Raw genomic sequence first — 138,740 nt, forward strand, 5'->3', positions numbered from 1 at the left:
ACCCCTCCCCCCAAAACCGGGCAAGAGCCTCGTTCGATGGCCACGGAGGCAGCCGCTCTCGGGGCGTCTGCAGCTCACGGGGAGGCTCTGGCCGCACATGCACACGTGTGAACGTCAGCAGCGCCTCCTTCAGGAGCCGAGGCGTCCTGGCGGGTGACGGGCGGAGGACCCACACATCTGTTCAAAGGGGTGAATGGGGGGGAACTGGCCAGAGAGCAGTGACTGCAGGAGGCTGTGCGGTGCTTGCGGAAGTGGGTGATGGGGTCCCTGCGGCTGGGGCAGCATCCCAGCCGGGGGAGGGGCTGCTGCTAAACACACACCAGCCACGCGGCTGGGGCAGCGAAGGTCGGAGCCTGATGGGGGAGGGGGGGTGCCGGCTCAGGGCTCCTGGGGGAGCTGCCCCGTGCTTCCCCCGCACAGAGGGTGCCCCGGGCCTGCGTGGGGCCTGATCCCCAGGACCGAGTCCCCCTGAGCAGAGGAGGGCAGGACACCGGCTCCTCTCTGAGGATCTCTGTGTGTTTTCTCTTCCCCTCGATTTGCGAGCTGCAGTGCGAAACAGTTGCTAATGCAGATTCTTGCTGTGGATAAACAAACAGAGAAAATTAGCAGATGTGCCTTGCAGATGCGCTTCCCAAAAATAACGCCCCTCGAGGAGGGAGGCCGCGGGGCTGAGCTGGGAGGCTCTGTGGCCCCTGGGCGCCCAGCCCGCTTTCACCGGGGTGGGGTGGGGGGTCTGAGACGCAGAGAGGGTGGGCTTACAGGCACCCGGCCTCACAGACCAGGAGGGGACCGGTGAGGGGCTGAGGCCGGGGGGCAGGGGGCAGAGCAGGGCGAGGAGCTGGGCCAGGTGGCGGGGAGCTCCCCTGGGCTCCTGCGTGGAGGGGAGGGGAGGCAGGGGGACGGGGACAGATGGGGAGGCAGGTACATCAGGGGGCAGAGACCGGGGGACACGTGACCCCTGGAGCAGCCGCCCCTCTGCAGCAGGACGCGGCCCCTCCCCTGCACAGGTGCCCTCGGCCCCTCGGCCCCAGTCCTGTGCGTCCACACCTCTGTGCAGCTGTCCCCCGGGCGGGGCAGGCGGGCGGGGGCCCAGGAGCGGGGCCAGGGCAGAGACGAGGCGGGTGAGCCCTGGCCTGTTGGCTAAGCCCCCTCGCCCGTCCCTGGGCAGGGCTGGCGCCTTTCTGGTCCTCGACACCCGCAGCTCCGCCTGAACCAGCGTGGGGACGACGCCAGCAGCAGGCCCGGCCCTGTCTCTCCTCGGGCAGCCTGGACGCGGGAGGAGGAGGCCGTGGGAGGGGGGGGCCCAGCCGCGGGTCCCAGGGGCTCTCACCCAGGCCACGGAGCGACCTGTGCCCCGCGAGCCCGGCGGCTGTAAGGTGGGGCCCCCTTCAGGTGCTGGGGTTCACACGTGATGTGGTCACGGCACTGACTTTCCACCTGTCTGTTAACACGTGTGCCGTCCTTTCCTGCTGTGACACACCGGCCTCTGGGGTGTGGGTCCCCCTCCTGCTGAAAAGGAGGCACGGTTTCCGCAGACATCAGGTCCCCACCTTCCCCACATGCCCAGCCCCCGCATGCATCACACGTTCACACACACCTACACGCTTACACACAGATGCACAGCACACCACAGCATGCGTGTGCACACACACTGGCACACACGGTGCACACCACCCACACATACACAAACTCACACGGTCACACGCACACACACAACTGTGCATCCACACACTCCCACGCACATGGTCACACGAGTGTGAGCACAGGTACACACACACACACACACACACACACGTGTTCACCCGGTCACACAGCGGTCCCCGGGGCTGAGGACACGCCGGGAAGGGGGGCCCCTCCCCCTGGTCTCGGGGAGGGGTGCTCGGACCAGATCTCGTCCTCGGGAACCGAGCCGCGGCCTCACAGGAACCATCTGCTCTCCCTTCAGAAGTGACTGCTCCTCGCTGGGAGCTGTGTTCTCGTAATTTTACCCAAAACTACAGGAAAAGGCTCACAGAGCCTCAGAGCCAGGGAGCCGGCAGTGCAGCCTTCTCCTCCGGCACCAGGCGAGGCCTGCCTCCGACGGCAGGGGGAGCAGGCGGCCGCTGACCCAGGGGAGACGGGGGAGATGGGGGAGACGGGGGGGGGGGCGGGGGGGGGTGCTGGACAGACACACGCCCAGCATCTTCTGGGAGCGACTCGTCTCCAACAGACAGAACCGGACTCTGCGCTGGGGGTAAACCAGCGCATTGAGGCGCCGGCTGCTCTCCCTCCCGGGGACCCAGGGGGCGCGTCCAGTGTGAAAGCTCTGAGCACCTCCGGTCGCACCCTCCTTCTGCCTTAATCACCGTGAAAGGCCCGTCTCCAGGGCGAGTGAGGCAGAACCAAGGGGCCGCAAACATGGTCAGGTCAACACCAAAACGCAATATATGGTTTAAACACAACAAAAGCATTTAATGTGAAAAAACCACGGGTGGGTAAGATATCACGTTAAAATAAAAAGAACGAAAATAAATAAAGACCCGCCTGCACACACAGGCAGGCGGTGGGTCCCGGGGCGAGGACCCAGTCAGCCCCCCGCAGGGGTGGGCAGTGCAGGGAGCGCCCGCCGCGCCCTCCTCCCCCCGCCCCCCACCCCCCTCCCCCCGTGCCACGGGGCGGTGACCTTGTGCCGGGGCCGGTGACCTGTGCCGGGGGCGGTGACCTTGTGCCGGGGGCGGTGACCTGTGCCGGGGGCGGTGACCTGTGCCGGGGGCGGTGACCTTGTGCCGGGGCCGGTGACCTGTGCCGGGGGCGGTGACCTTGTGCCGGGGGCGGTGACCTTGTGCCGCAGACAAGGAGGAACAGTGACCGCCGGGCGGGAGGGACGCGGAGAGGCGGGCCTGGTTCAGGGCCACGGTCAGAGGCCGGACGCTCAGATGGGCTCTGGGGCTGTGCCCAGCCAGGCGGCCACCAGCGCCTCCCCCGCTTCTTCTTCACCCCAAAAGGAGTGTCGGGCCTTCCCATGACCGCTGCGCCCGACTCCACGCAGCCGCTGTCCCATGACCTCACTGTGTCCAGGCCCCAGCACTGGCCTCCCGGCGCCCCCAGGAGGAGGGGCCTCGCCTCTGGGCAGGGGCTGGTCGCTCCGTGCCGTGTGTGTGACGTGGCTGAGGGTGTGCGCCTTGGCCCTCGTCCTGGGGCGAACGCTGGTGGCCGGACCCCCACGCGGAAGGTCCACAGAAGGACACACACTGTGGGGCAGACCGCACACCGCCCGTGTCCGTGTCCGGGTGCCGCCCCCGCCTGTCCTGGGAGTGGCCTCCGTTCCGTGGCTGCACCCATGGCCCCGGAACCGCCGCCCGCCAGGCCCCCAGAGGGCAGCGCAAGTGGCCTGGGCCCTCACGTCCCGCCAGACAGGGCTGTGTCCTTAACCAGGACGGACACCACCCAGGCCGTCCTGGCACACAGGGTCCGGATCTCCACTGGCCCAGCATGTTGGCCGGGCTCCGACCGAGAAAAGGGAACGAGGGGGATACGTGCTGAGGCTGAGGGAGGGGACTGGCCATGGAGTCCAGGAGCTGAGCCGGACAGCGGGGCAGGGTGGACAGTGGGGCAGGGCGGGCAGCAGGGCAGGGCGGGCAGAGCTGCAGTCCTGTCGGGACAGCGGGCACAGGGGGCCCACAGCTGCCCAGGGCCCACCAGACAGGGGGCTGGTGGGGGTGGAGGGGGCGGGGCGCTGTGGTGGGGGCTCTATGCCACACTCCAGGGTGCAGCGCCAGCAGCCAGGGTGTGGCAGCAAGAGGGGCAGGGTGTGGGGGAGAAGGGGGCTCCTGTTGGTGCACACGGAGCCTGAGAGGATGTCAGGGCAGCCGCTGGAGCAGGGGGACCTGGGGGTGGGCAAGGCTGAGGTCATTGCATTACGCGGTGTAAACAGAGGGAAGCCAAGGGGGTGGGCGAGGAGGACGGAGGAGCCTGTGCCCCACCCGTCAGGGCACGGCCCCCTCACAGAGCCTGCCCAGCGCCTGCCCCAGGGCACAGCCAGACGCGGTGCTGGCCCAGGCGGAACATGGACAGAACGGGGCTCCGGACCCTGAGGAGTCATCAGCTTCACCCACGTGGAGCCCAGGGACCAGCTACAGTCACATCCAGCGTCCAGCGAGGCTGCCCTTCCCCGCCGCCCGCCACCGCCTGGCGCTGAGGACCCGCCGGGAGCGCTGGGCCCCACACCGCGCCGGCCTGTCTGGGCTGGGGATGTGGAAATGAGGGGGTCGCTCCCCAGCTGGGGGGGGGGCTGGATGGCCACTCTTCCCTGAGGGACGGCGGCCGGACCCCCTCCTCCCTGCCCCCGCGGCCCCGGTCGGTGCGCTCAGCAGGCGAGATGGATGCCGTCACCCGTCACTTATTTCTGTTGCCTCCGTCTCCGTCTATTTCGGGACGTGGGTCGCAGCTCAGCAATTAGAAATGTCACTCGCACTTTGGGGAAGGGGAGATGGCGATTCTGTAACGAAGAGCAGCAATCAGATTCGTTGGCAACGTCAATGCTGCGATAATGGGCATCAGTCGTGCATCCAGAGGGGGCAGGGTATTCAGCTATTTCTGAACTTTTTGCTGATCAGCACCAAGCTCTGGGATCCGACTTCCTTTTCATCCGCATCTTTCCTCCCATTGAAAGTTTCGTGGGGAAGGAAGACGCGACTTAGGGATCCACGTCAGCCGGCCGGGCGGCTCAGTGGTTGAGCCTCAAACTAGGAACCAGGAGGTCACGGATGGATTCCCGGTCGGTCGGGGCACAGGCCCAGGTTGCAGGCTCCATCCCCAGTGGGGGGCGTGCAGGAGGCAGCTGGTCGATGATGTTCTCTCAGCACTGACGTTTCTCTCTCTCCCCTCCCTTCCTCTCTGAAACCAATAAAAAGGTATTAAATAAAGAAAAGAAAACCAACGTCAGAGTCACCTCTGCCTTTGGCGTGTGATCGGGGGCGTGAACGGGGCACTGCCACCGGGACTGAGAGAGGGGGAGGGCCTGAGACCCGAGACAAGGCCTGGGCGGCACCAGGACTCACGGGGCCAGGGCCATGTGGGGAGCCCGCTCCCCGCCCCGGACGCCCTGTCCCTGCGGGCATGTGTGTCTCGCTGCCGTGAGAGCCACCTTTGCTCCCACCCCCAGGGCTGCTGTGCCTTTCGTGGGGGAAATGGGTAAGATCTGCGTTCCATCAGTATTTGGTGCTACTGGCCCAGTGTGGGAAGGGGCCTGGCGGGGAGCCCTCACCTGTAGCTCCCGGAAGCGCCCCTCCCCCCAGACCCTGGACCCTGAGTCTCTCCGGCAGAAGGTGGGGGAGGACAGGGCAGCCCAACAGACGGCCATTCATCCGCCAGCCTCGTCCCTAATCAACTCGGACAGACCTGCTCTCCGCCCCCCGCACCCCGCACGCGGCCTAAACCACTGATCAGATGTAAGACAAGCCTCCCCCCTCCCGCCGGGGGGTCAGACGTAGGTGCCGCTCATTGCATTACGCGGTGTAAACACGATTTTAATAATTACCGCGGCCAGATCCCGGGCCTGCTCCTGAATAATGAGCCTGAATCCTATTACGGTTCAGGATTAAGTATCTTCCCGCTCAGCCTCTCCCGCCAGCGGCTGGGGAGGAAGTGCCGGGCGCAGACACCCGCATCCCCGCCCCAGGAGGAGTCTGCGGAGGCCCTCACCCCGCACCATGCAACCAGCACCGCGCACCCGCACCCCGCACCGCGCACCCTGTGCCGCGCACCAGGCACCCCGCACCGCGCACCGCGCACCAGGCACCGCGCACCATGTGCCGCGCACCCTGCACCCCGCACCCCGCACCGCGTACCCCGCACCCCGCACCGCTCACCGCGCTGCGGACGCGGATTACCCTCTGAGTTTTGGAATTGGGGATTTGCTTGAATGTGCGATCACTTAGGCGCTTCTCTGGTTCCCTGGAGCCTCCACCTGAGGACGCACATCAGCCTGGCGCCCAGCCTCCAGCCTTTCTTTCCAGTGATTCGCGCCACCACCCGCGGGGATCTGGGCAGCGGCGGCCTCCTCCCTGCGCTTCCGGAGGAAGAGAGTGAGGCGTGAGAGGTTAATTGACTCGCCCGAGGTCCCCTGAATAATTTACGACCCGGTAACACGAATTAACTCTGCGCTCAAACCTCTCGCTCCCCGAGTGTGTTTAACTGTCCGCCCGCGTCTCCAGGAGGCGGCGGAGGCAGGCGGTGGGCCTGGGCTTGGCGCTGCCGGCAGGAAGCCACAGCCGGCGCCATGGCTGCTTTGCCAAGCTCGGGCTTCTCCGGAGAGAGGAGGAGGAGGGTTTCTAACTGAAGTGTGTGGCGAAGTGAAGAACGCTCACACGCACACGCACACGCACACACATGCATGCATGCATGCACATGCACACAGTACGTGTGTGCACACACATGCACACACAGCACAAGTATGCATATGTGCACATGCACAGACAGCACATGCACAGGTGCACACGCACATGCATGTATGCGCACACACAGAGGAAAGTGACTTCGTGCCCTCTCGGATGTTGCTCTGTGATGTTGACGCTGCAGCCATAGAATCATGTTCTGCAGGTTACACGGCGATGCCAGTAGGACCCCCACCACATCCTGAGAAACCACATGGGTGGAGAGGCAGGTAGTATATTGACGGGTTTTCAAGGGGGAAAAAGAGAGATCTATGGAATTTAAACAACTCGCTTTAACACATGGGGTGTCCTCTCACCCGCAGGGCTCCTCCCATGGAAAGCACCCCGCCAACATGAGTGCCTGAATGGCAGGGCCACGCCGCCCCCAGAAACACCGTGTGCCTCGCCGCTCTTGCCAAGGCTACCGTCTCTACGTGAGTCCCAGACCTCGTTGGCTGAATGTATTCTTAGCGATGGTGTGAGGCTATTTCGTTATTGTGAATGGGATTTTCTGCCCGTTTCTACCTGGAATTAGGTATTCCTGAAAAATAATGTTTTGTCAATTTACCTTCTGCTCTCGCTATGGCCCCACATCCGTGTCTAAGTCTATGGTATTCTCCGGGCCGTCTTTTTGGTTTTCTAGGAGGGCAATCACTTCACTGGCCAACAAGCATTAGTCTTTTCTGTACCATTTAATACATTTCTGTGTCAATTTTACATTTAATAACTTTCCGACCAGGGGCTCAATGAGGTATTTTGGGGAACTGGGCAGAGTGATTTGAATTGCACAGAGCAGATAGACTCTCTAATAGTTGCTATTTTTAAAATGAAGTATAAATAGCTCCTTCAATCAAAACAGTGTGACATTTTCACATTAGACCGACAGAACACGGCCCAGAATTAGTCCCGGTGATGGCAGCAGCGTGCCCCCTGGGCCGGGCTGCAGGGCCCAGTCGTTGGAGAAATGGCCACCCGGGGCTGCTGGGCAGGCCTCTGGTAGACGTGGCTGACTCTGCAGTCCGTGCACCTGAACGGAGGAGCCGAACCTCACCAGCCTGGGGGGGCCTCGTCTCAGCGGGGGAAGCTGGAAGGCGAGAGCACGCCCACCAGTCGGGCCTTCACAGCAGGAGGCGGCAGCCCACGCAACGCTCCCCTGCTCGGCGTCAGCTCCAGGCCACGCGGAACAGAGTCCAACTTGAATGAAAAACAGCCACACCCCTGCCCTGCCAGTTTGCGCTGGACAAGGAAACACAGTCTCCCGTGGGGGGCTGGTTTATACGGACAGAAGTCCCCGCCCCTGGTCCCTGATTGGTTGATCCTCATGCAAATGAGGACTCCAAATCCTTGCCATTTGATTGGCCCCAAAGGCACTTTCCTCCTATAGCTGCCCAGCTCTGATTGGCTGGCGAAGCCTCTCTCCTATTGGTGGACACAGGATTCCAGGACCTGCTCTAAAGGCTGCTCAGCGGCAAGCAGCTCGGTGCAGGCGGGCAGCTCAGCCGGCGGCTCCCTGGGGGCAGTTTGCCTGGGAGGCCGGGTGCAGACATGGCTGCTGGGAGCCGGAAGGGCCTGGAAGAGCAGCTGTGAGCCGGGAACAGAAAACCGAGCCTGGAGAGGACACAGGAGCGTCTCCTTGCCCTGAGCGCCGTCCGTCCCAGCAGCCCCTGCGGCAGGCCCGGGAGCGTGTCCCTGCCCCGCGGGTGGATGCGGGTCCGAACGTGAGCGCCCGGGAGGAGGAGGGGACCCCAGCGACGGGAGGGGCGGCCGAGCCTGCTGCTCCGAGCGGCCCCGAGAATGAATGGATCCGCGTCCTGCCGGGGCTTGTTCCGGGAATAAACGCTGCTTGTCGGTCATTGATCATCCTTCGAAGCACGCTGCTGGGTTTGATTTTATCTTCATGTTTTATTGGAGATATTTGGATCTACAGTCAGCGATGAAATCCAGATCTATTTTTCCGCCCTTCCCTCCCGCTGCCCTCGCTTCCGCCTGTGAGATCCGGGCCGTTTCAGTATCACAGGGAGCCCAGCTCCACACCCCAACGCGAGGGGCCGCGTCTATGAGGCAGGACTTGGGGTACCCCTGAGCCCCCCATTCTGGGTTAACAAGGCCCCAAGCTCCCAGATCAAGAGACAGAATTGAGATCGAGGGGGAGGCACAGGGTATAAGGTTTTCACATCATTTTTATACAAATGCATCTTATTTCATTAAAGTATTTCAAATGTCAGACAAGGATTCAGGAGAGAAGAGCCAGGCTCGTACCCTCAGCCAGGCTTTAGCAGTTCCGAATAGGCCTGGTTTTTAAAAATTATCTGTTTTTATTGATTTCAGAGAGGAAGGGAGAGAGAAGCATCAATGATGAAAGAGAATTATCAATCAGCTGCCTCCTGCACCCCCCCCCCTAATGGGGATGGAGCCCGCAACCCGGGCGTGTGCCCTGACCGGGAATCGAACCCTGACCTCCTGGTTTATAGGTCGATGCCCAACCACGGAGCCACGCAGGCCGGACAGAATAAGCCTGTTTTTAACATCTAACAGCTCCCGGCTGCGCAATCACACAGGCAGGCAAGGGTGCGGTTTGCTGAGTTTTCAAACCTCAAATCAAGAAGCAAGACATGATGGTCCCCGAAGTCCCCGGTGTCCCCCCCATGTCACCCCCAGCCCCTGAGAGGGAGCCCGCAATCCCGCCTGCGACAGCACAGGCGTCTGCGCCCCGTCCACACGCTCCGTGGGTGGCGCCCAGCGTCTGTCCGGCTTCTGCTCAGCGCGGTGCCCGTGAGGGTCGAGGAGCTGCGTGGAGCTGTGTCTCCCCCGTGCCGGTCGCCGTGAGGACGGCCTGGGCCCCTGTGAGCGGCTGTGTGCCCGTCCTCCGGGTGTCAGGGCGGAGATAGGATATGGGGACGAGCTCTGGTCATGGGAAACACCTGTCCTCCTCTGTTAGCCGCGGTTTCCTTGTTCTGGTTAAAGAAAGGACATTCCAACCTGGCAGGGGCTGTCTGGCCCCGGGACCTGGGAGTCACCGTTGGAATGTGGTCCATTCTCACTCAAGAACTGCCACCCTGGCCGGTGTGGCTCAGTGGATAGAGCGTCGGCCTGCAGACCTCAGGGTCCCGGGCTCAATTCCAGTTAAGGGCACATACCTGGGTTGCAGGCTCCTCCCTGGCCCGGGCCCTGGTCAGGGCGCATGCCAGAGGCAACCCATCGATGCATCTCTCTCACATCGCTGTCTCTCTCTGTCTCTCCCTCTCTCTCCCACTCTCTACAAATCAATGGAAAAATATCCTCAAGTAAGGATTAAAAAAATAATAATAAAGTAAAAAAATGTTTATAAAGAACTGCCTCTTATCACGGGAAGATGAACAGCCTTGTTGCCAAAACAATAGGGTACCCCCCCACCCCCCAGCTGCATCGCCTGCTTCACCAGGCCTGTCACCCCACTTCCCCCGGCCTGTCACCCCACTTCCCCCGGCCTGTCACCCTGCTTCTCCAGGCCTGTCACCCCACTTCCCCCGGCCTGTCACCCCACTTCCCCCGGCCTGTCAGCCTGCTTCTCCAGGCCTGTCACCCCTGCTTCTCCAGGCCTGTCACCCCACTTCCCCAGGTGCTGAGTGTGGGCTCCACTAGACGCTGCCAAGGGGCTCTCCAAAGGGAGTGTCGCCCACACCCCACTGGCAGCGAGTCAGCGGTGGGCTGGCCCTGCGCCCTCACCGGTGGGCACTGCCCGGGTCCCTGGCCGTCCTGGTGTTGCCCGGTAGCTCCCGGCTCAGGCCATCGGGAGTCCCGCCTTCCCCTTCTCTCACGCACCCGCCCTTGGCGTCCAGGCCGCGTACAAGAGAAGGCGTTTGAGCGACGCGCTGACGTGCTAACAGGGAACTCAAAGGGAAGGACCCGCACACAGCGCTGGCTGGAGGCGCCTGACTTTTGAAAATACGAATGATCGATCCGTCTGGGAAATTCCTCCCTCCGTTTCTCAGAAACTCATTCCCCCGCGTGTCCATTACTCACGGTCTCTGCAGTTCTAATCCGTTTACTGGGGAACCCACTGGCTTTCTGAGGGGGTGACACGGGCAAGGAGCCCCCCGACATCTGGGGACAGGAGTCCCTGTTTTGTCTTTTTTTTTTAATATGTTGTTATTGGTTTCACAGAGGAAGAGAGAAAGAGAGAGAGAAACATCCATGATGAGAGAGAATCATGGACCGGCTGCCTCCTGCACGCCCCCCACTGGGGATCGAGCCTGCCACCCGGGCCTGTGCCCCGACCGGGAATCGAACCCTGACCTCCTGGTGCCTAGGTCGACGCTAACCACTGGGAAACCGGCCGGGCCAAAAGTCCCTGTTTTGTGAAGTGTTGACTCGGGCGTTTTGTGCGTTTCCTGGGATCGTCTTTCCTCCTCACCAGCGGGAAGTCCTTTACGAATTCGACTGGGCGCCCAGCCTGACACACGTGGAGTGAATGTCCCTTCTCTGCCGGGCGCCCGTCCCTCCCTGACGGTGCTTCTGGTGGGAGGGTCTCGCGCTCCCATAGCCCAGTCTCCCCATGTCCCCATGTCCCCACGTCCCCGCCGGGCTGTGTGAGAAACGCCTGCACAGGCCCCGCATTCCCCTGCCTCCCGCCTGCGGCCCTGGTGCTCACACTGACCGTGACCGTCTGAAACGGGCGCGTCTCCGACTCCTCGCTGGGTCTCGGGCCTGCGGTTTCATGACCTTGGGGGTCTGGAAGGGCACCGAGGGCCGCTGAGCCTGGCTTTCCCGGGGTTTCTTTCCTGTTCAGACGGGGGCTACGGTTTCTGGAGACAACACCCTGAGGGCACCCCCAGCCCCTCGCACCCGGCCCCCCTGCCCCTCACATAGAGAGGGTTTCAGGCAGACGCGGTCTCCGGGTGGAAACGAAGGCACGCCCGCAGGGGCACCGAGTCCAGGGCTGTGGGGTGACGCTGGCCTCCATCCTGGCTGACGTGTGTTTGCCAGATTTCTCACCCCCAAGTGAGGGTTTTTGTCCCTAAACCTGTTGTTCTGGCTCCAGCCCCTGCGTCCAGCCGCCCATGGGGACAGCTGCTGCCCCGGGGGAAGGCCCGGCCCTTCTCTCCCATCCGTGTTCTTGTCCAGCCGTCCGTTCAGGCGCACGTGGACTCACCGTGTTCCTTTCCACACCGTCCAGTCTTTTCCCAAATTCAGGGTCAGAGACAGGCGTGGTGTGCACTCGGTCAGGGGTGGAGACAAGGACTGGACTCAGCCTCCTGCGGAAACACCAGCAAAGCCAGACACCAGGTGTGGAAAATAGGAAACACAGACGGCGTTGAAGACACAACAGGAGGCACCACCCAGCTCGCCCAGGGGACCAGGACCCTGAGTGGGACAGTGAGGTGATGCCCGCGGCCGCTCAGCGGGGGCCGGGAGAGCGCTGGCCACAGACGGGGGCCCTGGGCCCGGGACACGAAGTGGAGTAGCCGCGCGGAGTCCACGCCGGCCCAGCAGCTGGACTCTATGGACGGAGGATGCGAGAGAGTGACGGGGAGACGGCAGGGTCTCGAAGGCGCGTGCCTGTGAGGGCAGCAGCCAAGCTCAGGACAGACAGACCCCAAATAACAGGGGGAACCGCGCCCCAAACTCACAGAGGGCCGGCACATCGCCAAGCTCACTAGCAGCTAAAAAGCCTCATCAGTGCCCTGGCCAGTGTGCCCAGTGGTTAGTGCAGTCCCGTGGCCTGCAGGGTGGACGGCTCAGGCTCAGTTCTGCTCAAGGACACGCTCCTGGGGTGCAGGTGGAGCCCCAGCCCTAGTCGGGGGTGCGTGTGTGAGGCGACCATCGCTGTGTCTTTCACATCCATGCTTCCTCTCTCCCCCTCCTCCCTTCCTCCCTCTCGCTCTGAAAGCCAATGGAGACGAATGTGCTCAGTGAGGATTTTAAGAAGCCCCAGCCCTCATGGGACGTCGGGTGGATGGCTCAAAGGCTGCGCCTCAGCGATAGGGGATTGGCCCGCATCAGTGCTGCTCTGCTCCCGCCCAGGGAGTGCGGGGAAGTCCCTGCAGGGCCACCGTCCCCAGGGCCCCGCCGCCGTGGGAACAGCTCGGGAACATCTGTGACGATAAAGCGATCAGCACTCAACACGATGCCACCAACACTGTCCGGCACCGACTCGAAAATTACCAGACAGCGAAGCCGGACACCGCAGCCCCAGTGAAGGGGGAAATCAACCCATTAAAACCGACCCAAGCCCGGCCGGTGTGGCTCCGTGGTCGACCTGTGAACCAGGAGGCCACGGTTCCATTCCCAGTCGGGGTACAGGCCCGAGCTGGGGGCTCGATCCCCAGGAGGGGGCGTGCAGGAGGCAGCCGATCATTGACTCTCGTCGGTGATGTTTCCATCTCTCTCTCCCTCTCCCTTCCTCTCTGAAATCAATAAAAACACCGTTTTAAAAAAATAAAAAATAAAACAGACCTAAAACAGACACTCAGGGTCCGCAGACAGGGGCTGGAAAATAGCGATTGTCACTGCCTCTCATAGTCCAGGCACTAAGGCCCGGGCTTGTCATGTAGCGACACGGGAGGCCATGAAACAAACCCAACATGTGAAGGTGAGAGCTACACGGTCTGCGGTGAAAATACTCCGAATCGGGTGACCGGCAGGTGAGGCCTCGTGGATGGACTCTTAGGGCCTGAAATTAACCCACGGAAGCCGCGCTGGGACGTGCCGGGAAGGGCACCCGGGCCGCAGAGCGACCTGGGCTGCAGGAGCGCGTTCGGCAGCTCAGACTCTGGGTGTGCGCCCGGGGCCCGGAGGGACGAACAGGGGGACAGAAGGGCAGGGGAAGCACTAACGGCTGCGACGGTTGCAAATTTCCTGGAAGCTATAAACTCGCGGATCCAAGAAGCTCAAAGACATAGGAGTGGACGGGCGCGATGCGTCCTGATGAAATGGCTCTGATTCCTGATGAAGAGAAAGTCTGAAAGGCAGATGCCCCGGGCGCCCGCCGCGGAGCAGCCATGAACACGCGGTTCATCACGGGAGCCGCGAGGGCGGGACCACGGAGCCGCGTCTGTGAAGGGACAGGAGGCAGACACGCCCCCTGACGTCCGTGTCACGGGAAGGTGGAGCTCGCCAGGGGAGGCAAGATGCGTGCCTCAGGCCCACGCACACGCAAGCAGGGGACCCACCGTGAGAACGGCTGTGGGGACCCTCCTGGGGAGCAGGGAGCCGGCCAGGCTGCAGCCCCGCGCACCTGCCCCTCGGGTGCCTCGGCCCACGCGACGGGGAACACTAAAGGGCCGTCCGCAGACGGACCGGACACAAGCCCCTTGGGCGTGGCGACCCTGTGACGCGCTGTGCTCGGAAGACGACAGCATCCGCTCAAGAAGCAGAGAGACCGAGTGAGGGTGAGGGCTGCTGGGGCTGGAGGACGCCGCGCCGTAAAGATGCCAACGGCCCGACAGGCTCGGAGGTCTGCACGCACTTCCTATCTACACCCCAGCAGCTTCGCCCGGCCGGCGGGCTCAGTGGTCGAGCGTCGACCTATGAACCAGGAGGTCACGGTTCGAGTCCCGGTCTGGGCACAGGCCCGGGTGGTGGGCTCGATGCCCAGTGGGGGGCGTGAAGGAGGCAGCCGATCCATGATCCCCTCTCATCATTGATGTTTCTCTCTCTCCCTCTCCCTTCCTCTCTGACATCAATAAAAGTGAAAATGCCAGCATTTCTATCTCTGTCTGTATTTTTGCAGCCGATGCTACAATTTATGTAAGAAAACAAGGGACCAGATGAGCTAAGAATGCTTGAAAAGGAATGACGTGAGAGGCAGGCCCCCTCCTGATTGCAGCACGGCAGACCCACCCTGGACTCCAGAGCTCGGGCCTGGAGGCGCATTCTGCTGAGGGAAGGTATTCAAGACACGGAGGAGAACAGCCCCGCGTGACACCCTCACCTGTGAGACGGGGGTTGTCTGTGCACGGCGCCAAGGCCACGCTGTGAGGGGGGGTGTCTGTGCATGGCGCCAGGGCCACGCTGTGAGAGGGGGGTTTCCGTGCACGGCGCCAGGGCCACGCTGTGAGAGGGGGGTGTCCGTGCACGGCGCCACGGCCACGCTGTGGGAGGGGGGTGTCCGTGCACGGCACCAGGGCCACGCTGTGAGGGGGTATCCGTGCACTGCGCCAGGGCCACGCTGTGAGGGGGGGTGTCTGTGTGTTCTGACCACGAGGACCGTAAATTCTCCAGCGCTGACCACGTCAGGAAGAACGGCCTAACAGTCACAGGGGGGTGACCGCCCGGCAGTGAGGACGCCCGTGGCTGCGCCCTCATTCACAAGGAGCTCAGCCCAGCAGGGAAGCTGGCCAAGGGGGGACACACGGTTTCTGGACGAAAGAAACACAGACGTCCGTGGACACAGGGCTGTGCCGTCCAAAGGTGTCTTCCAAAGATCAAACCTGCGCCCTGGCCGGGCTGCTCAGTGGTTAGGGTGCTGGCCCGCACAACGCAGGCTCTGGGGTCCGATTCCCAGGCAAGGCCACGTGCCGGGGCTGCAGGCCCAGTCAGGGTGCACGTGGAGGCAACCAAGAGATGCGTCTCTCGCACGTCGATGCCTGTCTCTCTGTCTCCCTCTCTCTCTCCTCCCCCCCCCCCTTCCACTCTCTCTCTAAAAACCAATGGGAAAAATATCCTCGGGTGAGATCCACAAAAATAAACAAATGCATAAATAAAATATTAGAAGTTTTGCTTTTTAATCTTTAGTTTCCAATCTGCCTGGCTGTGCTTTTCGAGTGGAACGTGAACTAATGATGTGGTTTATATGGGTATGCGGTGGCCCACACATCACTTCGCGAATCAGAGTCTGTCCGCTCCCCGTGGGGGCCTCGTCGGCGCCGCTATCTGTGGCCTCCCCGTCCGCTGGTCTGTCCCGGGCGCCCTCCTCGCAAGCGCGCGTGTGTGCGTCTGTGAACGCATCCTCGACGGTCTCGGCTCTCGAGCCTTCGACGCGGTCTCAGCCGACACGGCCGCAGGCTCCTGTCAGCGCGGCTGCATCGGGCGTGTCGTGTTCCGGCGATTTCCTTCGCGTGACCCTCAGTTCACCAAGCAGGTCACACCCACCACGGCTGCTTCTGTATGAACTTTAGTCCGACGACTCCTTGTAAATTCCTGTTTAAAATCTCCAACTAGTTCTTTTTCACAAAAATGAGTTCCGAGAGCATTTTGTCTCTTTCAAACCCCCCCCCCCCATTGTATTTTATTGGATTGAAAATGGAAACGCGCCTTTAATCATTTCTTTGAACACCGGGACCTACTCATTTGGAAGCTTCTGTTTGTCTTTATATAAAGGCATGAATGAGCTTCCCTTCGTCTATTCATATTCCAGGAGTTCATTTTGTTGGTTATGTTTCCCAGGATTATGTTTTTAATCTGGATAAATTGCTCTTTGATTTTTAACTACAATGACAATAATCAAGTGTATATAATAGTTTGATTGAAAAGATAGAAGAAAACATTAGTCATTTTATTCAGCCCACTGGTGTGGCCCCGTGGTTGAGCGTCCACTCGTGAACCAAAAGGTCACTGGTTCAATCCCCCATCAGGGCACACGGCCGGGTTGTGGGCTCCATCCCCAGGAGGGGGTGTGCAGGAGGCAGACAATCTCAATGTCTCTCCCCCCCCCCCCCCCGCCAACTTCTCTCTCTAAATCAATAAAAACATATTTTTAAAAATTATCTTTTTTAACTGCAAGAAACAGGTCAAGCCCTCAGCAGCCAGAACACAATGAGAAGAATCCTGGAGTTTATAAAGGACAAGAGACTAAACAAACACATTAGCATGTGTAGGAACAAAGCTGTCAGCTGGATGTCTGAGAAGGCCCAGGGGTTTGCTGCCATTGGCTGCTGGTGGTGTGGCCCTGCCCCCAGCGAGAGAGAGAGACCCCAGATCTGGTGGGACCTGCAGCCTGGAGCAGGGGTGCGGCCCTGTGGATGCTGGAGGGGCCGGAGGCCTGCCTGGAGGAGGAGAGACCAGGCTGAGTCATCCCTGCAGGGAAAGCAGGAAGAGGGCTGGGTCCTGGGCAGGTGGGCGGCAGCCATAAAGGCCTTCTCTTGGGCCGGGGGGCGAACACTGGGATTGCCCAGTGGACAGGACAGTTCAGGTAACAGCCCAGGGCCCAGTTGGACAGAACACATTTCTCACCGTGGCATCAGGCCTCCGGTGCCCATGCCCAGTGCCCGGCCCTGTCCGTGGAACAGTGGTTGGTACCCACCTGCTGCGGGAGGGGGGACGGATTTTAACCACATAGGAACCTGCAGCAGCCGGGAGGGGGTTGTCTGCTCCGCACACGCTGACCGCAGGGCCCCTGGTCCGAGGCCCCTGGTTGTCCTGAGCTGCCCCCTCGTGGGGGAGGGGGCGAGCAGGACCCGGACACTCCAGGCGTCCACGCGCGGGGCCGGGTCGCCTTGTCGGCCGGGGTCCGGGTTGAGTACACGCGTCGCCGGATCGAGCGGTGCTCCGAACATAACTGTCCTCTCGGCTGCAGCCCAGGGGTCAGGGGTCACCTGATGGAGCACCGCCTGGCTGGCCACATGTCCCTGCCCCGCCCTCGAGGGCCCGCACGCACCTCGGCTACGGCCACATGGAGGCTGGGAGCCCGGCTGCTTCTGGGGTGGGGGTGGCAGAGCGTTTCGTTAGGGCTGTGACTCAGGAGCTGTGCTGGGGGCAGGGGCGGGGGGTCCACGCCCCAGAAAGGAAGGGAGGCGTGTTCCTCACTCACCAAGGAAATGCCCGCGGGTGCAGCACCCCCACAATTCATCCCCACGCGACCGTTAATGAGCGCCGCTGAGTTCCTCTCCAGGCGGGAGAGGTGCTGCGCTCGGTGATTTAAGGGGAGCGGCTCCGCTGCCACCTCCCGCCGCGGCCGGACGGCCTGGTTACTCGGGAAGCAGTTGGACGGAGCAGAGCGGCTCCATAAACAGCCATTAGCACCTTAATTACACGATCACTCAACAGCCAGCTCCCGAAAAGCTTCGGCCCATAAATCTCTGGTCTCCAGGCCAGAGAAGTGGAGTGGCCTCGGGCCGTGCCCAGGCAGGCCGGGTCGGATGGTCTTCCCGGGGACGGAGGTCTGGGCGGCCGCGCCCAGGTCCAGGTGCGGTCACGCGACCCGGCGGGAGGACCCAGGGGAGCACAGGCCGGCCAGGTCACGGGAGTCAGCACCCAGGGCCCTCGGCCCGGATGGGACTGGCAATCCGCTCTCTCTGCTGGGACCTGTCACCCCATCTGGGAGCAAATCCTGGGGTCACTGACCTTGCCAGGTGGAGTCTTCCGTAGCGAGTGCCAGCCCCCAGCCAGCCCCGTCCCTCCCTCTCGGGCGCTGGGCGCATGCGGTCGGGGCTCCTCATCGCGTCAGATCAGGAAGCTGCCGACCGTTCTCTGTCCCCGGGACTTCGCTGCTCTCAGATTCCGCTGCTCGGCGAGGCCACGCGGCATTTCTCTCTCTGACTCGCCTCATCGCGCAGGACAGCCTCCGGGTCCTTCCACGCTGACGCCAATGCAGGATTCGCTTCTTCCTGGGGCGAGATAACACCCGTTTTAAAATATAGTTTATTATTGATGTCAGAGAGGAAGGGAGAGAGTGAGAGAGAGAGAGAGAGAGAGAGAGAGAGAGAGAGAGAGAGAAACATCAACGGTGAGAGAGAATCATGGATCGGCTGCCTCCTGCACGTCCTACACTGGGAATCGAGCCCACACCTGGGCCTGTGCCCTGACCAGGAATCGAACCCTGACCTCCTGGGTTGTAGGTCAACACTCAACCATGAGCCACGCTGGCCGGGCGATGACATGCTACCTGCTTCTCCCTCCGTCCACCGGAGGACACCGGTTGCTTCTGAGCCGTGGCCGCTGTGAGTGACGCTGCCATGGACGTGGTGTGGGCTCCCTCCCAAGGCCGACTGGTCTCTCTCCCGGCCCCAGAGGCACCGCGGCTGGAGCAGAGGCTGCGCCTCCTCTTACGTTGGCGAGGAGCGTCCCCGGGAGTCACCGTAGGGGGATAACCCCTGTGCACTATCTATAGATATAAAGGGCCAGGAGCCATCACATCTGAAACAGCCGAGCGGACGACCCAACAGGCTGAGTGGGGCGACCAGGCCGGCAGGGGGGTTAGTGGGGGGCGACCAGGCCACAGGGGGGTTAGTGGGGGGCGACCAGGCCACAGGGGGGTTAGTGGGGGGTGACCAGGCCACGGGTGGGGGGGCAGTTAGGGGCGACCAGGCGGGCAGGGGGGCAGTTGGGGGCAATCAGGTCGGCAGGCAGAGGTGGTTAGGGGCAATCAGGTCGGCAGGGGGGCCAGTTAGGGGTGATCAGGCAGGTAGGCAGGTGAGCAGTTAGGAGCCATTGGTCCTGGATTGTGAGAGGGATGTCCTAACCTAGGATCGGGACTAAACCAGCAGTGGGACATCCCCCGAGGGGTGCCGGATTGGAGAGGGTGCAGGCTGGGCTGAGGGAACCCCCCAACCATGCACAGATTTTGTGCACGGGGCCTCTAGCACACATATACGAAACCACGACGTGCACCTCACACTCACACAGCTTTACGTGATGATTGTGTCTCATGAAGGCGGGGACAGGCCAGCGGGGCTCAGGGCTTCATCTGGGGACCGTGTCCAGCCTCCCCGAGCTGCAGCCCGGCTCTGACCTCCCCAGGGACCCCAGCTCAGGCGCCCGCCCAGGTCCCCATCCCCTCGTCATGGCCGCTCTGCGGACAGACAGGTGGACAGACTGACGGGCACGTCACTGAGGAACACACGGCTGCAGCGAGTCCAGCAACAAAATGGCCCGCACACATTAAAGCACATCCGTGTGCAAGCCCAGGAGCCCAGCGCGTATCAGCTGTGGGCGAGAGGGGCCACGCTCACCTGACCAGGTCGGGGCGGCCTGCGGGGCGGCCGTGCCACTCAGAGCCCTGCAGCGACCACACAGGATGGTCTGCATGGAAACCTTTTAGGGAAAGAGCAGCCGGTGGTGGGCAGTCCCGTCCTAGGCCGTGTCTCCCCTGACAAAGGTCAACGTCAATCCTGACCGAGCCTGTTGTCTCTGCATCTGTGATAACACGCCCGTGGGAGGTCAGGGCGGCTTGTAACTTCCCTTCCCCGCCCCCTTCCACCCTTCCCCCCCCCGCCCCCCCATTGCTCGGGCACAGCCAGATGTGTCCACAGATTCCCCCGTTGTCACTGTTACCGTGTTCATTGTTGCCTGTTGCCTGTCCTGCACCCACTGTGTGAAAGAGGCAGGTGTCCATCATTTCACGTTTCACCCAATCCCAGAGGTTCCCCGCTTTGCTTTCTCCCGCCTCCCTCATCTATCACCAATGGGTTTCCTGTAACCCACTTACATCTCCTCTTCTGATGGAAATTTATAAAAATAGGCGAAAGCCGCCGTTCTCCAGAGCACGATCTTAACCCGTTGAGGTTCTGCTTCCCGGCAATTCTCGACAGTTTGGCTCAAATAAACTCACAAAAATGTTTACAGGGTTGAGTGTTGTTTTTACATTAACACAATAAATGATGGAGAACGAGGTCGGGAGAAGAGGCAGGTCCCCTGTGCGGAGAGTTCTGACTAATCGGCACCCTCCCCCTCTCTGACGGGGGTGATCCCGCCGTCCATGTGAGCCGTGCACTGCGACCTCCGTCCGTCCGTCCGTCCTGGCAGGACAGGGCGGCCGGGGAAGGAGAAGCTGGGCGGTGGGGACGTGGGGGACACCCCTCAGCCAGGCGCTCGAGGTCCATGCCCCAGTGGCCCGTCAGCTGGACGGCAGGTGCCCCGATGGGATGTGATGAGGTGAACTCACGTCTGTGACTCCTCCCCAACCACGGCCCAGTTCCATCCTGAGGAGAACACCAGACAGTCCCCACAGTTACGTCCCGCAGACCACCTGCCCCGTTCTCCTCACAGTCACCAAGGTCACCAAGACAAGGGAACTGGCCCGGCCGGCGTGGCTCAGTGGTTCAGCATCGACCTATGAACCAGGAGGTCAGGGTTCGATTCCCGGTCAGGGCACAGGCCCGAGTTGCGGGCTCCATCCCCAGTGGGGGGCGTGCAGGAGGCAGCCGATCCATGATTCTCTCTCACCTTTGATGTTTCTATCTTTCTCTCCCTCTCCCTTCCTCTCTGAAATCAATAGAAATATATTTTTAAAAAATGGATAGAACTGCAAGTATTAATAGATAAATCCACAGTTATAGCCGGAGCTTGCAATGACTCCCCACCCACTCTCTGGACAAGCAGCCAGGTTCTTGAGGGGGTAGATGCTGGGAATGGCCTGGTCCACGAACTTGATGTAGTCGGAGTGCATAGCGCATCCCAGCCAACAGCCGGGCACACATTCAACTCAAGTGCACGGAGACATTCCCATAACAGACCACCTTCTGGGTGTTCAAAGCGTCTCGTGTTATTTTAAAGGATTGAAGTCAGACGCAGTATGTTCATTGCCAATGGAATGAACTTAGAAATTAGTAGCAGGAAATCTCTGGAAAATCCTCCAAATATTTAGATACGAAATAACACGCGTTTAAATAACTCACGGGCCAAAGCAGACATCCAGCAGGAATGATGACGTCTTCGGAATTGGATGGGAACGAAAACACAGCTGAAATCGTAGTTGGTGTGTGTGGGTGGGGAGCGGTGGTGATCACATTATCTCAGGAGACAGTAAATAAAAGTACTCAGAAAATGCGGTATCCATTTCTGTGTATATATACATAAAACCTCCAAACGCTAGGCCGGGAAGGACAGTCCCTGGACCTGAAGGAGCCCCTGTGTGAACCCTTCACCTGACATCTCGCATGACGGTGAACGAGGGAGGCATTCCTTCTAAGATCAGAAATGCGACCAGGGTGTCTGGTCCCACCACTTACACTGAATTCTGTGCTAGAAGTGCTGGCCAATGCAATAAGACGGGAAAAGAAAGAAGGCATCCAGATTTGAAAGGAAGAAACGCAACAGTATTTATTCATAGGTGTTAGGACTGTATCTAGGAGATTTGATGGAGCCAACAAAAATGGTACCAGATCTAATATGTGAGTTTATCAAGGTTCCAGGAGATAAGATCAGCATAAAAATCAAATGCCATTCTCCATTCTAGGAGCGAACAATCAAAACTGAGTTTAAAAGCATTTAAAAATAACACCCAAAATACCATTTAACGTAGCACCAACATGGAATACGTGTGGCAAAATATGAGAAAGACCTATACACTGAAAACTATAAAATATTGCTCAGAGAAATTAAACACGACCTAAGTGGAGAGGTAGACAGAGTCCAGGGGTCAAAAGACTCAATACTGTTAAGTGACAATTATCCCCCAAACTAATTTATATTTCGCATAAAATTCCAATAAAAACCCAGCCGTCTTCTTCATAGAAGCTGACGAACTGATTCTAAAGTTCATATGGAAATACAAATGATTTAGGAAAATCCCAACATTTTTAATGGTAAAAAGGCAGAAGGCGGATGCTACCGCATTCCAAGACTAAAGCCCCAGCGATGGAGACAGGGTGCCTGAACATAGACACGATGGTCGACTGTACAGACGAGAGCCCAGACAGACACCGGACACTGTCAACTAATTTTTTAAAATATATTTTTATTGATTTCAGAGAGAGAAAGGAAGAGAGGGAGGGTTAGAAACATCAATGATGATCGGCTGCCTCCTGCACGCCCCCTACTGGGGACCGAGCCCACAACCCGGGCCTGTGCCCTCATGCGAATCAAACCGTGACCTCCTGGTTCATGGGTTGACGCTCAGCCACTGCGCAGGCCGGCCTGGGTGTCAACTGCTTTTTGACGAAGGCGCAGAGAAAAGGAGAAAGGAACGTTTTTCAAATGGATGGTGCCAGAACCACCGAGTGTCCATTCTGGTGCCAGAACCACCGAGTGTCCATTCTGGTGCCAGAACCACCGAGTGTCCATTCTGGTGCCAGAACCACCGAGTGTCCATTCTGGTGCCAGAACCACCGAGTGTCCGTTCTGGAAACACATTAACGTGTCTCTGGAACTCACACCCTGTACAAAAATTAGCCAAAATAAGACACAGGTCGAAACGTAACACCCGACACTACAGAACGTCTAGAAGAAGCCATTCCTGAAAACCTCATGGTCTGGGGCTGGGCCAAAACGTCCGAGATGCGGCCCCAGCGGTGCGATGCCTGGGAGAAGGAATCGATGAACTGCCCTTAAAGGCTGCTCCTCAAACGACACCCTTAGGACACGGGGGGGGGGGGGGGGGGGGGGGGGGGGGGACAAGCTGCGGGCTGGGGCGGGGCGTGTGCAGACTCCGCGTCCAGAACAGGCCGAGAGCCGTCGGAAATCAAGGCCACCAGCGACTCAGTGAAACAACCCTGGGTACTTCGCCAGAGGAGTGTCTATTTGCATATATGCAAATGAGCAGATGAAAAGATTCTTACATCATCGGTCATCAGGGAAATGCAAATTAAAAGCCTCTGGATCCCCCTTCACACCCATCAGGGTGATGCTAATTAAAAAGGCGCCCTCCCGAGGCGTGGCGGGAACACGGAGGGGGGAGGGGGAGGGGGAGGGGAGGGGGGTGGGGGAGGGGAAGCGGGGGGAGGGGGGAGGCGCCAAGTGGCGGATCGCGGTGACGTTCACCCACCAGGAGAGGAGCCGCGTCCACACAAACACTCGCGCGTGCGTGTTCGGCAGCTCTCCCGTCAGGCGCCCAGATGTCCGTCAGGAGGCTGAACTCGGGGCCACACTGCTGTGTCCACGCGCGGGCCCACGCGTCAGCAGGAAGAAGCTGTGAACTGTTCACTGGCACAGAGGAGCACGGAGGGGCCTCCGCACGATTTCCCTGCGTGAATCCGTCGGAGAAGAGGAGGGACGTGTATGATTCTGCGATTACGGGCATTCAGGACACGCAGACGAGAGGGCAGCAGCCAAATTAACGGGTAGTGGGTGGGAGTGGGCAGGAGAGGGGCGGAGTGGGGGGAGTGGGGGGAGGAGTGGGGGGAGGAGTGGGGGGAGGAGTGGGGGGAGGAGTGGGAGGCGTGGGGGGAGGATCACCAGGGCCAGGGGCAGCGGTTTGGGGCCGGACACGCTCATTCCCGCGACTGTGGCCTTGTGGCCGGGAGCACTCATGGCAGAACGTAGACAGCTGTCCGCTTCCAAGAGGTGCTGCTCGTTCTGTGCAGCTGAGCCTCCCGGACGGTCAGTGCTGTGTCCACGGGCCCCGCTGTGTCCCAGGTCAGCCTGGCGGCCGCGGGGAAGGCGTCTGTTAGATGCGATCAGTATTGCAACCAGGAAACTTCGAGCAAAACAGGTTCACGTTCATAATGTGGGTGGGCCCCGCCCTCACAGTGGAGGCCTTAGGAGAAAACAGACTGTGGTCCCCAAGAATGGAGAATTCTGCCTCCAGGCTGCCGCCCCATCTCTCTGTCCCTCCCTCCCTCCCTCCCTCCCTGACGTGGGTGCCGTTTCTCCCGAGAACCCTGACCCCTGCCTCGCCCTGGCTGGCCGCAGTCAGCGCATTTCAATCCCGAAAGGCAGACTTGGCGAGAGGCAGGGGCAGCTGGAAAGAAGGGTGTGCGATGGGCGGGAGAGGCCGCCAGCCCCTGTTGCTGCCTTGCTTACACCTTTCTGTGTGTTTTCCGTCTCAAAAGCATTAAAAGGCATGAATTCCCCCAAATTAAGAGTTCTTACTAATCAAAAGACACACACACACACCGGGAGGAAAGCTCCTAAAGGACATGAACAGTGGATTCACAGAGACGTTACAAGCCATTCACAGCCACACCCTGAGCCCGCTGGAATAACTGCAAAGACAGCGGTGCTGATGGCGGCTTGTCGCCAAACAGCCGGCTAAGACGCCGGGTGAGTGCCAGGGCCCCGGGATACGGGCGGACCGAGGCCGGTACCGCAGCCTCCCTGGGAGAAACTCACGTTAACGTCACATTCGTTTAGAAATCCATTCGGCAACTTCCAGCCGGCAACTCACACTGTGTCCCTATTTTGACCGAACAATTCTAGTTCTGTGTTTCTTTACAAATCGCCGTAACTACAGGAAAGGATTTAAGTTCCAAGTGCGTTCATTGCTGAAACGTTTAAAAGAAAAACCAACTACGGGGAGTGTGTGTGTGGGGGGGGCGGCTGGAGGGCGTCGATGGGGAAAAGGGGGTCCATAGGCAATACTTTCAAAAGTGAATAAACAAATGAGCGAAAAGAATAAAATAAAACACGAGAAATAATCCAAATGTCAACAAAAAGGCCGAGTAACTACACGGCCGCCGTCTGCCTTGCCGACGTCCAGGCTGCTGTGCGGCACCGCCAGGAGGCCGGCCCCGTCCCACAGGGCTCGCTGCCCGGGACCGCGACGGCCGGGCTGGCCCGTGGCCCCTGAGCTCCCGCAGGGCGCGGTGCGGGCACGGAGTGGCTGATGAAGGAACGAGTGTTTCTCCTTGTCTCTCCCTCGCACGCCATTCCCTCTCCAGGAGCTGGATTAGTGATGAGAGGCAGCTGTGGACACACCCACCAGCGCAACAAAAAAACCAAACAAACACCAGACGCGGCACAGGAAGGACAGCGCAAGCCGGGCATTGGGTGGCGGCCTGGAGACCGGGTGTCTGGCAGGCAGGCGCACCCACAGCGTTGACGACCAGCCTTGTGCCCACTGGTGCACATTCCCCCCCCCCCCCGGCCCCTGCGGCCGGTGCCATGGGGCACAGGCTTCCCTGAAGCCCCCAGAGTTTCACTCTCCCCACAGGGTTCTTTCCCTCCCAGTGTAGACGCCTGTGTCGGGCCCCCCCACACCCCGCTCGCCGGGCTCCCAGGGGCCTGAGCTTGTCGGGCTCCCAGGGGCCTGAGCTTGTCGGGCGCAGGTGCCGTGCAAGCGGCCACCAGGGGTTCCCATCGGGGTTCTCGCCTGACCCGACGCCTAACACAGGGAGCACCCGTCTGCAGCCAGAAGGCCTGGAGCCCCTCGGCCACCCGTGTCAGCCAGAAACCCGGCCCGCCCGCCTCCTCCCCACCTTCCTCCTCCTGCGGGCACAGGTGCGGGCACTCAGGGTTCCCGTGAGGACGGAGGCCGGGCCTGTGCGGAGAGCCCTGCGGTGGGACCTGAGGGCACGGCCACCCTTAACATGATGCATCACCCCCCCCCCCCGCCCCGGCCCCACCACCAGCCCCTGCCAGGCCCTGGCTCAGGTGCCGGGGCTCAACAGGCGGCTCCTGCCCCTGGGCTCCTCTCACCAGGTGCTGCCCCCCTGCCTCCTCCGCTCCCTCAGGCGGTGGCTGACCCCCCGATTTCGCCATCTGCCCCCACTCCTGTGGGCGTCACTGCCACCTTCCCCTTTCCCCGCCGGAAGCATGGGACCGTCTGGCCTCTCGTCACGGTCCACGGGGGCCAGTTCCCCATCCGACCACCGGCCCCCAGAGAGCTCGGAGGCCAGTGCGCCCCGTCCTCACAGCTGCTCCGCGGAGAAGCACCGGGCCCGGCCCTCCCCTGACCCCACGCCCGCCGGCACCGCTGCCCGCCCTCCCCTCCCCGTGGCCCGGCCACAGCACTTAGCCGCATGGCAGGTGGCTGCTCCCCGACGAGGCCTGGACCGGCCCGCACCGTCCACCCCTCCAGCTGCCTGCGCTCCTGGGCCGCAGGCTTCTCTACGAAGCAGCGCCTTTTCCTGAAACTCGCCTCCTTCCTGTCCCAGGGGAGGCCCCCCACACCTCACCCAGCCGGACCCCCGCGCGGACGGCCCTCGGCCCGTCTGGGAGCCACGAGTGAAGGACATGCACCTCCGTGCGGAGGAGCGAGGAGACGCACAGTGCAGGGGCCCTCCTGATGGAAAGGCAGGGCAGGGGCTGCCTGGCTGGTGTGGCTCGGTGGTTGAGCGCCGACCTAGGAACCAGGAGGTCAGGGCTCGATTCCCCGTCAGGGCACCTGCCCGGGTTGTGGGCTCGATCCCCGGTGTGGGGCGAGCAGGAGGCAGCCGATCCGTGATTCTCTCATCATTGATGTTTCTATCTCTCTCTCCCTCTCCCTTCCTCTCTGAAATCAATAAAAATATATTTAAAATAAATGAATAAAGGCAGAGCAGGGGCCGGGACAAACGGTGTCCTGAGGAGGCTGAGCTAAGATTCCCGCCCAGACGTGGCCTGGGTGCCCCGGCCACCACCCCCGCAGCGCCACCTCCCACCCCACCTGCACCCCTGGTGCACCCCGCGGGCACCCGAGCCGTCCATGGCCAGGACACTCCTCACCAGGCCAGGTCTCGCCGCCAGGCCTGCCGTCGGTGCCGGACACCAGGGCATCCCCCCCCCCTTGCCTGCTGGGTGCGGAGCGAAGGGGGAACGGCGTTTCTCTGCTACACGTTCGGTGCGTCTGTCAGTCCTGGCCGCTCATCAAACCCGCCAGTTAACAGCAGCACTGGCCACGCGGCATCGGGGATCCGGCTCCCAGCTTTCTGTCTCCTAGCAACAGAGCCCAGTGCTCGGCGCCCCCACCCCCGTTTCCATCTTGGTCTGTGCCCAGCCCCCAGGAGCCCTCAGCCCGCCCGCCCCTCGGGGCTGCGTCCTGGTTGAGTCTTTGCAGGGAGACCAGGGCTGTCCAGTCCCTTGTCAGGGGCCCGATCTCACTTCCAGTCTCAGCTCCGGCCTCTGGGTCCACACTGGGCTCCAGGCGCTGCCCCTCCTGGGCTCCGGGGCCTGAGGGCCCAGGGCTCTTCCCTTCCTCGTCTCTGCAGGGGGTTCAGTCCACGGGGAGCAGCCAGCACCCGGCTTCCCCCCAACAGCCTTTGCTGGCTCCGCCTCCAGCGGCTCCTGCACCTGCTCCCAGGCCCACCTGTGCCCACCTGTGCCCACCTGTGCCCATGCTGGTTCGATCCAGTCTTAGCAAGAACCCTGCTGAATCCGGGTAACCAGAAGGCCCCCCTCAATATCGGACCAGGCTCCTCACCCAGCACGCCCCCCCCCCCGTGACCTCTGACACCTGGCTGCCTTCAGCATGGTTCCACCAGACCCCCCTCCCCAGACCCTGCTCCTGGTCGGGCCCCCCACAAGCCCCACCCACACTGTGACCCCTTCCCTGTGGCCCCCGCACCCTCCCAAGGGCCTTGAAGATCCTCCTTGAACGCGTCCGGCCCCCCCTCCCCTGCGCAGCTGCACAGTCTCCGCCTGGGGTCCAGGAGGAAGTCGCCCTGAGCACCCTGTCCCCCCGCAGCCCGGAGCCGGCCCGGAGCCCCTCCCAAGGCCAACACGGACCCCCTCTCGGGAGCAGTGCCCGTTGCCCGGACCATCAGTGCACAGAGGACGGGCGGTCAGCTCGTTAGGAGATGAGTTAGGACCGAACAGGAGCCACCAGGAGAATGGGGGAGGGGGGGGGTTTGCTGGGACATTCCAGTCCTGTGTCCTGGGGACCCACCAAACACGTGTGAAAGCAGCTCCCCCGGGAGCTTCCTGAATAACCGCAGGCAACCCGATCTGATTTGGGGCCAAATACTCCCCACTCCACCCCTAATACTCCCCCACCCCCACCCCAAGTACTCCCCTACCCCCACCCCTAATACTCCCCACTCCACCCCTAATACTCCCCCACCCCCACCCCAAATACTCCCCTACCCCCACCCCTAATACTCCCCACTCCACCCCTAATACTCCCCCACCCCACCCCTAATAGTCCCCCACCCCCACCCCAAATACTCCTCCACCCCCACCCCTAATACTCCCCCACCCCACCCCAAATACTCCCCACTCCACCCCTAATACTCCCCACCTCACCCCTAATACTCCCCCACCCCCACCCCTAATACTCCCCCACCCCCACTCCAAGTACTCCCATCCCCACCCCACCCCAATAGGCCCTTTGTCCCCACCACTGGGCACCCACACTGGCCTGTACCTCCCCATCTCCCCCTCTGCCCCCCACCCACCTGACATTTCCTGGGGCCAGAGAGCAGGTGCGTTGACCCGCCTCCCGCACTTGGCAGCCAGTAGGTGCTCATGAAGGAGGCGAGGCTGGATGGAGGATGAAAGGGGTGCGATGTGTTGAAAGGCCTGTGCTTTGTAGCAGATGAAAGGGGGGATCGAAGCAGAGGGAGAGGTTCAGGCCCCAGCCGTCCTGCCTCAGCACCCCTGCCCCTGCCCCCGCCCCCGCCCGGAGGCTCTCCCAGGGCCTGCAGTCCCTGCCAGCAAGGGCGTCGGGAGGGAGCGCAGCTTTAATTAGACAGAAATAGAACATTTATGAAAACTCAGCCTGCTCGCCAGCATGCTACAGCGGGAGGCGCTCCTGGCCGGCAGCCTGCTCCCCGGCCTCGCCGTCCTGCAGGGGAGGGGGTGCGTGCAGCGTGGGGTGCGTGTGTGCATGTGTGTGTGCAGCATGTGGTCTCTGTGCGTGTGCATGCAACCTATGTGTGTCCGCAGCATGTGTGGTGGGTTGTGGTGTGTACATGCAGGGTGTGTGTGTATTAGGGTGTACAGTGTGTGTGTGTGTGTGTGTGTGTGTGTAGGGTATGTGGTGTGTGTAGGGTGTGTGGTGTGCATGTAGGGTGTAGGGTGTATGTGTGTATATGTAGGGTGTGTGTGTGTATATGTAGGGTGTGTGGTGTGTGTGTAGGGTTGTGGTAAGTATATGTGTGTAGCGCGTGTGTGATGCATGTGTGTAGTGTGTACATATGAGTGGCATATATATGCTGTGTGGTGTGTATGTGTGCACATGTGTGTACGTGGGGCGTGTGATGTGTACACACATACATGTGTGAATGGCATGTGTATAGCTGTATGGTGTGTACATACGTGTGTGCATGTGGGGGGTGTTCAAATCCTGGGGAGCCAGGGTGGGCGGAGGGAGGGGCTGTGGCCGTCTGGGCTCCTCCGGCTCCTGGGAGGGGCACCGGGCTCCGTGGGGTCGGGAGCGAGGCGAGCACTGCCCGGGACAGGGCACCATCTCCGCCCCCCCCCCCCGACTTGTCCGCTGGCGGGGGCAGGTTTGCAAGTGACGGTTAGCGGTTAGCGATGCAGCTGAAACGAACAGTCGTTGCCATCCCGCTGGGAAAACCCACGCAAAGGGCCCGGCCCTGGACCCGAGCTGGAGACACAGCCCGAGGCCCGGGGGAGATGGGGAGGAGCCCCCGACATGGCCGCGTCTGCCGGGGCCCGGCCGCCGAGACTTGGGGTAACTCGGACGCCTCCACCCAGGCCGACCCGGGACCGGCTCTGCAGGCCGCGCCTGGGAGGATGGGCGCGCCACGGGCCTGCAGGTCCACAAACTTCCGCTGCCCCGGCCCCGCCGCCCACAGGGGCCCCAGGCGGGGAGAGCCCGGCCCCCTCCCCGCCAGCCCGAGGCGCGGCTGGGGCCCCGCGCGCTCCGCCGCCTCCCGCCCCAGGCCCTGCCCGCGGCCCCCACGGCGCCCTCGCGGCCTGGCCACGCGCACGGGGCGCGCTCCCCGCACGGAAGCCGCGCGCCCACCCGCCGCTGAGCGACGCCCAGAGCGGCGGCCGCGTGCCCGGCTCGGCGGTGCGGGGCGGTGCGGGGCGGCGCGGGCGCGGGCGCGGGTGCGGGGCGGGCGCGCGCGGGGCGAGCCGGCGCGGGGCGCACTGGGCCGGAGCCCGGGCGCGGCGGCGGCGGATGGCGCGCGCGGGGCCCGCACGTGGAGGCCGGCGCGGGGGCGCGGGCAGGGCCGGCCGCTGAGACGCGCTGCTGCCCCCCGCGCGGGCGCCGCGGCCCCAATGGCGCCGTCGCCCAGGACCGGCAGCCGGCAAGACGCGGCCGCCCTGCCCGGCGTGTCCTCAACTTTCTGGGCGCTCGTCATCCTGGCCGGCCTGCTCGTCGCCTACTGCAGTGAGTACCCGCGCCTGGAGTTGCGATCTCGGGGCGCACGGCCCCGGCGCCGGCCGGCCGGCCTGGGCGGGAGGGGGGTCCGCCCGGCCCCCGGCGCCCGGGCATGGGAGGCGGAGGCGGCGCCGCGGCCCGAGCCCCCTCCCCCGGCTCGGAGTCGGCCCCGGCGCCAGGCCCCGGAGATGCCCGCGGCTGCTCGGCCCAGGCCGGCGATCCGAGCCCAGCGGAGACTTCCCGGCCGAGCCCCGAGCCCCGGGGACAGAGGCAGGTCTGGGGGTGTCCGCGGAGCCCCCGGCCCAGCGCTTCCCGCCGAGAATGAGGGGGACGTGGTGGCCGAGCGGAGCGGGCGCCTGGGGCCGGGCGGGCGGGCGGGCGGGACTGGCTGGGACGGGGACAGGCGCTTCTTCGGAGAGAAGCAGGTGGTGCCGGGAGAGGGTCCCGCCGCGGGCATCCCTCCAGGGGCGTCCGGGGTCTGAGGCGGCGCCCCAGCGGCGGGCGAGGGTCTGGGGTGTCGCGGGCTGGGGGGCGCCGGGCTCAGGCGGGGGACCGGGGCGCCTGTGGGCTCACGGGGTCCGGAACCGGCTGTAGGTCGGCTGGGGCGAGTGGGGTGTGGGCTGTGCCCCGGGCACAGGCTCAGGTCCCGGAGAAGGAGGTGGTCGGAGCGGGGCGCAGCTGGAGTGGGGCGGTGGGGGCGGTGGGGAGGGGTCACCGTGCTGGACACAGGCTTGGCCGGTTGGCACGGGCTCCTGGTGCCCATCTCCGTGGGGAGAGAGGACGGGTGCTGGGGACACCTGTCCTGGACCAGCCAGGGGCGCGGAGCTGGTGGGAAAACATGGATTCTTTAAAAAATTTAAAAAAAGAGGCAGCAGAGCAGGCTCCCCAGTCACCACCTGCAGCCCAGCCGGGGCGTCCGCGCTTCCTGCCGGAGCCTCTCGCTTTCTCCCCAGTGAGACTGTGGGGCCATGGAGCCCGGGGCCCAGGCGGGGTCCCCGAGTCCTGGGGCTGGACAGCCAGCCCTCAGACCGCGAGGTGACGGTGCCAGGGCAGGAAGTGTCCTGCTGGGTCCAGCGAGGCTGTGAATTTCCCTGCAGTTGCTGGGCACCTCCGGGGAGGGTCACGGAGTGGAAGGAGCCGGGGCTGTGACCCTGAATGCCAGGTGGCACCGCCAGCGCCCCCGGGAAAACGCTCCTGGGCCGAGTGCCAGGAGCCGGTCTGGGGTTGGAGCGAGTTTGCGCCCGACCGCCAGCGCCCCTGGCTCGGCTTCCTGCTCATGTGGAGAGGGTTCGAGGCAGATACACTCCGCTGCGGAAAGAGGTGCCATTTGCCCGTCCTCCCTGGTGGCATCGCTGGAGGGGTGCATTCAGCAGGGTTTGGGGAGGGGACTGTAGCGTCCTGAGCCCCTGGCGCCATCCCTGGCAGCCCTGGCGGCGGCGTCCTTGGGGCCATGCCTAGAACGTGAGGGCAGCTGGCCTGGAGCAGGCCTCCTTGGGGGGGAAGAGCAGCTGCCAGTTGCTGTTCAGGGCAGACACCCGGCCCCGTGGCTTCAACACTCCACAGCCCAGCGCACACCCCAGCGCCCAGCCGGGGCCCCCCCACTCCCACCTGCTCAGTGTGTGGGATCTGCCCGCTCCACCCCCAGACCCGGAACCCACCCTGACACTCACACCTTCCTGGCCCAGGCCTGCCGGGAGTCAGGGGTCAGAGCCCACCGGCCTGCGGCGGCTCCGATGAGGGACCGGGAGGCCAGGGCCCCCCTCACAGGCTCAGCGGCCTTCCGGAGCCTCGCGGATTCTGGAATGGGTCTTCCACCAGCACCAGGTATTTGCGAACAGTTGCACCCGGAACAGCGGGCATCGTTCCTTAGCAGGAGCTCGGTCAGCCGTCACGGTGCTTCCCTGTGTGTGCAGTGGGGTGGCTGACAGGCTGGTGGCGTCCCCGACACACCCCAGGCACGCACTCAGAGCAATGAAAACATTTCCCTAAAATACAAAACAGACATCATCATAGTCCACAGCTTGGAGCAGCGTCCTGGGGAGGAAAAACTACTCTCTCTCTCTCTCTCTCTCTCTCTCTCTCTCTGTCTTTTTTTAAGGCTGGAAAAGGCCAATGAAACGCAGCCGAAACAGTGCCCGTGGCCCTGAGTTCCGCCCTCTCTCCCAGCGCATCTGGGGAGGAAGAGCGTTAGCATCCTTGCTTGTAAACCGTTTTTGTTATCAGTCGGGACTGTCAGCACGCCCAGCGCGTCCGTGTTACGGAGCAGATACATGGAATCATATTAATTAGGGAAAGTGAGCCGCCGTCCCCGGGATTCAATTTCCCGGCCTGTTCCGTCTGTGCGCCTCGCAGCAGCGCGCAAGGTGCCGTTTCCTGGCGCTGCTGCTGCTGCGAGGAAACCGGATTACTTCTTGGCCTGGTTTCCCCGTTCTTGGCGGGGGAAAGGCCGTCCTTCTGTGCAGCCGGCTCCGGGCCCGGTTCAGGCGAGGGGCGCCACCCGCTGGCTGGAGAAAGACCTGCAGTCCGCCCGCCCGCCAATTAGGTTAGTTGCTATAGTGACACAGCCTTGTCATTTTTCTCCAATTGGGGAAGAATTGCCAGGAAAAGCGGCGGCGGAGGAAGGGGGGCCGCGTGTCTTTGCTGAAGACGCTGACTCCATCCCCGGGCGCGTCCGTGGGCAGCGGGCTGGTCGGTGGCGGGGCTGACGTGGGCAGCGATGGGCGTGCGTGAGACAGTGGAAGGTCCCTCCTGTCCTGGCAGACCTCTGCCCCGGGGCTCAGGTCACCTACCCCGTTGCACATCTGGAGCGCAGGGCGGCCCGGGCGTGGTGGTGGGTGTCATGGGACCGCCCTGCGCTGTGGGCTTTGCACACCAGCTTTCAACCCGTTGGCTGTGGTATCGCCGAGGGACACGGTGGGGGTGGGCGCCTACACGCTGGGCCGTGACGCGGGCACCGGCCGCAGTATTTCATCCAACAGTGGAGCCACGGTGCTCCCGCGAGGACTGCACGCCCCTGTGAGGAGCGCCTGGGCGGACAGAGGTCCCCAGCGTGGACGCGGCGGGAGGAAGGGCTGTGTTTAAAGTTTCCACAGAGCCCTAGCTGGTGGGGCTCAGTGGGTAGAGCATCGCCCTATGGACTGAAGGGCCCAGGGTTCGAGTCCGGTCAGGCTCGATCCCCAGTAGGGGGGTGTGCAGGAGGTAGCCAGTCAGTGATTCTCTCTCATCATTGATGTTTCTATCTCTCCGTCTCCCTCTCTGAAATCAATAAAATATATTTTAAATAAATTAAGTTTCTGGAGGATTGGGAGGGCAGGGTGCCTGTGCTTTGGGCATGAATTTCCCCCAATAAATCCCACCCACACGGAACAGTGTCTCACTGATCTTGGCCTTGGCGGAACGATGGGAAGAAGTGACAGAGCTTCAGGCTTCCTTCATCCACTGGAATGTGAATGGGGCGCAGGCCCCGGGCGTTTCCTGTCTGAGTGCGAATTCGGGGCGTGTCCAGGGGCGAGGAGGAGATGCCACTCTCCGCTCCGAGTGCAGGTCTGGGTGCTTGGAGAGGAGGCGGAAACCGGAGGCTCGACGGAGCGATGCCTTTCAGAGTTCACTTCTCGCCTTGTCTCTGTGACGGGCAGAACCAGGTGCCGGGGCCCCGCTGGACCTGGGAGAAGCAGGACCCCTGCCCTGTCGGCCGTGACGGCTTGTTCTGGTTAAAGGAGGCGCGTGCTCACCTGCTGGGAGGTGCCCGCGGGACCTGGGGGCTCACCTGGAAATGCGGCCCCCCCTCCCCGTCCGGGAGCGCCCCTGATCACGGAAAGATGGGCAACTGGTGGCAGAGACCAGAGCCGCCAGCCCTTTGACGGCCCCCAGCCTTTGCTCACCCCCAGCCTTTGCTCACCCCCGGCCTTTGCTCACCCCCGGCCTTTGCTCACCCCCAGCCTTTGCTCACCCCCGGCCTTTGCTCACCCCCGGCCTTTGCTCACCCCCAGCCTTTGCTCACCCCCGGCCTTTGCTCACCCCCGGCCTTTGCTCACCCCCGGCCTTTGCTCACCCCCGGCCTTTGCTCACCCCCGGCCTTTGCTCACCCCCGGCCTTTGCTCACCCCCGGCCTTGCTCACCCCCGGCCTTTGCTCACCCCCGGCCTTTGCTCACCCCCGGCCTTTGCTCACCCCCGGCCTTTGCTCACCCCCGGCCTTGCTCACCCCCAGCCTTTGCTCACCCCCGGCCTTTGCTCACCCCCGGCCTTTGCTCACCCCCGGCCTTTGCTCACCCCCGGCCTTGCTCACCCCCAGCCTTTGCTCACCCCTGGCCTTTGCTCACCCACAGGCCTTTGACGGCCCCCGGCCTTTGCTCACCCACAGGCCTTTGACGGCCCCCGGCCTTTGCTCACCCCCAGCCTTTGCTCACCCACAGGCCTTTGCAAGTCTCCAGCCCCAGAACCTGTGAACGGCCCATTTGGCTCACCCTGTGCCTCCTTCCCAGGTCATCTCTGTCCTTCTGCCCAATGTGAGCAGCGGCTCCTGGGGGGCAGAGCAGATGTTTGTGGGCGACCTGCTGCTCTCCCTGCTGCCGGCAGGATTGGAATACACGCCCACGTGATTCAACCCTGTGCCTGCCGAATTGGCTCAAGTCGTGCCAGGTGCCCGGACCCCTTGATGGTCCTGTTACATCTCCTGCTGTTTGCAGTAAAGGATGTGTTAGCGCCATTCGGGTCTTTCGCCCACAGAAGGACGTGCTGCCTCTCCGTGGGGCTCCTGTGAGCTGCCCCGATGCCCCCGCTCTGCCCCCGCGAGGACTCGGAGAGGGTCTCGGACCATGTCCCTCTGTGATGGCCAGCCAGGCTGCCTGCCTCCACTGTCCCCTCCCTGGGCCCACCCCCTTCCCTGTCCCCGGTGACACCGCGGGAGAGCTCAGGCCCCCAGGTCTCCCTGGCACCACAGAGGGCAGCGCACCCACCGGCGGGCCTTGTGCCTGCTCAGCTCTCCACACCTGCGTCCCGGCCCAGTTCTGCTCCGGCATCCCCCGCCCAGGACCCGCCACTCCGCAGCCGCCAAATAGAACATGCGGACCCACCTTAGTGGCGGAGGTATTTCCAGGTGACCTTACGGCGTAATCACGGGGAGAGGCTACGATGACGGGGCTCCGGAAAAGGGAAAAGCCAAGCATTAAGCGCTGTCTCCTTATCTAGCCTGCAGCTGTGCTGGTTCCAGGGCCCGGCTGGCAGGGGACGCTGCGCTCCGCTGTTAGTGACCCGGCGAGTGCCACCTGTCGGCACATGGGGGACAGCGGGTGCGGCTGCGGAGGAGGCTCGCTAGGGGGACGGTCACCTGTGGGTGGGGGCTGGGGGGTGAGGGGTGGAGGCTGACGGAGCCCATGGAGAGCGAGAGGCCGTGGGGCTGCTGCGTTTGCTGGTTTGGGGGGTTGTCTCGCTGCCCTCTCGGGGCTGCGCTGGCACGCAGCTGGCGAGCTGGGGCCTCCCTTGCTGCACGGCCCCTGGGCCCTGGCCGGTGTGGCTCAGTGGACAGAGCCTCGGCCCAGGGACTGAAGGGTCCCAGGTTCAGTTCCAGTCAAGGGCACGTACCTCAGTTGCGGGTTCCATCCCCGGCCCTGGCCAGGGCGCATGCAGGAGGCAGCCAGTCCCTCACATCCATGTTTCTCTCTGTTTCTCCTTCTCCTTCACACTCTCTAAAAAAATCCCTGAAAAAGTACCCTCTGGTGAGGATTAACAACAAAACCAGACGTGGCTGACGGCGGCCTGCACGCGTTCTCGGGTGCCACACCGGGGTCTGGGGTGGCCGCCCTGGAGCGCCTGTGACTTCAGGGAGGGCCCGGGGCTGGCCTGGAGGTTCCCGGGGGCCCCGGGGCCACACGCGGCCCAGCACCCCTGCTCCCCGCCTTCCAGATCAGCGTGGCGCTGGCACGGCTTTCCCGGCGCAGCTGTCTGGTGGCTCCGTTTCCAGGGCCAGCCCAGCAGTTGGCAGAGGATCTGGGACACTTCTCATCTCCCTGTCACCCCGCGAGTGGGGCGGGGGCTCCCCGAGGCTCTGTAACGGTTACTTATGTGTTAGCGTGGCTGGCAGCTGTCGGGTGTGGAATCCCTTCCGTCTCCAGCCCGGGGAGCGGGACTCCCAGGTGCCCTGGTCCCCTGGCTCGCGGGAGGCGCCTCTCCGAGCCCCTGGGCCAGCGGCAGCCTCGCGGTGGAGGCCTGGGCCTGGGCCTGGGCGGACTCCCCTGACGGTGTGCCTGAGGGGCCTCACTCCTCTCCTGGGGCGCCTGCCTGGGCCCCTGGTGTGTCCCTGAGGGGTCTGCCTGCCGTGGGGGGTTGGTGGGCCCAGCAGGGACCTGGCTCCCTGCCCAGCTGAGAAGGAGGCGGGAGGGGCAGGGCTGGCGGCGTCCGCAGGAGGCGGAGGCCCAGCCTCCACGTATTCCTGCAGCTGCAGTCAGGGAGCTGGGCACAGAGACGGCCAGTGGCAGCCCCGGGCTGGCGTTCGGGGGCTGGGTGGTCAGCAGAGGCGGTGGGGAGTGGACATGCGGCCCGGGCCAGGCATCCTGTGCTGGGCTCAGAGCCGCCCCAGCCTCTGAATGGCAGGTGCCTTCCACGGTGGCGGGTGCAGCCCAGGACTGCCCTGAGCCCCCTTCCATTTCTCCTCTCCCTGGCGGCCCCGCTTCTCCTGGCCATGTCTGCCTGGTCCCTGGTCCCTCTGCCTCCCGCTGGCCCCGCCCCCACACAGCCCCCAAGAATGCAGCTCTGCACAGCCTCCCCTCCCCCACTCACCATCTCCCTCACTCCTGTCGCCCGGGCGTCCCGAAGCCGGTCTTTCCTGCCCAGGGAGGCTCTCCATCCCTCTGTCTGGCCTGGCCAGGGCCTCCCTCATCGGCCCGGGGTGTGTGGGTGCCCCCCCTGCACACCGGCCTCTCTCGTTCTCTGTGACGCCCACAGGGCCTCCACCTGCTGCTGTGCGGAGGGAGCCCCTAGTCAGGCTGACCCAGTGTCAGAGCCCCCCTCCCAGGAGCCCAGGTGCACACACTGCCTGGTCCCCTCCCCGGGTTGCTGTGTGCCTCTGGGTGCCTGGGGGCTCGCTTCCTGCCTGTTTTAGGCGCTGAGCTCCTGGGCCTGGCTTATTGCTCCTGGGCAGTGGTCGGCAAACCGCGGCTCGCGAGCCACATGCGGCTCTTTGGCCCCTTGAGTGTGGCTCTTCCACAAAATACCGACTTCTGCGCATGGGCCAGGAAGTTTCAATCGCACTGTACGTTCGCGCCCGCACGTGGTATTTTGTGGAAGAGCCACACTCAAGGGGCCAAAGAGCTGCATGTGGCTCGCGAGCCGCAGCTTGCTGACCATGGCTCCTGGGGATTGACTGGCTGACAAACACTCATTGATCCTGGCACCTCCCCACTGAGCTGAGAGGAGCAGGCAGGCCTGGGGGCGGGGCCTAAGGACAGGGCCCAGCCTAAGCTCTGGGTGGGTGTGACCAGCTCCCAGTGTCGGGGGAGGGGCCAGGGGCCTGGGGGCGGGGCCTAAGGACAGGGCCCAGCCTAAGCTCTGGGTGGATGTGACTGGCTCCCAGTGTCGGGGGAGGGGCCAGGGGCCTGGGGGTGGGGCCCAAGGACGGGGCGGAGCTGAAGCTCTGGGTGGGTGTGACTGGCTCCCAGTGTCGGGGGAGGGGCCAGGGGCCTGGGGGTGGGGCCCAAGGAAGGGGCGGAGCTGAAGCTCTGGGTGGGTGTGACTGGCTCCCAGTGACGGGGGAGGGGCCAGGGACCTGGGGGCGGGGCAAAGATAATCAGGGCGTGGCCAGAGGTGTCCTCTGAGAAAGGGAGGTCAGGGACCCTGAGGATCCGTCTGGTGTTCACACATCTGGTGAAAACGGGAGGGACAGGGAGTGTGCCGAGTCCCAGTGCCACGCCCACTGATGCGCAAGGCTCCTGGCCCAGTGAGCAGCCCGCCCGCCCCGCCCCCCCGCAGGTCTCTGCACTCCCGGCACCTGTGGCAGGTGCAGCACCTTCACACAGGCCCGCAGCTGGGTGCGCTCAGCCGGCCGACGGCGCTGGAGTAAACATGGCTCCAGCCGCCTGGGTGCCTGTCTGGTCCAGGCTCGAGTCTCCAGGTAAGGGATGCCTGGGTGCAGGGAGAGGCGGCGTAGGCCTGGGGGCAGGGGAGACAGCTGCTTCTTAGAAGGCCTCTGGGTGCAGGGGGTGCAGGCAGGTCCTCTCAGGGTCTGGGGGTAGGGGGTGCACCGCAGGGGGCGTGGCTGGAGTGGGGCGTGGCTTCGGAGTGCAGATAAGCACCGGCTGCCTGTAGAAGGCCCTGCCCTCCTGACCTGGGCAGCCTAAAGGGGCAGCCTGGGCCTGGTCGCGAGTGGTGACCCGGGCTGGGCGAGGTCATGGCCGTGGCTGGGGCAACATGAGCCAGACAGAGTGGGCAGCACCAGGTAACTGCCGGCTCCAGAGGGGGGTCCTGCAGAGACTCTGGGGCCCTGACCTGGCCCCTCCCTGGCCCCCCCATCTCTGTGTCTTGGGCCTCAGGCTGTCGGGTGGCTCTGCGGGGTCCTGGCCCACGGCCCTGGGGCAGCTTCTCCTCGTCTCCACCCGGGTCTCACCTGCTTCAGCAAAATCCAAACCGGAATCACATGGTGACCTCACCCCTGGCGGTTGAAGTCTGGGGTAAGGAGAGGCCGGGGCGTGGAGCTGCGCCGTCTCCGGTGAACGGACGGACTGGACTGGCGGCCGCTGCGGGAGGAGCGCGCTGTCTCTCAGGACGTGGTGTGTGCTTGTGTCAAAGGTGGGGAAGCCGGGAACCGGTGGCCAGAGCCTGGGCTGCATCCTGGAGCTGGGTGGGTCTGGAGCGCTTCCCTCGCGGCTGCCACTGCGCGCTGAGGCCTCCACAGCGGCTGGACTTGGGGAGCCCGGTGGCCCCGTCTGTACCGATTCTCCTCTGGGGGCAACTCAGACACAGCCGAGGGCTGGGGGCTGGTGCCGATGGACGGCCTGGGCGAACGGAGGTGGCCCTGGCGCCCTCCCTGCGCTGCCTGTCGGCATCCTGGCTCCTTTACCCGCTGCTCATTTGGGGGCCCAGCGGCTGCGGGGGAGCCGGGTGCTCCCTGCGCTGCGATGGAGGCCCCCTCTCCTCGGCCGAGCCTTTCCTGTCTGCAGGCTGAGGGGCCCTGTTCCCCCTCTCACTGCCGGGAGGAGGGGCGCCTTGAGGACGGGGTGGCTGTGGTCCACTTGTCTGACCAGTGCGGCCGAGGTGGGAAGCGCTGCCCCGTGCCTGGGGTGTGGGGACCTCCGGGTCCTGCCTCCCGGGCAGAGGCCTTTGTCCTGCTCTCCGGGTCCTCCCCAGACCACACGGATGCTGCACGATGTCCTCAAGACCCGACTCCGAGGAGACGGTGCGAGGGAACTCGAGGAGGCTGTGTTTGTTGTATCAGCCATTCACACTTGAGTATGAACGAGGCTCTGCCGCTGATTTTGGTTGGAGGCCTGCAAAGAGCAGATTCAGAAAACATGAATCCAGATCAACTGCCATCGTCAGCCATTCACACTTGAGTACGACTGAGGCCTGATGCTGGTTAGGCTGACGGGGTGGTCTGGACATAGGATGTGCCCCTTCTGTGACCCTGACTTTGAGGACCCGCTGTGTCAGGTTGTACCTGGTGGTAGAAGGGCCTTAGCCACTTCCTAGTCCATTTACTGCAGGCGGGGCCTGAACTCCCTTCCAGCCCCAGGCGTCCTCGTGGCCAGTCCTTGCTGCTTCCAGTTCTGGTTCTGGCTGGGACCCCTAGGAAGGTGCTGGCCCAGCTCCATTTGGCTCAGAGAACACCGCGTGTCCACCGGGGAGGGTCTCTCAGCCAAGAGCTGCATATTCTGCGGCCACAAAAAGGTGGGAGACAGGAGAGGGGGAGGGGCTGGTCCCGTACCCCTGCTCACCAGCGGGGACCTGGAGCGGGCCCCCCGCTGGCCTGGCCGCACTGTGACATCAGGAGGACCCAGCATTGCCCTCCGGGGATGAGGAGAGAAGAGCGTGTGCCCAGGCCGTCAGCACCTCCGTCCCGTTGAGCTTCCTGGCAGCCATGGCAACAAGGGAACCTCCCCTGGGTGTGTGGCTCCCTGTCCATCCAGGACACGTCTCAGGACGTTCCCGGGGCTGTGACAGGGCTGTGCCGCCCCCGACAAGTCTCCCCCCAAACCTGCCAGGTGGGCACTGTCATTCCCTTTTTCAGGGGAACCACAGAGGCTAGAAGAGGGTCGGCCCCACCTCCCATCGGCACCCTGCCTCCCACCCCGCACCCCGCCTCCCACCGGCGCCCCGCCTCCCACCCGCGCCCCGCCTCCCACCCGGCACCCCGCCTCCCATCCAGCACCCCGCCTCCGCTAGGCACTGCGCCAGAGTCTGAAGGAAGAAGGCACATTGGCAAGCAGGAGGGTCCGGCCCTCTCGGGGCTCCCTCCCAGCTCTCAGCGGGCCCCTGAGGCCTCCCTCAGCCGTGTGGGTGCTGTCCTTCCTCCTGGGGTCTGAGCACCGAGACTTTGCCCTGCCAGCCCCTCGCCTCACACCTGGTGCCTGCTGCCACGCCCAGCCCGTGCCTGCCGCCCATGCCCACCCTGTGCCCACTCTGTGCCTGCTGCCCATGCCCACCCTGTGCCCACCCCGTGCCTGCTGCCCACACCCACCCTGTACCCACCCCATGCCTGCCACCATGCCCACTCCGTGCCCACCCCGTGCCTGCCGCCATGCCCACCCTGTGCCTGCTGCCCCCCACAACCTCCAGCTTGACCTCCGTGAGCGCCGGGGGAGCGGCAACCTTGGAGAAAGGCGCGCGTGGCAGCCGCCCCGCGATTGGCCCAGCGGTGTCCCCATTAGCGCCGTGGCTGCCACCCGAGGACTAATTAACCAGATGGCGGTGGAGCCCGCGTGGAGGCGTGGGGACGCTTTACATTTAAGTTGATCAAAATGAGGGGAGCGGCATATGCTCGCGGAGATTAAGGATTTTTTAACTACATATTAACGGCTTTTCCTAATGCCCTTCCCGGGACCGGCTCAGCCCCCCGCTCCCCGCTCCTCGCTGCTCCCCTCGCCCGTCCTGAGGCCGGGGCGCCGGCGTGGCGGGTGTCAGTGAGTCTGATGTCCCGTCATCGCGCGTGGGGGGCGCGAGCCGCGGGAGGAGGGCGGCCCCTCTGGGCAGCAGCTGCGGGCCTTTCCCCGCCAGGACCCGCCGTGGTCGGGCCTCTCCCTGGCGCCGTGCTGCCCCCGGAGCTCCGGGCGTCCTGGGGTCCCGGCCAGGGCTCAGGGAGCCTGCCCTCCCTGGAGGAGGGGGGTGAGGGCCTGGCGCCGGCCGCAGGAAGCGCTGCCGTCCGGGCGGGGACTGCCTGCTCTCAGAGGCCGGCTGGCCTGTCCTCGCGGCTTTCAAGACGGTGCGCGGAGGTGCGGCTCATGTGCCATCAGCCTCTCTGAGTGCGTTTCCTGTGCATCCCGCCGCTCGGTGTCACATGACCAGGGTCTCCGGCAGGGTCTCCTGGTCCTCACCCCAAAGGAAGCTCGTACCTGTTGAGCAGTCACTGCCCAGACCTCTTCCGCCCCCTGGAAACCCCCCAGGAGCCCCTCTGGGGCCCCCAACCTCACAACCTTTTGAATGAAGGCAGGGAGACCGGCATGTTGACATCCAGGCGTGTAGACGCCCCAGCATGTGCACGTCCAGGCGTGTGGACATCCTGGCATGTGCATGTCCAGGTATGTGCATGTCCAGGCGTGTGGACAACCAGGTGTGTGCACATCCAGGTGTGTGCACGTCCAGATGTGTGGACATCCCGGCGTGTGCACGTCCAGGCGTGTGCACGTCCAGATGCGTGGACATCCCGGCGTGTGCACGTCCAGGCGTGTGCACGTCCAGATGCGTGGACATCCCGGCGTGTGCACGTCCAGGTATGTGCGTGTCCAGGCGTGTGGACACCTGGCATGTGCACATCCAGCCGGGATTCTGGACACTTTGCAGACGTGCGCTCTTCCTTCTCCCCGAGCAATCAAAGACGGTGGCTCTGCCCCAGGCCGGCCCGCTGCCCCGCTGCCCAGGGTTGCCTGTGCCTGACCTTCGGGGAGACCCTGGGCACGAGGGAGGAGCACTCACTCCTTGACCCACCCCCCTCCCGCCGCTCTCACCCGCCCGCCTCCTGCCCCCCTCTGGGATGCCAGCACAGCGCCAGCCGCCTCTGGCCTGGGCTCCGGTGGGTGGGACGGAGGGTGCAGGCTCCGCTCCCATGGCCCAGCTGGCGCTGTGGCTGCCGGGACAGCACGGGCATCGGGGCGTCTGCCCAGGTTTGCTGGGCCCCGGGGCCTCGCCCTGAGTCCCGTGGAAGTGGCCCCTCCTCCTGGACACCGGGTCCCGCTGCCCCTGGCAGCCGCGAGGTCGGGGCCAGGTTGCCTGCGGGGCCGGGGCCTGGGCACCTCCCTCCCTGTGTCCTTCTCTGTCTTCCTCCCCCGCCCGTCCTCCGGGCAGGCCCCGCGGGCGAAGCCTGGCAAAGCCCACTCTGTCTCCAGCCCAGTGACGCTCCCATGTGACGGCCCAGCGGGCAGCGCTCATGAAAAGCCCTTTGTCCACTCGGCTAATTAAGAAATAGCAGCAGGCCTCGGAGGCCAGGCCCACGGCTCCTCTGGACGTCGGCCACGGTCAGCGGGGGCTGGACCAGCCGCCCAGCAGCGGAGTAGCGTTCCAGGGAGGCGTCCCCGGCCCGCAGAGCCCTCCCCGGGCCTCCAGCTCCGACAGCTCGCTGCCGCCTTCCGTCCCTCAGAGCCGCGCTGAACGGGCCTGGGAATGGGCACAGGAGCTGGGCACGTGGACTCGAATTTGGGAGGCCAGGCGGGGCTGCCTCCTGGGGCTCAGTCCTCCAACCTGTGAAATGGGCGGGGCGGCCGCTGGTCTGCTGGGAGGGCCCGAGGCGGACGAAGCGTCGAGGGTCTCTGTGCAAGTCCCGTCCAGGTCCCCACACCGGCCACAGGCGCTGCGCCTCCTGGGGGTTGTCGGAAGTGGCACCCGAATCCACAACCCCTGGCCCAGCGGGGTGCCCCCCGTGTCCCCTCTGCACGGCTGCGGGCGCTCGCGGGCACGGGGACCCCTGCAAGGCTGGACAGGATCCAAGTTTGTCCCTCAGCGGCTGTGCCCGCGTGCCTGCTCTCTGCCCGTGACCGTGCGGAGCAGCGGGCTGTGCCCAGTGGAGGCTGGCTCCCCCCCAGCTTGCCCCTCGCCGACGGTGCCCATGTGGCGGGCACGGCACTCACTCTCGTCTGCTTCTCACGGGCGCTCCCACCCCCAGGCTCCGCCAGCGGCCACAGGGACACGGGGTTTGAGTGCGTCTTACAGACGTGCCGAGGCTGGTCCTGTGTCGCTGCCACAGGCGGGGACCACAGCGCGGACGAGTCGCTCGGCCTCCGGGCCTTGGGGGGCGGGGGGGAGCCGAGGGCCCTCACCCAGGCTCCTTGGTGGCTGCGTGGCCCACGCAGGTGCGTGCCGTGGTCAGGGCACTGCCCACCCGGGGCGCCCGGCCCCTGTCACCGTTGTCCGCGTCGCCACGGCGACCTCCCGGGACTGTGTCCGGCAGCGACCCCGGGTGCGGGCAGAGGGCCCAGGCACCCCTCCTGCCGCCAGGCACCTCAGGCGCCCGCCCGGGAGCTCAGAGAGCGGCAGCTGGGGCGACGGTTACAGATGAGAACAAAGGACCCCCAGGAGATGGTTGTCCCAACGACCCCGGGAAGCTAGGGGGCTCTGCCCAGGTCCCCCCGTGCCGGGCGGTGCAGGCGGCACTCTGAGATGGGAGGTGGCCCACGCCCGCTGCCCCGGATGCAATATCGGGCGTGGAGGTCACGTCTGCACCCCGGGCGGGCGGGTCCAGGACAGCGAAAGCACCGCTTTTCTCCCCAGCGTGACATGGGGACCGAGGCTGGTCCCCCAGCACCCGGTCCCCAGCACCCGGTCCTCCAGCACCTAGTCCCTCAGCACCCAGTCCCCCAGCACCCAGTCCCCAGCACCCGGTCCCCAGCACCCGGTCCCCAGCACCCGGTCCTCCAGCACCTAGTCCCTCAGCACCCGGTCCCCAGCACCCAGTCCCCAGCACCCGGTCCCCAGCACCCGGTCCCCAGCACCCAGTCTCCCAGCACCCAGTCCCCAGCACCCGGTCCCCAGCACCCAGTCCCCAGCACCCGGTCCTCCAGCACCCAGTCCCTCAGCACCTGGTCCCCAGCACCCAGTCTCCCAGCACCCAGTCCCCAGCACCCGGTCCCCAGTACCCAGTCTCCCAGCACCCAGTCCCCAGCACCCGGTCCCCAGCACCCAGTCCCCAGCAACCAGTCCCCCAGCACCCGGTCCCCCAGCACCCGGTCCCCAGCACCCAGGGCCGAGGGGAGGCCCGAGTGCATGGTGCAGGGGGAGGACCCCCGGGCGGCCTGGACCCCGTGCAGTCAACAGGCTCTTAGGGGCTGACCCCATGCAGAGAGCTCGAGGGTCCTTTAAATTTGAAAATTAACATGAAATCAGAAGAGACAGAGTAATTTTTCATTCTGCCGGAGAGGTTGTTTGCCTTCCCGGCTGACGCACAGTGTACTGATCCACGGTGTCAGAAGGTAAATGATTTTAAACCAGATTCAATTTAAATTTCATTACGTATTTGTAGGAGACACAAGCTCCGAGAATCCCTCGCCCGCTCCTGGAAGATTTTTCACTTTTAATAACTCGGCTCCTAATGCCCTGATCTACTTTCCGTGCCCTGGCGAGGGGGGCGGGGCCGCTGGTGGTGCAGGGCCGGGCTCGGAGCGTCCGGGACAAAGGCCCAGGCGGAGGGCTGCTGGCTGGGGACCGGCGTCCCCGGGGCAGCTCGGTGCGGACTCGGGGTGACCGCAGCGAGTGCACCTCCTGAGCCCCGTCATGGCCTCCCATGGGGTGACCTGGAGCCAGATCCCCCGGACCTTTCCGAGGGCGAAGGGACTCCCTGGCTCCTGCCGACCCTGGAGTGGGCTCGCCACGGGCGGCTGTGCCAGCTCGGACCACGCACTCGGCCTCTCTGTGCCGGTCGGACACGGGTGCTGGTCGTGCGCGTCGCTGGGTTGAATGTTGTCCCCTCGGGATCCGTGTCCCCCCGGGACCTGGGGTGGGACCGTGTTGGAAGTGGGGTCTGTGTGGGCGTAGCCGGGGGGACGATGAGGGCCTGTGGGGCAGGGCGGGCTCTGCTGCAGGGACTGCTCCTCACAGGAAGAGGGTCCCAGCCCGGCCGGCGGCTCAGTGTCGACCTGTGAACCAGGAGCTCACGGCTCAATCCCCGGTCGGGGCACAGGCCCGGGTGGCCGGCTCCATCCCCAGTGGGGGGCGTGCAGGAGGCAGCCGGTCCATGATTCTCTCTCATCACTGACGTTTCTCTCTCCCCCTCTCCCTTCCTCTCTGACGTCAATAAAAACATATTTTTTAAAAAGGGGGGGTCTCAGACACCCCCCTGGGAGGGCCCCGTGAGGACAGAGCCGGTTGGAGGCCTCCCCCAGGGCCCAGGACGCCCCGATCCCAGCAGCAGCAGCGACAGGGCCCTGGCAGGTCTCCCTCGGGGCCGCGGGACCACCCAGCCCAGCGACACCGTGACCTTGGACTCCGGGGCCTCAGCACCAGCGTTTCCTGTGCCGCGCCCCGTCCCCGGAGGGCGGGAGGCTCCAGGCCAGGGCCTCTCTGTACAGACAGGGACACAGCACACAGCGAGGGCCCCGCCAGGCGCCCGGGGACGGACACCGGCTGCGCTGTGCGGTGGGGACGCCCCCACGCTGCCCGTGGACGGCCGACTCCAAAATCCTTCTCGACGGGCAGTGGGGGCCGGTGCGGGGCCACGCAGCCCACGGCCCCTGCCCGTGGTCGTCCGAGGCCCAGGAGCCCCCCTCGTCCCTCGTCCCCGGGGCCCTGGTCCTGGAGGGACAGGATGGGGTCGGAGCCGCCGTGTCCCGTCCCCTCTGTGCCGGCCGCTCCGCACAGCGCCTGCGCGGTGGAGCTCCCGGGCAGCTCTCATCAGCTCTCATCGTCCCCCCGGTCCCGCCGGCGGAGACCACGTCCCGAGGGTGCGTCCGCGTGTCCACACGCTGCCTCTGTGGGCCCGGGGTCGTGTCGGGAGAAGCATGAGGTCATCGCGCCGGGCGGCGGCGCTCTCTGAATAGACTCAGGAAGAGTGCGAGGCGGCACTGCCACGGAGCCGGCGGATTAGCCTAAAAACACGCTGTCAAAACATGTTGTTGCAAATGCCGGGTTGAGGGCGATCTTGTTTTGCTTTGTTTCTTGAATGTGTCATTAGAAAAGTTACGATGACATCAGCCGCCAGGCGGGCTGAGGGAGGCGTCGGGTGCCCTTGGAATCTTCTGAAGTGATTTCGTTGCCGTCAAACACTCCATCTCCCCTCGAGCAGGCCCAGCGGAACTTCGTTTTGTTTTGTGACTGTCAGGTGTGCGTGCGGGAAAATCAGACGTAAAATGGCACCAGGTGGCCGCTCAGGCCCAGGGGCCTCCCCAGGTGCCCCCGGCCTCCCACCTGCTCCCCGTCCGGCCCGTCCAGTGGGTGGGACTCGGGGCAGGAGGTGGAGGCTCCGTGGCCGCGGTGACGCTGCCCTGCCCTCCGGCACTTAGGAGAGGAAGCCACATAGCACGTCCAAGACCGATGAGCAAAAGCAGGTGTCTGCACCCCGGCAGGTGTCTGCACCCCGGCAGGTGTCTGCACCCCGACAGGTATCTGCACCAGTGGGCGAAGGAACAAACAGATGAACGAAGGAATGAATGAACAAAAGATTGAATGAATGAATGAAGGTCTGAATGAATGAAAGGAGGAAAGAAAGAAAGAATGAATGAAAGTGAAGGAATGAATGAATGAATGGATGAACAAAAGAATGGATGAATGAACGGATGAATGGATGTGAGGTGGTCTTCGCGGGGAGGGGCAGGGGGCGGCCCGGGAGCCCCACCTGCAGAGCTCCTGGTCCTGGAAGCCCCTCGGGCCCGGCCTGAATGAATCCCACGCTGTGCCGTCCCCAGGAGTGGGCTTTGTCCGTCCCTCTTCATTCTCCCGTTTCCCACGTCCTCTCTCTGGGGACAAACAAGCCGGTGTCTACAAATGCAACGGGAACGTGTGGCCGAGCGGGCAGTGCCTTTGGAGGGACCAGACGAGAGGGCACTGGGCGTGGTTGTGGCCCCAACGTGTGCTAAGGGGGCCTCAGAGCCCCAGCTCCTGGGGTGGCCGCGAGGGGCACAGGGAGGGGCCGACAGAGGAGCCCCCACAGTCCTGGGGAGTGGGCGGCAGCGTCCAGACGGACTGTGGCGGCCTCCACACGCCCAGAGGCGCGGAGCCCGGCCCTGGGGTCCGGGAGAGAGCGTGATGGCGGCCTGTTTCTCGCCTCCTCCGGGCTCTCTGGGGCACGCACTTTATGAGGTAGCAGAAGGGTCACGAGGTCAGGCAGGAATAAATCCGTCTTCGGGGGTCACTCGTCTGTGAGCCCCAGCAGCACAGGGGGCCTGGGGACCTCCAGCGATAAGCAGCGCCTCCCGCTCTGGCCGGCGGGCGGGCCGCCTCCGGCAGAGATTCCCCGGGGAGAGGCCCAGCCATCGCCCTTTCGGACCTCGCTCTCCCGGTAAATAGCGACATTTCCCACCCACAGAGGAGGCCGCGTGTGGACATGAACTCACGCCGCGCGGCCAGGCCCTGGGGAGGGTCCAGAGGCCGCCGTGAGCCCCGCGTCGGTTTATCTGCCAGATAATCAGAGGCAGAGACGGCGCCGTGACAGGACACGGCTCCCGCGGGGCCTGCGTGGGGCCGAGCCCGGGGCCTGCGCGTGGGCGGGGGTGGCCGCCCGGACCCGCAGCTGCTGGCTCCCCGGCAGGAAATGCTGCTGATTTCCCCGTTGGCCCGGCGAGAAGCAGAGAATTACTGTGTCGATTTCTCCTAAAGACGAGTTTCGTTTAGTGCCCTGTGTCATGGCAACTCCTCTCCCCGCCTCCGGGGCTGTCTGTTTGGAGCGGGCAGAGCCCTTGGGGCGCTGCGGGCACGCAGGCGGGCAGCCGTGCGGGGCGCGGGGGGCAGCCATGCACCGCTCCGGGCGCCAGGCCGCGGGCTCCGCGCTCTCTGCTGCCCCAGACCGTCCCGTGCCCTGCTCCTCCTCTGTGCCCTGTGGACGTCGGGAGGGGCTCCGGGAGGGAGATGTTGCCTGACCCCCCAACAGACTACCTTCCAGAGGCTGCTACTCCGGGGTCACCTGGAGCCGAGATCGCACACCTCATGGCGAGGTGACCAGGTGCCCGCCTCTCTGTTCCCGGGTCCCCACGTCAAATGAGGCCTCTGCGCCTTCGACCCCCAGGGACCCCTCCAGCTCTGGCAAAACCAACCAGCTCCACCCGGAGCCGGACGCCCGGGGGCAGGTGCGCGTGGCCGCCCGCTGGGCGCTGCCGGCCCCGCGCCCTGACCCCCTCCTGCCCCGCGCCCTGACCCCCTCCTGCCCTCCTTCCTCCAGCGGCTGCGCCGAGATAATCCCATAATCCGCCAATTACTCCCTCCCCGCACACGGCCATGCAGGCTCCTCGTCATCCCCGTGTGGAGGGAGCCCAGGCGCGGGTGCTTGCTCTGCGGGGGCTGTCGGCCCGGCGGCCGCTCCCATCGTCAGGAATAGAGGCCGCTGTTTAGGGGACGCCGGCCCCACGTGAGCCCTGTGGGTACACGCAGTCTGTCCTCGCAGGAACCCCGAGAGGCTCGCACTGGGCACGGGGCCGGGCTGGGGCGCGTCCCGGACACCAGGCCAGGAGGAGGCCGGGCCAGCGGCCAAGTCCCGAGTGTCCCAGGCCCATCTCCAGGCCTTCCCGCGGCCCAGCCCCCCGGGTGTGGGCACAGGGGCTCCGGCACCCTGCCCCGACTTTTCCAGAACTCCCAGCTGCATCCACGGCCCCCCTCCCCACGCGGGAGACGGGATGGAGCCCCCACTGGCAGGTGGGTCCGGGCACCTCATGGCTGTGGACCAGGGGGCGCCCCCTCGTCGCTATTCGCCCATTTAGGGGGGGGCCGACGGGCAAGGGCTGTGGGCCCCAGGGTTTCGGGACAGTTCCCGCCGCCGCCTCCACTCCAGCACCTCCCTGGGCTTGGCACCTCCATCCTTTGCGGGGAGGTGGCATCGACGAGGCAGCGCGGTGCTGACACGGGCAGGCCTGGCACGCGCGCGGGTTCGGGGCTTTACTCGTGGGCAGCAGCGGGCGGGCGCCAGGCGGTGACCACGTGTGGACGACATCAGCACCTCCGGCCTCCGGGGCGGCGGGGTCGGGCACCAGCTGCGAGGAGGCGGCTGCGTTTTACCCCGCGACTCACGGGAGAGCGCGAAGCAGCTGCTCTGAGGATGTGCTGCGTCCGTCCGTCCATCTGTCCGTCTGTCGGGGAGGCCTCACCTTTTCCCGTCGCCTGGGGTGCGCCTTCTGCAGGAGGCCCCGTGGGCTCCGTCCCCCGCTGGGCCTTGGGGAGCGCCGCCGCCCCCACGTGCTGTAAACGTTACATGTCCCGCGTCCACGGCAGTCCCGGGCGAGGCTGGACACAGGCATAGGCGGGGGGAGGGGAGCGTCTGTTGAAATCTGGGCGGAGAGAATGCGGACGCTTGCGGGAGCCGACGTCCTGAACCCCAACCGTCCCTCCCGCCCCCAAAGGGTCAGACGAGAGGGCGAGGCTCAGGGTCCTTCTCTCCAACCAACACGCCGGCCCTGGAGTGACCTCTCGGGGGGTGAGGGGAGCAGTGGCCGCCAGTTCCCCACGGCCAACTCCCTGGGCCAGGACGTGAGTCCTAGAAGCGAGGACCTGGCCGCCTCCGGATCGCTCCCGAGTTGGGCTCCCATGAGGCCTTAGACCAGTGATGGCGAACCTTCTGAGCTCGGCGTGTCAGCATTTTGAAAAACCCTAACTTAACTCTGGTGCGTGTCACATATAGAAATTTTTTGATATTTGCAACCATAGTAAAACAAAGACTTATATTTTTGATATTTATTTTATATATTTAAATGCCATTTAACAAAGAAAAATCAACCAAAAAAATGAGTTCGCGTGTCACCTCCGACACGCGTGTCGTAGGTTCGCCATCACTGCCTTAGAATGTGCCGTCCTCGCCCCCTGTCCCTCGGCCTTTCCGACTGTCCCGAAGCCCATCGTCCTGGCCATGACCACGGCCACCACGTTGCCCGTGCCTCTTGGTTTAGTACTTTTTTAAGAGAACATCTTTTTTTTTTTACCGTTGTCAATTTCATTTTATTTATTTATTTTTAATATGTTTTTATTGATTTCAGAGAGGAAGGGAGAGGGAGAGAGAGATAGAAACATCAACGATGAGAGAGAATCGTGGATCGGCTGCCTCCTGGGCATGTGACCGTGACCGGAATCGAACCCAGGACCCTTCAGTCCCCAAGCTGATGCTCTATCCACTGAGCCGCACCGGCCAGGGCTTCATCTTCTTGGGGCAGTTTTCCTGATGCCATCCATCCTTCTTGCCTGAGCATCCTGGGAACTCCTGCTTCACCCCCCCCCCCCGCTCCCTGTCACGTGTGATAACATGTGACGTGGCTCCGTGACCACATGTGTCCCCGAGAGGGCAGCAACCTGGTGTCTGTGTCCCCAGCGCCCACAGACAGCCCAGCACACAGTGGGTGCGAAATGGATGTTTGTGGCCAGGAGGTGTGGGGCGGGAGCTGGGACAGGGAGGAAGCCGGGGGCGCCCGCTCCCCAGACGTCCGAGCCTCGGACGCCCAGGACCCATGGGGGACGGGACCAGGCGGGCCCGGTGCGGACAGCGGGCAGGCGCGGCGAGGGGAGTGGGGTGGAGCTGTGGCCGTGGGTCCGGAGCCTGTGGAGGGGACACGGGAACGGCCCTTCCTTTTCCCCGGGTGCCTGCCGGGCCTTGGGGCTGTGCCCTTGGCCAGCACAGCTGGGGGGTCCTCAAAGGACGGGGGTGGGCAGGGACTCCGCCGGTCCTTGCGCTGACCCCCGGCCCTTCGAGAGCTGTTCCCGGTGCCCACGGGCCTCGCTTGGCCCCTGGCGTGCGGCCGGCGCGGCCAGCAACCAAACGCTTCTCTGCGGTTCCGAAAGGCCCAGGCGGCGGTGCCGGTGTCGGCGGCGGTCCCAGCGCCCGGCCGGTCCTCCCGCGAAGCCCGGGCCTGGAGGGGGAGGCGGCCGCCCTCTTCGGCCTGCGGCTCCCTCCGCGTGGGCTCCGTCGAGAGGCTGCAAGGAGCCAACTGGCCAGCCGCGGCCTTTGTCGTGTTCGAAAGGAGTTTGTTTTCGCAGACGCCGTCCAAGTCTGTTTCCATCCGCCGCGCGAGGCGCTAAGTCTGATAAATAAAAGAACATTAAAAACGGGAGAGAGATGTGTTTCCCCAGCTCCCGGGAGAGCGCGGCCAGAACTGAGATGTAGACACAGAAATAGAAGCGATCGGAACCGAAGGTACCCGAAGGTATCGCGGCTTTCAAAGGGGGCGGCCTGCGGTTCCGCCTCTGGAGACCGCCCTCTGCCTGCGGGAGGAGGACTCGCCCCCTGCCCGCCCCGGGCTGGGCCAGGGGACCCCTGAGCTGCTCGTGGGCCCATTGGGGGGCTCCCCAGGCTCAGGTCTCCCCGATGCAGCCCTCCCGCTGGCGTTCGACCGCCAAAGGGGTCGCGACCCACAGGTTGAGAACCGCTGTTCTAGAACCTGATGCCAGGCGGGGGGTGGGGGGCCCTGGTGGGGTGCCCCTCCTGTAAGTAAAGCGTAGCGAGGGGGTGGCAGGGTTTCCGAGACGCCGCGAGGGACGGCCGAGAACCCCTTCTCCGAGGAGGACTGCACGAAGGAGCAGTTCAACCCCTGAGCACGGGCCCTCGGGGTTCAGGAGACAGGCGCTGGCACCACCCCGTGTGGATGCCCATGGGGCACACCCCCTGTGGGGGCAGCGGCTCCTCTATGCCATGCATGGCCCTGCCTGTCTCGCAGGCCCTGAGGATGCGCCAGCGACTGGGCCCCTGACCCGCGCCAGGCCTCCCCGAGCTCGAACGGCGCCCTGGGGGTCCTGGGACCTTGCAGGTGAAGGCAGGGCTGCGGGTGCTGGCTGCCCCGGCGTCCCCGCCCCACGGGACCCGCCCTTAGTGAGCGATCAGGACGTAGAAGCGGGTGCTTCTCCCCGTGGTCCCACGTCCTAAGCCTGAGGGGCCGGAGCCCTGGGGACCTGGCGGAAAGAAGCCCCTGAAAGCGCCTTTGGAAGGAGGGAGGCCTGTGCCCTCCACCCGTGTTTGCCCTGTGATGGGAACTCACTTCTCTGCCCAGCGGCCTGGAGCCCGCAGTGCCCGGCTCTGAGTGTAATTGGGGACTGACCTTCGACCCCTCGCAGAGCTCTGAGTGGCAGGCAGAGGGGACCTGCCCTCCGGAGGGTCTCCTGTAGATTAACTCAGCTCAGTGGAGCCATTGATTTTGTCAGGGGTCCGTTTATCACCCTGACAACTGGGAAACCTTACATAAATATTTATCACGTGCGGAGGGCTGGCCAGGCTACTGCTGACAGAGGGAGCAGCCGGATCACACCAGATGCTGCGCCTGGTCCGTCCACCCACCCACCCACCCATCCACCCACCCATCCACCCATCCACCATCTACACATCCACCCACCCATCCACCCACCCACCCATCCACCCACCCATCCACCCACCCACCCATCCACCCATCCACCCACCCATCCATCCACCCACCCACCCATCCACCCACCCATCCACCCATCCACCAATCCACCATCTACACATCCACCCACCCACCCACCCACCCATCCACCCACCCATCTACCCATCCACCAATCCACCATCTACACATCCACCCACCCACCCACCCACCCATCCACCCACCCATCTACCCATCCACCAATCCACCATCTACACATCCACCCACCCACCCACCCACCCACCCATCCACCCATCCACCCACCCATCCATCCACCCACCCACCCATCCACCCACCCATCCACCCATCCACCAATCCACCATCTACACATCCACCCACCCACCCACCCACCCATCCACCCACCCATCCACCAATCCACCATCTACACATCCACCCACCCACCTGTCCACCCATCCACCCACCCACCCGTCCACCCACCCATCCACCCACCCTTCCACCCATCCACCATCTACACATCCACCCATCCACCCACCCATCCATCCATCCATCCATCCATCCACCCATCTATTCATCCACCCACCCACCCATCCACCCACCCACCCATCCATCCACCCATCCACCCACCCGTCCATCTATCCATTCATCATCTATCCATCCATCCATCCATTTATCCATTCATCCATCCACCCATCCATCCATCCATCCATCCATCCATCCATCCACCCATCTATTCATCCATCCATCCATCCATCCATCCATCCACCCACCCATCCATCCACCCATCCACCCACCCGTCCATCTATCCATTCATCATCTATCCATCCATCCATCCATTTATCCATTCATCCATCCACCCATCTATTCATCCATCCATCCATCCATCCATGCACCCACACATCCATCCATCCATCCATCCATCCATCCACTCATCTATTTATCGAACCATTCACTCATCCACCCACCCATCCATCCATCCATCTACCCACCCCCCGTCCATCCACCCACCCACCACCCATCCACCCATTCATTCATTCATTCACATCCCCTGAAAGACACTGCAGCCAGGCCTTGTGCTGGGAGGTGACATGGGTCCAGTGGTTTCCTGTGGGTAGATGGGGGGAGAGAGACCCTGTCCACACAGTAGAGGAGCCCTTGGTCAATGCTGGCAGCCATGGGTGCCACCCTTGCCATCCTTAATGTGCTCACCCACCTCATGGCCCGGGTGTGTCTCTACCTGGGGCCCTGCTCCTTTCCAGGGGGCCAGGAGGGCACAGCTTTCTGGAAGTTTCCTTATCGTTCCTGAGCTCACGGTTCATGCCCACCCAGTCCAGGTCCATCCCCACAGCGATGCTCTCCTGGCCCGTCTGCCTGACTTCCTTTGGGGCCCGTCTGCCCGAGGCCCCCTCTGTTCAGACCTCCCCGTGCTTGGAGGGCATCATGCAGCCTTGGAACCTGGCCGAGACCTTGGCATTGGCAGGTGCTGATGCCCGTAGGTGAGCACAGGTTGCCCGCCCCGCTCTCAGTGTCCTCCCCGCTGAGTGGGGGACAGCGCGCTCATCCAGGTCCCTGACCTCCCAGTGTGAGCACCGGAGACGCGAGCGAGATCCCCCACGAGGGAAGCAGGCGCAAGCCCAAGGCCTCTCATCTGGTGCCTCTCCCACCGTCATCCTCGTCCTCGTCCGTGCTCCCCTCCCCCCTCCCGGCCCTGCCTGGGCAAGAGGGTGCTGGGGCCTGGGTGGGCGAGCGGGTGCTAGGGGGCTGGCAGGGGAGAGGGTTCTGGGGCCTGGGGGTGGGGCTGGGGGGAGGGAGGAGGCACCCCTCAGACACTCTGCCTGGCTCCCCGCGAGGCAGCGGGTGGGGAGCGTGGGCCGAGGCTGGGAAGGTACCGGAGTCTGACAGCTGGTTTAGTTCATCATTTTTTTTCATTAATAAAAATTAGGATGGGAGAGAAATTATCATAATCCAACAATGGCAGTGAAGCTTTCCATTTACTTCTCGTTTTTTCTTTTAATCAAAATGAATGATGATTAATACAGTGCATATTAAAACATTTAACCCGGTATCTTCCTAAAGCCACGAACTGCTCCCACGTCGTCCGTCTGTAACCCCGTGCGTTAGTTACTCTTCAGGGGGCTTTGGAAATTCTGGGAAGGCGGGTGCTGCGATTTCAAAGAATGAGACAGAAACTGTCGTTTTAATGAGAATGCAAATGAGAGTTGCGAGGTTCAGCGAAGGTCACGCAGCTTAATCATCAATTATTGTGGCCATTTGTTGCCAGTAACAAATGAATATTAAACGCCATTGTTTTAACAGATTAGAGCAGCACATTATTATTGCAAAACTTCCCAGGCGTCTGGGATGTAATTTAAGAATTACCAAACGCTGCCCCTCACGCCTAGAACCCCCTGCGTTACGTTCGTTTTCACAAATATGTGGGCGTGGGGGTCCCCAAGTGGGAATTTGGGGGATTGTCTCTGCAGGGAACTGTGGGCAGGCATCACGTCCTCTGGGGTCCCTGCGAGCCTCCAGGGGCAGCTGCTCTGTGTCCAAGAGGTCGCCAGTCAGTGCATGGGTGGGGCCGTGGCCGTGGCTGCACGTGGCATGGCCACGGGGTTCTGAGCCAGCGGAGGTGGCGGCAGGAGGTCGAGGGGCCCCTAGGTCTCGGGGTGCAGGAGGAAGGCAGAAGAGACCCCATCGAGGGACCACCCAGCCCCTGGGCTCTGGGCAGCTGTCTCTCTGCTCACTGACCCCTGGGCACAGCCCGAGCTGGGCACACTGGGTGGGGCCTGTGAGCACCCATGGGGGAAGGAGAGAGGGAGGAGGGAGGCCGGCAGCGGGGCCTGTGGGCTCTGTGGTCTGGGCAGCTGTACGTGTGGCGGCTCCCGGGCTCCCGCTCACCCCCACCGGCCCTGGTCACTCCTCCCGCCCACCTCAGCGCCGCCCCTCCCGGCCGCCGGCTCACCCTCCGGCCTGGCCTTGTGCCCCTCCACCTCCCGCGGTGGGTGTGCAGGTGCGTCCTGGGGAGGGGATCCTCACTGGAGGCGGAGAAGGAAGCCGGGACAAAGGAGAGAGTGAGCCCCGAGGTGCCCGGGGACGGGGCACCCCCTCCCCGAGTGGACGCCAGCCAGAGAAGGGGTGACTTTGCCGGGTGCCTTTATCCCAGCCCCTCTGCCCACTGAGGGAGCCGGGGAGGGGTCGGCAGGAGGCGTGTCCCAGGACACAGGCAGGGAGGGGGCTGTGGCTGATGGCGGGGGGCGGGGGGGGGGGCGGGGGGGGCGGTCACACCCATCTGGGAGCAGCCCTGCCAGACCAAGGCCCTCACCCTCGGCCCCAGCAGGTGTCCTGCTGCCTGGAGGGTCCACGGGTGAGCCGGGGCCCAGGCTCTGAAGTCAGCCCCTGAGGTGGGACAGGTGACGGGGAGCTTAGGAAAGGTGACCTCTGGCCCCACCCGTGGCCGTGGCCGGTGACAACTCTGAGTGGCATGGAGGGGGGTGGGGCGAGGAGATGAGTCTGTCCTGGGCGCTGGGGGACTCGGAGGCGCCTGGGGCAGGGTCCCTGGGGGACCTGCTCCCACCCCAGGCTCCGTGCAGGTTGGAGGGAACCAGGGGGGCGGGGGGGGGGGGCGGCCTCCTGCAGAGCAGCCCCGGGTCCCCGGCTCCCAGGGGCACTGTGATGACTGGGTCTCGCTCCCGCCACCACAGGGAGAGGTAATTCCACGGAATGGATGCAGAGCTTTCGAAATTCCGTGGTGAGAAGCCGCGGCGTACACAGGTGCACCCCACGCTAAGCGGGGATCGTGGAGGGGGGACTGAACCTGCCTGTGCCATCTGCACCCCCGGGAGACGCGCCCCCGGGGCCGAGCGGAGCACCTTCCGTTAGAGGAAGGGAAGCTGGGTGTCCCCAGGGGCGAGGTGCGCCGGGACCTGACCAGGGACAAGACCGAGCTGTGGCCCAGGGCAGCCAGGCGCAGTGCGGAGGGCAGAGGGCAGAGGGCAGGGGGCAGGGTGCGGGTCCCTCGGTGGGAGCTGCCACCACAGGCCCCCAGTGAGACGGCACCTCAGGCACACGGAGCCTGCCCGCCTGGGTGGCTCCTGGAAGCAGCCGCACGCACCCGGCTTCCTGTGGCCCAGACACCAGTCGTCTCGGGTGGGGTCCCCGCACGGGTCTTCCTTCTGAGCGGCCAGCCCAGAGCACGTGGTGCCGACGAGGGGGTGCCCCTCCGGACGGTCGCTGGGCCCCATGGCCGGTGCGCTGGGGGTCAGGGTGTGCTGCCAGGCCCTCTCCTGCCCCCCGGGGAGACCTGCCGCCTGGGGTCCTGCTCAGGCTTCACGTGGGGTGTCTCTGCTCTCAAGCCCACCGTCTGGGGTCTGGGGGTGACGATGGCGGGAGCTCCTGTCCTCACGGCTGGTCGTTCCTCGAGCAGTTTCTGGGCTCCTGCTCCTCACAGGCCCTGGGGCTCCGGGTCGGGATCCCGCCCTCCTGGCACCTCTGTCTCCTGCTCCCCCCCCCCCCCCCCGGCTGTGGCGCGGTCCCAGCCCTGGCACGCCTGTGCGGGGGGCTGTGGGGTGGGAGGCGGTGAGGCAGCCCCACGTGGAGGCTGAGAGGAGCCTGGTCCCGACGGGGCGCTTGGTCTGTGTGTCCTCGGCCTGCAGGCCTGGCCCTGAAGTCAGGGCGCCTCCCAGACCCACGGAAACGACAGGCCACGCGCCACCTCGGCTCCCAGACGGACGGTTCCCTGCAGAGGCTGCAGCAAAGGTGCCTGGGCTCCTGCGGCCGTGTCTCTCCATCCCCCTGGGCCGAGGGCGGAGGGCGGAGGGCCGCCTGCATGCCCGTCCCCCGCCCCCACCGGCTCTGCTCGAAGCCCAGCGCCCGCCGAGCGGAGGGACGGTGGCGGCACTCCCGGGGGACCGGGCTGGCGGCGGCGGTTCATTCGTATTCAGGGCCACTGGCGCCACATCCCAATGTGGTCATTACCGCGCGGTCACTGCCTGTGGCTGCATGACAATGGGAGCTTATGTTCAATTTGCCGGCAGCGGGCAAATCGCTGCCCGCGCTGCCGCGGCACACACTCGTCGCCGGAGCCCAGGCCGCGGCGTCCCACACGCAGGCGGGTCACAGCGGGTCTGGAGGTGCCCCCGGAGCCCGTGCGACGTGAGCTCACGGCCACCCCCTCTCGGGCCCCAGAGCCGGACCGTCTGCCTCTCCGGGCAGCAGGGCACTGACGGGGACGTGGCCGCAAAGGCAGCGATGAGGCTGTGGGGGGGGGGGGCGGGCCCACACGGCCTGGCCACGCTCTCCCCGCCCTGGGCTGTGGGCGCCATGAGGAGTGGCGGCCGCTTGCAGGAAAGGGGTTCGTTTACTACGGGGCCGAGCAGGAAACGGGTCCCAGCTTCTTCCGTGGGCTGCGCTGGGCAACGTGGACGCGAACACGTGGGCACGACACGTGGTCCAGGAGCTGCAGGCTGGGAGGTCCCGGCGGGCGTGCAGGCTGGACAGCGAGGGGCCCGGTCCAGGTGCCGCTGACCATCCACAAGGTCCAGAAAGACACCTGAGTGCCCACTTGGGAATCGTGCCCCCCAGATTCCCATGCTGGATCGTGCCCCCCAGATTCCCATGCTGGATCGTGCCCCCCAAATTCCCATGCTGGATCGTGCCCCCCAAATTCCCATGCTGGATCGTGCCCCCCAGATTCCCATGCTGGATCGTGCCCCCCAGATTTCCATGCTGAAACTCCGCCCCCGAGGTGTTTGGAAGTGCGGCCTCTGAGGGACGAGCAGTGGCCCCGTGACGGGACGAGTGAGCTATGAGGAGGGACTGGACAGACGGCTGCCCCCAGGAAGCAGGTCCTTGCCAGCGGCCGGTCTCCACACCCTGATTCTGGACTCTGGCCTCCAGAGCTGTGGGAGCCAAGGTCCGTTTCCAGCCCGCGTCTGCGTCCATCGCCACGGCCACCGAGCCAACAGAGACAGCGGTCACTCCTGTCACCGCGCCAGGACACCAGCAGGGGACCTTACGGAAGCCGGTGACGAGTGATGTGGGCCGCACGAAGGTGGCTGATTTGGGGACCCCCCTCCCCCCCCGTGAACAGCCAGGCCCTCAGGCAGAGCCCTCCCGGGGGAAGCCCAGGCCCCGGCCCCTCCCCCCACCGACCCTCCCGCATGGCCTTCCCCCGCCTTCCTGCACTGCCTCCTGGCCCTCGGCAGGACGGGCCTGGGGTGGCCCCCGTGTGGCAGCGACGCCAGGGCAGGCCTCCGAGCCCTTTCATCATGCAGGTCCGGGCGCTGGTTCCCGAGGTCCCGCCGGACAGACCTGCCCGCGCCCTGTGGCTCAGGACACGCTGTGCGGGCTGGGGGCCGGCTGCCACTGTCTGCTCTCAGCGGACAGACAGACAGGACGGCCCAGCGGAGCCCCCTCCCGCGGCTGCAGGACTGCCCGCCCGGAGACACCATGCTCCTGCTCCGTGACGTGGGTCCTGCAGCCGCTCCACGGACAGTACGGCCGATGGACGGGCCGCTCAGGGCGGCTGGCGTCAGCCCAGGGCCGCAGTGGGTGTGTCCCCCCACGTCTAAAGGGTGAAAAACGCATCCAACCCCCTGGCCCCGGGCTGGCCACTGGACCGGCCGCAAGGCGTTTAGCATCCACCCTCTTCCCGGGCCCACGAGAGCCGGGATGATGGACGTCGGTTATGACGGAGGTGACGGTGGCCGCGGAGACCCAGCTGCCCTGCGGAACGTTCCGGACGCCGCGGCGGGAATAAACCACTTTCACAGGCAGCGCTCCCGCATTTGAAAATCAATAAGCCATTTCTGATGTGCTGGCCGGGGCGCGACCTTATTTAGAAGCTGGTGCTCTCGGTCCCCTACGCGGCTGCTCAGGGTCGCCCCCAGCTCACGCTCTCCGCAGAGGCGGCCGCTGACCACAGCCATTGCTGCCCCGGGGCCGCGGGGCTTGGAGGGACGCAGGTGGGCATCTGGCTGACGGCCCCGGGTCCTGCCCTCGCCCCGGCTCTGGGGTTTGGGGGCTCGGCCTGTTTTCTCAGGAATGAATGCCATCCACCCCCTCCGGGCCCCTGTGGGGTCGGGCCAGGCCCCGGCATTAAATGAACGTCAGCCGCACAGTTACTATTGTCACTGACATTCCCAGGCCTCACGCCCTCGGCCCTGTCCAGGAAGTGGGGTGGATGGGGTGCAGAGGGGCTCCCTGGGGTGGCCCGTGGACAGAGGGGCCCGCTGTGGGGCAGGGAGAGGCCTGGCCTCCCGCAGGGCGGGCATCTCCTCTGGGCAGGAGTGGCCTGGACCCGGGACAGGCCTCTGCAGCCACGTCCCTGCCTGGAGGGCGGTGGGCCATTTCCATCTCTTCTCAGGGCCGCCCCAGACCGGTCTCTGGTTAGCGGGGGCTGGGGCGGGAAACAGGGCAGTGGCCGGAGGTCAAGGTCAGGGGTCAGGGGACGGGGAGAGGTGCTGGCGGCCCCGCCTGGAGCGAGAGCTGCCAGGGCCACCTCGCTCTCCTTCTGCAGGTCCTTGTCCCTCCTGCGTCCATGTCCCTGGGGAGGGTCGTGCAGACCAGCCCCCAGCGGTCCCTTTTGCAAAGGATGCGGCACAGCCAGGGGCCTTCCTCTGAGTCCCCAGAGCAGCCTCCGGACACGGACACACAGGCCTGCGGCCCAAGGAGCAGCCTCGGGCTTTGGAAGCGCGGACCCTGCGTCCAAGCAGCATTTAAAGGGACAGTTAGGAGTCAGGGTCTCACTGTGCCTGCGGTGAGCAGGGTCTCGCAGCTCCCCTTGGGGGGGACGCCTGTGATGTCTGCACAGAAGCCTGGCTGTTCTCACACTGACCTCCTCTAAGTCCTCTGTCCACTCAGACCTCTAATGTCCTGTGTCCTTTCAGCCTATACTCAGCTCTCAGGAAACCTATGTCGGCCCCAATCTCAGCTCTGGCTTCCTGGGCAGATAGATGGGTGGGTAGAAGCATGGATTAATATGTGGATGGATGGATGGATGGATGGATGGGTGGGTGGATGGATGGATGATGGATGCATGGATGGATGGATGGATGATGGATGGATGGATGGATGGATGGGTGGATGGATGGATGATGGATGCATGGATGGATGGATGGATGATGGATGGATGGATGGGTGGATGGATGGGTGGATGGATGGATGGATGGATGGTGGATGGATGGATGGATGGATGGATGATGGATGGTGGATGGATGGATGGATGGATGGATGATGGATGGATGGATGATGGATGGATGGATGGATGGATGATGGATGGATGGATGGATGGATGGATGGATGGAAGGAAGAATGGATGGATATATGGATGGATGGATATATGGATGGATGGATGGATGGATGGATGGATGGATGGATATATGGATGGATGGATGAACATGTGAATATATGGATGGATGGATGAGTATGTGAATGGATGGATGGATGGATATGTGGATGAATGAGTGGATGGGTGATGAATAGCTGTATGATGACTGGGGGAATGGATGGATGATTTATGGGTGGATGGATGGATAGGTGGATAAATGAATAGGTAGGTAGGTGGATGGATATTTGATGGATGATACATGCATGGATAGATGTATGATGGTTGGGTGTATGATGGAGGGATGGATGTACAGGTGGATGATGGATGATGGAGGGATGGAGGGGCTCTGAGGACACTATAACGTCTTCGGGGAGGTAGCAGAGCAGCCTCGGTAGACTCAGCCCCAGCTTCTAGGGCTGCAGGCGTGTTACTGACCTGAGCCTCAGTTTCCTCGGTGGCAAGTGGGAGGTGGCTGTGAGGACGGACCAGGATGGTGCCCAGGCAGGGACTCCGCCCATGACCCTGGCCATGACCTGGGGGAGGGTTCCCAGGGCGTCCTCACGGCCTGTGGGCCCCTGGCGCTGGTTGACAGCGGGTCTAGGTCAAGTCTCTTCCTCTGCTACAGTGTCCTGTGCACCTGCCAGGCCCGTCCTGGAGAGGGACACGTGGTTTCCAGGGTTTTCTGCACAGAAGCCGCCCGGCGTCTGAGTGAGGCCTTGTTCCCACGCGCCAGCTCCGCCCCGGACACATTCCAAGGAGCGTGGCTTTCAGACTGAGGGGCGGGACGTCTGTAACCTGCTTACCTGGCCTCAGAGACACTTGAACAGGAAACTGTGGTTCTTATTTATTGTTATTGGTTTTTCTTAAATCCACACGAGGATATTTTTCCATTGGTGTCCAGAGAGAGTGAAAAGGAGAGAAAGACACACAGAGAGAGAAGTATCACGTGAGAGAGACACAGCTATTGGCTGCCTTCGCACACGCCCCGACCATGGCCGGGAAATGAGCCTGCAACCGAGATAACGTGCACTTGAGCGGACTCGAACCCGGGACCCTTCAGTCCGCAGGCCGACGCTCTTTCCACTGAGCCACACCGGCCAGAGCAAGAAATTATTTGTTTTAAACAAGAAGAAACTCTCCAAGTCTGTCCAGGAGGGGCAGTGTCCACCTGGCCCTGCCCTTGGGCAGCCCCCAGTCCCCGAGGCAGGCTCAGCCCAGGCACCGGGTGTCCGCACGGCCTGTGGGCCCCTCCCAGGCCACCACAGGCGATGCTTTCAGGGGGAGCCCGCTGTGAGCAGCGGAGGGGCGCTAACGTGTGCCCAGAGGGTGAGCATTTCGGAAGTCGGGGGGCAACCCCGGGCAGGGCGGGGGCCGGAGCCGGGCAGAGCTGCTGGCATGGTGGGCGGGGTGAGCTGGGGCCTGTGTGTCCGCTCTCTGAGCCCCTCCTGGGCGCCCAGTACGGCCAGGCCTCCGGGTGCACAGCCCTGCCCTCGGAGCCCGGTCACGCCTGCAGCTGGCCCAGGCGCCCCGCGGGGCAGCCTCGCAGGACGGCAGTTTCACGGGGCCTCCTGCTGTGTCTGGCCGGGCCGTGGGTGTGGGGGCCTGCGGGGTTTGGTGTGACGTGAGCAGCCCTGGCATCCCAGACCCGCGAGGGGGTGAGAGCCGTCGTGGGGAGGCCTGAGTGCCAGCTGGAGGGGGCGGAAGGGGGTGCTACTGGGTCAGAGCGTCTATTTTCCGGGGGCGTGAGGGGCCCACAGAATATGGAACGTGGGGAGAGCAGCCTCCGGACAGCAGGTCTGGCTTCCTCCGTGCGGCTCTCTGGTCTCCGCATCGCAAGCACAGCCCGTGGGCAAGGCCGGCTCAGAGCTGCCTGGTGACCACTCAGGCGCTGCCCAGAGCCACGGACGGGACGCTGCCCCCACCCCCGCTGCAGGCCCCGGACGAGGGGCGGCGGGTCTGGGCAGGTGCTTTGTGTGAATGAAGACCCTGGGGCAGTGATGGCGAACCTATGACACGCGAACTCATTTTTTTGGTTGATTTTTCTTTGTTAAATGGCATTTAAATATATAAAATAAATATCAAAAATATAAGTCTTTGTTTTACTCTGGTTGCAAATATCAAAATTCTGTATGTGACACGGCACCAGAGTGAAGTTAGGGTTTTCAAAATGCTGGCACGCCGAGCTCAGAAGCTTCGCCATCACTGGCCTGGCGGGTGGTGATGCGGGGCTGCGTGTGCTGTGCTCCCTCCCTCCGCACTTGGGGTTTCCACAGCCCAAGGGAGGCCCCCAGCCATGCACAGGCCGGAGGAGGAGGCCGCAGGCTGTGTGCTCGCCTGCGTGTGTGCGTGTCTCTGCACGTGGACTCATTAGCAGCTTCCGGGAGAGTTTGTCCCACGGGGACGGACAAATCTGCCTTCGGAGCTGAGGCGTCAGGCGCTTCCCGGCCCCTGGGACCGCGTGTCTCCTCTAAACGAGCTGAGGAGCGTGTTCCCAGGGGTGACGCTCACAGACAACCCCAGGCCCCACGTGCACAGAAGCATACACCCAGACACAGCTCACAGGCACACGTGTGCACACACATGCCCGGGAGCTCACACCTGCAGCCAGGGCCGCCGTCTGTCACCCATGAATTCACCGGCTCTCACTTTATCATCACATGTGTCACGTGCCCCTTCTGTTGCGTATGTACGTGCCCTCCTGCCATGCATGTTGCATATCTCCCTCTATGTGCATCATCTGCCATGCCTTAACATGTGCCTGACACGCCACCAGTGCTCATCATGCATGTTCCACGTGTCCTTGTCATGCATGTGTGTCTCTGCACATGGCACCAATGCTTTGAGTGTCCCTGTCATATGTTACATGTGCCTCCTCATGCCACATGTTATGTGTGCTTCTGTCACCATGCTACGAATGCTCAACCCAGTGTGCCATGTGATCAACACATGTTACCTGTGGCACATGTACCCGGCCATAGGTGCTCAGTGCCCCGTCACATGTGCTGTGTACCCTGTCACATGTTACAGGTGTGTGCACGTATGCACAGTTTCACCCGATGGGCCAGCTCTTCTGGCCCACTCCCATGCCGGGCTCTGCCGCAGGCTCCCGCACAGAGACCGCCCACCGCCTCCCGGCCCTGCCCTGGGCCTGCAGGACAGACTGAGGAGCTGGAGGTGTTGTCACACGCCTGGCCCGCCCCAGGCCTTCTCCAGCCTGGACTCATGTGTTAAAAACCCAAGAGCAGATGAAGCTTCGGAATGAAAAGCAGGACTCCGCCTCGGTCCCCGCCCCCGCCCCCCCCCCCCCCCCCCCGCCATGGCCTCGCCCTCCCAGTCCCGGCCCTTCCCGCCTGCCTTCTCATGGGCTCGATCCTGCCCGCAGGATGACCCCAGGGACCCTCCCCCTCCCTCCTGACTCATCGCCTCGGGTCGCGCTGCTCCCTTCCGAGCAGGAAGAGAGCCCTCGCTCAGCCTAACACTCCACCTCCCGGTTCTCATACATTTAAAACATCGTTGAGGCTGAAGGACTTACATGGCTTTTCTGCTATAAATATTTTCCTGACCTTCGTCTACATGTTAATTCTGAAACGCGACACGCGATGCCTGACATTTGTGATGCGGCACCAGCAGTGTTGTTTACCAGGGACGCCAGGCGCGGGAGCAGGACTCCGGAGAGAGGCGTCGGCGGGTGGGGCGGCTTTACCCGTCGGAGGGGAGTCTTCCGAGCGCGGGCCGCACGCGTGCACGTGCGGGGATACCCTCACAGCCACTTCACTGCCGGAGAGTCGGGCGCTCAGCGAGCCTTTCCCCGTCTCCCACCCGCAGCCTCACTCCCTTCCCTGCGGGAGCGGCATTCCCGGGTCCGTGCCTGGTAAGCAGGGCTGTGAGCGTCCGAGGGGTAGGCGGCACTGATAGCGCAGCCGGGTATAAAAGTCTGCCTGCCCGTCTTTTCCCTTCAGGTCCTAGAGACCTGGCCCCAGGATTGCTCACGAAGCGCCCAGAGTCCGACTGTTTCTGAGCTCAGACAACACCCAGGCCGCTGGTCTCCCTGTGTCCTGCAGGCCTGCCCTCCACACCACGGCCTGGGTCTGGCCATGAGGCCTGCTCCGAGCACAGCGGGCCCTGCCACTGTAAGACGCTGTTCCTTTAGGGGACTACCTCCTCCTCCTTGCCGCCTTTCCTTTTCTCCTCTGGAGTTTCTACTAAATGACAGGTGGTCGCCCGCCTTTCCTTATCTCTGTCTGCTCCCCACACGTCTCCGACCTTATTTTCCGCAGCCTGGCTCCCGGTCACGCCTCCGCTACCCTCAGTCCATCCTCCGTGGCTTAGAATTGGTTAGTTATGTTAATTTCCATGAATCCTCTCTTTTGTCTCGTGTTCCTTTTTATCTTAGCCGCTGGATTTTCTTTGACGGGCACCGCATTCTCTGAACTTCTTGGAGAATGCCGCCATTTAGAGTTGTTATTATTGCTGTATTGTTACAATTAGCATCCTCCTTTTCCCCGCGTCGTTCATGATTTCCCGCCGCAGGGACACGCGGAAGGGACATGCGTCCGGGGCCTGCCTTCTCTGGCTCCACCGCCGGCCTGCGAATGCCTGCGCCCCGCCCCCGCAGCCTCTCGAGGGGACACAGGTGGAGGACGGACAGCGCCTGGTCAGTGGGGTCACCTCGGCCCTGCGTCACCCAGCAGGCTCTGGCCTGACCAGGGGAGCCGCTTGCAGGCCTGTGGGAGCGGGCATGGTGTGAGACGAGGCATGGGTCTCCCTGGAAGTGGCAACGGCCCCGTGGACAGGGAAGCTGGCACATGGGCCACGGCCCCCGGGGCCTGTCCTGCCCCTGGCTCCCGGCCCGGCTTGCTGAGCGTGGCCCTTGGCCTCAGCTCCGCCGCCCTCTCCGCCCCTCACCCCCTCTCCGAGCGGGGCCCCCAGCTTCTGTGCGCGATCCCTGAAGTCCATGGAGCCCTTCCCAGACCAACATAAAATATGCGAGATTACGGGGAAAACCAATTATATCGAAAGGCAGTCTTATCAAATGTTGAAAAATCTTTCCTGATAAGGGAGTGCGTCTGCTTCTTCATCAGCACATCCCACCACATGGCTGTGGGGGCAGTGGGAATGGGAGCCAGGGGACAGGAGTGACGGGCTGGGGTGCTCCCAGGAGCCGTAAGGGGATAGGGAGGTTCCTGTCACTCTGCGTGCGTGGAGCCATGCGGCTAGAGACGCCCAGAGGATCCCGCCCCCAGGGTGCACCGCTGGCGTCCCCTCTGGCCGCCGGCCTCGGGCTCCCCGCGCCCCCCCGCCCCCTCTCTTAAGGGCACCCCCATGTCATGACACTCTCTAGAAGGGGTTCTCGGTGTCGGGGGAGGGGGCTTCGGCTGCACCTGGAAGAGAAATCAGGGCCACACTTCTCTCCATAGAAGATCCCCCCAGTGTGGGTGCTGAATTCTGACGACTTTCCAATGTTCGAAGTTTTGAATAATATGCACTTGATTGGGGGGACCCAGCCGTGTCCAGGGCTGGGTCCCTGGCGGAGGCCCCTTTGGGGTCCTGGGTAGCGTGAAGGCCCAGTGGTAGCTCAGCTGCAGGTGAGGCCAGAGGCCGTGACCTTGGGGGAGGTCAGGCTCCACACACACACACACACACACACGCACACACACGCCGGGGTGTCTCCCTGGGAAATGGCCGAGGCTGACGGCAGAGGAGTGAGGTGAGGAGCTGCAGGAAATGGGGTTGTGAGAGGGGACTGTCCACGGCGACACTGTGGCCCCTTCCAAGCCCGTCTCTGAGTGGTGTGGCCTGCGTGGGGCTGGGCCCCATCTCCAGGGGAGACTTGGACCCGACATTCCTGCCTCCGGAGCCCCCAGGACGCCGGGAGCTGGGAGGGCTGCAGCCACAGGCGGGGACTCCTCAGGCGGCCTCCCTCCCACCAGGGCCGGGCACGCCGGCTCGGGGCAGGCTGGCCGCAGCAGGCCGGGCACCAGTGGAGTGCTGCCCTGTGTTGCTGGAGTTGGGACCCGCGGCCATGTGGCTTATGGGGGCCTCAGTTCCCCCAAATATGCACCGAGGGGTTTGACCTGTCTGACCTCTAAGAGCCCTGCCTGGCCGCGGTCCCTGTGCAGGAAGGACACGGCCTGTGTGAGCCCCCGTGGGCACAGGCCTGCCTCCCGCTCTCCAGGGCCCGTCCTGGCCCCCACCACCCCGCACAGGGGGGCACGGCGCAGGCAGAGGCCCTCCCTGACCCCCGGCCCAAACCCTTTGCTGAGCATTTGGAGTTGAACTTGAAATGCAGCTCAGACAAAAATGCCTTGAGGCCCTGGCACTGCTTCCGGGGACTCTGAGCGAGTGGGCGCTGCTCGGGGACAGTGCGGACAACTGGCCGGAAACACACTGTCCCTTCCCAGAGCCGGGCCTGAGGCCGGGCAGGAGGCGCGCTGTGTGTCGGAGCATTGGCTGTGCGCCCACGCGCTCCGCGCCTGCAGCTGCCATAGCCTGTCCCACGCGGTGTGTGGGGGGCGGGGGGGTGTTTCCAGTCGGAGGTGCCAAATTTTCAGGAGCCACCGCGCGCGGGTCAGCCCTGGGCCGTGGCGATGGGCTCCCAGTCCCTCTGGGGACCGCGGGGCGCGAGGGGGCTGGGGGCGCGGAGGCCGCTCCCGCTCGGCTCCCCCGCCCGCCGCGGCCGCTCTGCAGTGAGGCCCCTGCGCGCCTAGGTGGAGCCCGACCCGCGGTTTTCGGCTGGACCGGCCCCGCCTGACCCGCCGGCGCGCCAGGCGGGGGCGCTGCGGGGCGGCGGGGATCCCCCGGGCCCCTCCGCGGCCCAGTGCGCATCGGCGGCCGGGCGGAGAGCAGTCGGCGGCGGCGGGAGTCCGATCGCCGCGCGGGCCTGGTCCCGCTCCCTCCCGGCGCCTTCCCAGGAGCGGCCGAGCCCAGCGATCGGCGGCGCGTCCCCGGCCGGAGAGCGGCAGCCCGCGGGCGGCCAGGCACACGGTGTCGCCCGCCCCACCTGTCGGCGCGACCGCCCCGCCACCCCCGCCGCCGGCACGGGCAGCAGCAGGGCCAGCAGCGCGAGGCGCCGCGGGGAACCGGCCGGGCCCCGCTGACCGCAGCGGCGGGGGCGCGGGCCCTGGAGGGCGCGGAGGCCGGCACCGGCCCGGAGGCACCGGCCCCCCAGCCCCGGCCGCGCAAGTTGCCTCGCTGCGAGCTCTGCCGGGCCGCGCGGGCCCCGGCGGCGGCGATGGCGCGGCAGCCCCGTGCCCAGCGCGCGGCCCCGGCCCCGAGCCCGGCCCTCCGCACAGGCGGCGGCGCGGCGGCCCCTTGAGCCCCAGGCCGGAGCGAGCGCGGGCGGCGGCGGAGGAAGAGGAGGCGGAGGCGGCGGCGGCGGAGGAGGAGGAGGCGGAGGCGGCGGCGGCGGCGGCGGCGGTGGAGGAGGAGGAGGAGGAGAGGAAGGCGCCGCCGAGAAGCGGCAGGAGGCGGAGGCCGGGCCGCCAAGACCCCCCCTCCCCCGTCCCCCCAGCGCCCGGACCGTTGCGCAGTCCCCGGCTCGCCGTCCGGGCCCTGCCGGCGGCGCGGCACCGAGCGCGGCGGCGGGGCTGATTCATGGGGCCGCGGCGGCCGCCCCCCCGCGCCCGGGCCCCCGGCGCCCCGCAGCCCGCGATGGTGGCCGAGTGGCCGGAGCGGCGGCCGCCGCGGCCGGAGACTCTCTGCTAACCTTCCCGCCCCGGTCCCCCCTCCCCTTGCCCCCTGCTCCCCTCCCCGCCCCGCACCCCGCCCCCCCTCCCCTCCCCCTGCCCAAAAAGACGCGGATCGCTGCCTGGAGTGGCGCCTCCAGTCGCGGGGAGCGCGCGCCGGCGGCGGATGGAGGGCGCGAGCGGGCGGCCGCGGTGGCTGCACCCGGCGGGGCGCTGATGCGGCGCCGGCACCTTCGCTGCGCGGCTCCGGGGGCGTCGGCCGAGGGCTCTCCGCGATGCAGCTGCTGAAGGCGCTCTGGGCGCTCGCGGGGGCCGCGCTCTGCTGCTTCCTCGTCCTGGTGATCCACGCGCAGTTCCTGAAAGAAGGTAATTGTCCCGGCGCTGTCCCCGCGCCCGGCCTGGCTTCCAGCGCGTTCCGCCGCCTCCGCTGCTCGGCTCGGCCCCGACTCGCTGAGCGCCGCGGGGCTGGAGCGGTGGCCAGCGGTGGGGGACGCGCGGGAGCGCGGCGCCGGCCACCCGCGCGCATCGACGTGCGCGGGCGGCCCACGGGGTCCAGCCAGCGCGATGGTCTCGGTGACTCTTGCACCGCCCGTGCCCGGGCCCACGCCGGCTCCTGTGCCTTCTCTGCCCTGCCAGGCCGGCGGGCAGCGCTTCCTCCGAGGGCTCAGTAGATGGCACCAGCACTCCAAGCTGGCGGCGGGCGCTGGGCTGAGGGCGGCGGGAGCCCAGGGGAGGCCTGCGCGCTGGTACCCCACTCCCTGCTCCCGCGCTGCCTCTGGACCCAGGGGGGAGACCACGGGCTCTGGGAGCAGGGACTTCGCCTGAGCACCAGGCCCCGTGCCACGTTCGCCGCTGCCCACTTGGTGCCTCTGGAGCGCAGGGCCGCTGGGGTCCTGGTCTGGGACTTGGTAGGGGTGTACATGCCAATGGCCAGACCCTGGCAGCTGGAGGTGTCTCGGACTGGGGAGCCCTGCACCAGGGCCCAGGGCACGCGCAGGGGCTGGTACGGATGGTGCTCACTCCAGGACCCTGGCCGTTCTGGAAACTTCCTGGTCCCCCAGCGGCTGGGCTCTCCTGGGCCTGGTGCAGCCCTTGCAGAGCAGCCTCACTCACTGCCCACGCTGGCCTGCCCTGGCCCCGAGGCACCTGCCACCAGTGCTGCCTGGAGCCGTCCCCCCCTCCCCCGCCCCCATGGCCATGGCACTGAAGGATGGTGTGGCTGTAACGCAGGCAGATCCTCATTAGCTCTGGGTCCTACAAGGCGAGGGCTTGCAGCCTCCAGCTGCTTCCCTCCTAATTAACGGGCTGCTGGCTGCCGGAGCAGAGGTGTGGGCGGCCAGCCCAGGCCGGTCCCTGCTTCCCAGCCTGGGTCCACTGCCCTGTCTGGATTTTGGGTCCCGGCCCTGAGGGAGGCTGTCCCCGGGGGCTGCTGCAGGCCTGGCTGTTCTGTGAGAGACTGGCGGGGCCTGGAGCCAGTCCCCCGCCTCTGGCTCCCTGCCCGGCTCCGGGACAGTGTGGTTCTGGGGGTTGGGGGTCACCTGGGGATGGCCAGTCCCCAGAGGACTGCGCGCCTGGGTCAAGGAGCCTCGACCCGCCCCGTGGCCAGGGTCCCTGTGCGCCGGGGCCTTGTGTGGGCCGCACGTTTCTCGCCCCTCGCTGACCTTTCTCTTCCGGGTCCGCTTTGGGAAGGGGAGCGTGTGGAGTCCCGGCTCCTCCCTGAGGTCAGCAGCGCGCGGGGGGACTGACCCTGACTCAGAGCTGTGATCTGGTAAGAGGACCGCTGGCCGCCCGCTGCCTGCCGCCTGCCTGTGGGACTGAGCGACCGGAGTCCCCCCGGGTGGCGAGCTTGGTTGGGAAGGAGTGGCTGCCCCTGGAGTGGACGAGGGCGGGGGGGGGGGGGCAGTGTGTGCGGAGGCCGGTGCTCTGGGAGCGGAGCCTGTGCATGGATGGGAACCGGAGAGCCTCCGGGAAGCCTCCCGTTCACCCTGAAGCGCACACTCAGGTCCGCGCTCAGACGGCGCTCAGAGATGGCGACGGGGCAGACGGTGGGGTCGGGAGCAGGTGTGCTCTGAGGGCTCCGCGTCTCTCACGCACCCCCAGGGGAGCCCAGCACCTGCCCCCAGGGCCCTCGAAGGTCCTCGGACGGCCGGTCCATCCTGAAGGCCTTGCTCCGTGGGGACCGAGTCCCTCTGCCCGTCTCTGGCAGCCAGGGCGGCGGGCGCCGTCTCCTCTGAGATGCCCCTCTGGACCCCTGAGGCTCAGGGGCCCAGGCAGGCCTCGGAGGGGATGGGGGCTGCCTCCGCCTCCGCCCCCGGTGGCCATGGGCTGCAGGCTCCAGGCCACTCACTTCCAGCGGCCATGCTGGCCAGCAGGGGTGGGGGGGAGGGGAGGAGGGGAGAGGGAGCGGCGGCGGACAATTGCGACTTGTTGTCTGCGGGCGAGTGGGAAGGAGCTGTTCAAATCGCCATTTCCGTGGGTCTGGTTTGTTCGGGTGGAGAATGGGGGACACAGGGAGCCGCTTGTACACACTCCGCCTTTGTGTGGAGATGCAGGTCAGCCCCTGGCCAAGCCGTCCCCCTCCGGCCAGTGTGTCCTCCAGTGTTCGCCCAGATGAATAGGGCGGTGAGCGGGAGAGAGGGCCATTGTGTCCCTAATTGAGGCCTTGGCTGCCACAGTCTTGGTGAGAACAGTCCCGCCGGCCTCGCCAGGCCTGGCCCGGGCAGGGAGGAGCCCCGGGCAGGGCCGCCGGTGGGGTGCGGGGCCACGCGTGGGTGTGCACCTTCCCTTGCTCGCCCCTCGAGACCCCCCACCCGTCCTCACCCTCTGCGAGCCAGAGCCCCGTCCTGCGCCCGGAGCGGACGCCGTGTTTGTGAACTCCAGGGCCAGTGGGGGCCAGGGTCTGGGGCCCCGAGCTAAGACCCAGCTGCCTGCGTGGAGAGGGCGCAGAGCGCACGGGTGAGGAGGGGCAGAGGGAAGCCATTCTTTCGTGTCCTTAACTGTGTTTGGTCTCAGAACACAGAGTTGAGGCAACAGCTGGGTTCTTTCCCGCCTCCCTCTTCCAAAGACTCTCCACTGTGTCTCCCCCCGTCTCCCCCCCCCTCCCCGCCCCCTAGATTACAGCGCCGTGCAGATTGACAGCTTTCATCTAGATCTTCATGTACCAGGAAGAGGAGAGACGTACAGAGAGCAGCAGGGGCACGGAGCTGGCGCCCGTCGGCCAGCCTCTCGAGGGAAGGGTGTGGGGCTCTGGGACCAGGGAGGCCGCGCAGGGCCAGGACATCCGGCCAGAGGGGTGGCCTTCCCTGCAGGTGTGTGCGGGTCAGTCTGTCCCTCCCTCCCTGGGTGGCAGAGGTGGTACCAGCTGCACACAGGCCAGCAGCACCATGCGGTTCCCGCGGGGAAGTTGGGGTGAGTGTGTGTGTCTGGCCCCCGTGCAGGGACGCCCCCCAGGCCTGCTCTCGCTGAGTCCTGCTGCGGCTCCAGGGCCCGGCTTCCCTCTATTTACCTCACCAGTGATGGTGGGAGCCAGTGATGTGGGCGCCAGTGATGGTGGGAGCCAGTGATGCTGGGAGCCATTGATGTGGGCGCCAGTGATGCTGGGAGCCATTGATGTGGGCGCCAGTGATGTGGGAGCCAGTGATGTGGGCGCCAGTGATGGTGGGAGCCAGTGATGGTGGGAGCCATTGATGTGAGTGCCAGTGATGCTGGGAGCCAGTGATGTGGGCGCCAGTGATGCTGGGCGCCAGTGATGCTGGGAGCCATTGATGTGGGAGCCAGTGATGCTGGGAGCCAGTGATGTGGGCGCCAGTGATGGTGGGAGCCAGTGATGGTGGGAGCCAGTGATGTGGGAGCCAGTGATGTGGGAGCCAGTGATGCTGGGAGCCAGTGATGCTGGGAGCCAGTGATGCTGGGAGCCAGTGATGGTGGGAGCCAGTGATGTGGGTGCCAGTGATGCTGGGAGCCAGTGATGTGGGTGCCAGTGATGTGGGAGCCAGTGATGTGGGAGCCAGTGATGTGGGTGCCAGTGATGTGGGAGCCAGTGATGTGGGAGCCAGTGATGTGGGTGCCAGTGATGTGGGTGCCAGTGATGTGGGAGCCAGTGATGTGGGAGCCAGTGATGGTGGGAGGCAATGATGTGGGAGCCAGTGATGTGGGAGCCAGTGATGGTGGGAGCCAGTGATGGTGGGAGCCAGTGATGTGGGAGCCAGTGATGGTGGGAGCCAGTGATGGTGGGAGCCAGTGATGTGGGAGCCAGTGATGGTGGGAGCCAGTGATGTGGGAGCCAGTGATGGTGGGAGCCAGTGATGTGGGAGCCAGTGATGTGGGAGCCAGTGATGTGGGAGCCATTGATGCTGGGAGCCAGTGATGTGGGAGCCAGTGATCCTGGGAGCCAGTGATGTGGGAGCCAGTGAAGGTGGGAGGCAGTGATGTGGGAGCCAGTGATGTGGGAGCCATTGATGTGGGAGCCAGTGATGTGGGAGCCAGTGATGGTGGGAGCCAGTGATGTGGGAGCCAGTGATGTGGGAGCCAGTGATGTGGGAGCCAGTGGAGTGGGAGCCAGTGATGTGGGAGCCAGTGGAGTGGGAGCCAGTGATGTGGGAGCCAGTGATGTGGGAGGCAGTGATGGTGGGAGGCAATGATGTGGGAGCCAGTGATGTGGGAGCCAGTGATGGTGGGAGCCAGTGATGTGGGAGGCAGTGATGGTGGGAGCCAGTGATGTGGGAGGCAGTGATGTGGGAGCCAGTGGAGTGGGAGCCAGTGATGTGGGAGCCAGTGATGTGGGAGCCAGTGATGTGGGAGCCAGTGGAGTGGGAGCCAGTGATGTGGGAGCCAGTGATGTGGGAGCCAGTGGAGTGGGAACCAGTGATGTGGGAGCCAGTGATGTGGGAGCCAGTGATGTGGGAGCCAGTGGAGTGGGAGCCAGTGATGTGGGAGCCAGTGGAGTGGGAGCCAGTGATGTGGGAGCCAGTGGAGTGGGAGCCAGTGATGTGGGAGCCAGTGATGCTGGGGGCAGAGTGGAGTCTTAGGAGGGCGGCCGGTGAGGGGCACACTCCACTGGGGGCCCTTCAGAAGCACTCGTTGGGTGCAGGGAATCATGGCAGCTGTAACCTGAGCTCATGTCTGGTGTCCCGGTATCAGGGTGTCCCAGTGCCTGAGTGTCCCAGTGTCCGGGTGTTTGGGTGTCCCTTTGTCCGGGTGTCCCTTTGTCCGGGTGTCCGGGTGTCTCTGTGTCTGGGTGTCCCACTGTCCGGGTGTCTCTGTGTCCGGGTGTCCCTGGGTCCGGGTGTCCGGGTGTCTCTGTGTCTGGGTGTCTCTGTGTCTGGGTGTCCCTGTGTCCGGGTGTCCCTGTGTCCCTGTGTCTGGGTGTCCGGGTGTCCCTGTGTCCGGTGTCCCTATGTCCAGGTGTCCCTGTGTCTGGGTGTCCCTGTGTCCGGGTGTCCCTGTGTCTGGGTGTTCCTGTGTCCGGGTATCCCTGTGTCCGGGTGTCCCTGTGTCCGTGTCTGGGTGTCCCTGTGTCCATGTGTCCGGGTGTCCCTGTGTCCCTGTGTCTGGGTGTCCATGTGTCCCTGTGTCCGGTGTCCCTGTGTCCAGGTGTCCCTGTGTCTGGGTGTCCCTGTGTCCGGGTGTTCCAGTGTCCGGGTGTCCCAGTGTCCGGGTATCCCTGTGTCCGGGTGCCCCTGTGTCCGTGTCTGGGTGTCCCTGTGTCCATGTGTCTGGGTGTCCCTGTGTCCCTGTGTCCAGGTGTCCCTGTGTCCATGTGTCCGGGTGTCCCTGTGTCCATGTGTCCGGGTGTCCCTGTGTCCGGGTGTCCCTGTGTCCGGGTGTTCCAGTGTCCGGGTGTCCCTGTGTCCGGGTATCCCTGTGTCCGGGTGTCCCTGTGTCCGTGTCTGGGTGTCCATGTGTCCCTGTGTCCGGTGTCCCTGTGTCCGGGTGTCCCTGTGTCCGGGTGTTCCAGTGTCCGGGTGTCCCTGTGTCCGGGTATCCCTGTGTCCGGGTGTCCCTGTGTCCGTGTCTGGGTGTCCCTGTGTCCATGTGTCCGGGTGTCCCTGTGTCCCTGTGTCCAGGTGTCCCTGTGTCCATGTGTCTGGGTGTCCTGTGTCCAGATATCCCTGTGTTCGGGTGTCCCTGTGTCCAGATATCCCTGTGTCCAGGTGTCCCTGTGTCCAGGTGTCCCTGTGTCCAGGTGTCCCTGTGTCCGGGTGTCCCTGAGGGTCCGTGGGCAGGGCCTGTGGCTGCCGCCCTCGGTGGTAAGGGCGTGGTGGACCAGGAGGCTCGGACAGCGGGCAGCTGTCCTGGTTCTGGCCCCAGGCTGTGCTGAGTCTGCCCCTCAGAGGGCCCAGGTGCCGGGCCTGCTCTAGCCCCTCCCGTCCTGCTGCGCCCACGCCCCACCCAGACTGCAGGGCTCTGGCCTGGGGCTGCCTGCCCACTGCCCGGGTCTGAGGCTCTGGGCTGCGTGCGGAGGGGCCCGACCAGGGCGGCCCTGAACCCACAGACTGTTCCAGCGGCCAGTGCATAGGAATGGCTGCGGGGAGGGGCGGAGTCGAAACGAAAGGCTTGAAAGGTAACCTGCTCCTTCGTCACTGACTGTCATTTCTCGGGGGACCGGGGCCCTATGTGAACCCACACCCACCAGTGGGGCCCCTTCCAGGGCTCTGGCAGCTGGAGCCGCTCAGGCCGAGGGGCTGGCGCTGAGGTGACTGTTGAGAGGAGACGGGGTTCCCGCCGCCTGGCCCGGCCATCATCCGTGTTACCAGGGACCCGGAGTGGCTGGGTCCCCCGAGCCCGTGGGGTCTCACCTGGGGGCACCAGGAGGGGAGGGCACCATGGGACCGGCGCACCCCGTCCTGTGGTGAGTGCCAGCCATGGCCCGGAGACCCCTGCTGCTCATGCTGAGGGCGGTCTGCAGGCTCCTGGGCATGTGGGGTCCCCCGTGTTGCTGGCAGCACCCACTCCCTCTCACCCCACCCGTACGCTGCCATCCCGGGGAGCCCTCTGCCCGCCTCCTGTTATTCTTCCCCTTTCCCTCTGGGAGACAAATGCGGGCTTCGCTGGGTCTCAGGAGCTCACGTGGAGCCTGTGGGGGCTCTCGGGGCAGAGGGCCGGGAGGGGTGACCCTGGGAGGGGTGCCGCCAGGACGGCCGCAGGCCCCGGTGAGGGCGCCGCCCTGGGGACCTGCTGGGGGCTCCTGTGCATAGTCAGAGGGCCCTGCAGCCTTTAAAACACACTTTTCAAAACCGGCTCCTGCCTGGGAAGGTGCGTGTTATTAGCCAATCACCTCCTCCGCTCAGCGCCCCGGGGGCTGACTCTGACTCGGTCGCCCCAGCGGAGCCCGCCTCGCTGATCAGCAGCTGTGCTTTGCAGAACCAGAACCGTAAAACCCGCCTCCTGCCCGACCCGGGGGCGCCCGCACAGCCACGGCGCCCCGCTCCCAGGGCGGCTGCCTGGGTGACAGCACATATTGATCGCCTGCTGTATGCCAGGCCCGGCTGTGTGCGGGGGTGTGTGCTGGTGAGCCAAGCACAGCGGAGGGGCCGGGCGGGGCCCCAGGGACAGGAGCAGCGTAACCCGTGCGCGTGGCCTCCTTGGTGGAGTTAAGGTGAGGCTGTCCGGACGAGGTCACTGTGGCTTAGGGTCCACCCTGGTGGATCCGAAGACGAGAAGAGACGCGGGGAGAGGCTGTGTGAAGACGGAGGCAGAGGCTGGAGCGATGTGGCCACGGGCCAGGGGACGCCTGCGGCCACCACGGCTGGGGTCACAGGAGGGGCCGCCCCCAGGTCCCCTGCAGGCGGCGCTGGCCCCACCTGATGTCGGACCTGCGGCTCCAGGACTGTTTGAAGCCCCAGGAAATGCCGCTCAGCCCAGGAGCCTGATGGGACACACACAGATGACCCACGCGGGGCCCAGCGTGTCCTGGTGGCCTGTCACCTCCCACCGTCTGCCTCCAGGAGGCAGGCAGGCCATCGAGGTCTCCCATCCGTCAGGGGGTCTGGGTCCCAGAAGCGACGACCCTTGAGTTTCAGGCGGAGGCAGAAGCTGACCCCCCAGGAAGTTGGGTCTGGGGGGCAGCCGGATCCTCCCGCGCCTCCTTGCAGACATTCGGCGTTTCCCAGCGCGAGGGCACGGCGCTGTGGCGGGCAGGCGGTTCTCAGTGGGCGTGGGGCGCGCTTCACTGCCATCGCTGTGTTTATTTTTACGGCACCTTCTATTTATGGGGTGGCGTCGGCTTCCCGTTCACGGGGAGACCGATTTCCTTGTCCCGGCACAGTGATGCACAGTGATGTCGCCGTGGAGACGCTGTGCTGTCCGGACAGGTGTTTCCTGAGCACCTACTGCGCGCTGTGCAGCAGTGGGCTCGCCAAGGAGAGGCGGGTGGTCAGCGGTCTGAGCTGCTCGGCCTCCGGAGCTTGGCAGTCTGCAGGTCTGCCCTGAGACTCCTGGGCCCCTCCCCGGGCCTCCAGGCCGGCTGGGGACTCAGAGGCCCTGAGAGGAGGGCGGGGCCGCCCAGTGACGGGAATGGAGAGGGGGGCGTGTCAGCTCCCTGGGCGCTGCCACGAGGACCAGGCAGGGAGCTGGGAGCAACCGACACTACTGCCTCCCAGTTCTGGGTCAGACGTGCAGGCCCCGCTGTCGGCTGGGGTGCTCCCTCCAGGACCCATCCGGCCTCCGGGTGCCAGCGGCGTCTGTGCCTCGGCCTGCGGTCACCTGGCCTCTTCTCTCCCATAAGGACACTGGTCACTGGACTCGGGGCCCCCAGGTCCAGGATGGTCTCACCTCGAGGTCCCTAATTCAATCTGCCAGGACACTCACTCCACACAAGGCCTCTCTCTGAGGCTCAGGGTGGGCCCATCTTTGGGGACCATCGTCAGAGCCCCACTTGGGGTGGAGGGAACCCCCCCCCTCCCCACAGGACCCAGCCTCCAGTCTGGCAGATCTTAGAGCAGCCGTGGGCAAACTACGGCCCGCGGCCGGATCCGGCCCGTTTGAAATGAATAAAACTAAAAAAAAAAAAAAAAGACCGTACCCTTTTATGTAATGATGTTTACTTTGAATTTATATTAGTTCACACAAACACTCCATCCATGCTTTTGTTCCGGCCCTCCGGTCCAGTTTAAGAACCCATGGTGGCCCTGGAGTCAAAAAGTTTGCCCACCCCTGTCTTAGAGCCACAAGCTCCGGCTCTTGGGCCCATCCCCTCCGTGGTTTTGGGTTCCCTGGGCGGCTGTGGGCCAGCGCAGTTTGTAAGACAACGGGGTGAGAATGGGGTGACCTCGGTGGATTCTTCCCTCTCGGGGACCCAGTTGCTGTAAGGGGCTGCCCCAGGGAGGCCCCTACATCCTTTGTCCTGGGCGAGCCCCTCCGCCCACCCTGGGCCCTGCGATCCCGGGGTCAGGCTGACCGAGTGGGCCCAGGGCTGTGCCGCTCGGAGCCGGTAGCTCGTGCCCATCAGAGGGCTCATGTTTCTTTATTTTTTTAAAGAAAATTGTGAAACCAGTTTGACATTTGTGTCTGGCTCCCCCCCAAGGCATTTTTTGTTCCAATTGGAACAGACGGTTGCCACTTTAGCGGGTACCTGGCATGTTATTAAAAACGTGTCTCTCTGTTTATTCTCTTTATTCCTGACTCGCTCCTCGGGTGTTAACTCGCACCCCTGACCTCACGGAGCTCTCCGTCCATTCTGTGTGCGGCCGAGCTGTCACTGCGTTACTGCCCGTCGTCGCTGGTGGGGGGCGTGTGAGCAGGCGAGAGGGGGTGAGGAACCTTCTAGAATGGGAAGCAGTTCCTCCGGGGTGGACAGCCCTGTGCCCTCCTGGCCTGCAGGCCTTGTGCCTGCTCTGGTCTGTATCCCGAATTACAGAGGAGTCACTCCCCCTCTAAGATCTTGGTGGGGGCGGGCGGGAGTGAAACCCAGGGCCTTGAAAGGCATGCAGTCTGGCTTCAGGGCTCCCTGTCCACAGATGACTGCCGGCTCCCCTGCCCGCTGCCCCGGGCGGGCGCTCACCATCTCGCCACCAGTCCGGCCAGCGTGGGCCAGGCCCAGGCAGCGGGCCACGCAGGGCAGGCTCGGACATAGACGCGCTTTGTCTGCAGATCCGCAGGCAGCTGCCAGCAGTGATGAGACCCTCGCTGGCAGCAAAGCCAGACCTGGCTCTCGGGGCCCAGCTGAGCGCAGCAGGGCCTGCGGGACCATCCCAGTGAGCGGGGGCAGGGGCGGGAGTGGCAGCAGAGGGTGGGTGTGGCCTCAGCCCACAGGGAGCAGCCCACCTGCGGGGGAAGGTGCCCGCCCTGTGCCCGGGGCCATCCTGAGCTGATTAGTGCCCGGTCTCCCAGGACCGCGATGGCGGCGCCAGCCCTAATCCTTTAAGAACCGAGATCAGCTCCAACCACAGCTGAGTTCCAAGCCAAATAAATTAAACTCCTGCCTGCTACCCCGCAGCTTATTAAGTGGCCAGATTATGCAAAACGCCCTCAAGTGCGAGAATGCAGCGTCTGGCGTGGCTGCCACAGGCCTGCCTCTCCCGGGCGTGGCTCCCTCTCCCAGGACACTCCTTACCCCAGCCCGTCCCGCTCCGCGGGGCTCGATTCGGGGGAGTGAGTGGTGTGATTGCTGAGCGTAACGTTCATGTTCAGAAGGCGCGTTCCAAAGCCTGGGAAACGTGTCTGTCTCCAAGCAGTGCCTGCTTTTCAGGGCTGAGGAGGGAGGGGTATGGGGGTGCCGGGCTCCCTGAGCTGCAGCCCCCAATGATTGTTCTCTTATATAGAGGCCCAGTGCACGAATTCGTGCACCAGTGGGCGGTCCCTCGGCCTGGCCTGCGGGATTGGGCCGAAACCAGCTCTCTGACATCCCCCAAGGGGTCCCAGATCGCAAGAAGGCACAGACCAGGCCGAGGGACCCCGCCGGTGCACAATCGGGGCCGGAGAGGGACCACAGGAGGGCTCCAGGGCGTGTCCGGCCCGTCTCAGTCCAGATCAGCCGGACCCCAGCAGCAAGCTCACCTTCCAGTTGGAGCATCTGCCCCCTGGTGGTCAGTGCACGTCATAGCTAGCGGTTGAGTGGCCTTAGCATATCATTAGCATATTACACTTTGATTGGTTGAACGGATGACTGGATGACCAGACACTTAGCATATTAGGCTTTTGTTATATAGGATATATATTTATTGATTTCAGGGAGGAAGGGAAAGGGAGAGAAACATAGAAACATAGATGATGAGAGAGAATCATGGATCAGCTGCCTCCTGCACGCCCCACACTGGGGATGGAGTGGCTAGAAATCCTGGCTAGGCTGCTGATCAACTGAACGCTGTCTCCGTATCATTCCTTCTTCGCCGACTCCGTCCACACCTTTGGGGACCCCTGGACCCGCTGGGGTTGGACCCCGGCATATGGCTCCTGGCAATGGAGCCCACCACCCGGGCCTGTGCCCTGACCAGGAATCAAACCCTGGCCTCCTGGTTCATCCATCGACATTCAACCACTGAGCCACGTTGGCTGGGCAGTGCGATGACGGTTTTCCTCTAATTTAAAATAAAAAGAGGGCTGCCCCGTTTGGCTCCGTGGTGCGAGTTTCGATCCTCGGACCGAAGGATCTTGGGTTTGATTTTGGTCAAAGGCAATACCTCAGTTTTAGGCTCGATCCCCGGCCCCAGTTGGGGCACATGCAGAGGGCAGCCAATCGATGTATCTCTCTCACACTCACATCGATGTTTCTCTCCCTCTCCTCCCTCTCTCCCTCTCTCCCTCTCTCCCTCTCTCCCACTCGGTCTAAAAAAAAAAACTCAATGGGAAAAATGCCCTCGGGTGAGGATTGAACAGAGAGCTGTGTTTTCCTGAAAGCGATGGAGACAACCTGTTCCAGAGAAGGGGCGTGAAAGCGGGAGGGGCCTCGCGGGGCCCAGGGAGCCTCCTTCCCGTCATGTCACCGTGGGCCACGCCCCGTGTTGGGCTCCGGGACACGGCCAGGCGCGTGGACAGCAGCCCCCCGGCTCCTCATAAAGGCGCCTTCGCGTGTCCGTCCCCAGGTGGGAGGTGGCACCGCCCACGGCCACACAGTGGCGTGTTACTCGGCCCCGAAGGGGAAGGCGAGTCGGACGCCCGCTCCCGCGCGGCCAAGCCTCAAGGGCGTCACGCTCAGTGACGTGGGCAGGCACCGAGGGGCACATACTGTGGGGCCACGGACACGAGCCCCCAGAGGAGTCACAGTCATAGAGACAGGAAGTGGGAGGGTGGGAGCCAGGCTGGGCGGGGGGGGGGGGGGGGAGTGTTCATCGGAGGTGACGGTGGGACCTGCACAGCCGCGCGGATGGGTGATGCGCTGAGCTGTGCGCTGGGAGACGGGAGACGGCGAATTCCATGTGTGTTTCACAGTTTGAAAACGGGCAGGTTCCCAGCGTGTCAGAGCAGCATGTCGCTGTGTCGCCTGTTTAAAGCACAGGCTTATGTGTTTTTAAATACTTTTACTCATTACAGAGAGGAAGGGAGCGGGAGAGAGAGAGAAACATCCATGATGAGAGAGAATCATGGACCGGCCGCCTCCTGCAGCCCCCCACTGGGGATGGAGGCCACCACCCGGGCCTGTGCCCTGACCGGGAATCGAACCCTGACCTCCTGGTTCACACCTGAGCCACACTGGCCGGGCAGTGATAGGCTTTGAAAGATGCCCAGTGCCCTGCATCCACCCCACAGCCTCACACAGAAAGCAGTTCACCAGCCGGAAACGCCTGCTTCTCCTCTCCCTCCACTCTGCCCCTCCCCTCCCTGCAAATCCTTGGCAGCCACTGATCTTTTATTGTCCCCATGGCTTTGCCTTTTCCAGAACATCACGGCGCAGACCGTTCAGACTGGCTTCTGCCACGTAGTCACAGGCACTCACGGCTCCTCCGCGCCTTTCCGTGGTCTGCGAGCTCATGTCTCTTAACTGCTGCTCACACCTCTCTGGATGGGCCACGGCGAACCATCCCGGGGAGGGCACTGGCCGGGCCGGGTTTGGGATGTCCCCGTCCGTGTGCAGGGTTCTGTGTGGACGCGTTTCCAAGTCGATGGGGTGATCCCCAAGGTGCGTGATTGCTGGGCCGCATCGTGAGGCCTCCCAGGGACCCTCCCAGGTGACCCTCCCAGGTGACCGCCCCCGACACAGCCACCATCGGCTCACACCTGCCTCCCGGGTGCCCGGGTGTGGCTCTCCTCCCAGCCAGGAAGCCGGTCGGCCGGGTGGGTGCCCCTGGCCACGTGGGAGAGAGGGTGGTCCCGATGCCCCATCCGAGCTGGAGCCCCCGTGTCCTCCCTGGGAGCCGCCACCCCTGGGTGATCTCCTGCAGGGCGGAGGGCGCAGGGCGGAGGGTGCAGGGCGCAGGGCGGAGGGCGGAGGGTGCAGGGCACAGGGTGCAGGGCGGAGGGCGCAGGGCGGAGGGCGGAGGGTGCAGGGCGGAGGGGGAGGGCGGGCAGCTTTGCCCACAGCACCTTCCATCCTGCGGGGCCAGGAAAGTCAGGCCAGGTCAGGCCAGCGCTCCAGGCTCCTGGGAGGGGCTGCTTCTGAGGACAAGTCCCGCTGGCGGAAGCCGCTCGGCAGGACCGACACGCCCCGGAGTGCCAGAGGTCACCGGGGTGCTGCGAGCTGGGGAGCTAAATTCATGTGAGGGCTCCCTGTGCCCGCCTGGATGCCCAGTGCTACGGGCAGTGCCCTCCCTCCTGGGGCCCAGGTGCCCAGAGGGCACCCTGACCCCCCAGAAATGAAGGTGAGCTGAGGAGGGGACTCTGGCTGCTGGGGAGGGGGCTCTCACCCGCCCGCTGCCCGCGTGCCTGCAGGTGCCCCTCCCAGGGGATGTGCAGGGGCGGGGGGTGTGGTGAGGAGAGCTCGGGCTCCTGGGGTCCCAGGCTGGCCCCTCACGGTGGCTTCACTCCGTCAGAGCCGCAGGGGCTGGGAGACCAGCCGGACCCTGCCCTGACCCCAGGCCTCCCCTCCCCAGCGACCACAGGGGGCCCCATGGTCTGTCCCCTCTGTCCCCGGCCCACACCCAGGGCCGCCTGGTGCCCCCAGGCCCGGCTGCCGCGGGCTGAGCGTTGGGAGCGCGGAGCTCGCCTCTCAGTGCCTGCGAGTCCGGGAGTGCAGCGTGGTCACTGTTTACGGGGCGGAGCCGGCAGCCTCCGGTCCAGCAGGCCCGCGGGCGGCTCTCGTTAATGGGCACATTAACGGGGTGATTGACGGGGTGCCAGCTGGATGGGCGAGGCCTCGGTAACTGACGGCCTCGAGGAGAACGGCGCGTCCCGTCCCGTCCCCGTCCCTCTGTCCCTCCGTGCAGCGCCCGCCGCGCCTGGGCCCATGTGGCCCTGTGGCCTCGCGCACCCAGCGGGAGGAGCCGCACAGTCTGGGTGGGCCTCTGGGCCCCTCTTTTCCCACCTGAGAGCAGGCAGCTGGGCCCCAGGACCCAGGGGGGAGCCCCGATGCCACCCTCCCTTGCTGGTAATTGGGGGCCCGGGGTGGGAGGTCGGGCTCTGGGGCTTCGCCAGCCCCTGGGCCTGCACTTCGGGGTACAGCATGGACCCCAGGCCCCCCTTCAGGAAAGTTCCGGGAGGGTCTGCCTCAGTCGCCCTGTCCTGCCCCTGCCACCCCAGATAGAGGAGCTGTGGGCCGCTCCTGAGCGTGGGGGTGAGCCCGCTGCTGGGCGAGGGGGCTGGCCTGGCGGTCCTCGGCGACCTCGGGGTCCTGCCCCCTGTGGGCCAGGCTGGGGGCAGCGGGCAGCTCCGGGCTCCCAGGCAGGGGTGCGCTGGCCCGGGCACGCGGGTCCCACTGGGCAGCCCACCCCACATGTGTCCCCGCACGTGTCCCCCACACGTGTCCCCCGCATGTGTCCCCGCACGTGGGCTGCACCTGCGTGTCCAGGAGGGAGGCCTTGGACAGGCGTCTGGGTGGGGCGGGAGCTGTAAGACCCAGTGGGGCTGCTGCTCCTCTGGGGTCCCGGTGCCTGGAACCCCAACAACCCGGAGCTGGGCAGCCCGCAACTGTGGGGTCTGCTCGCTGCCCCCCACGCCAGCTCCGCCTCGGAAGGGCCTGGGAAACGCGGGGCGGGCGCCGGGGCCCCTCGAGGCCTGAGCTGCGGGGCCTGGGAGCCCTGCTGTGAACTCCCGATTTCATTCATTTCGTTATCTCGCCCACACGCTGTCGCAGAGATAACCTCGGTGCCCGCAGGTCCCTGGGGAACCGGACGTGGGGGGGGGGGGGGCGGGGGGGGTAACCCTGCTGCCGCTCTGACCGGCCGGGTGGAGTCACACCGGACAGAGATGTCAGGGTCACAGCGGCTCAGTCACAGGGTGCTCAGGCTTCCAGGCGGTCGCCCTCCAGGTGGCCTTCGCGGCTCCTCTGTGTCTGTGATCTGCACGGCGGAGGGTCCGTGCGGCCGGGACACCCCTGGACGGCGGCCACTGAATGGGGAGCGTGGTGGCAGCTCCGGTCCAGGGGCGACACCCCCACTGTGGCCAGAGAGGCCGGATGTGGGTGAGGGCAGCCAGGGTCAGCTCTGGACGCAGCTCCTGCTAGAGTCAGGGCCCTGGCTCCCCACTGCGCCCGGGGCTCCCCACTGTGCCCGGGGCTCCCCACTGCGCCTGGGGCTCCCCGCTGCGCCTGGGGCTCCCCACTGCGCCCGGGGCTCCCCACTGCGCCTGGGGCTCCCCACTGCACCCGGGGCTCCCCACTGCGCCCGGGGCTCCCCACTGCGCCCGGGGCTCCCCACTGTGCCTGGGGCTCCCCACTGCACCTGGGGCTCCCCTCTGTGCCTGGGGCTCCCCACTGAGCCCGGGTGGAAGACGGGGGGTTGGGGGGGACGGCATCCTGCTAACATGGTGAGACTGTGACACATCAGCACCACGGATAGCACTAGGGCAGCCTGGTTCCCAGGCCTTGCCCAGGGTGCACCCCATCGCCAGGGGCCAGGGTCCCGCCCCACGGTGCCAGGTGCTCTGCGTGGTCCGGTTTGTCCCTGTGACCTGGGTTGTGACCCCCTTTCTCAGTGAGCTGTGCCCAGGAGCCGGCGTGAAAATGCTGCCTTGGACTCCACAGGTAGAGTGATCAGTGGGCGCTGACACGGGTTTCGTGAGCACTGGGCACCCGCCCCTGCCCCCCAGGACCAAGCCCTGGGCGCCCTCGGCCCGGGCAGAGATGTGAGGAAGAGGCTGTGTTTCTGACACTGACGTTGGCACGAGGCCTCCGTGAGCATTAACTGAAGCCGGCGCCCGCATGACCACAGGCTGGTCCCCCACGGCGCTGCGGGCCCAGGTCACCGGCAGCAGGCTGACCTCGCCACACGGCTGGCCGGGCGCGGGCAGATGCCGTGTGTGTGCCCCCGGCCACCACGCTGCCCGTCGCCAAGCCCTGCCGCCCTACACACCAGACGCACACATGTGGTCACAGCCCTGGCCACCGAAAGCACAGCATGTGCCCACGGGTGAGGTCCGCCCGGCGTTCCTGCTGCATCAGCTTCTCCGGGCACAGGGCCTCCCCGGGGCTCACAGGTGAAGTACGCGGCCAGTGCCATGCTGGGCTTCGGAGCGCAGCAGGCGGAGCGGGTGGGGCAGGCGGGGCGGGCGCGGTCCCAGAAGCCGCTCAGACCCAGCCGTTTCCATGACATGGAGCGTCCACGTGTGGGGTGATGGCCGTGGGGCCCCCGATCCCCGCCTCGGCCTGGTGCCCTGCTCTTCCCAGCCCCCGGGGCCTCGGGTTTCTCTGCGCCTCTAGTGTGGGCCCGTGGGCTGCCACCCTCCCCACCCGCGCCCTCCCCACGGGTTTGCTTCCAGGCGCCCGGGCCTGCCCCTGGGCCTCCAGGAGGCGCGGTTGCGAGATGTCGTCCAGGGCTGGGGCCCGGGTCTGAGGTCGGCATGGTGGAGCCTGGACAGCGGTGGTGGGTGTGGCGCGCCTGCCTGTGAGCTCCCAGGAGTCAGGGACAGCATCCCCCACCCGGCCCAGCGGGAGGACGTCCCTTCGCAGGGAGGGAGGGCATGGAGGTGGCTTGGGCCAGGCAAGGGGGCGGGAGTGGGGGGGGGGGCGGTGTCAGTCTGCACTTCACCAGGAATTGAGGGGTGAAATAAGGGCAGGGCCTGGAAGAGGGGTGCTCTGGACACTGAGCCCCTTGTGGTGCCCAGCGCCCCTTAAGATGGGGTCCAGCCAGGAGGTGCCGTGCCCAGGGCAGGCGGTCCTCACAGCTGGTGAGCAGCCAGAAGATCGCTTAGTTAGCGCCCGGGGGAGGGGGGGCGGGGGGGGCGTCTCAGGGCCGGTGTTTGCTTAGTTAATTAGCAGCCAGGGCTCAGCGTGAGCAGGTCCCCAGGAGAAGGCCCCTGCCGGCCACCGCCCACACCCGAGGTGTCAGCGGTCAGCGGAGGGGTGGGGGGCAGCGAGGACCAGGAATAGCAGGGCTGCCCGTCACCCTACGGAGCCTGAAATAGCAGCAGCCAGGACGGCGCCCACGCAGCCGCCATCTGCAAACCCGGCACCAGCCCACGGCCCCCTCACCTTTCCCCTGCCCGCGGCCCCCTCACCTTTCCCCTGCCCGCGGCCGCCCAGCAGACCCCGAGCTCCCCGACGGCCTCCGAGCCCCGATCGCTGTCCCGAGAGCGGCAGCCTCCGGCCCTCCCCGGCCGCGTGTTCATCCGCTTGTTTATTTATGTCTCTGTGTATCTCCGCCTGTTCTTAGCACAGCGTGTAATTGCGCGTAATTAGCTGGTGTGCGTCAGGGTCTGCAGCCCACGCCTCCAGGGCGGCGCTGGGTGTGGCTGCGGGACGGGGTGCTGTCGGGAGGAGGGGCCACGCCGACCTGTGCTGTCCGCTCACACAGCTCCCCAGGCAGGCCAGGCGTGTGGGGGCCACTGCAGACGCCCCTGCCTCTTGGGCTGCACCCAGATTCTCCCCCCGCCCCCCCCCCCGCCCACCTCATCCTGCCCTGGACCAGGCTCTGGGCGGAACTGGGGGGGATACAATGACAAAATGTGGGGGGCAGTCCTGTGCGGTGAGCCACCTGGAGGACGGGGGGGGCTGCCTGGAGGAGGGGGCTTGAGCTGACGCGGTCGAGTGGATGAGGAAGGGGCTGAGGAGAGTGCGGCTGCACCAGGGCTGCGGCCTCCACCCACGCCCACCTCTCCTCCTGCCGTCACCGCCTCCTTGCCTGTGAGGAGCCACACTGGCAGCCCCCACGTCCTGTGTCCCCATGTGACCGGTGGGCGGACCCCAGCTGGGGGGTGACCCAGGGGCGCAGTGCCTCTGCTTTGCTCCCACAGTGCTCCCGGGGCCCAGCACGAGGATGGCACACGGTAGGCGCTTACTGTTGGCGGAGGGACCGGCAGAGCCAGGCAGTGAGGGCGGGCCTCTGGGCAGTGGTCATGCGTGTGAAGGCCAGGGCTGCGGGGCCGCCCCGAGGTCACGGAGGGGCTGGGTGCACACCATGGGAGGGACGGCTGCACCGGCCCAGCTGGGGGAGGAGCCCCAGGCCTCCACCGGGTGGGCATCTGGACCGGGGTGGGTGGCGGCTTGTCTCCAGGGCCGGCCCCTCAGCCCCCGCCTGTGCTCTCTTGCAGGTCAGCTGGCCGCCGGCACCTGTGAGATTGTGACCCTGGACCGGGACAGCAGCCAGCCTCGGAGGACGATCGCCCGGCAGACAGCTCGCTGCGCCTGCAGGAAGGGGCAGATCGCGGGCACCACAAGAGCGAGGCCCGCCTGCGTGGACGGTAAGCGCCCACGGGCCCGAGAAGGCCACGGAGGCTGCATGGTGGGCGTCCACCTGACGCAGCCACGCCCCCAGATGCTCTCTGGGCCAGGCCTGAGGCTGACAGTGTCGCCTGGCATGACTGTCCCTGAGGGCGGCGTTGGCTGGTGCATGTGGGCGGGCGCAGCGGAGGGGCCGGGAGCCGGGTCCCCAGCAGGCTCCCGGGATTGACTCGCCTGCGGCCGGTGTGCCTTGGTGCTGCCGTGAGCAGGGGGAGCGGAGGTCGTGCCATCTGCAGGAGGCGCTGCGGTGCCCGAGTGTCCTGCACACGTAGTCGCCAGCTGCTCCGGGCCCCTCCCCGTGGGGTCTGGCAGGCGCGGGCACCCTCACGGGCCCTGAGGATGGGCTGTTGAGCTGGTGAGGTGGCTGCAGGCACCTCCTGCGCTGGTCGAGCTGTCTGGTGGGTGAGGTTAGGGCTTGCGGGTGGCGCGGGCTGTGAAAAAACTCACAACTAAGAGGGGATGGAGAGGAGGTTTATTTTCCTCTTCAAGAGAGCAGAGGGTCGGTGCGCGGCGAGTCACCGCGGGGCGGTGGCTGCTGCTACGCCACAAGGACGGAAGGAGGGTTTTGTTGCAGTTGAAAATACCGGGGTTCGTCTTGAAAAGCTGCAGCGTGTTTGTTCTCCGGGAGACCGCCCGCGGGCGTCCGAGGGAGGGGCCTGGTCAGTATTGTTCCTGAGCCTGTAAAACGGGCTTAGAGCAACGTTACGGGGAGTCCAAGAGAGGCTTGTCTGAAGGGGCGGGGGAAGGGCCCTTCCTACGAACCAGAGACTCCTTGCTGCCAGTTATCCCCGAGTTGTGCAAACAGCAGGGAGGAGGGGGATGCAAGAATGAGCCTTGAGAGCAGCTCACCGGGTCCTGCGGGTGGAACGGAGGGGCCGTGTGAACCAGAGGAGGCAGCAGTCCGGGGGTTCACCGCCAGGTGCTCCGCACAAAGTGTGGAAGGGCCCCCGCGGGAGAAGGAGCGGCCCTTCCGTCCTCACAGCGAGACCCGCAGGCTAATTACCTCCTCGCTGAGTGAACACTCACGCTGCCCTCGTGAGGCGGGGCCTCAGGGTGTCCGTGGAAACGGAGTCGCAAATGGGCTTCCAAGGAGGAAGGGAGGTGCCTGCCACAGCTGTCAGGGCGTCGACGGGGGTCGGTCTGCTGTGGCGGAGGCCGTGCCGGGGACGGGCGCCTCGGTTCCTGGGTGCCGAATGCAGGGCTGGGTGCACACCCAGTGGGAAAAGCACCCGCAGGTGTGTGTGTGGGGGGAGGGTGGTGCGTGGGGAGTGATGCGCTGTCTCCGTGGGGAAGGCTAGCTCCCGGCCCGGGTGGGGTGAGCCGGCCCAGGAGGGGGTCAGCAGGGCTTGAGGCCATGTTGGGAGTGGAGGCCGATTGGCTCAGGGACTCTTGCCGATGTCACCGGTGAGTGAGTCCCAGGACTGTCCAGGGACACGCTGGGCCCTGAGCCGGCCTGGGGCCCATGGCTGGGACTCTGACGCCTGGCCTCCAGCAGGAAGGGGAGGAGCTGGGCAGGCCCAGGGCTCTTGGCTGCAAGGAGCAGGCCCGGATGCTGCCACCCGTCCTGGCGCCCTGTGCTCTCCGGGCAGAGCGGCTGCAGGTCCAGCCCAGTGGGGGTCGTGCCCACAGAGCCAGGACGGCCAGGGGGAGTCTGGGGGCCAAGGGGCTCTCAGGGACCCCCAAACCCCACCTTTGCCTCCCCATGGCCCCCCCCAGCCCAGTGCTGCCAGCCCTGAAGAGTGCTTCGGGGACGTGGGGGTCCCTCGGAGGTTGTGGACAGGGGCTGACCTTGCTGTGGCGGGGGCGGGGGGGCGGGGGGGTGTCGTTCTCAGGATCTGGGTCACGTCCCGGCCGCTGGTTCTGTTTTCCTTTTTGGAACCTGTTTCGGGGACATTGTCACCGACACTGAGCGCATCTCAGGTGAACAGTGTGACGGTTCGGAATCCGTCTCCTCACTGTGTGCTCACCTCCCGATTCCACCTCCCCACCGAGTCCACCTCCCCCCGAGTCCACCTCCCCCCGAGTCCACCTCCCCCCGAGTCCACCTCCCTCCCGAGTCCACCTCCCCCCGAGTCCACCTCCCTCCCGAGTCCACCTCCCCCCCGAGTTCACCTCCCCCCGAGTCCACCTCCCCCCCGAGTCCACCTCCCCCCGAGTCCACCTCCCCCCCGAGTCCACCGCCCTCCCGAGTCCACCTCCCCCCCGAGTCCACCTCCCTCCCCGAGTCCACCTCCCCCCCGATTCCACCTCCCCACCGTGTCCACCTCCCCACCGAGTCCACCTCCCCCCGAGTCCACCTCCCTCCCGAGTCCACCTCCCCCCCGAGTCCACCTCCCCCCGAGTCCACCTCCCCCCCGAGTCCACCTCCCCCCGAGTCCACCTCCCCCCCGAGTCCACCGCCCTCCCGAGTCCACCTCCCCCCCGAGTCCACCTCCCTCCCCGAGTCCACCTCCCCCCCGATTCCACCTCCCCACCGAGTCCACCTCCCCCCCGAGTCCACCTCCCCCCCGAGTCCACCTCCCCCCGAGTCCACCTCCCCCCCGATTCCACCTCCCCCCCGAGTCCACCTCCCCCCGAGTCCACCTCCCCACCGAGTCCACCTCCCCCCCGAGTCCACCTCCCCCCGAGTCCACCTCCCCCCCGAGTCCACCTCCCCCCCGAGTCCACCTCCCCACCGAGTCCACCTCCCCCCGAGTCCACCTCCCCCCCGAGTCCACCTCCCCCCGAGTCCACCTCCCTCCCGAAACGATGCAGCCCCTGGAGCTGCTTTTGCTTTTAAGGAAAGGTCGTCTGTCCCTTATGAAAACCCTCCTGTCCGGCTGGTGTGGCTCCGTGGCTGAGCGTCGACCTAGGAACCAGGAAGTCACGGTTCGATTCCCGTCAGAGCACAGGCCTGGGTTGTAGGCTCCATCCCCAGTGGGGGGCGTGCAGGAGGCAGCCGGTCCGTGATTCTCTCTCTCGTTGATGTTTCTATCTCACTCTCTCCCTCTTCCTTCCTCTCTGACATCAATAAAAATATTAAAAAAATAAGTAAAAAAATGAAAACCCGCCTGCCACTCCTATTGACCAGCACCCCATACAAGGTGTGCCATTACACAGCCCGCGGGCAGCTACCCTGCCGCCACCCTCTGGACTCCAGATCCATCCGGCCTCGCCCGCCGGATTCCTGGTCCATTCGGGCCCAGGGCGGGGCCACCTCGGCGCCCACTGAACTGAACTCTCGCCCCGTCCCGCCCGCATCTCCGGCTCCTGGCGTTGCAACGGGCTCGCGAGTGACGGCGAGTGTGCGTCTCTGAGCTGATTGATTCTTCCTGGGGTGGGCGGGGGGGGGGGGGGGGGGAGAGCAAGCACAGGCCTTCCCTTCCCGGCCTCATTAGCTCCGACAGTCCGCGGGAAGGTGGGGGCCACGGTGGATTACTAATTGAATCGGGGCCTGTTCTTCGTCCGCAAACACGGCCTCGCCCCTCTCTCTCCCCGGCGCCCCAGGCGCGGGCCCCAGAGCCCCAAATTAAAGCCCGCCCGTTTCCCAGGGAGGCCACACAAATTAGCCAGCCTGCGGTTTCTGCTCCGTGGGCATTTTCTAGCTGCCACCTAATTTAATTTCTGCTTTCCTGTGTTCTTGCTCGGTGTGCATAATAAGTTCCCTCGCGTGCGGATCCCGTCTGCGGCAGAGAAGACGTGGCCGCGTCGGGCTGGGCGGGACCTCGTGGGCGCCGGGGTGCGTCGGGGGTTCACGCTGTCCCCTCCGAGTTCAGGGGCGTGTGAGCGTGAAGACGGCCCAGCTGCCCCCGTGCCTGGCTTATCTACGTAGCGATTGCTCGCTGCTCACTCGCTAACTCACTCCTGCACGGATTCAGACGAGGTGCCCACACGTGGGTGCAGGAGCGGTGGGGGGGCCGGCCCCCGAAGTAAGGAAAGCCCGGGGCAGGCAGACCTTGCCTCTCACCCGTGGGTGCCGCCCGGGGCCTCTGAGCACAGTCCCTCCCCCGCTGGCTGGTCCTGGCTCAGCTGCCGGGAGAGGAGGCCACACGCCTGGGCCTTGGATGGACCGCCCCCTCTCCCAGGCCTGGGGGCCGGTTCCTGGTCCTCAGGCTCCCCCAGCCCGGCAGCGACAAGACCCCGAGCCCCTCGGAGGGGAAAGGCCTGGACGGGCAGCAGGCGCCACCCGTCTGCGGGAAAAGCGTTGGTGCACATCGGCACTTAGAAGAGTGTGTGTGTGTGTGTGCGTGCGCGCGTATGTTTAGCCATGTGTGTGTATGTTTAGCCGTGTGTGTATGTTTAGACGTATGTGTATGTTTAGCCGTGTGTGTTTAGCCGTGTGTGTGCATGTTTAGCCGTGTGTATGTTTAGCCGTGTGCGTGTGTATGTTTAGCCGTGTGTTTAGCCGTGTGTGTATGTTTAGCCGTGTGCGTGTGTATGTTTAGCTGTGTGTATGTTTAGCCATGTGTGTGTGTGTTTAGCCGTGTGTGTTTAGCCGTGTATGTGTATGTTTAGCCGTGTGCATGTGTATGTTTAGCCGTGTGTGTTTAGCCGTGTGTTTAGCCGTGTGTGTATGTTTAGCTGTGTGTGTGTATGTTTAGCCGTGTGTGTGTGTGTGTGGCCTCCGGCGGGTCCGCTGAGCTCCGTGTGCTGTGGGCGGCGGCAGGACTGTGAGGAGGCCCAGCCCGTGTGGCTTCCGTGCCCGGTGTCGCCCGCTCTCTGGTCCGATAGACCGGCCCCTGGCGCTGCACCCGGCTCGCGGCCGCTGGCGAGAATTGTGGCTAAATGTTCAGAAACGCGGCGACTGGCTGTTAAATGCGGTCGCTGCTGAACACGAGGTTGTCTAAACTTGCCCGCAAACGAAATAACGTGGACACCAAGGCGCTGCCGTAAGGCGCCGGGAGAGAAGACCCGGCCGCAGGCAGACCCGGGAGGGGGCGTCGGACACCCAGGAAGCCAAACGCCGGTTCTTCGGAAGGCGGACAGAACGAGCAGGTTTTCGGCCAGGCTGACGGCGAGGGGGAGGGCGGGAGAGACCGAATCACGGAACCGGGCGGGAGAGGAGGCCCCTCCTTAGCCCCGCGCCCTGCTCTGCAGGAACACGGACGTGACAGGGCTCACACCGCAGGGCCGCAGGTGAGAAACTCCATGAGCTGGGCGCGGTCCCGGAAACACACACACTGACTCCGGGAGAAACGGAAAGTCTGAACAGCCCTGTGGCCGCTGAAGACGGTGCGTTAGTAGCAGTGGCTTCGCAGCGAGAGAAGCCAGCACCGGTGGATTCTTCAGCGAAGCCGACCACATCTAAAGAGGCTTTAGCCCGGCCGGTGTGGCTCGGTGGTTGAGCGTCGACCTCGGAACCAAGAGGTTGCTGGTTCGATTCCCGGACAGGGCACGTGCCCGGGGTGTGGGCTCGATCCCCAGGGTGGGGGGTGCAGGAGGCAGCCAGCCGATCAGTGATTCTCTCATCTTTGATGTTTCCATCTCTCTCTCCCTTCTTCTCTGAAATCCGTAAAAACCTATATTATAAAAAGAAACATTAACACCAATTCTTCTCAAATTCTTCAAAGATAAAAAAATAAATAACCGGAGAGGAAACACGTCTTCGCTCACCCTGTGAGGCTAGTCTTGCCCCGATGCCCGAAGTATCAGGCAGCGATCTCACAGTAAAAGTACGGATCTCCTGACTGTAACGCACAATCCTTGACGCCACTCCAGCGGGCCCAGTCGGGCGCCGAAAGCTTGGAGCGACACAGGAAAGCCAGCGGGTCCCACCCTGGGGGACCCATCACGTCACATTCACGGCGTCCGCTCAGCGGCTGCAGGGTGAGCGATCCAGAGTCCAACACGCCTTCCTGGTCAAGATGCCCAGCAGACGGGGGGAAGGGGGCGGACTTGATGTGCAAGGGGCTCGCGCAGACGTGGACGGTAACGTCGCGCCTGTCGTATCTGTGGGGAGGCCGTGGCTTCCGCGCCGGCACCCCTGCTGGTCAGCGGGGTCCAGGGGGCGGGGGCCGAGCGCCGGCAGGAAAGGTAAACAGGAGCCACCGGGTGGGAGCGGAGGAGCCGGCAGGCCCACGGCCAGCCTGACCTTCACGGGCGACGTCTGCAGGGACACACACGCACACGCAGAACTAACACAGGTGCCCGGCAAGGCTGCCGGACACGGGATCGATATGCGGGATCGATGGCGTTTCCCTACCGCCCGCACCTGATCTTCAGAAAGCGACTCTGTTTACAACGGCCTCGAAGAGAGTAACACACCCGAGACTGAAGTGAACAAAAGAGGCGTCGTACACGCACACGGAGCACACGCTGCGAAACGGGGCTGGGGCGGAGGCGGCCGCTCGGCTCATCCCCCACCCCCCCACCCCCGTCCCTCCCCAGCCAGCCAGGGGCCCCCAGGACAGGACGGCCCGGTGCCTGTCTCCAGGGCACAGCCCGCTGCCAGGGCTCTGACAGGTGCCCAGGGCCATCTGTCCTTCAGTCCTGACACCTGGTGACTCCATGCGGAGCAGCCGGAGCCTGTGTCCCCGTGGGGAGGGGGCGGGCGGGGGGGGGAGAGCGCGGTGGGGGGAGGGGGAGCAGGGCCACCGCGGCCCCTGATCTGGGCGACGTCCGCAGGCCCTCGACAATCATGTGGAGTGTCCAGTGCGCTGTGCTGAGTGTCGCCGCCTCCTCTTAGACATTGTAATCAGCTCTCGGGCTCATCAGCTGGTCGGGGAAGGAGTGGGTGTGGAAACCTCTGAGGAAGTTCCCCCAGGGCGCGGGAGCTGGTGCGCCCAGCGTGAGGGGCCGCGGCTGCGATTGGCCAGCACCGCCTTGTCCTCGGTCCCCTGGGGGCCCTGGTCCAGCACAGGGGCCCTGCCCTGCGTCCCCGGGGTGACCTTGTGGAGGGAGAAGAGCCGGGCAGCCCAACCTGCCCTCCCGGCAGCTTCTGGGCCGAGTCCCAGAGATGGACTGGGGCGCCGGACACAGGGGGGGCCCCCCTCCCTGCCGCTCAGCCCCTCCTCCCGGGCGTCGGCTCGGCTCCCGGTGACAAAGACAGACTCAGAGCCAGGTCCTGGGTGGAGGCCGTGCGGTGCGGGCTCTGGGCCTCCCCGCACCTGGAGCCAGCGGCGTCCTCGCCCCCCGAGTGGGCTGCCCTTTGATGAGCACAAACCTCCTGCTCTTTGATGTGACTCGAGATTTCAAACTCCATTAAGTCGCGTGACAAACAGCGCAGCCAGGAACCTGGAGGAAACAGTGTGATTCTGATCTTCGCAACAGCTTTGATCATGGAGATGGAGATGGGGCGCCTGCCGCCCCACCTGTCAGCTCTGGAACAGAGGGCTGCTCTGCCTGGTTTCGGGGTGCACCGGGCTTCAGGGTGCACCGGGCTTCGGGGTGCACCAGGCTTTGGGGTGCACCGGTCTCCGGGGTGCACTGGGCTCTGGGGTGCACCGGGTTTCAGGGTGCAGCGGGCTCCGGGGTGCACCGGGCTTTGGGGTGCAGCGGGCTCCGGGGTGCACCGGGCTTTGGGGTGCACCAGGCTCCGGGGTGCACCAGGCTTCAGGGTACACCGGGTTTCAGGGTACACCGGGCTCCGGGGTGCACCGGGCTTTGGGGTGCACCGGGCTCCGGGGTGCACCGGGCTTTGGGGTGTACCGGGCTTCGGGGTGTACCGGGCTCCGGGGTGCACCGGGCTCCGGGGTGCACCGGGCTTGGGGTGCACCGGGCTTTGGGGTGCATCGGGCTTTGAGGTGCACCGGGCTTCAGGGTGCACCGGACTTGGGGTACACCGGGTTTCAGGGTGCACTGGGCTTCGGAGTGCACCGGGTTTCTGGGTGCACCAGGTTTCAGGGTGCACCGGGCTCCGGGGTGCACCGGGCTTTGCGGTGCACCGGGCTTGGGGTGCACCGGGCTCCGGGGTGCACCGGGCTCTGGGGTGCACCGGGCTTTGGGGTGCACTGGGCTCCGGGTGCACCGGGCTCCAGGGTGCACCGGGCTCTGGGGTGCACCGGGCTTTGGGGTGCAGCGGGCTTCTGGGTGCACAGGGTGTGGCCTCCTTCCTGCCCCTTTGTGGCCCAGCAGGTGGGAGGACGGACTCCCAGGCCAGGGACGGATCCCACCTGCTGGGAGCGTGGGGGTGCCTTCTAGAAAGTTCCATCTGCTGCTCTCTGGACAGTAAGTTCCGGGCAGGAAGAGTGAGCGTCGGGAGAGGTCAGGCCGCTGACGGAGCCGCTGTGACGGGCCGAGGGTCTCTCCTCAGGTGCCAGGACCGTGGGACGGACCTGAGCCGCCCTGACCGGGGCCGGAGCAGCCGAGGCGGCACTGGTTATTCCGGGCGTCCCGGCTTCGCCACCCTCCGCGTGCGCAGGGCTTGTTTCCTGCGGCTGAGCTGCACTTCTCCGCGGGGTGGTGTCGCCGGACGCGCTCTCACAGGCCCTGCCCAGCCCCCGCCCGTGTTCCTGGGCTGCTTGTCTTTCTAAACGGCTCGCAGGGTCTCCGATGGCGCCTCCGACCCCGTGCTGGTCCCTCTGGGCTGCTGTGTCCCCGCCCAGCCCGGCCTTTCCATGGGCCGGTGGGCTGACCTGACGGGCAGAATCCTCCGTTGGGGCCGCGTGAACGCATCCATCTCTCCTTTCCCGTTTTCTGGTTTGCGTTCTGTTCAAGAAACAGGGTTTCGCCCGGGTCGTGGGGACGCCCTCCGCGCAGGCCCGGCCGCTCTGGCCGACGTGTCCGGGTCCGAGGCGGGTCGGGCAGTTTCTCCTCCCCGCGCGGTGCCTGGCAGACCCAGCTTCGTTTCCTGTAAGGCCCTGGCCTGTTCACCCACCGTGACTTGGTGTAAAGTTCTAGAAGCGTGTTCGAGGCAGGAGGGGAGCGCTGGCCTCCTCCCGGGTCCTGCCACACCTCATGGCTCATCGTCTCCGCCGGCGTGGCAGCGGGGAGCCGGCTGGGTCCGCACGGGTGACTGTGCGGCTGGACCCTCCCCTGACGCCGAGAACCGAAGGGTCTCTCTTCCTGGCTCCTGTCCACCTTCACCAGCGTCTCAGGCTGCGATTCCCTGAGGAAGCAACGGAGCCCCACCCCGGGCCCAGCCCAGGCCTGGCTCCCGGGCCCCTGGCCTGGCGGCCTTCCCGGCGGACAGTCAGATGGCCCAGGATAGGACACCCCCACTGTGTGGCGGCTGGAACGTCGGCCCTGGGCCCACCCTTCCCTCCAGCCTCTGCACAGAGGTGAGCGAAACTCAGGTTTGCACCCAGAGTTCGGAGACCTGAGCTGCCTCTCCGCTCAGTGAGTCAGGCCTGGGACACAGACCTCAGGTCTTCAGCCACGTCCTCCACGTCCCCGACTGGACCGGGATCAGCGAGGCCTTCGGGGCCACTTCCTGGTACCACCAGAAGCAGCTCCTTAACTTCCCGGAGCCTGAGATTTCTTATCTGTAAAGTGGGCGCAGCACCCGGCCAGCCGCCTCACCCGTGTGAATCACAGAAACATGGGCGCAGCGGTGAGGAGCGGGAGGCGTGGACTCTGCCCGGGTTAAGCATTTAAATCCTCTGGGAGCGGCCGCCCTGGGCCCTGAGGGGCTGGAGGGCAGGTGCCCGCCGCCCGTCTCCCGGAACCGGCTGCTGATGGCTGTGGACTTTTCGGGTTGGCGTCCTTAGTGGTGGTTTTTAAGTTGAACAGTCGCAGTCCTTGTTGCAGTCCTCGACGGAGGGCGCTTTTCCCCTGAAGCTGCCGTTGGGATTGGCTCGGAGAGGCTTGGAGCGTCTGTGATGGGGGGTCCGGCTGCAGGAAGCCCCGAGGCCCTGCCCGTGTTCGCTCGGTCACTGTTTGGTGGCCGAGCCCGTGGCTGGCTGGCTGGCAGCGTGGACCCAGGGGAGCGCTGGCCGAGGTCAGTGCCACGCCCCCACCTGACCCCTTGGACAGGGTCCCAGGGCCCTCGGAGGGAGGGGCCCGTTGGGGGGCAGCTGGGGCGGCGGAACCCATGGCCCAGGCGCCCGGCAGCAGAGTCCATGTCGTAGCTGCTGTGAGGACCTGCACCTCTGCCGCCATCGGAGGCGGAGACTCGGGTCCAGGCACTTGCCGGGCTGAGCAGCGCCGCCCGCGGGCGGAGGGCTCCCTGGCAGGACGGAGCCGTGATGAGTGGCGTCTCCGCAGCGGCTGTACGGGCCCCTGGTGGCTGTAACCTGAGTGACAGACGGCGGGCACCGTGGCGCTGACGTCTCCGTGTGAATGAACACCCTCATCCGCTACGTCGGCCGTCATTGCTCTCGTCACCCGTGAATTAGGGCCCGAGACGCCGCCCGCGCCCGCGTGTTTATCAGGAAACGCGGGGATCACTGTGCTCCACCTGGTCCCTCGGGGGCGGGGGCGGGGCTGGGTCAGCCATTCGGACGCACTTCCTGAATCGCCTCTGAGGTTCCGGGGCACAGAGCTGGATGGACGGCCCGCCCTCCGTGGTGGCAGGAGGAGCAGAGAAAACCCCCAACACCACAGAGGGCCCTGGCTGAGTCCCGCGGGCCCTCCAACCTGCACCGCGGGGCGCCCGCTCTCTCTGCCGGGGACCCCGACAACAGGTGCATTCTCAGAGAGCCCCCCCCCCAGCCTGGCGTGTGTGTGACCCCCGGGTGCTGCCCTGCGAAGCACAGGATGCGCAGCTGGGTGGGGTCACCTGTCGCCCGGGGTGGCCTCCACTCTCGAGGGGGTCAGCGTGCGTCCTGCCTTCTCCGTCGGCGCGCAGCCGGGCGGAACCAGGAGCGGTGAGGCCTCTGGGCCGCGTTCTGGTGCCGCCAGAAGCAGCCCCTAACTTCCCTGAGCCTCCATTTTATCATCTGTAAAGTGGGCGCAGCACCTGCTTCGAGGACCAGAGACAACATCAGTAAGTGGCAGGTGTTGTCACGTGGTATTCGCCCGTCTCAGCGAACGTGGCACCTCCATCCGTGGACGTCCCTCTGCTGGGCCGGGCCCGCCGACATTCCTACCTTTCCTTTGTTTCCGCCCTGGGCCTTCCCCGAGGACACGGGGAGAGGGGGCTTGCGGGAAACTGCCCTGCTTTCCCTGTTGGCAGGTGACACGACTCCCCTTTTACATGTACCTTCAAAACTAGCGTCAGCTTCGAAATGCGGGCGGCAGGGGTCGGGATGGTAGAGGGAACCAGTGTGAGGGAGAGAACGGAAACCTGGTTTTCACACCCAAAGGAAAGTGCTATTCGCTTTCTTGAAAGTACTTTCCCTGGAAAGATCAGGCAGCAACAATAAACCAGACACCGGGAGGCTGCAGACGTGGCTGGGAGTGGCCACGCATTCCCTTGGAGCAGCCCCGGGGTCCACGCCGTCTGAGAGGTGGGGACCGCTGCCTGGAGGGGGGTGCCGTCGGCTCTCGGCTGGGTATAGAGCCACAGCTCCGGCCCCTTCTCCAGCCGTGAAGGCAGGGCTTCCCGCGGCTCATCACAGCCCCCTGACGCCAGGGTGCCGGCCAGCCCCTGGGCCATGACCTCTGAGGGTCCCGCCTCCCATCCCCCCAGGAGCCCTCCCCAACTTGCCTTTGAACGTGGGGTTCAGAGCCATTGGGGGCTGCATCGGGCGGTGTGGGTGCTCCCTGGGCGATGGGAACAGCTCAGGTTCAGCTCTCGAGCGTCCTGCGTGCGCTCCCCTGGTTCCTTCCCCAGGTGCCCGTGCCATGAGCGCCCCTTAGACGCGTTTTCTCGGCGGGGGACGGAGCCTCGACGCCCAGGCACGCGGGGGTGTGGAACTGTCCTGAAGGCCCGAGCTGGTGGCACGGGTGGTCCGGGCCGAGCTCAGGGCAGAGCCAGCCCCCAAGGCCGACGGCGCCCTGTCCAGAGGTGTCCTCGCTTAGGTCTTGGACGGGGCCTCAGCCGAGCCCCTCTCTCCGCGGGTCCTTCTCCGCAGCCTCCTCTGAACTTCCCGTGGCTCCGGCTTCGGCCCCTTGAAGCCTTTGGCGCAGCTTTGACATCAGCCGTGTCCCTGCGACCGGCTCTGAGGACAGAGCCTCTTTGAAGTGCGCTGGCCAGTGTCTGCTGCTTCCTCTGCCGCCCGCTTCCCTTTGCGCCTCTCGGCAGGCGCCCCCCTCCGCCTACCCCGCCCCCGTTTCTGCCTCTTTCCAAACCAGAGAACTGGGTTAGGGAGCAGGTGGGTAGCTGGGGCCTAGGCGCGGGCAGCAGGCTGTGTCCGAGGTCAGAGGCCCCGCGCCCGGCTCTGGCAGGATGGCAGCCGGGAGCCCTCCTGCCAGGTAGCAGGTGGGGAAGCGGGCCCATCATGCCCCTGAGGGAGGCACTGCCGTCCGTCCGTCCGTCCTTCCGTCCGTCCGCTCCAGCGTCCTGGTCTGTGTGCAGGGAAGACGGGCCGAGCGAGGACTGAGTTCGGGCTGCAGTGACCCCCCTTGGAGCCGAGTCCCCGGGCGTGCCCCCGCCCCGCACGCCTGCCGGCCAGCCCTGGGCAGTTTGTTTATTTATTGTCATTTTTAATAAATTAACTTATTTTTAATTTTTTTTGTTAATCCTCACCCGAGGATATTTTCCCATTGATTTTTAGGGAGAGTGGAAGAGAGAGGGAGAGACAGAGAAATTCGATGTGAGAGAAACACATCGATTGGTTGCCTCCTGCACGCGCCCCGACCAGGGCCCGGGCTGGGAGCAGCCAGCAACCAAGGTACGTGCCCTGGACTGGAATCGAACCCGGGACCCTTTGGTCTGCAGGCCAACGCTCTGTTCTCTGAGGAACATGTCCTCCGGAACGAGGCCCAGAAATCAGGATTTTTAAAAGATTCCCAGGTGATTCTGCTGTGCAGCCGAGGCGAGAGCCCTGGTTCAGCCTCGTGTTTCTGGCTTGACGGGAGCTTCTGTAGCAGGCGCTCTGCTGGGCGCGGTGGGCGTGGCAGGGCTGGGCCGTCCCCTGCGGCGGCCTTCGTGTCCAGAGCCTCTGGGGCAGCTTGGGACCCGCTCAGCGCACTTTGGGGCCCTGGCCTTCTCTGCTGCCGCGTCTCCGGCTGCTGCGACCACCAGGACGGAAGTCCAGTGGCACCAGGGCGTGCGTGGCATCCGTGCCCCTCCTTGCCCCCCACCCGGGGAGGACGCCCCAGGGCAGCAAACGCGCCTGCTCCGCCCGCCTCACGCCCCCAGAGCTGGCCGGTGGGTCAGGCAGGGCTCCAGGACCTGGGCCGGCTCCGCCTGCTTCTGGAGGGAGCTTGGGGGTGACCTTCCCAGGTCGTCCGTCCTCGGAATGCGACACCCGTCCCCACAGAGGGGGGTGGGGGAGCTGTATTGACTGAATCACAGTCTGCAAACGGCACTCCTGTCCGGCATCGATGTTGGGCTGATCCATATTAATGCAACTAGGTGCATCACCGCCCACCCGCAGTGACCTGCTGCAAGGTGGTGGCAGGACCACAGCCTGGGAGGGGCGGGGCCCGGGGAGGAGGGGCTTCCTGGCGGTGCTCCCTGTGGCTGACCTTCCAGACCTGGCGCTGGGCCCCAGCTTCCCGAAGCTCCATGAGTTTCCATCCAAGAGCCTGATGTTGGAAAGGCCCTTCCCCACGAGGGGATTGTGGGGTGTGAGCTAGTGGCCAGCCTCGTGCACCAACTGGGCTGCAGACCCCGAAGCCCTCAGTCACCTCCTGTCCCCCAAGGCACCACCCCCACCCCGCCCCCACCCAGAAATACGAGGGCGCCCCACAGAGCCCCTCCTCAGGAGAAGGGCTGCAGGAGGCCCCCTGCCCTGTCCCTGAGCGTGGCCTGGGGGAGGGACAGGCTGCAGGCCGGGTCTGGGAGTGGACGCCACTCTCCTGGGCACGGGGCCTCGGACGGGCAGGCAGAGCCCTGAGCTGCCCCGAGTGCCCTGGTGGAGGCTGGTGATGGAGGGACCGGTTCCAGGCACCTGCTGGCAGGACCCCTCTCCCTAGACCAGTGGTCGGCAAACTGCGGCTCGCGAGCCACATGCGGCTCTTTGGCCCCTTGAGTGTGGCTCTTCCTAAGCCTTAGGAGTACCCTCATTAAGTTAATAACAATGTACCTACCTATATAGTTTAAGTTTAAAAAATTTGGCTCTCAGAAGAAATCTCAATCGTTGTCCTGTTGCTATTTGGCTCTGCTGACTAAAGAGTTTGCCGACCACTGGCCTAGACAGTCACCCCTCACAACCCCAGAGACTGACCCCCAGCACAGCCCTGTGGCCACAGCACCGGGAGGGGACTTCCTCCAGGGCGGAGGGGTGTCCCTGTCTGAGTGGAGGAGGGGGTGTCTGTCCTCCCCACAGAGTCGTGGCCTTCCTGGGGCCCCCACAGGGTTGAGCGCCCCCACACCCCCGCACGGAGCCCGGGGCCCCCAGAAGGAGGGGACCCTCCCCTCCCCACGCGGACGTGACACAGCGGCCGCCTTGCTCTTCTCCCGCTTAAGCAGCTTCTGTCAATTTGTGGAAATTGGCCCAAGACAAATGATTGGAGTGGTTTCTCCCGGCTCCGGCGTTCCTTCATCCTAACGAAGGGAGGAGGCAGGTAGCGCGGAGCCTGTTTTCCTTTCTCTCCGTCTCAGCTGATTGCCGCGGAGCCCCTCACTGCGCTGCCCTCTGATGAGCACCCACCCCGGCCTCCCCGGCCCGCGAGCCGGGGGACCGTTCCCGCGCTAATGAATCACCCTCATCAGAGGGCCGTCCTGGAAATTAATCCGCTCTCCTGTAACTATTTAAAGGAAAAATAATTATCGGGACTGTTCTCACTCAATTATGCTGCTGAGAAGTTGTAGGAAGAAGATTCAGTCTCATTTGAAGGCGTAATCTGGGTTTTGCAGATTTTTCTTTTCCAAAATGATGAAAGGGCTCGGCGTGCGGGGGGCGTGGGGGGTGGGGGCAGGGGACAGGCCCCTCTTCCTCCTGTCTCGGGGTCTGGGGGGTGGAGCGGACGGCCTCCTGCAGCCAAGGCCTGGAGCCCCCGGACCCTCGGACCCTCGGGCTGCCCTGGGGGTGGGGGCCTCCCCACTGCCACCAAGGTGGCAGCACCCCCCGCCCGATGGCCCTGCTCCACGTCCCATGGGCACCCTCACCGGGTGGGTCCAAGCATGGATGTTTCCTGTGTGACTCTCTGGAGCTCAGACGGTCTCGGGGGTGGGGGGGGGAGGGTCCTGGGTTTGTTTGCATTTTCCTGAACCCGTGACAGCCAACTCTGCAGGCGGGGCAGGCGACGGAGCCCCCCTGCACCCCCAGGGCCCCAGCATCCGGCACCTGTCCTCACACCATCCTGGTCCCGTCCAAGGTGCGCTCCTCTGATTCCTCCAGGTCCCCAGGGCCTTGGGAGGGGCGGCGCCTCAGGACGGCACCTGGTCCCCACATCCAGGGGCCCTCTGACCTCCTGGCCCCACCGCCTCTGCCTGAGCTGGTACCTGAGCTTCTGGAGCAAAAAGGTGGGGGGCCAGGGCCTCCTGAACCTCACGAGGCGTCTGCAGGGGTCCTGCCTCAACCCTCACGCGGTAGATTCTTCCGGAACCCTGGGCGTGTCCCACCAGCTGTGACTCTGTGGGTCAGCATGTGTGATGTGTGTGTGCGTGCGTGCGTGTGAGCCTGTGTGGGATGTGCATAGGTGTATAATCGGTATGTAGCCGTGCGTATTAAGTGCCGACTGCCCCTTTTTTATGCGTCGCCTGACACCCCCCCCTCCCCGTCACAGCGAGATCCGGGAGGTTGGGGTTGGTCCTGTGGGTCGCCCGCCGTGGAGGCCTGGTCCTGGCTGTGCCGGGCCGTGCCAGCGTCCGCCGCAGCCCCGCCGCTCGGATCTGGATGACTCACTTTTCCAAGTTGTTGAGTAAAGCAGGCAGATTCCTGTGTTAATGGAAACGAAGAAACAGCTTATTCTGCAGGGAGCCCCGCGGTCTGTGAGCAGCGAGGCCTGGGCATGCGGTGCGCAGCTGGTCCCCGAGCGCCCGCCATCCGCGCCGCTGGGCCCGTCCATCTGTCCAGACAAGTCAGCAGCACGCGGCCGCGTGGCTGTCGCTGGAAGCAGGCCACCAGCTCGAGCCCAGCAAGGTCACCCCGAGGTCCAGGCCCTTAGATTTGGGGGGTGAGGGCGTCGGGAGGACCAAAGGGACAGTGGGCAGCTACACCAACCCGTGCGCCAGGCACACACCTGCGTCCTGGTCCCCACGCCCGTGCTCCCTGCACACGCCTGCATCCTGGTCCCCACGCCCGTGCTCCCTGCACACGCCTGCGTCCTGGTCCCCACGCCCGTGCTCCCTGCACACGCCTGTGTCCTGGTCCCCACGCCCGTGCTCCCTGCACACGCCTGCATCCTGGTCCCCACGCCCGTGCTCCCTGCACACGCCTGTGTCCTGGTCCCCACGCCCGTGCTCCCTGCACACGCCTGCATCCTGGTCCCCACGCCCGTGCTCCCTGCACACGCCTGTGTCCTGGTCCCCACGCCCGTGCTCCCTGCACACGCCTGTGTCCTGGTCCCCACGCCCCTGCTCTCTGCACACGCCTGTGCCCTGGTCCCTGGGTCTCTGCTGGGCCTCCCGCAGGGTGACTCCCAGGCACTGGAACCCCTGTGGCTGGGCCTGGGTGCCTCCTGGCCGAGGACAGGCCCGCGGAGCCCCTGCTGCCACCCAGCATTCCGCTCAGTGTGCAGCCCGGCCCCCGTGGAGGCCCCTTGCTCAGCCCCTCCCGACAGGCCCCGTGGGCAGGCAGCCCGGTCCTCGCCTCGGCCATGTGAACCCGGTCTGAGGGAGGGGACCCCACACTGACCCCAATCATTTTATTGTCATGTTGCAAGAATATAGCAAACTCCTCATTAGACTGCAAACTGGAGTAAACTGAAGCCGGTTTAAAAATTAAACACAAACACAACAGCAAAACCGATAGAATTCAAACCGGCAGCATCAATCTCACAGGCAGATGGTGCAGCAGACACACGCTCTCACAGGGGCTCACCACGGGGGACCTGCGGGCTCGCACAGCGAGTCCCCTGGCTGATGGGGGCCGTGGGGCAGGGGGCGCAGGACGGGGGGGCGGGGGGCACAGGGTGGGGGGCGCAGGACTGGGGGGGGGGCACGGAGCGTGGGGTTGAAGGTGCGGTGTGAAGCGCGGTGTGAGGTGTGTGTGCAGACTCCTGTTCTCCCAGGACGCCCCACCAGGCCCTGGCGCTGGGGGCTCCCATGTCTCCCCCCCACCCACTACCCCGCGAGGCCTGTTCCTGTGGGATTGGCTGCCGCAAAGGGCCTGGCCCGTCACCGCGGAGACTGGCGAGCGGCCAGGCTGATGCCCGCGCAGGGCAGGTGCCCGACTGCTCGGAGAAAAAGGCCTTGGCAGGACCGAGCTGGCCCGGCCTCGTCATCCTGACGCAGCAAAGCGGCCAGGGCGAGGCCCGTCCCCCTCGTCTTCCGGAGGGTCCTGAGGGCGAGGCCGTGGCCCGGGGCTGTGGGGGGCCAGTGGGCACCTGGCCTGGCAGACCTCCCTCAGTCTGTCCTGGTGGCCGAGTGGGGTGTGGCCGGGCCCACGGGGAGGGGCTGCCCTGGCTTTTAAGGAGGCGTCCCTGCGCCCCTCCCTCCCTCCCGCCCAGGTCACCCCGTGGCTGCCACACCTGCCCCTCACCAGCCACCCTTTGTCAAACCGGCCTTTCGGCTGATGGGCCAGAGCCTGCCTGGACCGCTGCGTGTCCAGGACCCACCGCTCCTCGGCCGTCCTCCTCGGCCGTCCTCCTCGGCCGCCCCCCGACCCAGTCCCAGGACCCCAGACCCGCGGGCGCGGCCGCTGCCTCCCCCTCCGCCCTCCTCCTCCCTCCGCTCCGCCCCTCGGCGGCCCTGCCCTCTGTGTCCCCCTCCTGTCCTCCCGGAGCTCATCTCATCAGCCCCGCTGCCCACAGGTGTCGGGGCGGCAGCAGTGGCTGTGTTCGGGGAGTTGGGGGCCAAGGAAGGAGCCCCTGGGCCCAGAGCCCCCACAGGTCCTCACAGAGGGGAACGCGGAGCCCAGAACGGGCCAGGTCCCCCTGGCTGGGCCCGAGCCCCTGGGTCCTCACTAGGGACACCCGGGAAGCCCACAGGCCAGTGCCTGTGCATTCACGCCCTGCAAATGTGTGCATGTGTGTGGCGTGTGGATGTGTGCCTGTGCGTGCATGCCCTGCGAGTGTGTGCATGTGTGTGGTGTGTGGACGTGTGCCTGTGCGTGCACGCCCTGCGAATGTGTGCATGTGTGTGGCGTGTGGACGTGTGCCTGTGCGTGCACGCCCTGCGAATGTGTGCGTGTGTGTGGCGTGTGGACGTGTGCCTGTGCGTGCACGCCCTGCGAATGTGTGCGTGTGTGTGGCGTGTGGACGTGTGCCTGTGCGTGCACGCCCTGCGAGTGTGTGCATGTGTGTGGCGTGTGGACGTGTGCCTGTGTGTGCACGCCCTGCGAATGTGTGCATGTGTGTGGCGTGTGGACGTGTGCATGTGAGTGCACATGTGTGTGTAGATCAGCGGTTCTCAACCTGTGGGTCGCGACCCCTTTGGCGGTCGAACGACCCTTTCACAGGGGTCGCCTAAGACCATCCTGCATCTCAGATATTTACATGACGATTCATCACAGTAGCAACATGACAGTGATGAAGTAGCCACGGAAATAATGTTATGGTTGGTCACAACATGAGGAGCTGTATTTAAAGGGCCAGAAGGTTGAGAACCACTGGTGTAGATGCATGTGCCTGTGTGGATGTGTGTGCATGGACGTGTGTGCATGTGTGGACACGTGTACTTGTGTGGACGCGTGTGCATGTGTGAGGTGAAGAGGTTGGGGGAGGCCAGGCTGGGCAGTCCTGGGGCTGCACTGTCCCCTCAGAGGCCCAGGCTGGACTCACCTGCTCTCCCTGGGCCTGGGGACTGGCCTGGGGGACACGGCATGAAGGGCCCACGCTCCCGACCTGCCGTGGGGCCCCTGTGGCTGTGATGCAGGGGCAGGCTGTGACCGCCGTCCCGGCCTCAGCCCCTGCCCCAGGCCCTCAGCACGGCCGGCCCTTCGCGGACGCTCTGCCCCGGCCAAGAGCTGCCTGGAGCCCGGGCAGAGGAATGAAGTTGTGACGTGTGGGCATGAAAGGCCCTTTGTCCCCGGGACGTGGGGGCCCGGCGCTGCGCCTCCCGCGGCCTCCAGCAGGAAGTGGGCCGGCGGGCGAGCCCAGCTTCCTTGGCAAACAAAAGGCGTGTGTGTGAGCGTGGCCTGCAGCGCCCTCTGCAGGCTGCCCCGCACGCCCGTGGTCCCTGGCTCCAAGGTCCACTGTGTTCATTTTGCAAACACGCCCACCTGCCCACTGCGTGCCAGGCTGCACGCCTGGCGATGGGTGCGGGTACACGCACACATGTGTATGCACATGTACACGCGTGCTGTTTCATGTGGTGGTGCCTGGGTGTGTGCCTGTTCGTGTGCATTTTGTGAGTTGTGCATTTCTGAGTGTGTCCAGGTACACACGTGTGTGTATGTGTGCCCCATGTGGCCAGGCGCTATGGCTGAGGCAGGGGCAGGACGCAGCAGGACGCTGGGTGCGGGCACACCGTTGGTGCTGGGTGTTGGGCAGGTGCGTGAAGACGGGCCCGTTCTGTCCTCACTTGGACCCGGTTCCCCAGCTCCTCTCGGGCCCCATCCCCGCTTCTCCCCGCGGGCTCAGTGCTGGGGCCGTGCCGTGTGTGCGTGACCGAACTTGGCGCTGGAACACCACCTGGCAGCTGGTGGCATCACCACCAGGCTGATCCGTCCCCGAGGCCCTGCGGAGTCGGGTGTGGGGTGCGTCCGTGTCTGGGCAGCAGGGCTGACCGCTCTCCTCTCCCCGCAGCGCGGATCATCAAGACGAAGCAGTGGTGTGACATGCGGCCCTGCCTGGAGGGCGAAGGCTGCGACCTGCTCATCAACCGCTCCGGCTGGACCTGCACGCAGCCCGGCGGGCGCATCAAGACCACCACGGTGCGTAGGGGCGCCGGCTCCGGGGGCCCTGGCGGGGGAGCGGGCCCGGCTGTGCAGCACCCCCGGGGGGGCCTCTCTCATCACTGATGTTTCTATGTCTCTGCCTCTCCCTTCCTCTCTGAAGTCAATTTTTAAAAAATGTCAGCGTATCGGTGTCCAGACCGGTGCCCTTTCTGGAGACCCGCGTGGTCCGTCCGGCGGGAGGCGCAGGGACGGAGCGTGGGCCGCGGGCCCTGGCGTCAGGCGGGTGTCCAGCTCGGCCTTCTCCCCGGCTCCGCTGGGGGCCTTGGTCTGGAGACAGCGTCCCCCCAGGGCCGAGGCCTCTGTGCAGGAGGCGGAGGCAGCGGGTGGTGGGGACCGACGGTGGCCGCCACGGCAGCGACGCGGGCCTGCGCCCGGCTCCTTTCCTGCAGGAACGGCGAGCAGCCGATCGCTTCTCGGTTCCGACCGCAGTCCGCCCGGTGCTCCTCCCGTGGTTGCTATCGTCCCGGCGGTGCCGGCCGCGTGTTAGTGGTTCTGTGTGTGAACAGCAACGCGCCGGCCACGGCAGCAGCGGCATCGCGAGCTGTGACTTCCCTCATTTTCTCGGCAGAAAGGAGCTCAGATACAACAGTAAAGACGTGGTTTGCCCAGCCCCGTCCTTTCTGGGGGCACTTTGGGCCGATTTCCTAAGAGGAGGCATCCCCGCGCGGCTGTTCCCGGATTCGCTGCGCCCGTCTCGCTTTGCCTTAAAGCAGCGGTTCTGTGTCGCTTTATACGTAAACGAGAAAGGCTGCCACGGAGGAAGCGCCCAGCCGAGGAGCCCGTCCCGGTGGGGTGGGGTGGGGTGGCGTGTCCCTGAGGCCAGAGAGGTCAGGGGTGCTCAAGGGCTTGCCGTGCCCCTCCCCTCCCCCACCATTCCTCACCGCACCCTGCCCTCTCCCCCCACCCCTTCCCCACCCACCCCTGCCCTCTCCCCCCACCCCTTCCCCACCCACCCCTGCCCTCTTCCCCCACCCCCACACCCCTGCTTGGCTCCACACTGGATGCTGGGATGCAGGATGGACCCCCCTGGCCCCGAGAGCTCAGGGAGCAGCCGCACCCCCGGGACACCCTGCAGGGCTGCTGTTTGGTGGCCGAGGGGCCAGGCCTGCACGATGGGTCCAGTAGTTAGACTGTAGGGGCTGTCCTGGCTGGTTTGGCTCAGCGGATAGAGCCTCGGCCTGTGGACTGAAGGGTCCCAGGTTCCGTTCCCTGAAAGGTGGACTCCTCAGTGTGCGCATGCCTTTAAACAACCTCATTTCTAAACGAGAAAGAGTGAAAGTCATCTTAGCCACGAAGAAGCCACCCTAAGAAGCGAGGAGAAAGAAGCCAGTGCAGAGAAAGCCGCGTTCGTGGACTTGGAGGGGCCTGGGGTCGATGGCTGCGCCTGGCGGGACTGTCAGGATGCGTCCTCGCCGCCGTCACGTGTGGTGACTGTTGTGAGTTGGACAGTGAATCTCCCGGAAGACGGGCCAGCAGCCGCACGGGGTCTCGGATCATCCAGGGGTGCACGGCGCCCCAGTGTACTGACCACTGAATGTGGGGGAGGGGGCGCCACAAGCAACCAAAGAGGAGAGACGGAAGGCCCGGCGGGAGCCGGTGGGCGCCGGGAACGCACTGCGCGGGCGACTCTCCCAGAACCCGGGACGCTGCCCAGGTCCTTTGGGGGCGAGTGAAGCCGATGCCAGAGTCGCCCCCAAAGGTCGACAAGGTCACGGCAAGGTCACCTCGTTCAGCACAGTGCCCTCGAGGCCCCGCGGACCCCGCATTGTTTGGGGGTTGCCGATCAACGTGGGGGACCCCGCCCCTGGAATGTGCACTCCCCGGGGCGGAGGCGATGGGTCCCGGGTCGCCTGAACCTGCACAGAATCACAGCCCTCTGCGTCCTGCTGCCCTTTAAGGACGGAACACGCCACCACGCCGTGGATTTATGTGGGAGATGGAAGCGCATTTTAATCTTTCAGAGTCAGGAGCGGGACCGACCCCACCCGGAGATGAATAAAAAATGCGCCCTCACCCAGGAGAGGCGCAGAGTCACAGGCGACACCCGTCTCCCTGCTCAGAAAAACAGCAGTGTCGAGCGCAGTGGACCTGCCGCCAGCCTAGGGAGACGGCGGGGCCTCGGGGACCGGGTGCCCCCCTCAGGCCTGAGCCCACAGGGCAGGGAGCCAGGCCCCGCCCCCCCCCCCGCCCCCGGGACCAGGTGTCATCCCTGCGCCCGCTCCGGGGAGATCTGGCAAAGGCCCCGCGTGCGGATTTGGTGCGAGAAAACAGGATCGTTACTGCCTGCAGATGAGGCAGGCAGGTGCCTCCCGAGCCCTGGAGAATCCGCTGAAACGCCTTGAAAACTAATTACAGTTTATTACAGGAGACCCGCCAGGAATAGAGAGCCTCCGCTTGCGTTCAGCGGCACGGTGCCTGCAGACAGACAAGCCGTGGCCCAGACCAGAGTCGGCCAACCACAGCCCAGCGGCCACATCGGCCCCCACCGGTTTTTGTAAATAAAGTTTTACTGGGACACAGCCCTGTGTTCACGCACACGTCTTCGGAGGACGCGTTCGCGCTGCAATACCAAGCGGAGTCGTGGCGGGAGAGACTTGATGGCCGGCAAAGCTGCAGATAAATCCCGCCTGGCCCTTCCGCACCTGTCTGCCCACCTGGACGGGGTTAGCCAGGGTCAGCAGCCCCGCCCTGGGGCGGCGGCCGGGAAGTGCCAGGTGGGAGGTGAGCGGGTGAACTCCCAGGCGGCCTTCCGAGCGCCCAGCGGGCAGGCCTCCCGTCTTATTAAAGTGGAAGAGTAACTAGCGGAGCCGGCAGGGGCGGAGGGAGCTCTGAGCAGCAGCACAGCAGACGGACCACCTCTGGCGGCGGGAGAGGCTGGGCCTCTGGGATAAGGGCCGGCCCAGGAGGAGACCCTTAGAGGACGCGACCAGGTAGAAGGGAAGCCGGCCCAGGCTCGGCCCAGGAGAGGGCGGGCTCGGTGCTGCCCTGGCGGAGCCCCGGCCGCCCGCCGTCACCTCCGGGTCCCTGTGGCATCGCCTGTGAGCTCGGGACAGGCGTCCGCTGGGGCCGGGGGGCCGGGGAGCTGCAGGGAGGAGTGATGAGCCGCAGGCGGTGCTGCTGGGCGCCCAGCCAGGGGACACAGAGGACGCACCTGTCAACACGCTGTCTGGCGAGCCGGGTGGTCCCAGACGCCAGCGAGACTTCCAGGGGGGGGGCGGGCGCAGCCCCACGGCAGAGCTGACGGCGACCTGGCTGGGCCGAGAGGCGTGAGGACGCTGCCCGTCTCCCCTGGGGTCAGCTCAGGGCGGAACTGCAGGGAGAGTGAACCCCGAGGGGCCTCAGGGCTGGGCCAGCGGACACGGCCGCCCGGGCTGGATCCCCTGAGACTGAGCCTGGGCCCCGCCACCCAGACCCGCCTGCGGAGGAGACAGAACCCGAGGCACCGTGGGGGTCGGGGCTCAGGAGCCTGGCCGAGGTGCAGGGTCCCCCCGCCTGCTGGGTGCTGACTGAGGGGGTCAGCTCAGGAGCCTGGCCGAGGCGGAGGGCCCCCCCCCTGCCTGCTGGGTGCTGACTGAGGGGGTGGGGGGTCAGGAGCCTGGCCGAGGCGGAGGGCCCCCCCGCCTGCTGGGTGCTGACTGAGGGGGTTGGGGCTCAGGAGCCTGGCCGAGGCGGAGGGCCCCCCCGCCTGCTGGAGCTGGGTGAGGGGTGCCCTTCCCTGCACAGGTGGAGTCTGGGGACCCTCTGTGACAGGGCAGGTGGTTGGCACCTCAAAGCACTGAGAGAACAGAAACGGGGCATGACCTCGGGGTCGCCCGGCGTCTCCGGGCCAGGCTGGGAGGGGCTTGTCCTGGTTGAAGGGAGCGAGGACCTTTCCTGAACCCACACGTTAAACTTGGGGGTGACTCAGCAGAGCACACGTCCTGAGGGTGCGAGTCGCAGGCTGCGACCCCCAGGCCCACGTCACCCGCCCGGCCCAGGTGGACGTCCCAGCCCCCAGGCCCCTGCCCCACCCGTGGCCCTGTCCCAGGTGCAGCCCTGCGGGGCGAGGGTCGCCCTCTCCTCCCTGCAGGGAGGGGGACAGGAAGCCCATCCTGCCACAGCGTCCGCACAGGGCCCCCGCGGTGAGGCCCCCTGGGTGCCACCCCCGGGGGCGGGCATCAGGGCACAGCCTCCGGCTCAGCCCCTGCAGGGAGCGGCGGCCCCCATACCCTTCCTGGGCCCGATGGGTGAGGAAGCCGCACCGTCCCAGGACCGACCTGCAAAGCGCGGGCGGCTCACGGGCCCCGGCACCTGGCAGGCCCCTCAGACACGGTTCTGTATTTAAAACGTGTGAACGCACCTCACTGCCCAGGCCGTTCACGTGGTGCTCATCGTTTTCTGTGCTGCTAACAGCGCTGAGCACTCAGCCACTAAAACGGCTCCCAGGCTCGGCAGGTCACTTGCGGGGCCATGGCCATGGGGCGGGCCCTGCTCAGGGTCTCACAGGTGGGGGGTGGGGGGCAGGGGGGGCTGGTGTCCCCAGGAGGCTCTAGGAGGCCAGTTATGGGGATGCCAGCACAGCATGGCCCACATGTCACACCGCGGGCAGCCAGGCGGGCCCTGCCCTGCCCCTGCCCACAGGCCACGGCTCAGGGACGCCTTTGCTGTGATGCGCGGACTGTTCCGGCGCCTCCTTTAACTGAGGGCTTGGAGCAGCCTCGCCCGTGCCAGGTGGGGGATCCTAGTGTTGGGGACCCAGCCCCAGGCGCCCACGATGCTTTGCTTCCTGCCCCGGAGAGGAAGCCGCGTGGCCGTCCCCCAGGCGCCAGCCCTCCCCGAGTCCTCGCGGGGCCCAGCCTGGCCCAGAGGCTTCCAGCTCCTCCTGGAGTCAGGCTCAGAGGGCAGCTCAGAGCAGAGAGGAAGCGAGCCATTGTGAGGGCAGAGAGTCGCTTTATTCCTTTTTAAATATGTTTTTATTGATTTCGGGGAGGAAGGGAGAGGCAGAGAGAAACATCGATGATGAGAGAGAATCCTGGGTCGGCTGCCCCCGCACGCCCCCCGCTGGGGATCGAGTCTGCAACCCGGGCCTGTGCCCCGACCGGGAATTGGACCGTGACCTCCTGGTTCAGTGACGGCGAGCCTTCTGAGCCCGATGTGCCAGCATTTGGAAAACCCTAACTTCACTCTGGTGCCGGGTCACATATAGAAATTTTTTGATATTTGCAACCATCGTAAAACAAAGACTCATATTTTTGATATTTATTTTATATATTTAAATGCCATTTAACAAAGAAAATTCAACCAAAAAAGTGAGTTCGCGTGTCACCTCTGACACGCGTGTCGTAGGTTCGCCATCCCTGGCCTAGTTCATAGGTTGACGCCCAACCACTGAGCCACACTGGCTGGGGCAGAAAAATAATGTTTCCACATTAGATTCAAGACGCGATTTTTCCTAGAGAAGCGAAGTTATTTACTAAACAATAAATGTTTGCAGCTATCAGCCTGTGTCCCATAATGAGACTCCAATCTGGTTCTCTCTGCAGCATCTGAATAGCCCTGGTACTGCCCACGCCCCCGCCACCCCCCCGCCTCCTCCCTCCCCCCACCCCACCCCGCCTCAAGGGCTGCGTGGTCAGTGCTACCCACACTCACCCGGAGCCCGGGTAGCGCCTTCTGCTGCCCCGGACGCTGGCCTCCAGGTGCCGCGTCCGCACAGCTGGCGGAGGGCAGCGTGGTACCTGCTAAGCCAGGTGCGCCCGAGGCGACACCCTGGAGCGTGGCCCAGGTTCGCGGAGGCCCTTAAGGAAACGCGCGGGCAGCCCGGCCGGCTGGGAGGAAGCTGGGAGGACCACACCGGCCGAGGGTCCCAGCCCCGCCTCTGGGACAGGAGCCCGGAGCGTCGCCGGGCCTGGGTCAGGGCGGTGTGACGCCTCCGTGGCCGTGTCCACATGGCCCGTGAGGAGGGCCGGCAGCTCAGGCAAAGTGTTAAATAAGTGTGACCTGGGACAGACATGTCACCCGTGGCTTTTCTGTGTCTGTCCTTCTGACGGCGGTATTTCCGCTGCCCCAGAGCCCTGACCTGGGACACACGTCACCCCTGGCAGCCGCTCGCTGGACTCGGAGATGCGGGGTGGCTGGGGGTGCTGGGGCCTCATGGACCAGGGACCTGCACGCCCCCCACTCCCCAGCTCTGGGGCCACCCAGGGGCTCCGCGGGTCCACGCGCAGGCACCCACCGCTATTCTCTGTGCAACGAGGCAGCCCCTGCTGTGTACGGGGCACGGCCGGGGACACCCCTAGAGACACGCGCGGAGGGACCCAGCCCCCCGACCCCGGCCGGTCGTGCCCTGTCGTCACCGTCCACGAGGCGTCCACCAGGACACGAAGGGGCAGGGGCTGCTGCGAGCTGGTGTCCACCCCCTGGCACTCAGGCCTCCGTCCAGTGTCCGTCCTGGGGGTCAGCGGGCAGCGGCTGCGGGGCTGTCCCTGCCGGGCGGCCTTGGGGGCGTCTCCTGGGCTCCAACACTCCCGACAGGGACCCGTGGAGTCCGGAGGCCTGACCGCTCTCTTCTCTCCTCCTCAGGTCTCCTGACAAACGCAGGCCCCGCAGGGCCCGGAGGGGCTGGGCTCCCTGGAGAGGCCGCTGGGCCAGGGCCCTCCCACCGCGACGCCCGCTCTGCCGTCGGCCGCCCTCCGTTCTCCGCAGCCCGACCGGACGGACGGCCGCGTCCCGGGCCTTCTGAGCTGAGCCTGTCCGGCTGCACGAGGAGTCCCGCCTGGGGCGCAGTGGGGGTGCCCCGCGTCCCCCCGAGCCTGGCCTCGCCTGCCTTCCCTGGCCAGACCCTGGCTGTGCCCCTGGAAGAGGAGGAAGAGGAGGAGGAGGAGGAGGAGGAGGAGCCGGAGCGGCTGCAGCCCAGAGACCGACAGCCGGTTGGCAGGACTGACTCTTGGGCGCCGCAGGGGCCTCTCGGCGCCCAGACTGTCCGAGTCGCTTTTATTTTCTTACCCTTCAGTATACTCGATAGACCAAAGAGCAAATCTATTTTAACGCGGACTCGCCCCCACGCCCAGGCCCGGGCCCCAGGGGCACGGGCACAGACATGCTGGCGGCCCCGGCCCCGCGCCGAGGGCGGCCCCGGCCGAGACCCCCGCCCCACAAACACTGCAGGGCGCCCTGAGCCCTGCACCGCGGGGAGGATGCCGGCTGCCCCGCGGGACGGCCCGTCCCCACGCGGGGACACGGCCGCGGGCCGCCCCCACGCCACACGGACTGACCTACTAAACCCGTTTTAACCACGTCGCCCGCCTCGTCGCTCCATTTCCGACCGATCGCGGGAGGCTCGGTCTTCGCCGCGCGCATGCTGCGTCTCCTGGGACTGCCGTCTCATCGATGCACCATTTAGCTCCAGAAAGCAATGAAAGGAAACTGAAGTAACCCTTGTTTGAAAGAGATCATTAAATGTATTTTGCAAAGCCTAAAGTTATATATTTAACAGTTTTTATATGTTGTATATTTGTAGGAAATCCTATTTAACCATGAATGTGGCAGCCCTGGGCGCGGGGCCTGGCGGGCGGGCCTGAGGGTTCCGGGGGGCGTGGCGGGAGCTCCGGGTCGGGGGCAGCGAGCTGAGGGCCAGGGCGTGACCACGTGGGGGGGCGGTGCGCGTGGGTGCACGTGGGGGGCCCCGGCTCGGCGCCGGCTGGCTTCCCGTGTCCCTCCCGCCGGCCTGTCTCAGGGACCGCCGAGTGGACCATCCTCCGTCTCCCCCCTTCTGGGGAGCGGTGCCCCTTTTTCTTCCCCGTCACAGGCACAGACTCGGGGGGCAGCGTGCGCCCCCTCCGGCCGCCCCTCAGCCCCGGCTCGTGGCGGAGGTCGGGCGAGGCGCACGGCAGGCGTCGGTCCCCCAGGCCCTCCCTCGGAGGGTTCCGCTGCCCCAACGGGACGGGACGGGCTGGTTTGCCACTGAACCCTTTCTTTGGTTAATCCTGACCCGAGGATATTTCCCCGTTGATTTTAGAGAGAGAGGAAGAGAGAGGGAGAGAGAAACGTCGATGTGAGAGGAACACATTGATGGGCTGCCTCCTGCAAGCGCCCGACCAGGGCCCGGGCCCGGGAGGAGCCTGCAACTGAGGTACGTGCCCTCGACCGGAATGGAACCCGGGACCCTTGGGTCCGCAGTCCGGCGCTCTACCCACTGAGCCACACCGGCCAGGGCAGGACGGTCCCGGCTTGCCCTCCCTCGCCCTCCTCGCCAGGCCCCTCCATTTCCCCGCGTCTCTGGTGAAGTATATACTACCTACGAGCCATTAACAGGAGTATTATGCTAGGTCTATGCTACTAAAAGAAAAGTTAAAAAAACACACAACTATATAGCAACCGTTCCCGCCCCGTAGACTCCAGATAGGACAGGAAATCGCGTACTTAAGTCCCGCCCCCGCGTTTCATTTACCTTTCGGTCACCACACACTTAGGCACGTGTGTCTTGGCGTGAAGGGGCCGGCCGAGATGTGGGTTTCTCGTCACGGAGGCGGTTCCCCGCACGGGGCGGGGTCCCCAGCAGCCGCCAGGCTCCGTGGTCTGGCCTGGCTCCGGGAGCCGGGGCGGGGGGATCCCCCAGCCCAGCACACCTCGCCCCCGCCAGCCAGCGCCCACCACCTCCCCGCGCCCGTCTCCTTGGAAAGAGCGGGTGCAGACGCCGAGGGCAGAGGCCGGGAGGATACGCTGTTACACATTTTCCTCTTGTTTTACAGTCTCCGATTTTGTGTTGAATCAGCTAAATTATGGAAATAAAGAGAACACCCTTTGATGCGCATGGCTTTTGTTCGCTGGCCGCGGTGTCCTGGGAGAGGGGCCGTGGCAGGCGTGGCCGGCGTGGCCGGCGTGGCCGGCGGGGACGGAGCTCAGAGCCCCGTGAGGACGGGCCCCGCCCAGGCTGGGCCGGCCGTGAGGATGTGGGGCCAGGAGCCTCCGCACCTTCCTGGCGCCCAAGGGCGCTCCCGGCACGCAGCCCAGGTGAGTGGCCATCGCCTGGCCCGGGAGTGTCGGGGCCTCCCTGGCCCCCAGTGTGACTCCCCGCCCCCCACCCGCAGGCCGGGTCCTGGTCCTGCCACTGGCCCAGGTGCGGCCCCGCAGACAAACAGCACTTCACTGCCCCTCGCTCTCCCTGGGGCGCAGGGGCCCCGTCAGACAGAGGGAAGGCAGGCGGCGGCCACACCCGTCCGCCTCTCCCCAGGGTCTCCCCTGGGTCTGTGGGCCCCACACACGTCCCAGGACACGGGGCAGAGCCAAGGTCAGGGCTCCCCTTCCGAGGGCAAGCCCCCCACTCGAGGCTTTAGAGTCGGGCAAACCGCCAGGCACCCCCGGAGGCCGAGCTCGGGCAGGGCGGCTGCCCCTGTGGGCGCTCAGGGAGCTCTGTACACGACTGACCCTCAGAGCCGCGGCCGCCGGGGCCTTGGGCCTGCGGAGCCTGTTTGACTTCACCGGCCCCTCGGCCCCTGGAGCTGTCAGTGGGCAGACGGGAGCCCCGGCCCCCGACATGCAGCCCAGCTTGTCCCAAGAGGGAGGGGAAGGGGGGAGTGCAGGCCTAGCGCCGCCACGGCCCCCGGGCGCCCCTCCCCTCCCAGGGGGCCAGTGCCCACGCTGGGCAGGCCTCGTGCTGGGGGCGCACCTGGGCGAGCAGCCCTGGGTACAAACAGGGCGGGGAGGCAGGACCAGCTGCACCCACTCCTCCTCTCAGGTGTCCCTGTGCCGGGAAGGCAGTTCAGGCCGCTCCTGCATGGCCCCCCCCACCCCCCGAAACCCAGGGGACACATCCGGCTAGAAGAGAGGAGGAGGCCTTCATGAGCACAGCGCTCACAACAGGAGCCCTGCCCATCAGCCCCCTCTGCCAGGGCCCCGCCCACCAGAGTCCCGCCCACCAGGACCCCATCCACTAAGGCTCCACCCACCAGGGCCCCGCCCACCAGGACCCAATCCACTAAGACCCTGCCCACCAGGGCCCCGCCCACCAGGGCCCCCGTCCACTAAGGCCCCACCCACCAGGGTCCCCTCCACCATGGCCCCGCCCACCAGAGTCCCGCCCACCAGGGCCCCGCCCACCAGGGCCCCGCCCACCAGGGCCCCGCCCCCCTCAGTCAGGTGGGGCCAGGCCAGGGGCAGTAACAAGCGGACCCTCAGAGGCTGGCCTTCCTTCAGCTTGGCTCCCGGAGCCACAGCCAGCACTGCCTGAGCAAGTCTCCCAGGAGGGTCCCTGGTCGCTGGGGCCGGGGGCAGGTCAGGGGGGCGTGGGGGGCGGGGACAGCACCTGTCTCCTCAGCTCCCCCTCATGGAGGTGTCCCCTCAGAGTCCTTACCCACCTCACAGGATCATTGCTGCCGCCTCCAGGGGGCCAGGCGTCCGGGGGCCACGCAGCTGGGATGGGGGAGCGGGGCTGGAGCCAGGACCTCATGACAGCTGGGGCCTGCAGCCCACCTCCCACGCACCCCTGTCCTGTGGTCCCCTTGTCCGGGGACCCCTCTCGGCCCCCTGGACCTCCTCACCCTGACGGGCTGACCGTCTCCCACTAAAATGGACATTCACGAGGGCACCCCTTCGTGGGTGCTGCTCAGTGCGTCCTAGGCCCAAGGTCACGCCTGGGACGCCAGCACCTACTGTGCGCAGGCCTGTGCCACGGCCGCGCCCGCTGGAGGCACCTCGCACACACCGCCCCGGGTTCCAGTGGCTCAGAGCCTTGGGGCCTCTTTCCACGTCGGGGCGCGCGTCGCCCGCTGGGATGGGGTGCAGGGAGCCTCAGGGGAGTGCAGTGGCCATGTTCTCTGGACGCTGGACCGGTGCCCTCCGCACCCACTCCCCAGAGCGACCCTCTCCCCTGAGCACAGCACGGAGAGGGCAGGCTCCCCTCCCGGAGGTGGCGTGACAGGCGCTGAGCCGAGGGGTGGTTGGGGAGGGGACGGGGGCGTCCGAGGCCGCAGCAGGCGACACCTGAGAGGGCCCAGGCTCTGGGAGGCCCCCGGAGCCCGAACCCACAGCGCACGGACAGACGGCCTTCCTCCGGCCCCTGGAGGCAGGTCCCCAGCCCGCGAGCCATGGGCTGGGCCCAGGGGGTCTGTCCAGCGTCAGGTGCTTCGATTCCAGGAGGGGACCCAGACGCCCCTTCACCCGAGGGTGGGGGGCACTGCCGGCGGTTCGGGGACCCATCCCGAGCCTGTCTCGCCCAGCCCGGCAGGTGGGGGGCCGGGCTCCCTGCAGGGGACCTGGACCAGCCCGGACTCAGGTGCGCAGCCCCAGCGGCAGGTGCCTGCGAGGGGCTGGCCCCGGAAAGCGCCTCGTGTGGGGGCGGCTCAGGCTCCCAGGCACCGCGAGAGGCTCGGACTGGGCCCAGGGGGTCGGCCACTCAGACCAGAGCCCGGGGGCCGGCGACCGGTGGGGGCCTCTGCCTCCCTGGCTCAGGGCGGAGGGCGGAGCGGCCTGGGCTCCGGCTTCATGGCGGACAAAGGAGCATCTGCGTCCCCTCCGTCTGAGACCCGGCCGTGCGCGTGGGGAGGACGCGACTTCCATCCAGAAAACGTGGCCTGGCCCGGCCGGCGTGGCTCAGGGCTCACGCGTCGACCTAGGAACCAGGAGGTCAGGGTTCGATTCCGGTCGGGGCACAGGCCCGGGTTGCGGGCTCCATCCCCAGTTGGGGCGTGCAGGAGGCAACCGGTCCATGATTCTCTCTCATCATGGATGTTCCTATCTCCCTCTCCCTTCCTCTTTAGAATCAATAAAAATATTTAAAACAAAAAAAGAGAAAGAAGAGAACATGCCCTGTTGCCCTCACAGTCCCTGAGCACCTCCCTCTCAGATCTAGACAGGGAGCGCCCCTGCCCCAGGCCCCCCGCCCCCCAGGCCCCCCACCCCAGGCCTCCCGCCCCCCAGGGCCCCCACCCCAGGCCCCCTGCCCCAGGCCCCCCGGGAAAGCAGACCGTCAGGAGCAGCGTTCACTGCGCACCCCTCCCCCCCAGGCTGCACCCGCCCCCCTGCCCCAGGCCCCCCGCCCCCAAGCTGCACCCGACCCCCCGGCCCAGGCTCCTCGCCCTTCCGTCCGCACCCGCCATCACTAACTGCACATATGACAGACCCGCTAATGAGATCGACTTGGTCGAGTTATCAGTTTCATCCCTAAAACGGGGCTGGTGTTGCCGGCAGGTGGGCTGGGCGGCTGGGGCATAAGTCACGCAGGGAACGGGCCTCCTGACTTTTCAATAATTAAACTCACTTTTCCCCTTCGGATTCGCAAGCTTCCCGGTAATTACGGCCGCCAGGGCCCTAAATCATGGGGCTGCGCTGAGGCCGAGGCAGCTGCGTTTGGGGAAACGTCCGGGGAACCGAGGGCCTGGGAGGGGTCCTTTCCCTGGGGAGGAAGCGGGGCGCAGACACCCCAAGGCTGCGGGTGGCGGACCTGAGGACTCAGCCACCCCCACTCACCCCCACACCCCCTGACTTGCTGACACAGACTCCCCCTCGTGAACAGCAGCTGGAGGGGCAGATGCCTCTGGGGGGGCAGGGGGGCACCTCTTTCTGCCAAGGGCAGCCTGGATCCTTATGACGTCACCCCGGGCCACAGTCACCACCTCAACACGAGCCGGTCCACGTGCCCACACGTTCCGTCAGCTCGCCCTCGAGCCTGGGCCGGGCCGGGGGTGGTTCCGGCCTCAGGTGGCCCAGACTCTGCAGCACCAGGCCCAGCCCGCAGCCACCGGAACGCCCCTCCCAGAGCTCGGACTCCACCCCCAGGCCAGCAGCCGGCTCCCCCCTCCCTCCCCAGCGCCCCCACCTCAGTCCCCCTCCCAAGGGGCTGTGGTTCAGTTCTGGGTAGTTTTTAAAAAGGAAAAGAGAAAGTGACCAAGGCAACAGGTGCACTTGGGAGGAACCCCACTCCGCTGGGCGCCTCGGGGTGGGGGTCCTGGGCCTGGCCTGGCTCCCCTGGGCCGCCCCGCAGGCCCCCCACCTTCTCTAGAGACACCGCGACTCCACATCTGCCCCAGCGTTGAGGTTCTGCGGCCCCTGAGAGCGGGGACCGCTGGCTCGCCCCCTCTGCACGTGCACTGGGCGGGGACAGATCCCGCGGGGACCGGCGAGGAAGGCAGGCCTCCGGGGCCGAGACGGACACTCCCACGGACAGTGGACGCCACTCCCGCCCGGGGAGACCCCGCTGGGCACAGGGAAGGCCTCTGTGACAGGGATCTCGGGAGGGACACGTCAGTATTTCTGTCCGTCTCTCCCCCTCTCTCCCACTCTCTCTAAATCAATGGAAAAATATCCTCCAGGGAGGATTTAAAAAAAAAAAAAGGCATTTGAAGAAATAATGGCCACGGCCCTCCCGCTTTGGCGAAAGCAAAGGACAGATCAGCGAGCCAGACAGAGCAGGGCCGGCACGAGAGGCCACAGCGAGGGGCAGGGCGGTCAAGCTCCGCGGGCGAGGCCCAGGCGGTGCTGAAGGCGCAGGAGGAAAGCACGCCTCTGAGGGGGGTCACCGTGACCGACGCCAACCCCTGAGCCACGCGGGCCAGGCGACATTTCTGGTTTTAAAACGAAGCGGAGAGCCCGGCCGCCCACGTGGCTCAGGGGTGAGCGTCGACCTAGGAACCAGGAGGTCAGGGTTCATTCCCGGTCGGGGCACAGGCCCGGGTTGCAGGCTCCATCCCCAGTGGGGGGCGCAGGAGGCGGCCGGTCCATGATTCTCTCTCATCACTGATGTTTCTCTCTCTCTCTCTCCCTCTCCCTTTCCCTCTGAAATCAGTAAAAACATCTCTCTCATCACTGATGTTTCCATCCATAAAAAAAAACAAAGCTGAGAATATTCAGCGCCAGGAGGACTGCAGTGCAGACCCCGAAATGCTAAATAAACATGAATAGAGCCGCGCGTGCACGGCCGCACACGCCCTTTAGGACGCACGCCGCTGGCTGAAGTGCGGCTCGCGGTGCGGACTCATCAGCTCAGGTGCTCGGAGGCCCTGTTGTCCCCGCGGGACGGGCGGTGCAGGCGGGACGGGCAGTGCAGGCGGGACGGGCGGTGCAGGCGGGACGGGCGGTGCAGGCGGGACGGGCGGTGCGGGCGGGACGGGCGGTGCGGGCAGGAGGCGGTCGGCGCCGTCCCCGCTTCCCTCCGCGACGGCATTTGCCTGAAATTGGTTGTGATGACACAGTGTGCTCCCAGCACAGGCGCTGAAAATAACGGAGAGATCTCCCGGGAAAGCTCAAAGCCAGCGGGGCTGGTGTGCCAGAAACACTTTCCTCTGAGCCTCACCCTGGGTATGTTTCCTATTGATTTTTGAGAGGGAAGCAGGGGAGAGAGAGAGAGAGAGAGAGAGAGAGAGAGAGAGAGAGAAGCACCAATCGACTGCCTCCCATCCCCTCCCTGACTGGGCATCTAACCCACAGCCTAGGTGTGCACCCTGGCGGGAATGGAACGGAACCTGGTGTACGGAACGACGCCCCCGCCCACTGAGCCACCCAGCCCGGCCTTGAGACGTCCGATGACCACAGACAGAGGCCAGAGAGGAAGGACATTCAGGTGAGAGACACTCGATGGAGACCGCTCGGGGCAGCTACGTCCGCGCACAGCAGGGGGCACGCGAATAAACTGGAATAAACGGCCGGGAGGCGGGCGACAGGTGCGAGAGCGGCAGGACCACGCGCGGCACAGACACACCGCGGGGCAGCACCGCCTCCTGGAGCTGCCGGGAGGACGGGCGGGTCGCCGCGGAGCACGGAGGGTTCACGCTCCGCTCCAGCCTCTGACGGAACAAACACACCGAGAGCGAGGACGGAGAACGGAGGCTCACACAGAGGCCAATGTCTCGTCCTCGTTTCTAGAACATTCCAAACGAGGAAGATGAGCGCCTGGGAGTGTGCGGGCTAAAGCATGCGGCAGGGATATGTTTGTATTCTTTTTTTAAATAATATATTTTACTGATTTTTTACAGAGAGGAAGGGAGAGGGATAGAGAGTTAGAAACATCGATGAGAGAGAAACATCGATCAGCTGCCTCCTGCACATCTCCCACTGGGGATGTGCCCGCAACCCAGGTACATGCCCTTGGCCGGAATCGAACCTGGGACCTTTCAGTCCGCAGGCCGACGCTCTATCCACTGAGCCACACCAGTCAGGGCGTGTTTGTGCTATTTTAAGTTGCCAAAGTCTTTTCAAGAATGGTTCTGCCACAGCGGGCGACCCATGAGTTCCAGCGATTGCGACAGATACAGTCTCAACGTCACAGTTTGCACTTTATCTAACGCTTCGAGACACAGGGTGATGAAGCAAGTATAGCAAAGGCTGGACGACACGCAAATCTCAAAACATTTCAAGGAACGAGAACTGTGGAGTGCATGTTCCCCGATCGCCGCAGGATTCAATTAGCAGAAGAGACCCAGAGGCACAGAAACACGGAACAGACCGGCCAATCGCAGAGGGGAGGCGGGGTGGGGGGAGAGTAAAGGGGACCTCACACGCATGTATGCAGAGCCATGTCACACGCATGTATGCAGAGCCGTGTCACACGCATGTATGCAGAGCCGTGTCACAGGCAATGCTGGGGCGCAGGCCTGGGAGGGGTGGGTGTGGGTGGAGGGGGTCAATGGGAGGAAACGGGGGCGTCTAGAATGCTTTTAACCATAAAGATACATTTTAAAAAGAAATCAATAAGGAAATGATATCTGAAAAGCCCCCAATTATTTGGAAATACTTTCTAATTCATCTGTGAGGTTTTTTTAAAAGGAAATTGAAATCGCATGTATTTAAGCTCATTTAAGTACTTGATTTGAATGATAGTGAGCGCCCGGGATGCTGAAACCTGTGCGCACTGCCCTGGTGCTTGGAGACGGTGCTTCCTTAGGCGGCTGTGCCGGGCGGGGAGCGTGTCCCAGAGCCGATGTCGGCTCCCGTGCGAGGCCGGACACGGGCGCGGAGCGACCCCCGTGTAGACAGAGGGAACAGACAGGCACGAGCGGACGCCAGGAAAACGAAAGTGAAGAAATAAGAGAGGAGGCGGTGAGACCCAAAGCTCCTTTGAAAATGGCACCAGAGCTACGGTCGACACGGACTTGCCTGCACCCGTGTAAAGTGCACCACTAGCCCGGCCGGCGTGGCTCCGTGGCTGAGCGCCGACCTATGATCCAGGAGGTCAGGGTTCGATTCCCCGTCAGGGGTCATGCCCGGGTTGGGGTGCGGGCTTGATCCCCAGTGTGGGGGGCGTGCGGGAGGCAGCCGATCCATGACTGTTTCATCATTGATGTTTCTCTCTCTCTCTCCCTCTTCCTTCTTCTCTGAAATCAATAAAAAAATATATTAAAAATAAATAAATAAAAGTTTTTAAAAAAATAAAGGGCAGGATGGACACGGCTGCCCACTCGCCAAACCGTCACCCCCTTCGTTAGAATAAACGTGTGTCCTGTGAACGCTGGGGGTGGCGTTTTATAAATATCCACGAGGGCAGGCCGGTTGGTAACGTCGCTCAAATGTTTAGCTTTTACTAATTTTTAGGAAAATCTTTATTGTTGAAAGTGTTAACGTAAAAAAAAACACATTGAAACCTGTAAAGAATTTTTGTGAGTTTATTTGAGCCAAACTGTCGACATATGCCGGGAAGCAGAACCTCAACGAATTGAGATAGTGCTCCGGAGAATGGCAGGGTTACATCCGTATTTATACATGAAATTCATTGGTGACAGATTAAGGAGGAGGATAAAGCGAAGCGGGGAAACCTCTGGGATTGGATAAAAAGTAAAATGATGGACACATACTTAGGTGGGTGCAGGATCAATTCACATGATAAATGAAGGAATCTGCTGCATCTGTCCTGGGCCCAGCACACCTGGCCGTGCCCCAGGGGCTCCAGATACAGGGAAGTCACAAGTTTCCCAGACATCCCAGGGACATGTTATCACAGATGCAAAAAGACAGACAGGCTCAGTTACGGTAAAGTGGACCTTGTCAGTGAAGATACAGGCCTAGGGCGCAACTGCCCACCATACCTGCGTTCAGTTTCAGTTTAATTTCAGACCATCCTTGGTGGTTATTTTAGGTCTGAGTCTGCGAGGTGCCACGCAGGCCTTCCCTGAGCTTGTCAGGTCAGCGTGTGGCCCCTTCCCCCCCGGCCCTCCCAGCCTGCACCCGCCCTCTGGCCGTTATTAACGTTTTTCCAGCGTTGGCTGTGCACTGGCGAAGACAGACGTTCAAATACTCCGCTCTGGGTGTGCACGGGCTCCGTTTTCTTCTGATGCGGACACTTCTGCCTCGTGTATGTGAGTGTCGACTCCATGGCGCCTTTGCTGTCCCGGTCCCATCCTGTCTGCCTCTCTGGCTTTCGCTGAGTTGCTGCATGAGCTGCTGAAGGGGCGGGACTGTGGGGCTGTCCACGTCTCCCTGGAACCATGTCATGTGTGCTTTGCGTGTTCACAGCCTTTGTGATTACCATATCATGCGTGCTTTGCATGTTTACAACCCCTATTATTGCCATGTCATGCGTGCTTTGCGTGTTCACAGCCTCTTTTATTGCCATGTCTTGTGGCTTTGTGTGCTCACAGCCTCTGTGATTGCCATGTCATGTGTGCTGTGTGTGTTTACAGCCCCTACTATTACCATGTCATGTGTGCTTTGTGTGTTTACAGCCCCTACTATTACCATGTCATGTGTGCTTTGTGTGTTTACAGTCCCTGTGATTGCCATGTCATGTGTGCTTTGTGTTTTTACAGCCTGTTATTGCCATGTCATGTATGCTTTGTGTGTTTACAGCCTGTTATTGCCATGTCGCGTGTGCTTTGCATGTTTACAGCCCCTGTGATTGCCATGTCGTGTGTGCTTTGCATGTTTACAGCCTCTGTGATTGCCATGTCATGTGTGCTTTGTGTGTTTATAGCCTCTGTGATTGCCATGTCATGTGTGCTTTGCATGTTTACAGCCTCTGTGATTGCCATGTCATGTGTGCTTTGCATGTTTACAGCCTCTGTGATTGCCATGTCATGTGTGCTTTGCATGTTTACAGCCTCTGTGATTGCCATGTCATGTGTGCTTTGCATGTTTACAGCCCCTGTGATTGCCATGTCATGTGTGCTTTGCATGTTTACAGCCTCTGTGATTGCCATGTTATGCGTGCTTTGTGTGTTTACAGCCTCTGCTGTTATGTCCTACAGATTCCTGGTGGTTATCTCTTCCTCCATAATTAACTCTCTGTCGTTAACGGAATGTCCCTCTTTCACTCTGGTAATTTGTCAGAGTCTATTTTGTCGGCTGCTAATGTGGCCGCTCTGGTCTCAGGCTTTCTCACTTCACCTACTTCCTCCCTGTCTGTGTCATTCGCTCTAAAGTATTTCTCTCCCAGGAGCAATGGTGTTAGGCCTGGCTTTTCTTACATTCACTCTAATATTCTCTGTTTTTTTCACTGGAATTTTGGGGCGTTCACGTGTAATATACTTATTGGTGAGCCCACATGTAGGTCTGCCAATGTGTTTTTTTAGAGTTTGTTTTGGAGCCCTCTATTTTTTTGTTCACCTCTTCCTGCATTCTTTTATATTTAAAAACTTTTTAGTATTTCATGTTAATTATCCTTTCGCTTCTAACTATTCATCCTTGTGTGTTTTTTTACAGGTGGCTTTATCCCCATAAAGTTTTTAAATAACCTTTTTTTTTTTAAATATATTTTATTGATTTTTCACAGAGAGGAAGGGAGAGAGATAGTTAGAAACATCGATGAGAGAGAAACATCAATCAGCTGCCTCCTGCACATCTCCTACTGGGGATGTGCCCGCAACCCAGGTACATGCCCTTGACCGGAATCGAACCTGGGACCTTTCAGTCCGCAGGCCGACGCTCTATCCATTGAGCCAAACCGGTTTCGGCAATAACCTTTTATTTTTAAATTTTATCCTGATTGCGTGGTGATCAGATATCTTCTTCTAATATATATAAGTATTAGAGGCCCAGTGCATGAAATTCATGCACTGGGGAGGCACTAGGGGGGGCGGGTTCCTCAGCCTGGCCTGCACCCTCTCGTAGTCTGGGACCCCTCAGGGGGTGTCCACCTGCCAGCTTAGACCTGCTCCCAGGGGGATCAGGCCTAAGCTGGCAGTCAGACATCCCTCTGGCAGCCCTGGAGCCCTTGGAGGATGTCTGACTGACAGCTTAGGCCAGCTCCAGACATCCTTAGCACTGCGGAGGAGGTGGGAGAGGCTCCCGCCACCGCCGTTGCGCTCACAGCTGTCAGCCCAGCTTGTGGCTGAGTGGCACTCCCCCTGTGGGAGCGCACTGACCACCAAGGGGCAGCTCCTACATTGAGCGTCTGCCCCCTGGTGGTCAGGTGTTCCCGGCACTTCATGATTGGTTTTTGTATTTTTTCTATGTGTTTGGAAAAAATGTTTATTTTTGTTTCGTTCATTGCATAATTCTTCCCGTTTACATTAAGTATCCTTGCTGGGTTTTGTGTGTGTTTCTCCTCAGCCTGGCGTATCCAAAGGATGTATTTAATACCCCACTAAAACGATGGCTTCTTATTTTTCCCCCACTAGGCCCACTAGTTTCTTTATGTGCTTGGAAGCTCTTTTATTAAGAGCATGCACGGTAAATATTGCTAGGTACTATCATTGTGTTAAAACTCTGATCTCTATGTGGTAACCTCTCTATTGGAAACAATACTTCTGTCGTTAGGTTTATTTATGTTACCCCTGAGGTATCCGAGGCTTCTGGGGTTGGCATTGTCCTCACAGGCCGTCTGTCCATCCTTTTACTTCCCACCTTCCCGGGGCCCTATGGTTGAGGCATGCCCCATGAGTACCACCCATGAGATCTGAACACACAGACTGTCACTTCAGTTTGTCCGTTGTCACCAGAACTGTTATTAGAATTTTTATGAGAAGTGCATTGGATTTCGGGGTAAATGTGGGACCTTTTAAGTTCCCAAGACTTTACATAAGTGGACATAACAGACCTCTCCACTTATTTAGGACTGTCGTCCTTCAACAAGTTCCTGGTTTACCCGGAACAGACGTCAGCATCGTCTGGTTTTATGATTTTTTATTTTTACACAGAGCAACTTTGGGGAACTTCTGTCCCTTTGAACCATATGTCTGTGTCACACAGTCAAGTTGCCATGATGTGATCGTTTTCTTTTTAGCCTTTATATTATTTGTTTTTCTCTTCTTACTCCACTGATCGAAGGATCCTCAGCTTCTCCCACATTTTATAGAGAATGTGTCCAGAAGCGTCGTCCCAAAGAGAACCCGTCAGGGACGTACCCCCCGATTCATCATTTTCTTACGGCTTTTGTCAAAAATGGGGTTAAATCTTCCCAAAGCGCTCTCCTGCCCTCGCCCAACAACCGTGCGGTTCTCACGTGGAGAATTACGGCCTGAGGCGTGAGTGCGTCCTTTCGCTCCTCAGAAACCCAATTGGCCGTGAGCAATTTTTAATGGATTACTGCACTTGAACTGTTAATATTTTGATTGATTTTTTAAAATCTCTGCTCATGAATTATATCGACCCGCAGTTTTCTTTTCTTACACGGTTCTTGCCTGGTTGCGATCGAGATTATATTCAACTCATAAAATGAGTTCTTTCGTTTTTTATTGTCTGGAAAATTCCTTATGAAATTGGAATGATCTGTTCATTGACTATTTGGTAAAAGTCACCCATAAAGCCGTCCGCGCCTCTTTTTAAAGGGGAAATATGGTGCGTGCGGACTTTAAAATACTGAGGCACTTTATTGAACGCGTGTAGGTCCGGGCAGGCTGGCAGTTTCTTTGGGCTTCTTGTTTGTGAAGTGATACGTTTCTGGAAGTGTCTCTGGTTTACTGAGCTTGGCACGTTCATCACCACAGGTTTGTTTATAGAGTTCTCTCCTCCGTGAGGCCTTCGCTGTGAGTTTACCCTGCGTATGCGTGTACGAGGACAGTCAGAGGATAGTAAAGAATGGGGTGCTCATTCCCCCAGCACCTGGCTAAGCATTGGACCCCGGGCCGCCCCTCCCAGCCCCCACACCCTCACCCCCGGCTCTGCCAGTTCCCTCCCCCACAGCTGCCGTGGCCCTGGCTTTGCCCAAATCATTTTCTTACATCTCTTTAGAGTCTTCTGGTATAAGAACTCATCACAAACATGTCATTTAGTTTAAAATGTGTTAAAGACAAAATTAGCTTTGTAAGGAAAGAGGTGGTATTTGGGGGGAGCGGGGGCGTTGCTGTGTGCAGAGAAGGGACTGCTCTTAGGGGTCACGGGCCCCCTGGCTGCTGTGGGGACCCCAGACCGTGGGAAGACACTGCCTCGCAGCCGGGAGCAGAGGGGGGGGCGGCCAGGCCAGCACAGGGCACGGGCAGGCCCAGCGCACAGTGGGTTCCTGGGGACCCCTGTCCGAAGCCAGGCCTCTGTCCCACTGACGGGGGAGGGGGACACCAGCCCCCTCCTGGGGTGATGGCCTGTGAAGGGCGAGGACGGGAGCCCTGAGCCAGCAGGATGTGGACGTGGACAGAGGAACCCATCCGTTCACGCCGAGGGGCCATGTACCCTGCGCTGGTGGCCGACGGGAAACCATAAAACGGCCCATTTGCCTTTATTTGCCTGTAACCTTGGACTTTGCAAACTTCTCGGAGCAACTTATTTAAAATTGAGCTGGACACCAGCCGACCGGCCGGCTCAGTGCGCTCGGCCCAGACGGTCCTCTCTCCTCCTGCCCCCGCAGAGCTGTGCCCCTTGGGGGGGGGGTGTACCCTGAGGTGGGCTGCTGGCTCCTGCTGGCTCCTAGGGCAGCAGAGGGGGGCCCAGCCCACCGGGAGCAGAGAGAGCGACAGAACGAGGGAAGGGCTGGGGGGCACGTACCTGGGTTGCAGGCTCCGCCCCGGCCCAGGTCCTTATGGGCGCAGCCAGGAGGCAACCAATCAGTGCGTCTCTCTCACATCGATGTTTCTCTCTGCCTCTCCCTCTCTCTTCCACTCTCCCTAAATCAACGGAAAATATCCTCGGTGAGGATTAAAAACAAACAAACAAACATAGAGGAGGTGGAGACCTGGCCCAGTGCCTGCGGGGCCAGCTGGGCCGGCAATGGCTGCTGATGCCTCAGGCCACGTGGGGGGCCTGGGACCTGGATGGGCAGAGACGTGGGCCCAGGCCTGAGTTGCAGGTCCAGCGCCAGGAGTGCCCTGTCCAGGGGACGAGCTGGAATGTCAGCGCCCCTCCCCCCTCTCTGTTCTGTTTGGACCCTGGACGCCCCCCGCCCAGGAGGTCAGGTCCTTACTTGCTGGAGGCGAAGACCAGCACGTAGTTAGGGTAATTATGGAAGAAGTCGCTGGAAGGCTAATGGACTTTGATATTCAGCAAGGGCTGAACATCAGCAGAACATCACTGTTGGCTGAAGGCGGTCTCCTAACCCGATAATCCTTTCGTTGTTTGCCAAACTTCACCATTGATATGCCTGTTTGCTTTGCTAAAGGGCACATGTGTATCCCAGTAAATAAAAGCCAAGGGGACAGAGAAGTCAGAGAGCCTCTCGGCTAGAGAGTAAGGCCTGCCTGCTCCCCACGCCTCTACAGTTATGCTTCTTGTCTAGTGTATCCGTCTGTGCGCAGCCCCTTCTCCGGACCTGGAACCCTCGCCGCAGATGGGTGCGGCGTCCACACTTACTCCACGCTCCCACTCCAGCCCTGACCTCCTCCAGGACAGGCTGAGGGCTGCGCCCAGAATTAGGCCGGTCCCAGCTCCCAGGCTGCCCACGCCCAGCCAGGTCGACCCAGGACTGATGTCACAGTGACAGGTGCCCCGGACCCGCTGAGGAGGGACCGGAAGGAGCAGGTGACAACGGAAAGAACCCGCTGAGCTGGGAAGGGGTAGAGGGTGCAGGTGTCCGTCAGCTGCGGCCCCGAGACGAAGACCACAGCCTGGGCCTGCACCCCGGCCTGTGCCGTCCCCCAGCCTGAGATCCAGGCGTGGCAGGGCTGGCCTCGCGCCCGCCGTCCCCTCTGTGTGTCCCCGCGTGGCCGTCCCCGTGTGTGTCTGCATCCTGGCCTCTTAGAAGGACACGGTCACCCGGGGTCAGGGCCACACACATGCCCTCGCGTCACCTCGTCACCTGCAAACGTCTGTCTCCAAACACGGTCACATCCGAGGTCCTGGGGCGAGGGCGTCACCCGGGGATTTGGGGACGAGACTCGGCCCCGGGCGGCGGTCACTGGGTCACTGCCGAGGGCGGCCTGGTGCTGACCTTGGACCCGGAGGCGCGAGGGGGCCCTCACGCTGCCTCGCCGGACGCTCGCGAGCTGCTCTCCGGCTCCGCGTCTCCAGCCAGTTTCTGACACGCGGCCTGACGCTGACCGGAGGCGTCCGCGGTTTCATTCCCGCCGCAGCCTCTCCCTGGAGGAGCCGCGCCCCGAGAGCGGAGCCCCGAGAGCGGAGCCCCGAGAGCAGTGGGGCTGGGACAGCAGGGCCCGGGGCCCCGGGGCCCAGGAGGAGGCCCCGAGGGGAACCCCACACCCACCGCGGCGGCTTGCCCGGCTGTCCAGCACTGGCCACCCTCCTCCGCAGCATCGCCCCCAGGATCTATGGCTCCTGCTGGTGCTGTCGGAGAGGAAGCCACATCCAGACACAGAGGAGGAAGTGAGGCGGCCCGGCCCCGCCCCTCAGGCCCCGCCCCTCAGGCCCCGCCCCTCAGGCCCCGCCCCTCAGGCCCCGCCCCTCAGGCCCCGCCCCTCAGGCCCCTGCCCCACAGGCCCCGCCCCCACAGGCCCCTGTCCCACAGGCCCCTGTCCCACAGGCCCCGCCCCCCTCAGGCCCGGCCCCCTCAGGCCCCGCCCCCACAGGCCCCTGTCCCACAGGCCCCTGTCCCACAGGCCCCGCCCCCCTCAGGCCCGGCCCCCTCAGGCCCCGCCCCCACAGGCCCCTGTCCCACAGGCCCCTGTCCCACAGGCCCCGCCCCCCTCAGGCCCGGCCCCCTCAGGCCCCGCCCCCACAGGCCCCTGTCCCACAGGCCCCTGTCCCACAGGCCCCGCCCCCTCAGGCCCCGCCCCCCTCAGGCCCCGCCCCCTCAGGCCCCCGCCCCACTCAGGCCCGGCCTGGCCTTTTCCAGGGAATCGGGCTGGTTCCTGCCTGGGCACCCCACCCCGCACCCGGGCGGCCCTGCTCACGTGGCGGAGGGGGGGGGCCTCGGCGTGGGCCTCCCTGCTCCCCTCCCGGCCCGGCCAGGCCCCCGCAGGGGAAGCGATGGGCCGCGTGCCCAGTGATGGAGGCTCAGCCCGAGTCTGGGAGAAGCGGGCACGTCCCGAGGCCGCAGTGGGACCCCAGGGAGGCCCCGCCGCAGGTGTCCGGTCCTGGGAAGCTCAGACGGACGCAGGGCCCGGCCGCGGTTGGCAGGGAGGTGCACGTGGCCGGTGAAACTTCGAGGAAAAACAAAGAAGTGATGTCCATGAGAGTCAGAGGCTGATTCCTGGCCCGAGGCAGGCGGCCGGCATCGTCCCCTCGGACTTCCCGGCGCGGAAGGAGCCGCCGGGGGCTCAGTGATGGACCTGCCACCTGTGAACCAGGAGGCCACGGTCCGATTCCCGCCAGGGCACCTGGGGGTGCGGGCTCGATCCCCAGTGGGGGGCGCAGGAGGTGGCCGATCCCTGATTCTCTCCTCACTGATGCTTCTCTCTCTCCCTCTCCCTTCCTCTCTGACGTCAGTAAAAACATCTTTTTAAAAAGTTAGAAAAATAAAAGCTGTGGCAGGAGGTGGACCCCGCCTTCCAGGGTCGCCGGGGCAGAGGTGTCCGCGGCTGGAGGTGTGGCCGGGTCAGCGTGTCCCCCCAGAGAGAGTGGGGCGGCCGTGTGTGCGCCCACCTGTTCCAGAGCTGGGCCCGCTCCGCCCCCCGCCCCCCTTCCCGGCCAGGCGGGCAGAGGTGACCGCAAGGACGCTGGGCTGGACGGCCCTGCCCTCGCTCCAGCCCGAGGGGGGCCTGGACCCCTGAGACTCAGGTCCCTTCAGAGGTGGGGACCCGGCCGCAGTCAGGGCTGCCTTGGGGGCGCAGTGCGTGGCCCTGTGTTCTCGGTCCCGGCTCATGGGTGCCGATGGCTTCTTCTCAGAGGAAGTCCTGCTTGGACTCCAGGCCCGGGACCCGGACGCCCCCCCCATCCTGTACCCGGGGCCGTGCCTGCGCCCTCAGGTCCCCCAGGGCTGGGCTGTGGGGCCCCCACCCTGCGCTAGGCTGGCCGGGCGCTCCACGGCCGGGTCCACTGCGGGCCTCCCCGCGGCCCTCTCAGCCCCTCACCAGGGGCTCCCGGAGGCGGAGGGGCAGGGGCTGGGGTCCGCGGGCGCGTCCGATGGCCCTGGGAGACGTTACGATGGCCTCCTCCTCCGGCTCCCCGGGCGCCCCCCAGGCGGGGTCGCTCTGAGCAGCGCTGGCCGTGGAGACCGGGACGTGGACTTTAGAACCACGTGGACTCGTGTTCGGGCCGCAGGTCGTCACACGGGAGGCCCAGGGCCCTGAAGAAGCCGGTCCGAGCCCCACCTCTCTGCGAGGCGGCCAGTCCGTCCAGCCGGAGTCTCTGTGAGGCCAGAGGGAATGACGGCGGGGACGGGCCCTCTCCTCCCGGGCCAAGGGGCCCCCCGGGTGCCATGACCGGCCTGGCCCAGAGCCCTGGTGGGAGGGGCCCCGTTTCCCCGGCTGCTCCCAGACCAGGCCCCGCGGGGCCTCCGGAGGCAGCGGAGCCACACGCACGGAGCCACCCGGAGGTAGCCTCTGAGGAGGGCGTCCGGGCAGCCCCCCCAGTGCCAGGGCTCGGAGGGCTGTGCGCTGCTGCCCTGGGGCCCCACTCTCTCCTCCCGAGCGGGCAGAGCGGGCAGAGAGCGCCCCCCGCCCCCGCCCCCCGCCCGGCCTCACTCACCGATAATCTCGTGCTGATGGACAGCACTGGCCTCGGAATTGTAATGAGACGGTGCCCGCAGACGGCAGCTCATCCCCAGACCAAATGAGAAAAACGGCCTCTTCTGCTGGTCGCTCCAGAAGCTCATTTGCATTCTGTCCGCTTCTATTATGGAGCCGAGCCAGACATTGAGGGGAGGGGGGGGGGAACCCTGGCCGGGGAGGGTGGCCATGCTCGGGGCTCCCTGCCATCTCCGGGGACGGCTGACCCCTCCCTGCCTCCACCTCCTCCAGCGCAGGCCGCCGCCCTCTCCCCACCCCAAAGCGCTGGCGGGAGTGGGGGCACCCCCCCCCCCCGCTGTCCTGGAGGTGGGGCAGAGGCCCGTGTCTCCCCCCCCCGCGGGCTTTCCCGGGGTCCCTGGGGGCCGGGCAGAGGCGCCTCGGGCTCCCTCTGTGTTTAGGGGATAAATCGCCCCCCAAGCGTGTGGCTGACTCTCCAGCTGCTCACCGTTCCCTCCACCGTTCTTCTGCCCCACCCCCGCTCCCACACAGGTCGCGACCCCCAATACCAGCGCTGACCCGTGGGACTCACTCCCCTGCCCCTGACAGACCCGAGTCCAGAAGGGCCCCAGGGCCGAGGGCGGGGGGGAGCGCAGCACAGGGACCCCTGCAGGACCACGGCCACAGGGACCCAGGACCCACGGCAGGCGGGGGGCCCCTCCCCCAAGGCCCCGCCTCCCTCCACCGGCCCTTCCCGCCTGGGGCCCCTCAGCTCTCAGGGTGTCCGGTGACCCCCCAGGGCTGCGAATAGACTGTGGCCCGGGCCCCGCCCGGTGCCCCGTGACGAGGTGGGCAGAGCTGCTGGAGGGGCTGGCACCAGGGAGGGCAGTGCCCGGTGCAGAGGTGGTGACAGAGGCGGTGGCAGCAGTGCCCGCGGCAGCCCATCCCCCACACAGCCCGGTGTGAGGCTAAAGTCGCCCCTTAACCCGCTGCCTCCCGCGACCCCTCCCGTGGGCACGGCGTCCGCTGTCCTTACACCAGCGCAGGAGGCGCTTTCGGGGGGTGAAGTCACCGGCGGTCCCGACCCTTGTGCGTCGGCCTCGGGCTGGGCGACAGGTGCCCTCGAGTTAAACACAGTCCCTCCTGTGGGCTTTCCAGAGGAGATGCGACCAGCGGCCTCCCACCGGGTCACCCGGCGCCTCCCGCCTGTGACCACGTGGGCCCTCTACCCCCCTGCTCCCCCCACCCCCCACCTGTGCCCACAGGGGTCGCCCTCAGTAACAGCTCTGCCCCTGGGCACTCTCCTGTGAACGGCCCCAGGTGCTGGAAAGACTCCAAACCAGTGAATGGTCAGGGGAGGGGGGGATGTGAGTCGTTGGGAGGAGAGAAGTTCTTGGAGCAGGTAGCACCTGCATCCTGCATGGCTCCAGGGCAGCACATGCCGAGGGGGGGTGGCACCGGGACCGCTGTCTGGGGACAGGTGTGTCATCAGGGGCGCGAGGCAGGGGCTCCGGAGGGCGGTGTGCAGGGGGCGGGGGCAGAGCCTGGCTCGGGTCCCCCTGCAGCACTCTGTGGGGCCGGCGAAGGCCCCAGGGGGTGGGCGGGGGCAGCCCCCACAGTCCCGAAGCTTCTGGGGCAGAGAGGGGAGCGGGCGGGAAGGAGCAGGAGGTGGGTGCTGGGAGGGAACGGGGCGAGGAGGGCGGGGCGGGCGGGGGCGGGGGCTGCCTGGATGCTGACCCCCGGGGCCTCTCTGGGGGCGACGGTTGAGAAAAGTCCCAAAGGAGGTGCAAGAACAGGTCACATGACTCACAGGAGGCAGGGGTCAGGACAAGGGCTCAGGGGTGCAGGGTGCTGAGCCCGTTGTTTCCTGAGAGTGACAAGACCAGTGTGGCCGGAGGGGGGCGGGGGGCGGGTCTGGGGGCCCAGGCAGGTCCCGAGGCTGCGAGTGAGGCCCCGGGTCTCTTGCTCTGAGTGGGGACCCCGGGCTGCCCCAGGCTCAGCAGGCGACCCAGCCGAGAGCATTGGGGTCCCTGCAGGGCGGCCGACCCTGGGAAGTTGGGGGGGCTCTCAGGCTGGACTGGGGCACCTGAGCCCGGCAGGCGCTCAGACGTGGGTTCTGTGAGTCAGAGCCGCCTTCGGGAGCGAGGCCGAGCTTTGGGTCCAGCAACTGGGGGTCAGACGGGGCCCGTTTTCATACCGTGAGCCCCGGGCGGCTCAGCCCAAACTCTCGCAGCTTCCTGGGCAGGGCCTGGCGCTCTGAGCATCAGACCGGTGGCGGAGGAGGGATGTGCAGTGGTTTGCGGACCCCCAGCCAGCTCAGGAGGAGCCCCCGCTGGGCTGGGCTGGGCGGAGGGGGGGGGGGGCGGGTCCCCAGCAGCAGAGGGTCCTGGGCCCTTGGCCTGTGAGCACCAGGGCTGTGGGTGCTGCGGGAATGTCAGGCCTGAACCGCATATCATTCAAAATTTGAAATCATTCTAGTGACAATTCACTTTAATAATTCAATGAGGAATCGATTCTAATTTGTAAGTGGTGATGTCTGATTATAGATCCGTCACCCAATGGTCTTTGGTGCCAATTCAATGCCACCAGGAACCCCTGGGGGCGCCGTGAAAAGGACCCTTTATTGGGGAACCTGCACTCGGGGGAGGAAGCAGGGCTGTGAGGAGGCTCTGGGCGAGGCAGCCCTTGGGAGAGGCCTCTATGAGGCAGGACACCCCGCTCGGCTCCCATGTGCCCTGCTCTCTGCGGGTCACCTAGGCCAGCTCCCCTCCGTCCACTCCCCTCCGTCCACTCCCCTCCGTCCACTCCCCTCCATCCACTCCCCTCCGTCCACTCCCCTCCGTCCACTCCCCTCCATCCACTCCCCTCCGTCCACTCCCCTCCGTCCAGCTCCCCTCCGTCCAGCAGGACTGCTGAGCTGCTTCAGCTCCAGTTGGGGAACAGCCCCGGGTCCTTGATGGGACGGGAACGTGCACCCCAAGAGCCACAGGGGAGGGGGCCTATAGAGACAAGAGACTCCAACCCTGCTCCCTAAGTGGTCCTTCCTTATGCAAATGAGGACTCCAAATCCTCACAGTTTGATTGGTCCAAAATGCAAGAAAGCACTGTCCTGATTGGTCAGAATAGAGCTGCTTTGATTGGTTGGTGAAGGTGTGATTGGGGGGGGGGGATATAGCTGGGCACCCCTGATTGGATGGGGAAGCTTCACTCCTATTGGTTGGCACAGGATTCCAGGACCTGCTCTAAAGGCTGCTCAGCTGCAAGAACCCAGTTCAGGCGGGCGGCTCGGTGCAGGCGGGCGGCTCGGTGCAGGGGGGAAGCTCGGTGCAGGGGGGAAGCTCGGTGCAGGGGGGACGCTCGATGCAGGGGGAACGCTCGGTGCAGGGGGGAAGCTCGGTGCAGGGGGGAAGCTCGGTGCAGGGGGGAAGCTCGGTGCAGGGGGGACGCTCGATGCAGGGGGGACGCTCGGTGCAGGGGGGACGCTCGATGCAGGGGGGACGCTCGGTGCATGGGGGACGCTCGGTGCAGGGGGGAAGCTCGGTGCAGGGGGGAAGCTCGGTGCAGGGGGGAAGCTCGGTGCCGGCGGGCGCTCAGTGCAGGGGGGACGCTCGGAGGCGTCCTCACTTACGGGCCTGTTGAAGGACGCAGACCCTGGGCCAGACCTCAGCCGGCTCCAAGCAAACCCTCCCTTTCCTCACCCCCACGGCTGTCCTCTGGGCCTCCAGGCGTCAGCACCCGTGGGTGTGAGGACGGTTAACCACCTTCCCCGTTCCAGCCTCGGAGGCAGGGAGGCAGGGCCTGCAGGGAAGGGAGCACGCGGAGAACACGGACAATTCATGGGACACGGGGTGTGAGGGGAGTGTGGGCACGGGGAGTGGGGGGAGTGGGGGCACGGGGAGTGGGGGGAGTGGGGGCACGGGGTGTGGGCACAGGGTGTGGGGGGAGTGGGGGCACGGGGTGTGGGCACAGGGTGTGGGGGGAGTGGGGGCACGGGGTGTGGGCACAGGGTGTGGGGGGAGTGGAGGCACGGGGAGTGGGGGGAGTGGGGGCACGGGGTGTGGGCACAGGGTGTGGGGGGAGTGGGGGCACGGGGAGTGGGGGGAGTGGGGGCACGGGGTGTGGAGGGATTATGGGCACGGGGTGTGGGGGGAGTGCGGGCACGGGGTGTGGGCACACGCAGGGCGATCTCTGCCACACACTCCACACATATTCCAATGGAATGACACGCGTTTGGTGACAAAGGTCCCTCTGCTGTCACATGTGCCGAGCACCCCTCCGCTCTTTAGATTAAAAGACCATCAGCACGTGAGGGACGAGCTGAGGCTGACGCGGTCTCATCGAGCCCCTTGTCGTCTGAGGGGCCTGATTGTAAAGTGGGAGACGCCCGTTCGTCGCGTGAGGAGATGCGTATTTAAAAAAGTAACTGTTTATGCGTAGTCGTGATTTGTCAGGTGTGCAATAGGTCCACAAGCTTTTAATTTCGTGTTGCTGACAATTATTGTAACAATAACTCGGCCCAGGAGAAATGCTGGCGGTTAAAGCCCCTGGGTTATTAAACGCATCCATTTATACAGAAATTTGTTCATATTGCGATAGTGAGTTAGGATGGTGATATCAAAACCTCGGGAGCAAAAAGCCGTTCCTATGGAAATAACAATAACTAATAAGTAATAATACAAGAGCGAGCTCTGTGTTCTTCCCGTTCACAGCTGTGAGCTTACCTCTGCCCCAGCGCACCCATTGGGCTACACTGTCAGGGAGGACTGGAATCTACGAATCAAAGCCTCGGGCAGTGATGGGAACCTTCTGAGCTCGGCGTGTCAGCATTTTGAAAAACCCTAACTTCACTCTGGTGCCCTGTCACCTATAGAAATTTTTTGATCTTTGCAACCATAGTAAAACAAAGACGTATATTTTTGATATTTATTTTATATATTTAAGTGCCATTTAACAAAGAAAAATCAACCAAAAAAATGAGTTCGCTTGTCACCTCTGACACGCGTGTCGTAGGTTCGCCATCACTGGCCTAGGTGGTTCTAGCGCGCGACATCGTCACAAGATGGCCCCACGCACAGTGGAGGCGGGGCCTGGCGGCCGCTCCACATGGTGAAGCCTGGGGGTCCTGCAGCTCTGTGTGGTGCAGAGGAGGCGAGTCCGTGTGGAGGAGGCGGATCGCAGCAGGGGAGGGCAGTTGGGGGCGATCAGGCCGGCAGGGGAGCAGTTAGGGGTGATCAGGCTGGCGGACAGATGAGCGGTTAGGAGCCAGTGGTCCCGGATTGTGAGAGGGCAGTCGGACATTCTCCGAGGGGTCCCAGATAGGAGAGGGTGCAGGCTGGGCTGAGGAACACCGCCCCCCACCCCGCGTCCCTCCCCCCGCATGAATTTCGTGCACCGGCCTCTAGT

General features: G+C 64.5%; 1 protein-coding gene across 2 annotated transcripts; it reads left to right on the top strand.

Moving 5' to 3' along the window:
* The first annotated feature begins 30,050 nt into the window (after positions 1-30,050).
* TAFA5 (TAFA chemokine like family member 5) lies at positions 30,051-116,293 on the top strand. Of its 2 annotated transcripts, none has more exons than XM_081082460.1 (4): positions 30,051-30,207; positions 87,409-87,558; positions 107,357-107,484; positions 114,070-116,293. In XM_081082460.1, exons 1-4 carry the CDS (start codon positions 30,096-30,098, stop codon positions 114,076-114,078), a joined length of 399 nt encoding a protein of 132 aa, XP_080938586.1. In that variant the 5' UTR covers positions 30,051-30,095; the 3' UTR covers positions 114,079-116,293. The 2 variants fall into 2 exon arrangements, with proteins under 2 accessions (XP_080938586.1, XP_080938587.1); XM_081082461.1 differs by lacking the exon at positions 30,051-30,207 and adding an exon at positions 68,618-69,219.
* Positions 116,294-138,740: the final 22,447 nt, after the last annotated feature.

The sequence above is a fragment of the Myotis nattereri genome, assembly GCF_964212035.1.
Source record: "Myotis nattereri genome assembly, chromosome: 2".
Taxonomy (NCBI): Eukaryota; Metazoa; Chordata; class Mammalia; order Chiroptera; family Vespertilionidae; genus Myotis; species Myotis nattereri.

Excerpts from the sequence above, each read along its gene's own strand:
- TAFA5 (XM_081082460.1), top strand. The coding sequence starts at position 30,096 with ATGGCGCCGTCGCCCAGGACCGGCAGCCGGCAAGACGCGGCCGCCCTG. Across the intron at positions 30,208-87,408 it reads CCTGCTCGTCGCCTACTGCA|GTCAGCTGGCCGCCGGCACC; the intron begins GTGAGTACCCGC and ends GCTCTCTTGCAG. Across the intron at positions 87,559-107,356 it reads GAGGCCCGCCTGCGTGGACG|CGCGGATCATCAAGACGAAG; the intron begins GTAAGCGCCCAC and ends CTCTCCCCGCAG.